Source organism: Cetorhinus maximus, chromosome 21, assembly GCF_964194155.1.
Source record: "Cetorhinus maximus chromosome 21, sCetMax3.hap1.1, whole genome shotgun sequence".
In the NCBI taxonomy this organism is placed as follows: domain Eukaryota; kingdom Metazoa; phylum Chordata; class Chondrichthyes; order Lamniformes; family Cetorhinidae; genus Cetorhinus; species Cetorhinus maximus.
In genome coordinates this window covers 17,424,298-17,568,476 of record NC_135899.1, presented here as the reverse complement: position 1 = coordinate 17,568,476, position 144,179 = coordinate 17,424,298, and the positions used below count along the sequence as shown (strand labels likewise).

Genomic DNA, 144,179 nt, shown 5'->3' with positions numbered 1-144,179 from the left:
CTGAGGACTGTGAGGAGATCCATGTGAATGATCAGCAGCTTTAACTGTCCTGTGCAGGGTCCATGCAGGAAAGAAGTTTTCCTTGACTGTGGGTGCAACAATGACAGATCACGGTCTTCCACTTAAGCGAAAGTCCATCTGAGACTCAGACTTGTAGGGGTCTCTGTGACTGGAGGGTCAGGGGCCTTCCACCTCAGCAAAGCATAGTGCAGGTGAGGCACTCAGTGAGTGGACTACAAAGTAACCCCTAAACTTGTTGGCATGATAAACATGTCAAGGGATATGCGATTATGATGTGTGAGTGGTGACCGGGGGGGGGGGCAGGAACATGATAATCTCTCATCAATATGCATGGAGCAGCGATTTATAGGGGTCAAACGTTCTCATGTTGCTCCTCCCTGTCTGGTTATGGTTGAAAGAGCTCTCTGCTGGTTCGGCTCCCCTTTGAGAGCAGGTGTCAGGGTTAGCAAGAACCGGCCTCAGGGAAGTCAAGATGGCGGCCATTGGCCTGACCACAGGTGTATCACAGGCGGTGCTCTTATCCACAAATGGGTGAAAGGCAATGCTGGAGGTGGCTTCGTAGATCCCGGGATCTATCTGCCAGCTTCTCCACAATGAGCTGCGGCCACAAGGGCTTGGAGGGAATCCAATGCTGGTGGCGTTGAAGGTCACCCCCGCCTTGAACTTCTTTAATAATGGACCCATCTAGGGCTTCACTTGGAACCAATGCGTCAGCTTTCAGTCAGTGACACACAAGTGTATTCAGAATGCCCAATCAGGATAGTGCATCTCTGGAAAGTTTAGATTTGACATTCCTTCCAATCTGTCGTGTTCAGGACGTTGTCAGTGCATTGCTGAAATCACAATTCTACTTACAGGTGCCTGAGGTTGCAGAAGATGGTGCAGATCCTAATAAGCGCATTTGGCGCCAGGGTTCAGCATTTTATTATAGTTGAGCACATGCAAGGCTCAAACCAACTGCAGGGAAGATGTCACTACTGCAATTTAATTCTGCTCTCATAAATAAAGGTACATTTGAGAAACCTATGGTCAGTAAACAAGAAGGTGCTGGGGCCTTCCAGCCTCCAAAGGATAGAAAACCAAAAAGTTCAACAAATGTCCCGGAAGCTTACTCTGCCTGGAATCTGGTAACTATCAGATTGGTATGGGCCTGTCTACCACATCATATTCCAGCTATAGCCTCTGCATGTGGTTTGGCCACATCCTGGCCCTCCCATCCCCTTCATTGTCCTTCTCATCGGAGCAGACATTTTGTTTCCCCATGTCTCGCTCAGGCAACACATCCCCCTTTTGTATCACGAGGCTGTGCAGGGTGCAGCAGACAATGATGATCTGAGACATTCTCAGTATGGGAAAGCACTGCCTGAGCCATCCAAACATCTGAACCTCATCTTTAGGAGCTCAATCACCTGCTCAGTCAGGGACCTGGTGGGGGTATAGCCATCATTGTATCTCCTCAGCAGTACTCTGCGGGTGGTGAACTGGCATCATCAGTCATTTTTGCTGGGGGTATCCCTTGTCCCTGAGGATCCTGCCCGGCAATCACCGAGATAGTTCCTTTAATACCCTCCACTACCCTCGAGTCCCTACAGAGAGACCATTGCCTTGGTAACATAGAAAGACTAAACACATGAGCCCTTGTCAGGCATGACCATTCAGCTGGGGGGATGGATTTTTGGAGTCATGAGTTGGCCACCACCCGTGCTCCTTGGAGGCTTCCACCCCTCGCTCTCCATTCATCCCTGCCTCTGACTGCAGCTGATGGCGAATGGACAGAATGAAAGGAAGCTCCATACCTTGCTGGGATCTCGATGTGATGAGATGGGCATAAACCTGCTGACGTGTAGGCTTCACCATAGAGGGGAGAACACGACTGAACATGGATGACATCCAGTTACCTCATAATTATTAGGGTGTTCCTTTCGTCGGCCATTTCTGCCGACCTTGATCACCACCCACCAAAAAGACCTTGCTCCCACTTCGAGGCATCTTACTTACTGACTAACTGCGTGGTCAACGTCAGATTTGAAGAATGGTGAGTGTCACCTTCCAAACTTCATCCACCAACTTCTACCCTTCCCCCTGCCACCCACCAACTTCCCCCCATCACATTAACCCACCCAATATCAGCTTTCCACTCCCCTCTGTCACCCTTGAACCTCCCTTCATTCCACTGGGCATTATTCTGATCCACCGCCACATGCTCTCCCGACCCTGAGATCTAATGAGTACAGGCCCAACCTAAACAACCCCTCAAAACATTTATTAACCAAACATGCAATAATATACACTTCCAACACCAGTTGTTCAGTGAGATCCGCATGTCGGAGCCCATTCCCACGTGGTCACTCTGCTGAATGACTTCTCCTGCACGACTTCCTGTGACTGACCACATCACGCTTTCCTGGCTGTCCTTGTGGCTGTGGCTTTATATCCCTTTCTGACCCTGGTCCCTTGATATATAAGTTAATAACTTGATTCGGGTCATCCAATTGTGTTTCATGCCTTATCAATCCCTCCACCTGCATGTGGTCATTTTCTGCTCTCAACAGTGGATATCTCCAGGTGTATGCCAGCTATGGATGTAATATCTGTATCTTGAAAAGGCAGTAAGAAAGCTATTCACACATATCCAGAGAGGCCATTGTCTATGAAAGTTGCTGTAGACGGAGTGCCTGTTGGTGAGCCATCACCTCAATGACATGTCCTGAAATGTCTGTGTGTTTAGTTAAAACTGTCTTTATTTTTAAACAGTTCAAAAAGAGTTTCAGAAAGAGTAAACCTTGTTTGGATGGTAACGCAATATGTGAAAATCTGACAGTAAATCAGTAACCCAGCTTACATCGTGCTCAATATCAATCTCCATCGGAGTTAATGGATACAGATATTGAAAGGAATGTGTTCCGAGCTGCTACTTCAGTGTTGTCCAAGTCACACAACCGTCCATGACAAATTTCACCCCATGTGTCTCTATGTCACCTTGGAGCATCTGTTGGTGACTCTTGATCACCTTCTGGATTAGAAAATCAGGATAGTGAACTTGTCCCTCATGTGCAAGTGCACGGGTATAGAAAGGAGCAGTTTCAGGTGCAGTGTTTGCACCGATGAGCACTTCAAATAGGCCTCTGGAGGAGTAATTTCTGCATTTCTGGGCACCACACTTTGGGAAGGATGTCAAGTCCTTGGAGAGGGTGCAGGGGGTACTTACCAGCACAATAGCACTGATGAGGGACTTCAGTTTACAGGGTAGTTGGATAAGCTGGTAACGTTGGGTAAGTTGGATAAGCTTCTCTAGAACAGAGAAGTTTAAAGGGAGATTTAATGCAGGAATTTCAATTATGAGGGCTTAATTGAGCAGATCAGGAGAATCTGTTTGCTCTGGTAAGTGTGTCTGTAACTAAAGGTTAAGATTTAAAATAATCACCAAAAGAATTAGAGGGGTAATGAGCAAAAATGAAATCTCACAGACTATGTTCATGATCTGCAATTCATTGTCTGAAAATGTGGATTTCATAGGAACTTTCAAAAATGAATTGAACATATTCTCAAATGGACTAATATGCAGGGTTCCGGGCAAAAAGCTGGACTAGACGATTAAATTGGACAGCCTGAACAAGTACGATGGACTGAATGGCCTCCTTCTGCGCGAGAAGATTCCGTTATCTAGTCCAACTCATAATTGGGCTCGGATGTTTTTAAGGGACTAGGACAGTTACGAAAACAGGCGTTAGGCGCCATCCATCTGCTAATGTTGGTGCTGTTTTGGAGTCTTTCCAAAAATTGGGATGTCCTGAGACTCAAGCCCTGAGCCTTGGGTTTCCTGGACATGGATGTGGGCGACAGTGAAAAGCTGAGCACATTTATTTTCCTGATAACAATATGGAGATGGGGGAGGCAGCAGTCTTTTTCTCAGCTCCTCAATGTTCCTGTCCACGCTGGATGACACAATGCCCACCCCCCTCCCACTGCTGCCTGGCTCCTTCACACTCTATGCTCACCACCCACTGTCTCCCCAATATCACCCACCCAAATCTGCACTTGCTCCTCCCGCATCTCTGCTCTCTCCCCTCCTCCACTCTCTATACTCGCCACCCACTCCCTCTACCCACCCCCCCAGTCCTCCCTTCCTCGATTTCTTGCTCCCATGCTCCCTCTGCCTCCCCCCACCCCCACCCTGTACATTTTCCTCACAACCTCCTTCCTGCTTTCTCTCTCATCTCACTTTCCTGGTCCCCTGCTCCCCGCCACCTCCCTTCCCGTTGCCTTTGTTCTCTCCCTCCGCCCATTCCTACACATACTCCACTCCCCATCCTTCCCCTCTCTCACTCACTTACCTCCAGTCAGTCTTCCCTCCCCATTCCGCACTTCTTCCCTCATCTCGGTCCGATACTCTCCCTGTCCTCCCTGTCCCGCACACTGTCCCTCGCAATCCCTCCTCCTTTCCCGTCAGCTTTCTTTCTCCCCTCCCCATCCCATGCTCTCTCTCCGCTCCACCTCCCAACCTCTCTCCCCTCCCCCTTCCACCATCTCAGCCCTCCCCTTCCACCATTGTCACTGTCCCCTCCAGCTAACTCTGGCTCCACTCTGTCCACTCACTGACCACGCCCCTACCCCTCCCAATCTTTCACTCCTTCATCACCCTTTCTCCCTCCCCTCCCCCTCCCTCTCCCCTCTCTATATTCACACGTTTTTTCTCTCTCTCTCTCCCAATCCCGCTCTTGTGTTTGGGTTGCTGAGCTGTAACTAGTGGAGTGACACAGGGATGAGCGCTGGGAACTCAACTATTTACAATCTATATCAATGACTTGGATGAAGGGACCGAATGTATGGTAGTTAAATTTGTTCATGACACAAAGATATTAAGAATTTAACTTGTTAAGAGCACATGAAGAGTCTACAAAAGGATTTAGATAGATTAATTGATAGTTAATTTAGCGGGTGGATTATAATGTCCAAATTCATCAACTTGTCCACTTGGCAGGAAGAATATCAAGGCAATGTATTATTTTAATAGAGAGGATGATTAAAACTATATTGTTGGAGTTCTGACTGTGTATTTTTGGTGTGGAGCGATTGTAAGTTCACACCTGTGGGAATAACCTTTGTGTTGTCTGGAGATTGTAACATTTAAGGTTCAGAATGTCCCAAGGGTTGATACATTCAGTTCCTGTCTCAGGGCAAGGGGGCTGAACCCTGCTGGGAGATCACAGGTTAACAGGAGAATTCAAAGGTCAGTTAACAACCATTTGTGTTCATTTGTATTGAGTTTAAAGAGTTGGGAGCAGCAGTTGGTGCAGCAGCTCAGCTGAGGAGCTGGGACCGTGCCTGTGTTGAGATGCTGGAGTGGAACTGCTGTCGGCATGTTATAATTTGCCTTACAAACTACCAGGAGACGCAGGTACAGGCCAAGATCTTTCATTAGTGATTCAAGTGTATGCAGGGAGAGACAGCGTTGGGCAGTCCAAGACCGAGCTGTGCAGATTACAGCGAAATCTTGTTTTTATACACAATTAGTCACAGACTCGTAATCTAATCTTGTCAATTCACAATCACATGCTTAAAGAGGCCTTCGGCTTTTGTCACTTATTTCCCGTGTGTACAGACACTCGACATTGTTCTCATCCTCGCAAGACCACTATCTCTTGCTGATTGTCCAGGAGTCTGTGCCTCCTGACTTCAATGCCCACTCACTCCCTGAACTTGTTCTTTGTTCTCCTGCCTTGCCCATCTCCTTTCTTCTTCTGTCTGAAACACATCTGCTATTCTCCCGTTCTGCTGTTCTGCTTATATTTTATTGTTACTAACAGGCAATTCTAACTAAAATTGTTTAACCCTTTCAAGATACTGGAGTAGAACTGCTCTTGGCAGGAGTAGATCGTCCAGCCCTGCCTCTGGCATTCAATGAAATCATGGCTGATTCTCTACTTCAACACCATTTTCCTGCTCTATCCCCTTATCCATTGATGTTTTTAATATGTAGAAAACTATCCATCTCAGTCTTGCGCTTACCCAATGACTGAGCCTCCACAACCGTCTGGGACAGAAACTTACAAAGATTCATCACCCTCTGAGTGAAGAAATTCCTCCTCATCTTGGCCTTAAATGACCTGCCCCTTAATCTGAAACTTTGTCCCCTGGTTCTCGACCGCCCCACCACCGCAACCAGCGAAACATCCTTTCTGCATTTATCCTGTCAAGTCCTGTTAGAATTTTGTATGTTTGACTGAGATCACCTTTCATTTTTCTAAACTCCAGAGAGCAAAGGAACCGTCTATTTAATCTTTGCTCACAGGACTGAAAGGTCCGAGGAATACACTGGTACAAAATTTCAACACTCGGAGTCCAGATGCAATATTCAAGTGGTTCCTTTATTACACATGTGGGCAGCTAACGCTGGGCAATCCAGGCGCTTCTCCACCGAGATTCAACTGAGCACAGTTAATATATTTTTTACTACCAGTTACAACTTAATGGTGCTAGTTAGACAAATGCCACAGCACAATAATCTGATCATTGTGTTCTTGTACAGTAATTGCAGTGCAGATACTGGGCATTGTCCTTTTGGGAGAGAACAAAGAATGTGCGTTTGTTCTAGACAAAAGGTTTACGGGGGCTGACTGGGTGTGGTTCAAGGCTATCAGACGGTGTTAAATGGCCTTCCCCATGTCTTGATCGAGTCATCCTGAGTCCCTGCCCATGTGTGTCTCCCATTTCCTAATTGCAAATTTACAGCTGAACCCTTTGTACAAGTTTTTAGCTTTCATGTAAGGCTGTGATTGTCTGTGTATGCTTTGGCAACCTAGATGCTGGTCCTAGCTGGCACTTTAAAATAAATCCAAATTTTCTGCATCTTCAGGACAATCCCTCCATTCCAGGAATTTATTTGTGAACCTTCATTACACTCAGTCTATGGCAAATATACCTTTCCTCATGTTCGGAGACCAAAGCTGCACATATTAGTCCAGATGCAGTCTCACCAAGGCTATATATAATTGTAGTAAGACACCTTTACTCCTGTAACCAAATCATCTTGCAATAAAGGCCAACATAGCATTTGCCTTCTAAATTCCTTGCTGTACCGGCTTTCAGTGACTCATGAACATGGACACAAAAGTCCCTTTTATGCTTGACATTTCCCAGCCTCTCTCCATTTAAGAAATACCCTACATTTTGGTTTTTCCCACAAAAGTGGATATCCTCACATTTCTCCACCTTGAATTCCATCTGCCACATTTTTGTCCACTCATGAACATGGACACATAAGTCCCTTTTATGCTTAACATTTCCCAGCCTCTCTCCATTTAAGAAATACCCTACATTTCGGTTTTTCCCACAAAAGTGGATATCCTCACATTTCTCCACCTTGAATTCCATCTGCCACAGTTTCACCCACTCACTGAGCCTCTCCAAATCTCCTTCAATCATCTCTGCATCCTGCTCACAACTGACACTTCCATCTGCAAACTTGGAAATATTACATTTAACCCCAACATCCAAATCATTGATATGGATTGTGAATATCTGGGGCCCAAGCACTGACCCTTGCGATACCCCACTAGTCACAGCCTGTCCACCTGGAAATGACCAATTTATTTCTACTCTGTGTTTTCTGTTCATAAACCAGTTCTCAATCCATGCCAGTAAATTCCACCAAATTGCATTTGCTCTGATTTTGTTTGCAAACCTCTGGTGTGGGACCGTATCTAAAGCTTTCTGAAAACCTGAATAAATGACATCCTCCAGTTACCCCTTCCCTATTCTCGTAGTTACATCCTCCAAAAACTCCAACAGGGGTTTGTTAAACGTGATTTCCCTTTCATCAAGTCCATGCTGATTCTGCCCAAGCTTCCCATTATTTCTAAGTGTCCTGTTATCACATCCTTTATTTTAGGCTCTAGCATTGCCCCTACGACTGATGTTAGGCTAACAGGTCTGTAATTCCCTGTTTTCTCTCTTCCTCATTTCTTAAATAGTGGGGTTACATTTGCCACCTTCCAATCTGCAGGAACAATTCCAGAGTGTCTCATATTTTGAAAGTTGACCACCAATGCACCGACTTTCTCTACAGCCACCTCATTCAACATTCTGGGATGTAGATCATCAGGTCCAGGGGATTTATCTCCTTTAAGTCCCATTAATTTCTCTTGTACTTTTTTTTTAACTAAAAATATTGTGTTGCAGTTCCTTGTTGATATTTGTCCTTTGATCCTCCATTATTCTGGGGGGTTTTTAATGGTGATAATTGACATTTGGGCAGATTATGAGCAGGTTCATGTGATTTGCCTTGCTCGTGTCTGTCATTAAACATGTGGTTTGTGGTGTGTTCGACCGCAGTTTTCCTGTTAATTAATGTTTACCTCATGTTAATTCTTTATGATAGAATATAAGAGATAATATTATCTGTTTGCATTGTGACTCTTGTTTAGTAAAATTCTTCTGTTTGTTTCAAAACATGGAATCTTATGGATTTATCCTGTTAGTAAGCAACTGGGATTTCAAATTTGGTCGACTAACATAAAAAAGTTAATGGTCACTAAGCAGATGATAACCAAATTTGAGGGTCTTGCCTGGGACTGTAACACATTTTGGGGTCTGGCCTCGCAATGTACCAAGGGAGACAGCAGAACTCTACAGTAGAGAGGGATCTGGACAATCTGGTACATGAATCACAAAAATTAATTGCAGGTACAGCAAGTGATTAGGAAGGTAACTGGAATGTTCATGTTTATTGCAAGTGGAATCGAGTATTAAACTATGCAATTGTTGCTACAGCTGTACAGGATCTTAGTGAGACTGCATCTGAAGTCTGTGTACCATTTTGCTCTCCTTACTTAAGAAATGAGATACTTACATAAGACGCAGTTCAGAGAAGATTTGCTCGACTGATTCTTGGGATGAATGGATTATCTTATGATAAAAGGTTGAACAGGTTTGGCCTTTACTCATTGGAGTTTAGAAGGATAAGAGGTGATCTTACTGAAACGTGTAAGACGCTGAGGGGATTTGACAAGGTGGGTGCCAAGAGGACATTTACCTTGGAGAGACATCTGGAACTAGGGGGCAGTTTTAAAATTAGGAGTCTCCCATTTAAGACTGAGATGAGGAGAATTTATTTTCTGTCAGAGGGTGGTTAGTGTTTGGAATTCTCTTCCCCGGTGAGCAGTGGAGGCTGGGTCATTGAATATATCCAATCAGATCAGCCATTATCTCGTCGAATGGTCGAGCAGGCTTGAGGGACCGAATGGCCTACCCCTGCTCCTAATCATAGCGTTCTTGTAATTTTATTTTCTTTGGTACCTTACAGGATCAGATTGTATACAATCTGTGTGGTGACACTTTCATACCTGTTTCGCAGAAGTATCACTCCCCACCTACTCTCTCCAGCTCTCTTTCTCTCCAGCCTGCTGTTTCCTCCCCGCTTTCTCCCAAACTTTATCTTTCCCCTTCCCGCTCTCCTTCTCACAATCTCTCTTCCCTCTCTCATACTCTCTCTCTCCCTGCGTCACTATCTCTTTCCACACCCTGTCACTCATGCTCTCCCGTCCTTATGCTCTCCCTCTTCTCACCCATCCTTCTCTCCACCCACACTTTCTCACTCCCCTTGTCCCCACACTCTCTCACTCACCTCCCACTCTCCCTTTCTCTTTGCCTCTGTAACTTCTGCTCTCATTATTACCTCTGCCCTTCCCACAATCTTTCTCTCTCCCCTTCCACACACACTCTCCCTCTTCCTGCCATGCACTCACCCTCTCAACAATGCTCCTGCTCGATCTAATATCAGTCCCTCCCGCCCTCTACCTCCATTCCCCACCCATTGTCCCTGTCAGGCCCATTTCGCCCTCTCTTCCACCGATCCAGACACTCTCTCTCCTTCCCCCTTTCCTCATCATTCCGCTATACCTCTCCCAAGCCCTCCCCTCCTCCCACGCTCTCCCTTTCCTCTTCTGCACTTTCGCCCCTCCCCGTTCTGCTTTCGTTCACATTCTCAGCAGTCTCCCACTCTCTCTGAGACCTTCACATTCTCTCTCCCACCCTTGTAAGCCCTCCCCTTCTCTCTTTTTCACTCTGCCCGATTTGCGTTCACCCTCCAGTTCTTGCTCACTCTCTCTCACACCTTTAAACTCTCCCTGCCCCCTGCACTCTCTACCTCTCCATCTTGTTCTGCCTCTCACACCATCACACTCTCCCTGCCCCCCTGCACTCTCTACCCCTCCATCTCGTTCTCTCTCTCACACCATCTCACTCTCCCTGCCCCCTGCACTCTCTACCCCTCCATCTCTCTCTCACATCTACCCTCTCTCCCAGCCACCCTGCACTCTAGACCCCTCCATCTCACTTTCACCCTCGCACTCTCCCTGCCCCCCTGCACTCTCTACCCCTTCATCTCACTCTCACATCCCCACACACTTCCTACCATCCCCTGCTCTCTTTACTCCACCCTCTCTTTCTTACCCACTCTCCCAATCTCTGTCATGGTGGTCTCTCTCTCTCCTGCTCCCATGTTCTCAAACCCTCCTGCTCTCACTCTCTGCCACCTCTTCCTCTCCATCAGTCCACCCACACTCTCCCTCTCCACGTTCCTGCTCCCTCCTCTGCTGCCATTTTCTCTCCTCAACTTCACCTCCCCCCCGCCTCCATCTCTTTCCAGCTCCCTCTCCCCCTCTCTCTTTCTCTCTCCCCACCTCCTTCTCTCTCTCTATCCCGCTTCCTCTCCCCGCCTCCCTCTCTCTCTCTCTCCCTCCCTCTCCCTCTCTCCCTCTCCCTCTCTCTCTCTCCCTCTCTCTCTCTCTCTCTCCCCCTTCCTCACACTCTCTCCCCCTCCCCAGCCCCTCTCTCTAAATCACTGACTGTGTTATTTTAACTTTCCCCCAGCTCCAGCCTCTCTGACTCTGGATCTGAACACAGCGAATCCCCGGCTCATCCTGTCTGAGGACCGGACCAGTGTGAGACACGGAGACAAACGGCAGCCGCTCCCTGACACCCCGGAGAGGTTTGATCCCGGGGTCTGTGTCCTGGGATCAGAGGGATTCACATCAGGGAGACATTACTGGGAGGTGGGGGTGGGGGAGGAGACTCGGTGGTGGCTCGGAGTGGCCCGAGAGTCTGTGAACAGGAAAGGGGGAATCTCCCTGATCCCCGAGTCCAGATTGTGGGTTGTGAGGCTGGATCCCGGATTTGGTTATTTAGCCGCCACCTCCCCCTCACGGACCCCCCTCACCCCGAGTGTGAATCCCCGGAAGATCGGGGTTTTCCTGGACTATGAGGGTGGACAGGTGTCATTTTACAATGCGGACAACATGTCCCATCTCCACACTTTCACCCACACTTTCACTGGGAGAATCTTTCCCATCTTCCGCCCGGGACCGAATGACGACGGGAAAAACTCGGCCCCGCTGACAATCTGCGGGATTCAAGGTCACTAACAGATCCATCCCATAATTTCACACCGTCTCCCTGCCTCCTGCCAGCTGTAAACTGATGGGTGTGGGTCTCAGTCACAGGTGGAGAGAGAAGCCAGGTTAACATTCCGGTTATAAACCCTGTGTGGGAACTGGGAACTGAAAGATCAGCGAGGACCTCTGTAGGGCTGGGGGAAAGAAGGAGGGGGAGAGAAGAAACAAATAGAATCTCAATTGTAGAGAGGAACTTACTGGGTAGAATGAGCTGTGAACTGCAGGAACCCGGTGACCTTCCTGCCTGTAATGTTGCTCCACAGGCGGAAGGTGGTGGGACATCAGCTTGTTTGAGATGAATCAGTTCAGTGATTCTCAAACTGGGGTCCGGGGAGTCTTTCCAGGGGTGGTCCAGGAAATAATTTCTCCAGAGGGTGGGAGAGAGAGAGAAAAGCACAAGAGGGTGAGGAAGTGAAGTGGGGGAAATAACAAGCTCCCCGCTTTGTATAAATTCCCAGGAGTGAGTGTTATTCCTGCATGAGCAGCTGTCAAGATTTCCAACCGCAAACCTCCCGAATTCTCTCCCTTCTTCACGGTGATGGACATTTCGGCTGTCATGGTTTTCAGCGGTGAGTCTGATATTTCCTTTCGGTAGGAGGGGAGATGGAAGTCCAGCTGCTGCTGTGATACTCGTCCGTCTTCAATTTGGGCTCAGACAGTGAGCAAGTGCCGTTATCATGCTGTCTGGCCTGCTGAGTATTTCCATCATTTTCTGTTTATATTAATCTCTTATTGGTTTGTTTCTTGTAACCGCGATAAAACTGTCATCTTGACTTTCTTCAAACTCTCACCATGTTTCAATAACACTGAGAAACTGGACTGGGTTGGTACACGCCTGTAAATATTGCCCAGACTGTCAAATTCAAGTGGGTACTCTGTAATAAAATTGGAGGGGTGTTTCCGGTTTGTTTTACACTAAAATGTGAACGTGCTTTGAGACTGTTTGAGCATGTAAATGATGTGACACTGTTGTGAATACTGATGTGATAGTCTGTCTGTATTGAACGTGATGTGTGAACTGATCGGGTATGTATGCCATTAACAGGCAGTGTTAACCACGTGAAAAGTAGTTCAGTTGCTGCATTATAATGTTTGTCATGGGCTTTCTCTTGTACTGACGCACCTTTGAGTGCAACATGATCATTTGAATATCATTGCAATTTCTGTGATGGTCATTTTGAAATGTTTTTTCAGATATATTAGGAATAAAGTATACTTTGCAAAAAGAAGTGGAGTCACAGTTATCATTTATCTGTGGTTTGTCTGCTCTGTCTCATCACTTTCCCCGTCAGTGAAATAGTCCTTAAATAACTAGTATGTAGTTACATATTTTATTAAAAACATTATTAAGTCTCTCTGTACATGTAACCTGTTCATATTATCATTTTTATATAGAATTATAATTTACATTGGAAGTCCATGATTACATTTGTAAATTTGTTCTTCAACCAAAAGAACCTGAAAACGAGTGGAATAGAAGCAGTTTTCTAAAAAAAAAGGACACAGTTCATCATTAAATCTGAGAAGCAGAAACTAAACATGTTGTTTGTTTTATTTACAAATTGCTCCAGAGTCTGGATTCTTACAGCCCCCATTCCAAATTTACCTGGATGATTTGAAGAGCTTCTGGCTGGATTAAATGGAGTGACTGTTGCCTGTAAATTGTTCGGAAGTTTACTCTGGTACTTCAGCCATCACTACTGTGGATAGGGACCTGAGATGTGCAGTGGGAATGCCAGCCTGCTTCAGGTGGGAAGCAATGCAAAATGATAAAATCACAATGCACACACTGTGGTCAATCAGCCGCCTCTGTCTGGAGATGCACCTTGATAGAGCTATTCAACTGGTCCCAGTCCAGTTCCTTTTCCCCCACTGCCAATCCCTTTTTGAAAGTTAGTTTTGAATATTGTTTCCACCACACTGGCAGGCAGCAAATTCCAGATAATAACGGGCTGCGGGAAAATCCGTATTCATCTCACTCTGGATTTTTTTTAAACAATACCTTACACCTGTATCCTTTGGTTGCTGAACCCTCTGCTACTGGAAACAGTTTCTCCCTATTTTCTCAAAACCTTTCATGATTTTGAACTTCTCTATTAAATTTTCCATTAAAGTTCCCTGCAGAAGCACTGGTCATAATCTTCCAATCCCCTTAGGTAGAGGAGAGGAGCCAGAGGACTGGAGATATGTAAATGTTTCATCCTTGTTCAGAAACGGTCTAAGAATAAATCCAGCCTCTCCAGGTAAGACAGTTTAACCCCTGTGCTGGGAAAGCTTTTAGAAGTGATAACCTTGGACACAGTTAAAAAACACGTAGACAATTGTGTGGAGTACTTAAGGAAAGCCAGCCCGGATTTTTCAAAAGAAATGTGTCCGACCAACTTGACTGAGTTTTCTAATGTGGTAACAGGCAGGATTGATAGGGTAACATGGCTAATGTGCTATTTCTAGACTTCCAAAAAGGCATTTGAAAAAAGTCACATAATATGCTAACACGAAAATTTGAAGCCCGTGGGATAAAATGGGCAGTGACAGTATGAATATGAATTTGCCTCAGCAGCAGAAACAGGTATGGTGAATGGTTATTTTTCAGACTGGAGTAGTTTTACAGTGTTGTTCCCAAGAGGTCGGTGTTATGACAAGGCAGATGATGTGTGCCGGGCGGACCACATCCACACGGGAAACTTGGTCACTCTATCACAATGGTTTTACAATTTGTATTTATTACGAGAAGATGTGTGCACTAAATTCAGAAATAATGTGTCCACTAAGACTTTAGAGATCTTAAAAATGAAATTAGAGTATTTATTAACAAAATAAAAGATTTTAAACACATAAATCAGACTACAAATTACTTACTCCTATACCAACTCCTAACATTCCTAATATTAACCTGATTCCCAGCTACACATCCCCCTTTAAGGCAACAGAACAAAACAGATTTTAGAATTTAAAAAAACCAGCAAGTTAACACAGTACCCACTAGACAGTGGAATTCCAAATGGCCTCCCCAACTTCAGTTACTTTACGTAGCAGATTTATGCACAAATGGCTGGGGGCTTCTTGAAGGCAGGAATGTGAGCGGTGAGTAGGATGTTTAGAGGCTTCAAGGCAATTTAGACGAATTGAGTGATTGGGAAAATATATGTCAGATGTCGTATAGTGTGGATAAGTGTGAAGTTAACCACTTCCCTAGGAAAAACAGAATGACAGAATATTTTTTAAATGGTGTCAGATTGGGAAATGTTGATGTACAAAAGGACCTGGGTGTCCTTGCATACCAATCACTGAAAGCAAGCATGCACGTGCAACAAGCAGTTGCAAGAGGACTTCAGTACAGGGGTAAGTATGTATTCTTGCAGCTATACAGGGCCTTGGTGAGACCACAACTGGAGTATTGTGTGCAGTTTTGATCTCCTGAGCGGAGAAAGAAAACTTGCCATACAGGCAGTGCAAGGAAGGTTCACCAGGCTGATTCCTGGGATTGTCGTGTGAAAAGACATTGGGTCGATTAGGCCTGTATTCACACGAGTTTAGAAGAATGAGAGGGGATCTCATCGAAACATGTAAAATTCTGACTGGGCTGTACAGGCTGGATACAGGGATGATGTTTCCTCTGGCTGCGAGGTCTAGAACAATGGTTCTCAATCTTAGGATACAGGGTATGCCATCTAGGACTGAAATGAGGAGAAACCTCTTTGCACAGAGGGTGGTGAATTCTCTACCACCCAGGGCTGTGAAGGCCAATTCACTGAATATGTTGAAGAAGGAATTAGATAGACATCTGGACACTAAAGTCGTCAAAGGGGCTGGGGAGAGATCTGGACTATGACGTTGAGATTGAGGATCAGCCATGATCATATTGAATGGTGGAGGAGGCTCGAAGGGCGAATGAGCTACTCCTGCTTCTATTTTTCTATGTTTTTCCACTCCTGTTAGATCTTACATGGCCCTCTCCTCACATAGCCTTTCATTCTCCTTTAATTTTCCCTTTGATATGTAAATTCAACTGTTTGATATTACTCTGAAACGTTAAACTCTGAAAAGGAAGGTAAAAAACAAAATATTTTTCAGGCACATAAATAAAAATAGGAAGGCTGGGATGGAAATAGGACCATTAAGGGATAGATAGGATAATGCCACAGATAAGGATAGAGGCAGGGCATAAATATTAAATGATTACTCGACCCCTCAGGCTGTATGGCTCACAATGAATGTATGTAGTGAATACTAAATGTATCATGATTGTATTGAAGCACCTCAGATTGCAACATGATGTAGGTTGATAACTCCAATACCATTGCACTGTCTGACTGTCATGACCAGGTTGAAATGATTGTAATATTCATGGATTGTATTGAAACACCTCATGATCCATGTGTTAAAGTTGAATCTGATTGCACATTTTGTGATGGCGATTTAGAATTGTTTGTAATGTGCTTTCAGATATTTTATGAATAAAGTATATTTTTCTAAGTAAATTAAATGATTATTTAATTTCAGTATTTAACAGGGAGCTAGAACAGGTAGACATGATATTGATTAATAATCTAAGTCTTCAAGTAAGTGCAATTAAAATAAGCGAAAAGGGATCGAATCAAACTCAAAGAGGATAAAACCCTGGCCCAGAAGTTTCACGCCCAGACATTTAAAGTAAATCTAGGGAATAGATAGCAGAGGTATTACTGCAGATTCAAAATATTTTTTTGAGGAAAAGGTGTATTGCTAGAGGACTGGCGGATAGCGAATGTAATTCCTGTTCTTAAAAAGGCAGGACAGAAGGGAATAGTCGATCAGTCAGCTTAATGTTGGTGCTAGAAGAAATAATGCAATCCCTACTAGAGACAGGAAGAGCTTCGAACAAAAAAAAAGAATCATGAGCATGGATTTCAAAAGGGAAAATCTTTCTTGACCAAAGTAATGAAATTTTAGGAGGAGGTAACAGAGACAGTAGACAATGGTAATGTAGTAGATGCAATTTACCTGGATTTATAAAAGGCCTTTGACAATGCCTCTTACAATAGGCTACTGAATAAAGTCAGAAAATATGGAGGTCAGGGGAGAAGGGAAGAATGGATTGCTAGCAGGTAGTAAGCAGAGGGCAGTTATTCAGAGTGGCAGAAAGTGGGAAATAGTATTTGACAAGGATCAGTATTGGCCCCACTGCAGTTGATAATTTGCATTAATATTTTGAACTTCAGAATCAGAAACACAATTTATAAATGGATGACGTGTCTTTATATGTGCATGTGTGCATACGTCTGTGCCCGTGTGTCTGTGAGAGAAACAATTAGTCAGTCAGTCAATACTGGGGAGGGAAAGGCTGAAGAGAAACAAACCAACCAGGAGGGCTTCTTTTTGAAGGGATCAAATTGATAATTAGGGAAGTTAAGCTAAATTTATTTCAAACTTTGGTTAGATCATACTTACAGTACTGCACGTGGCTCTGGTCAATTTATTATTAAAAATGAGAGAGGAACTGGGGAGAGTGCAGAGAGGATTTAAAATTTCTGCCATTTCCGCCAACTCCAGCATGATGCCACCACCAAAGACATCCTCCCTCCACCCACCCTGATGACATTCCGTAGGGACTGTTCCCTCCGGGACACCTTGGTCCAGTCCTCCATGACTCCCAACACCTTAACCCTCCTCCCATGGCACCTTCCCATACAATCACAGAAGGTGCAAAGCCTGTCCCTTTTGTCCCCCCCACTCCTCACCGTCCAAGGGCCCAAATACTCCTTTCAAGTGAAGCAGTGCTTCACTTGCATTTTCCTCAATTTGGTCTACTGCATTCGCTGCTCCCAATGATGTCACATCTACAATGGAGATACCAAACGCCGACTGGGTGACAGCTTTGTGGAACACCTTCAGTCTGTCTGCAGACAAGACCCAGAACTTTCTGTCGCTAGCCATTGCAACACACCATCCCACTCTCATGCCCACATGTCCATCATGGGCCTGCTGCAATGTTCCAGTGAAGCTCAACGCAAAATTGAGGAACAGCGCCTCATCTTCCGACTAGGCACTTTACAGCCTTCCGGACTTAACAAGGAGTTCAACCACTTCAGATCATGAACTCGCTCCTCCATCCTTACCCATTTTAATCCCCTTTTTCCCAAATATCTAATTTTAAATTTTAATTTATATACATTCATTTTTTCCTACCCATTACTATTATTATTTTAAAAATTTATTTCCATTCATTGTTTTATCCCCACCTTTTAGCCTATTTTGATCTTTTCGCCCACACCATCACCCCACCCCCCCACCCCCCCACCCCACCCCCATTAGGGCCAAATGTAACTTGCTTATCCTGATTTCTTTCATTAATGCCACCATTAGCACTTCCTTTAGCCAGTATTAAGACCATAAACACCCCATTTGAAATTTTGTGTATGACATCTATTGCAATACCTCCTTTGCCTCCACCTATCACTGACCTACTATCCAGCTTCATCTGTCTCACCCCCTTAAACAGTATATATTTCACCACATTTCTACTTCTCTTCAGTTATGAAGAAATGTCACCATGGACTCGAAACGTTAAGTCTATCCTTCTCTCCACAGAAGCTGGCAGACTTGCTGAGTTTTTCCAGCAATTTTTGTTTTTATTAACCAAAATGAACGTTAATCCTACAGAAAGTGAGTCTGGGGAATTAATAATAGAAAATAATGAGATGGCAGATGAATGGAACCGATATATTGCATTAACCTTCACTATTGAGGATATAAGTAACCTCCCAGAAATCACTGTATCTCAGGAAATGGAGGGGAGTGAGGAACTCAGGAAAATTACAATCACCAGGGAAGTGGTATTGAGCAAACAGTTGGAGCTGCGGTCTGACAAATCCCCGGACCCTGTGGATTTCATCCTAGGGTCTTAAAAGAAGTGACTAGTGAGATAGTTGATGCATTGGTTGGTGGGGTGGGTGGGGGAGATGAACAGAAGGGAAGGTCTCTGATAAAATAGAAAACAGGACAGATTAAATGCTGCAAAGTGTCTATACGAAGTAAGTCTGGAATGAGATGCAGTGGTTTCTGTCGAGTTTCTTCCTGAGCAGTTCAGTGACACAGGACCCTGTGCTCTACAGGTTGTTCCCAGGGACGCACACCGAGATAAACATCAATTCCTGTTCGACAGGTACTAGAAACTGTAATACTATTGTTTTCAAAATATGAACTTTATTCATAAAGTTAAGGTAAATTACACGACAGTTCCAATTTGACATCACATAAAGTGCAACACAGATCTATTTTGTTTAATGCAGCCTATGACATTCTGAGATACTTCAGCACGCTCACAAACAGATTACAAATAGATTTACAATTCTCGTTTCATATCAAACATTCCCTGGTACGTTGTCTGGGGAAAAGAAAATTAAATGACAGGACAGAAAATAATTGAGGGGAAAATGCACAAACATTGAGGAAAACCAGACACTGAGTATCACTCACCTGTACATCATGTGACACAGCGCTCTCTCCCCCTCATTCACTTTGTGAACCACATAGGGACACCCGGCAGACACAGCCTGTGCTGATGGGGAGCCTTGCTCGCCTGTACACATACATTATCTTGTACTCCATGTCGGTGATTTTACAATGATATAAAGGCATCAATTGCACATAAGTGATTGTGTAAATATGCTGTGGGTTCATTTATTGAGGCGAGGAACATGGGGACAGATATACATGGCTAGAAACATTGAAGGCATCAGCAGCAGAACTGTCTGTTGTGTGCTCTGCTCACTATCAAAAGTGAAACTAAAGCTAGATTGCATGACACACTTCCCTTCTAGCGATGATAGGCAGCTATCTCTTAAAGACATATTACAGCATTCCCCCTTTTTAAAGGTACTTTAACCCCTTCCAAAGAAGTGTAACTACTTACAATACTTGTTCATGTTTAGTTACCTAATGGTATAACATGAGCGTATCGAACGGATGAATCTATGAGTCCCTGAAGGGTAAAGGCAATCTGCTGGTACGCCCAGATCCTATGATGGTAACTTTATCTGGAGGTGTATTTAATTGCTCACAGTGACCTGCGGGATTGTCAGACTTGCATTTTGTATTTTGGTTTCATTAGGGATCTTTTCCTAAATGCAATAGGAATGTACGGTGGTTGAGGAACTGGAATAGATCTGATTTCTCCTCAGTTACGTCTCACCATTGTGCCTTTTTGTGTCATGACTTCATAGGACCCTGGTTCTGAACCAATCTTTGACGCGTCGGCTGGTTGCCACGTACCCTTCTGTGGGCCCCTGGACGTGAACTTGTCCCAACTGTAAACTTGGCAGCTCTGTACCCACATTTTTATCAAGACATTGGCCGTCTTCTCTTGCAGTTTTAAAAGTTGCTCTCTAGTCTTTTAGACAGTAGAATGGGTAAGAGTCCATAAATTGGTATGCACTGGACGGCCAAACAAGATCTGTGCCAGTTACAGAATAATTCCACTTAAAGGTGTCACTCTTGGATGTAACATTGCAATGGGCAGATCTTGCTTGGTCTGTCTACATTTGAGAATTAGGGATTTCACTGTGCAAATCATTCATTCATCTGGGCCATTAGATAAAGCTAATATCAGGTCATAAAGATTCCAGTTTGATGAGCTGCCTGCCTTTAGAAATGACTTACCGGGAGGTGCCTGACTTATCCCAATATGGCCAAAATGATCTTATGTGCTCGTGGAGGTACTGAATTGAATCAGGCCATCCATTTTCCACAGTTTCTGTAGTGTCACCTTTCACCATTTCTTCTTGTAGCTGCTAGCATTTGTTTTGCACAAAATGTTCTGGATCAATTGACAGACTTGCAGACTTGTTCTGGATCAATTGACAGACTTGCATTCTCCTGCAAGCATAATGTTGCAGCTCACTTTTAATTGACAATTATGTCTAAACATCCTGGATATTTCAATTTTAGTTCATGAACTGAGGTGACAGGCGTAGTTTCTGAGTTTGATCTGCCTTGTGAGGTCTGATTGATTCCATGGATTGTTGCTAGTGTGTGGTCATGGCATGCTGGTACACCTATGGACTCAGGGCCTTTAGTCTCCATGATGTAGAACATCTGTGTCACCAGGAGGATTGACTGTACTTACAGTCCAGGATCCTGCACATGGAATTCGTGAGTTGTTGTATGCTGAGTGTTTCACAGCAGTGGGTTTTGCCATGTCTACAGATATGTGTCTTTTAGAATTAGTAGGGGTAGCATGTTGGCACTTGCCCCTGTGTCAATCTTGACCAAGAATGAATCCTTACCAACTTTCTTAGTGCAGCTAATTCAAATCTTGGCAAGCACTTCAGATGGAGAGATGGCATCAATGCTTTCCACAAGATTGACGGTGTGAAATAGGTGCTCTTCACTCTCCATCTCATTGTGCACATCGTCATTTTCTTGTTTGTCAATCACTTCGTGTATATGTTTCTGGCGGGATACCAGCTGGCCATCCTCATTGCTGAAAAGTACCTGTTGCATGCAGGTTGTTTGGATCAGCGCATGGCTCTTTGTAGCTGCATCAGCCTTTGCTCAAGTGTACAGCCTCTGCCAATGGCCCTTTCTACACCACATGCCTTACAGAATCAATGAAAAGTTGAGCATTACCTTGGTGCATGCAGAAGGCTACACCCTCCACATGTCCTGCTAGGTTTGGGTTTCCTAGTGAGTGCTTCAACAACTGGGTTGTACTTTGGACCTGTAAGTTTCATCAAACTGTGAGGATCGCTTCGTACTTACATCCATCCTCTTCAGCCGCTCTTGAATGCTACACCTTTTTGGCTTGTCTAACAGAACTTCCTGGAATCCTTCCATGGGAGTGGATGTGATCAACAACTCAACAATTCTGCCTGCTAGCTCTGCATTTGAAAAATCACAGAACGTACCCTTTTCTCTGCACCTGCTGATGAAGTGGTCTATGGATTCTGTAAATAAAACAAAAATAGCCGGAAAAACTTAACAGGTCAGACAGCATCGACGAAGTTGAATACAGTTGTAGTGTCGAGTCCATATGACTCTTCATCAGAACTAAAGAAAAATAGAAATGAGGTGAAATATAAGCTGGTTGATGGGGCTGGGACAGGTGAAGCTGGATAGAGGGCCAGTGACAGGTGGAGGCAAAGAAGAGATTGCCAAACATGTCATAGACAAAGGGACAAAGGATTTTTATGGTAATGATATTATCTAAGGAATGTGCTAATGGTGACATTAAGGGTAGAAAGCAAGACGAGGAAGTGACAAATGGCCCGAGTGGGGGTGGGGTGAGGGGAAGGGATCGAAATAGGCTAAAAGCTGGAGATAAAACAATGGATGGGAATAAATTTACCATTAATAGAAATTGGTGGGAAAAGGAAAATATACTTAAAAAAATATATTTTAAAAATGACAAATTATTAGAAAAAAGGGGGATCGGAAAGGGGCTGAGGATGGAGGACAGAGGTCATGCGCTGAAGTTGTTGAACTCAATGTTAGGCCCGAAAGGTTGAAAAGTGCCTAATCGGAAGATGAGGTGCTGCTCCTCCAGTTTGCGTTGAGCTTCACTGGAACATTGCAGCAGGCCAGGGACGGATATTTGGGCATGGAGGGTGTTGTCGAAATGACATGAACTCTAATTGATGAAGCCAGAAGTTGAACCTGATTCTGCACCAGTCACCCAATATCTTTCGGGGATCCTTTAGCTCTTCTGCTGTTGATCCTGACGTGTTCAGCCTGTGTAGACCGACAATAACATTATCTTGCCCCCTCACATTCTGTGAACCAGATGCTGATCAATAGGGAATTGAATAAATAATAAAAGAAAAATGAAAAATATCATTTCAGGAGCCGATTTGGCACTGGGATTTAAAAGCCTAAAGACATTTTAGAAGCAGCTCGCTGCTGCAATGGAGGACTCATTTATTTCTGGGTGAATGAATTTAAAAAGCGTCTCTTCCTCAAAACCGTTTCTCTTGCTTATGCCACCCTCTGCTGGCTGTTGGACGTTAGTACACAAGCATAGAGGAAATCATGATAAATGCAGTGAGTGCAGAGCGACCTCAAATGCCAACGTTAAAATAAAAGCAAAACACTGCGGATGTTGACGATCTTGGACTTCGAAACGTTAACACTGTTTGCTTCTCCACATACATGTGTCCTTTATGTGTTAATTTTTCGAGTACTTTGTAGAACATGCAACAGCGGTCTCTGTTGATGAACAAATATGTTACAGTAAATTCTGACATTAATTAGTTAATCAGAGGAGAGCGCAAATGCAGTCCTCCAGCTCACACAAATTTTACAGTCGAGAATCCCGCATTTGGAGACATCGCAGGTGTCAGCACACTCGAAGTGCAATGGGCTGACCTTGTCCTGGGAGAACCATCTCTTTTTTGGACAAATATACTTTATTCATTAAATATCTGGAAGAACATTACAAAACATTTCTAAATCGCCATCACAAAAAGTGTATCAAATTCAACTTTTAGACATGGATCACGAGCTGCTTCAATACAATCAATGAATATTACAGTCATTTCAATATGGTCATTACAGACAGTCAGACAGTGCAATGATATTGGAGTTATCAACACACATCCTGTTGCACTCTGAGGTGCTTCAATACAATTATGATACATTTAGTATTCACTGCATACGTTCAATGTGAGCTGTACAGCCCAAGGGATCTATACAATTCCCAGTCTCTCGGTGCACTATGGCAGAAAGGTCTTAGTCAGCGACCTTTCCCCATTGGGCCTTTGCAGCGGCTGCCCCAAGCTTTAGTGCGTCTCTCTGCACATAGCCCTGGGACCTTGGAATGTGCCAGTCTGCAACACACGGTCGGGGACAATTATGCACTGGAAGACCAACAAGCTTCGTGCAGACCAAAGAGTGTCTTTCACCGAGTTGATGATCCTCCAGCTGCAGTTGGTGTTTGTCTCGGTGTGTATCCCTGGGAACAGCCCTGAGAGCACAGAGTCCTGTGTCACAGCACTGCTCGGGATGACCTCGGCAAAAACTACGGCATCTCTCTCCAGACCTTCTTTGCAAAGGCACAATCCACAAGGAGGTGAACAAAAGCCTCCTGCCCGCCACACCCACCCACCCCCACCCCACCACCACACAGCCACCTCGAGGGCAAGGTGCAGAGAGGGTGAGATTCTTGGCCTGTAGGAAGGATCTGATGGGGAGGCACCTTGGTGCCTGTTGGAAAGTTCTGGCGTTGAGGCATTCTGCCAAATGACGTTGACAGTCTGCTCGGGGAACCATCGGACAGGATCCAACATCTCCTTTTCCTGCAGGGCCTCTAAAACATTACGTGCCGACCACTGCCTGATGGAATTGTGGTCAAAGGAGTTTCTCTGCATCAATTTTTCCACAAGGGACAGGTGGTACGGCACGGTCCAACTACTTGGAGCATTCTGCGGCAGCGTAGCCAGACCCATCCTTCGCAACACGGGGGACAGGTAGAACCTCAGCAAGGAGTGACACTTGGTGTTTGCGTACTGAGGGCCTACGCACCGCTTGATGCATCCACACACAAAGGTGGCCATCATGATGAGGGTGATGTTGGGCACGTTTTTTCCCCATTATCTAGAGGCTTGTACATCGCATCCCTGTGGACACGATCCATTATCGAACTCCAGATAAAGCTAAAGATGGCTCGGGTGATCGCCATCGCTCAGGAGTCTGGAATGGGCGAGGCCTGCGACACGTACAGCAACAGCGAGAGTGTCTCACACCTGATGACCAGGTACTTACCTGAAATGGAGAGGGAGAGTTGCTGCCACATGCCCAGTTTTCTTTCCACCATAGACACTCGCTCCTTCCAGTTTCTAACACATGCCCCATTCCCTCCGAACCATATCCCCAGCACCTTCAGGCCGTCTGACCTGACGGTGAAGGGGACAAAGGATCAGTCAGCCCAATTCCCAAAGAACATGGCCTCACTATTCCCATGATTTACCCTGGCTCCCAAGGCCAGTTCAAACTGGTCGCAGATGTTTATCAGTCTGCTCACCGACAGCAGATCCGAGCAGAAGACGGTGACATCGTCCATGTACAGGGAGTCTTTGACCTGAGTGCCTCCACTGCCTGGGATCGTCACTCCTCTTATGCCCTGATGGACTCAGCAAAGGGTTCTATGCAACACACAAACAGAACAGGGGAGAGAGGGAAGCCCTGCCTGACTCCAGATTTAATTGGAAAGCTTTCTGATTACCACCCATTGATTTGAGACTGCGCTACTGATGTTAGTGTAGAGCAGTTGGATCCAGTTGCGGAATCCCTCCCCAAACCCCATTTTGGAAAGCACATCCACCATGTAGGTGTGTGATATTCTGTCAAAGGCCTTCTCCTGATCCAGGCTGATGAGGCAGGTATCCACACCCCTGTCCTGCACATAGGTAATCGTATCCCTGAGCAGTGCAAGGCTGACTGAGATCTTCCTGCCGGGCACAGTGCAGGTCTGGTCAGGGTGGATCACCAACTCCAGAGCAGACTTGGCCCGATTGGCGATGACCTTGGATAGAATCTTATAGTCCACTTTCAACAGTGAGAGGGGTCGCCAATTTGTAATTTCCTCCCTTTCCCCCTTGTGCTTGTAGATGAGGGTGATGATGCCTTTCCTCATGGATTCTGACACACTACCAGCCAGGAGCATACTCTCGTACACTTCTAGCAGGTCTGGGCTGATCCAGTCCCACAGAGCCGAATACAACTCAGCCGGTAAGCCATTGCTTCCGGGAGTCTTACACTTCTCGAAGGACTCAAGGGCCTTAGTCAGTTCGTCAGGTAATAGCGGTTTGTCCAGGCTCTCCCGCTTGGAGCAACAGTTAGAACTTGGTGGTTGGGGTAAGGTTGCTGAGGAAGTTTTTGGAGTCACAAAGATGTTGTTTATTGTAAAACCTAAATACAGCTCTGAAGAAGGGTCATAGAGACTCGAAACATTAACTCTGTCTGTCTCTCCACAGATGCTGCCAGGCTTGCTGAGATTTTCCAGCATTTTCTGTTGTTTCTGATGTAGTTTGTTGTCTCCAGGAGAGGTGATTAGAGCCATGGGGCGCATCCAAGGAGAGAATTAAAAGGTCCATTATTGGGGTTTATGTGGGGGTTATTGGTTTTCAGGATAATGTTAGTGGGGAAACAGGGGTGGTTATTGGTGTTCCGGGTAATGTTAGTGGGGACTGGGCGATTATTGAGGTTCAGGGTAATGTTATTGGGGGCAGGGGTTATTGGGGTTCAGGAAAATATTTTTGGGGGCACTGGTGGATTATTGGTGTTCAGGGTAATGTTAGTGGGTAGAGGGGGTTATTGATGTTTAAGATAATGTTAGTGGGGGTGGGGAATTATTGGGGTTCAGGGTAATGTTGTTGGGATGGGGGGTTATTAGGGTTCAGGATAATGGTATTGGGGGCACCGGGGTATTACTGAGATTTAGGATAATATTCCTGGGGACACCGGGGTATTATTGGGGTTCAGGATAATGTTAGTGGGGACACGGCAGGGGGTTTATTTGACATCACGGTGTGGTCGTGGGCGTGATGGGGTGTGAGGCAGACTCGCTCGAACTCACTGAGGGAATGCTGCCTGCACTATGGATATTCCCCATTTGGTGGCGTCACTCCATCACCTCTCAGGCTGACTCCTCATTCTGCTTTCTCCAAAACTCAGCCATCCTCACTGCAAAACAGTCCTGGGCTGTTCCCAAGGCATTCTCAACGCTTCACTCAGTTTGTCTCCTTCAATATTTTTTTTTCAAAAAGAGAAGTCTTTTTCTCCATTCCTTTCTGTCCCACTCCTCTGTGCCGCCCAAATTTCTCTTTGAATTGCTGGGTGGCCCTGGGGTTAACCCCCACTGGTTTTGAGGTTAGGTTGGAGAAGCTAGGCTTGTTCTCCCTGGAGCGAAGGTGGTGGGTCTAGTAGAGGTGGACAAGATTATGACAGGTTTAGATAAGGCCGGCAAAGGAAGGCCGCTGCCATTAGCTCCCATATACAAGGACTAGTGTCTGTAAGTGTGGCGGGAAGCAGAGACAGAGATTCCGTTTGACTGGGGATCTGACAGGCCACTCACTTCGTTCCCCTGTAGACTAGTGAGGACGGGGATGATGTGTAACAGGGACTTGGCAAGAGATGGGATATATGCTGTAGAGTTACAGATGAATTGAAGTTTATGTTTGGCAGTGGGCGGGTTACTGGCGATGAGAACATTGGAATAGTCAGGACTGGAGTCAGAGTGATGGCTGAGTGTGTCAGTCAGGCTGAAGTCTGGGCAAAGCTGGACAATGTTACAGGAATGGAGTTTTTGTGATCACAGGGTCAGCAGTTCATTTCCGGGTTGGAGCATTATCGATATGTGTGAAAGACAGCGCACTGATTAACTAGCCTAACATAGTGCAAATTAATAATGTTGTCTTATCTCTTTGTTCATTATCTCCCATTTAACCAGTGTCAAAACTTGTACAGAATCCAAAAGTGCTGTATCCTCAAGAACATTTCCCTTGCGTGAAAACAGGTTTTGGAACTTATGGCGTAAACAAAAATCTTCACTTGGAAGCATATACTTACGCAAAGACATGTGGCAGGTCAGAATATTGGAAAGAATATAAAGAACAGCAAAAATGACAAAAAAAATAATGAGGAGGGAAAAATTAGAGTTTGAGGGAAAGCTCGCTAGTAATACAAAGACATATAGTTAGAATTTCTATAGACATTTAATTAAAAGAGTTTAGAAAGTGAGTGTTGGTCCATTAGAGAGTGAGTCTGGGGATTTGATAATGGAAAGTAGGGAGATGCTGGATGAATTAAACAGATATTTTGCTTTGGTCTTCACTGTGGAGGACATAAGTAACATCCTGGAAATAGCTGTAAATCAGGAAATGGAAGGAAGGGAGTAACTTGGGAAAATTACAATCACCGGGCAAGTGGTATTGAGCAGATTGTTGGGGCTGCGGGCTGGCAAATCCCCACGTCCAGATGGACTTCAACGTAAGGCCTTGGAAGAAGTGGCTAGTGAGATAGTTGATGCATTGGTTTTAATTTTCCAAAATTCCCTAAATTTGGGGAAGGTTCCAGTAGATTGGAAAATAGTAAATGTAATTCCTTTATTCAAAAAAGGAGGGCAAGAGAAAGCAGGAAACTATAGGCCAGTTAGCCTAGTATCTGTCATGGGTTAAATGTTAGAAGCTATTACTAAAGATGTTATAGCAGGGCACTTAGAAAAATTCAAGGCAATCAGACAGAGTCAACATGGTTTTGCAGAAGGGAAATCATGTTTAACCAATCTATTAGAGTTTTTGAAGGAATCACATGTGCTGAGGATAAAGGGGAACCGGTGGATATACTGTACTTAGATTTCCAGAAAGCATTTGCTAAAGTGCCACATCAAAGGTCGTTGCAGAAAATAAAAGCTCATGGTGAGGGTGTTGACATATTGGCAAGGGTAGAAGATTGGCTGGCTAACAGGAAGCAGAGAGTAGGCATAAATGGGTCTTTTTATGGTTGGCAGGATGTGACGGGTAGTGTGCCACAGGGATCAGTGCTGGGGCCTCATCTGTTTACAATTTAGATAAATGACTTGGATGAAGGGACCAAAGGAATGGTTGGTAAATTTGCTGATGACACAAAGATAGGTAGAAAGTAAATTGTGAAGAGGATGTAATGAGGCTACAAAGTGACACAGATAGGTTAAGTGGGCAAAGATCTGGCAAATGTAGTATGATGTGGGAGAATGTGAAAATATTCATTCTGGCAGGAAGAATAAAAAAGAAGCTTATTATCTCAATGGTGAGAGATTGCAGAGCTCAGATTCAGAGGGATCTGTGTGTCCTTGTGCATGAATCTCAAAAGGTTAGTATGCAGTTACAGCAGGTAATTAGGAAAGCTAATAGAATGCTATCATTTATTGTGAGGGGAATTGATTACAAAAGTAGGGAGGTTATGCTTCAGTTGTACAGAACACTGGTGAGACCATATCTGGTGTATTGTGCTCAGTACTGGTCTCTTTATTTAAAGAATGTCGTAAAAGCATTAGAAGCATTTCAGAGAAGATTTACTAGACTAATGTCAGGAATGGGAATGCTGTCTTATGACGAAAGGCTGGACACGTTAGGCTTGTATCCACTGGAATTTAGAAGAGTAAGAGGTGAATTAATTGAAACCTTTAAGATCCTGAGGAGTCTTGACAGAGTGCATGTGGAGAGAATGTTTTGTCTTGTGGGAGAATCTAGAGCTAGGAGTCAATGTTTTAAAATAAGGTGTCTCTCATTTAAGACAGAGGTGAGGAGAATTTTTTTTCTCTCAGAGGGTGGCGAGTCTTTGGAACTCACTGCCTCAAAAGACGGTGGAAGCAGAGTCTTTGAATAGTTTTAAGGCAGAGATGGATAGATTCTTGATTAACAAGGAGGTGAAAGGTTATCGGGGGTAGGCAGGAATATGGGGTTGAGGTTACATTCAGATCAGCCATGATCTTATTGAATGGCAGAACAGGCTCGAGGGTCTGAGTGGCCTACTCCTGCTCCTAATTCGTATGTAGGTTCTAAGAAAATATAAATAAACAAAGGCATGAACAGGAAACTCAAATGTGGAAGATCGGTTATGCATTTCCTTGGGGCCTGTCCTGCAGAAAAGTATTCACAATTTTAATTCCTTTTATACTTCAGAATTACCGGATTTAAGATTTTGTTAGAAATGGGAGAGACAATGTGACATTTCTACTCTCAACAAATAACGCTTATCCAAAATTAGCGCACCAGTTACTCCAAGTATCCTATCTCCTCTGGACCCAGTTCACACAGACGCTGAACCCCATCTGACTCATCAGCCTTTCACACTGACACTGAATCCCTTTCTCACCTAAATGTCTGCACAGGTCCACATTAAGAGGAACCACATCAGGTCATTTTGAGCTAGTAACCCGGGACAATTACCAAAATGATGCTGGATTATAACCAGCATTGCGGTGTGAAGCTGGGAGCTGGGTTTTGACTGACAAACCAGCTTCACATGGGTCCTCAGAGAGAGGAGACTGGGTAGAAACGGTACTCAGGTCTAAGAGGCTCCTGGCCAGGGTGCTCACCAAATGCTCCTTACATTTTTTCTGCAATTTAAAATGCCGCCAATGATTCTGCAATGTTTACTTGCTGAGGATCACAAATCACATTGCTCAACAAATATCAAATATTACATGTCATTACTTGACCATTTGTACCCAGCAATTCAACCAGATCAGTGTTCAATGTTTTGGGTTTGAATTACTTGGGTGGGGGTCAGGTGATGGTGGTGGAGGAGGTGGAATTATCTATACAGTCAAGCTTTCTTTAAAATCGGAGTCTCCTAATTGGAAGACATGCGTCTCAGTTTCAGAATGTACAGTGGGACAATGATGTGACAAAAATGAAGCTTCCTGGGCAAAGGGAAAGGATGTCAAAAGCTAGGCCCGTGTTCCCGCGGAGTAGTTTTGTTCAGGGTTACTGACTGTCCCTCAGAGGCGGACTGACTGTGGGGAAATTTCCGCCAGTACCTCTCGAAACGCTGAATGCCTGTGTCTGAATGTTGCCCCCTCCCGGGCTCTGCACCCATCCACTGCTCCTTCCATCACAGCCTCATCTGTGACTGCTATCTCTGGCCCCATTTAACCGCACCCTCACCAATTGTTTCAGTGATCAACACGCAACTCTGGTCTGGTGATACATCCCGAGGAAAATGCTAAAAGCGGCTGAGGAGAGTGCACCAACAGGTGTTAATGGTGCTAAGGACAGGCTGACTGTCCTTGGTTGTGCCAATGCAGCCGGCACACGCAAATGTAAATTGTCTGTAATTGGGAGGAGCAAACGTCCCAGATGCTTCAAAGGATTCGGACATTACCTGTTCACTATTCTGCCAATGAGGGTAACCAGGGACATGTTTTCTGATTGATTTCACAACCACTTTGTACCAGAGGCACGTTGGGTAGCTGTGAAATGATGTTTCTCCTGGACAATGGTTAAGCACATTCTCCTGCTGAACTCTTGGTGAAGAACAATGTTTTCGCTGTTTACTTTTCCCCCAAAGTGACATCATTAACTCAGTCAATGGACCAAGGTAATTTTCGGATCATGAAATGTAAATATAAAGACTCCTTCTTGAATAGTATATTTGGCGCTATGACAGAGGCCTGGGGGGTGGAAGGCATCCAAAAGGAGTTTACAGTTTTTTAAAAATTCATTCATGTGATGTAGGTATCACTGATTAGACCAGCATTTATTGTCCTTGTTCAGAGTCACATGGAGGCCTGGTAAGGACAGCAGATTTGCTACCCTAAAGGATATTAGTGAACGAGATGGGTTGTTACAACAATCAGCAATGGTTCCATGACTATTATCAGACTTTAAATTCCACATTTTGATTGAATTTAAATTTCACCATCTGTCTTGGTGGGATTTCAACCTGGGTCCCCAGAGCATTGCCTTGGGTCACTAGAGTATTAGTCCAGTGACAATACCAGTAAACCACCAGCTACCCCTGACACCATCTATGTATCTGCTAATGTGTGGTGCCTTGTTGATAAAGACACCGATCAACGGTGGGACAACCTTTGGCCTGCAACGGTGTTCATCGAAATGATAATATTGACAAAGAACTTTGAAGATTTTCATGTGAACAAGGGAAAAAATTCTGGTAAACTATCTCCTTGAGTATTCAAGATGCATATGAATGGAATGTGTGAATACACTGGAGGCTGAGGATATTGAGGAAGTGTTTAACACCGTTAACAATGCTCCCAATGTGCATTCTTTGGCTGACAGGGAGATTGCAGGAATGGTGTTACATCAAGATCAACTTGATAAATACAGTACAAAAACAGAATTACCTGGAAAAACTCAGCAGGTCTGGCAGCATCGGTGGAGAAGAAAACAGTTGACGTTTCGAGTCCTCCTGACCCTTCGGCAGAACTGAAGTATAGTTAGGAGAGAGGTGAAATATAAGCTGGTCTAAGGTGGGGGGCGGGGGGAGAGAGACGTTGAGGGTGGGGTGGTTGTGGGGATAAGCAAGCAGTGATAGGAGCAGATAATCAAAAGATATCACAGACAAAAGGATCAAAGAGGTGTTGAAGGTGGTGATATTATCTGAGAAAAGTGCTAATTAAGAATGGATGGCAGGATACTCAAGGTACAGCTCTAGTGGGGGTGGGGTGGAAAGACTAACAAAGTATTAGTTGTAGATTTAAAAATAATGGAAATAGGTGGGAAAAGAAGAATCTATATAAATTATTGAGAAAAAAAAAAGGGAGGGGGAAGAAACGGGGTGGGGATGGAGGGAGGGGGAGTTTAAGATCTAAAGTTGTTGAATTCAATATTCAGCCCGGAAGGCTGTAAAGTGCCTAGTTGGAAGATGAGGTGCTGTTCCTCCAGTTTGCGTTGGACTTCACTGAAACAATGCAGCAAGCCAAGGACATACACGTGGGCAAGAGAACAGCGTGGAGTGTTAAAAAGGCAAGCGACAGGGAGGTTTGGGTCTTTCTTGAGGACAGACCGCAGGTCAGGATAAATACAGTGTTGATGAGTGAACCCAGTAGAGAAAGTGCCCATGGATGATATTATTAAGATGTGTGACATGTTGATAGATGCACTCGAAGAACGTGCAATTATAAGTGAGCAAGAAATAACGTCAATCAAATGACAAACTTATGAAAGGAAAGCCAATGTTGATGACGCAAATGAAGTTGGGGGAACTATTCAAGAATGCCTCCCAGGAGAGAACATTGACACTCTGAACCCTCTCCTACAAGCAGAATTGCCATGGGTGGGTATTATTACAGGTACCCTGCATTTATTATTCAGTGATACATCTTACTTTTCTGGCCATTTTATTCAATTTAGGCTTGGACTATTGTAATGTAAGTCAGCCCAGTCCCATATGTGGTATGCCGAAAATCAAAATTATCTGAAATCCGAAATGCGATTGGCCCCGAGGATTTCGGAAAACAGATACTCAACCTGTAGAATATTGCATAATGAAATTCTAGCTACGCTAGAGACGAATGATTTGAAATACCACACAGTTGAAAATAAAATGCCCACTGCCCACCGGCAGAAATATTTTTGACTTAAAAATCATAGCTTTAGTGAATTTTGGGCACTCAAAAATTAATATGCAGGAAAATGACGTAATAATAGATTTAGAAATGATATGGTCAACATATTTTATTGGAGCTCTGCACCTCAGAATTTGGCACTACACCCCTGAAGCAGAGAGCATTAGGTCTTTATGAGTCACAGGTAATAGTCGTGAAGGCGGCCAGTTGTGGTTGTAAAACAGAGCAGGAATGGAGGAATTCAACAAGACGGGTGTATAGTTCACCCGAAAGTTAGGTGGCTCAGTCCTAGGTCTATTCTGACTTTGTACCCTTTCTGTTAGGATTGAACCATCTCCAATCAACAGATGTTCCAGGTCGATAGCATACGAATGATTAAATTATGCAAAAATGTAATGGGATAGACAGCAGCAGGTTATTTCCAGTGAACGGTAAACACAAAGGGCCATAGGTACAAAATAAAATGTATGAGATTTGGACAGCAATCAAGAGAAACTTCTCTATGCAGAACGGTGAGGCTGTGGAATTCACTTCCGGGGTTAGTGGTTGGAACAAAACGTTCCATCGTGACAAGGGGTTTACCCAGGTCAGGCCTCAGCCCAATCATTTTTCGCCAAGATTTGATGCATTGATTCAAGCTAAGAGATGTCAGAGATGAATTTCAGTGCTGGTGTGAGCTAGTTATAAATGCCATATGGCTCAGCGATTAGCTGTTGGATTCAAACAGCCTGTTCCTTTGGTTGTTCATAATAGGCAGAGTATGGACCGTACGCAACCAGCCCACACTTGCAAAACTGTCCGATGTGATTCCGTGGTTGGGCAGCACTTACCGAACAATCCTGAGTGTGCTAATAGCTACACTAACAACCAGTTTACGAGAACAATCGAGCTCATATTGTGGCTCATTTATGTTTGTTAAAAGCAACACATTTTCATATCTCGAGATCTGTTCTCTGCAAACAAAAGGAATAAGTTCAAGCTTTGCTCTTTTCTGAATTACCCGGCAGCTTGGGGAGCTGATAGTTCCCTGTTGCTTTCTCAAAGGCAATGGGCAGAATTGTCCCAGATTTGCACCAAGTGCGGTAGCAGGAGGAAAAAACAATGTTTTACCTGCCAGCGGCAATGGTGGCTTCTTATCACATATCATCCCAAACTTGCCACTTTTAACTATGCATTCCCGGGAAACATGCCATTTCGATTGTGGGTGGGTTTTGATTCGCCCACCACGCCATCACCTCGCCGCTTCATCACGCCAGTTGCCACATTCGAAGTACAGCCACACGCATATCTCTCAGTGCTTCCAGCCCAGGACAGCTGCAAGTAAGACCTGGCCCTGAAAGGCAAGAAGACTGCAGCCCCCAGGTTTAGTGATGCGTCTCTTGAGCGTCTTTTGGACGCCGTGGGGGCCCGCTGTGATGTACTCTACCTCCACTCCGGCCACAGGAAGGGCAGCAACATTACCACCTCTTTCCCTGTGGTATAATTGTTTTGGCTGTTTGAAATTTGGCATTCTTGAGTATGTCCTGAGGAGTGTAAGACAAAAGGCTTCAGTAATATTCAAGATGCCAATTATTGCAGAGCAGTAACAGTAGTAATTCAAATCTAAATAAATACCAATATAGTTTAAATTTCATTTCTATTTTAATAACTTTTGCCAAGATATTGGATCAGGCCCACCAAAGAAAGTGAGTTTGACATCCTAGTTTAAGATTTAAGTTTTGTAATTGTTTGTTTAAATCATCGAAACAGCGTGTTTCCTGGGAATGCATAGTTAAACGCGGAAAGTTTGGGATGATATGGGATAAAAAGCCACCATTGTGGCGGCAGATGACACATTGTTTTTCCCTCCTGCCACTGTACTTAGTGAAAATCTGGGACAATCCTGCCCATTGGCTTGGTGGACGATGGCCCTGGTGATCAGAGTCAGTGCTGCACAGAAGAGGTTGGCCATCCAATGCAGATAAAGGATAAATGCTCTCACCCGTACCGCCAGGGTATGGCAACCATCTCATTGCTCTAAACTCACAAACTCAACCCCATCATTCATGCACTGGCATCTCACTCACTGCCAGCTGAAGGGACACCACCACTCGCCCTTTCACACACACCCTCACATCTCTATCTGGCCTCATCTTCTCTGGAGACTGCTTCCTCAGCCCTCACCATCTTGAGTCACTTGCACAGTTCAACTGGTGGTCCCACACAAACCCTGGCATACCCCCCACTTCCCCAGTACAGGTCTCACCCTGCAGCCTCTTCCCCTGTGGTATAATTGTTGTGATTGTTTGAAATTTGGCATCCTTGAGTTTCTCCTGAGGAGTGTAAGATGAAGGGTTTCAGTAATATTCAAGATGTCAATTATTGCAGAGCAACAGTAGTAATTCAAATCTAAATGTAAATAAATACCAATCTAGTTTAAATTTCTATTTTAATAACTTTTGCCAAGATATTGGATCAGGCCCACCAAAGAAAGTGAGTTTGACATCTTAGTTTAAGTTTAAGTTTTGTATTTGTTTGTTAAATCTGTGAATGTATAAGTTTATTTTCATTTATCATATATCAGTTCATTGAGTGCAATGTTGTGCTAATTGTTTAGTTCTGAAATCTTAATTCAGGGAAGAGGCATTTACTGACCTATCAGCCTCCATCTTCCATTAATTTAGCGATGGAAGAAATAAAAATGGCTCATTTATAAAATGTATTTCGCAGCTTCAGTGCTTCCAAAGTGCTTGACAGCCATTGAAATACTTTTGAAATGTAGTCACTGTTGTGATGCAAGAAGCACAGTCGACCTTGGGCAGGATTTTCACGTTGGCGAGCGGGCGGAGCTCCCGATGTCACTGCGCCCCATTTAAATTTTCAGGTAGCCGGGGGCTCAGCACAATCAGCTGCACACCCGCTGACCTGTCAATGGCAAATTGAGGCCATTGACAGAGTAATTAAACTAATTAATGGACCTGCCCATCCAACATTAAGGCTGGCGAGCAGGCCAGAAGGCCCGGCGGGAAATAGAAAAAACATGAAACCTCATCCACGGGCGGGATACGGTTGCATGTAGGTTTTAAAAAATGCTATTAAAGTTTTTTTAAAAAATTATGGACATGCCCCAATTCATGTGACATTGTCACATGCGGGGACACATCAGGATTTATTTTCTATTTTAAATGTCGGGGAATGGGGGGGGGTGGATAAGGAGGTCGGGGAATGGGGGGTAAAGAGGTCAGGGGATGGGGGTGAGGAGGAGGGGGGATGGGAGTGAGGAGGGGAGATGGGTTGAGCAGGAGGGAGAATGACGGTAAGGAGGAGGGGGGACAGGGTAAGGAAGAAGAGGGCATGCGGGGTAAGGAGCAGGGGAGATCTGGGTTAGGAGGGGAATGGCGTGAGGAGGAGGAGGTATGAGGGTGGGGAGATGGGGGATTGGGGGTGAGAAGGAGTGGGATGAGGTTGAGGAGGTGGGGGATGGGGATGTGGAGGAGGTTGAATGAGGGATAGGGGAATGGGTGGGTGAGGAAGGGGAATGGGTGGGTGAGGAGGAGGGGGAATGGGTGGGTGATAAGGAGGGGGAATGGGTGGGTGATAAGGAGGGGGAATGGGTGGGTGAGGAGGAGGGGGAATGGGTGGGTGAGGAGGAGGGGGATGGGGTAAGAAGGAAGGGAATGGGAGATCAAGAGGAAGGGGCATGGTGAGGGTAAGGAGGAGGGTGCGATGGGGAGCTGAGGAGGAGGGGGATTCTGGGGGCTGACGAGGGGGAGATTGAGAAAAGGGGGATGGGGTGAGGAAGAGGGAGGAGGGGGATGGTATAAAGGGAGATGGGGTGAGGTGGAGGGAGGAGGGGGAAGGGGAAAGGAGGAGGGGTGAATGGTCGCTTAGGAGGAGGGGTAAGGGGTTGAGGAGGAGGTGAGTTGGGGTGTTGCGGAGACAAATCCAGGAAAATTAGCGAGAAATACAAAGCAATTGACAAGAAACTATTTGGTATATAATAAATTGGACTTGGTTATAAAAATTACACTTTTAAAATTTGCAGATGATATTAAACTTGGCTGCAGGCTAAATAGTGAGGAGAAGAGTAGTTGACTTCAGAAGCATATGGACTGGTGAAATGGACAGGCTCAAGGCAAATGAGATTTAATGTGGATAAGTGTGAAGTGATGCATTTCCATAGTGGAAAGATGTAGAGACATCATAACCTCAATGGACTTATTTGGACATGGCCGGTCTTAATGTTGGTTGACTGCCTGGGGAGAGCCTGATAACACTGAAAACAACCTCTGCAAAGAATTTGGCTAACTCCAAAATCTGCTTCCAACTCACACTAGTGCCAGTTAAACAAAACAAACTTCAGGTTTCTGAACACATGGATAACACTCAAGACCCTGTTAACTCACATCAGTGGTGAGCAGTCAACAGTTGTAGCTTAGAAAATCACATTAGTGATTGAATATGGGTGAGGACAGACTATCTTCACTTGTGACCCTGTCTATCGAAAATGATGTGATTCAAAATATCTTGGTGAACAAGGTTTTTTTGAAATCGGTGTTATTATTTATTAGTTCAGTGTGTAATGTGTAGATTATTTGCCACTTAAGTGCAATGTTATTCTTATAATTCAAATAATAAACAATCGTAGAGAAACTTCTGAGATTGCAGTTTTCTTTCTGAAACTATCACCAAACACTACTACATACAACTCAAAGGGCATCAAAATACATATTTGTCCAGGCCATCATTTTCCTAAAGGAACATAGGAACAGCAGAGGGGTTATTTAGCCCCTTGAAGCTGTTCTGTCATTCAGTGAGATCATAGCTGAGCTTCGATCTAACTCCATGTACCTGCCTTTTCCCTTATCCCTTTGCTGACAAATATCTATCTCTGACTTGAAATTCAAAATTGATCTAGCATCGATTGCCGTTTGGGGAAGAGAGTTGCAGACTTCTACCAGTCTTTTTATCTTGAAATATTTCCTAATTTCAATCCTGTAAGGCCTGGCTCTATTTTCCTGAATAACTTCCAGAATTTCTTACTTTATTATTTAGTCCTTCCCGCTCCTCTAATAACCTTTCTCATTCATCCTCAATGAACACATATCTATCTCTAGATACTCATCATCATTCCCACACTCATCACTACTCACAGCCAGAATCTACCTGCACCTTCCCAACAGCATGTTTGTCCTCAACACGTTCTCTAGCTTCTGAAATGCTACCTCTTCCGTGACTGGATCTTTTGTATTAGGCATTAGTGTGTGATTTAATGAAATGGTGAGGAGATTCAAGAGGCTTAAAGGCCGACTCCTGTTTCTTTAGCTTCCCATTGTTTTGGCTTTATCAGGGTCTTTACAAGTGTTCTCCCTGTTGTCAGTGCATCCTCTATTATTTTATGTGTTTGGTTTCCCGCTGCACTTATTTGTGTTTCCGCTGACTCTGTCCGTTAGTAAAAATCAATATTGAATACCAGCCTGTCCACTGAACTTTTACACAATTAGTCCTGTATTATTCACTCTCCTTTTCTAATTAGCTTTTCAATCACTTCCTTCTATTAGTTCACGTCCACTCCTGTCTAAGACACAAAGCTCTCCCTTCAGGCTCTTTGCAGCTGAGATCAGCAATTTGCTCATCATTTTACTATTAACTCTTGTGCTCTTTCCTGCTGGAAAATCAAAGCTTTTTTAGTCTATTTTTGGACTTTCATCAGTCTACAATGTGTTAACATTTGAATTTTGTAAATTCCAGGACAGTACATCTGATGACATGCTCTCGAAAAATTACTGAGCAACATTATGAAGTGTTTGTTTCAGGTTCTGTGATGAAATATATCTCAGTTACATAATAAGTGAAAAAGTCTGTCAGCCAATCAAAGCAAAAGGCCATCTGTCTCTGGGAGCATTTAATGGATGCACCCAGGATGGAGAATGGAGTGATGTATTAGACCTTCTCAAAACTGGTGCGGAGATATTTTGCTGTTTGCTTAATTAACCCACAAACTCCTCAAGTGTGCACATCTACCAAATGCCATATATAGGTGATGTGGGAGTGACTGCCCTTGACATCGAGGCGGCATTTGACCGAGTGTGGCATCAAGGATCCCTAGAAAAACTGGAGTCAATGGGAGTCAGGGGGAAAACGCTCCACTGGTTGGAGTCATACCCAGCACAAAGGAAGATATTTATGGTTGTTGGGAGGCCAGTCATCTCAGCTCCAGGGCATGATTGCAGGAGTTCCTTAGGATAGCGTCCTAGGCCAAACCATCTTCAGCTGCTCCATCAATCTACTTCCTTCCATCATAAGGTCAGAAGTGGGGATGTCCGCTGATGATTGCAGAATGTTCAGCACCATTCATGACTTCTCAGACACTGGAGAAGTCCATGTCCAAATGCAGCATGGCCTGGACAATATCCAGGCTTGTGCTGACAACTGGCAAGTAACATTTGCACCACACAAATGACAGGCAATGACCATCTCCAACAAGAGAGAATCGAAGCAACATCCCTTGACGTTCAATGGCATTACCATCACTGAATTACCCACTATTAACACCCTGGGGGTTAACATTAACCCGAAACTTAATTGGACCAGCCATATAAATAATGTGGCTAGAAGGGCAGTTAAGAGACTAGGAATCCTGCGATGAGTAATTCATCTCCTGACTCCCCAAAGCCTGTCCACCATCTTCAAGGCACAAGTCAGGAGTTTGATGGAGTGCGACCCACTAGCCTGGATGAGTGCAGCTCCCACAATACTCAAGAAGCTTGACATCATCCAGGACAAAGTGGCCTGCTTGATTGACCCCGCATCCATAAATATTCAGTCCTTCCAACACCGATGCACATTAGCAGCAGTGTGTACCAACTTCAAGATGTACTACCAAGGCTCCTTAGACTGCACCATCTAATCCCATGAACACTACCATCTAGAAGGGCAAGGGCAGCAGATAGTTTGGAACACAACCACCTGGATGTTCCCCTCCAGTTCACTCACCATCATGACTTGGAAATATATCGCCATTCCTTAACTGTCGGTGGGTCAAAATCCTAGAAGCACTGTGGCTGTACCTGCACCACATGGACAACAGCGGTTCAATAAAACAGCTCACACACCAACTTCGCAAGGGCAGCTAGGGATGGGTAATAAATGCTGCCCCAGACAGCAAAGCCCACATCACCTGAATGAATGAAAAAAGTAAATATTATTCATACTGACCTTAAATGAAAAAAAAAATGGTGGCTTTTATTTGTCTGCTTCATGGCTTTGAATGCAAATAATAATGAAAAATATTTTAGAAGAAAGACAGGAAATAAATATTTTTGTCTCAGCAATTGATCAGCCAGTTACAGTGAAGGATCATTCGATTAGTTCATGTTATGAGAAAGGGTTGTCCGATGATAAAAGGCTCATTAAATTAGACCTATATTGTCTGGAGTTTAGAAGAATGAGAGATGATCTCACTGAAACAAACAAGATTCTGGGCTGGGAATCTAGATCATGGGACACAGTCTCAGCGTAAAGGGTAAATCATTTAGGACTGAGATGAGAAACGTCCAACATATAATTCAGGAGCAGGAGTAGGCCAGTCAGACACTCAAGCCTGCTCTGTCACTCAATGAGATTATGGCTGATCTGATTGTGGCTCAACTCCACACCCCGATATCCTTTTACTCCCTTGTTGGTCCAGACTCTATTTATCTCTGCCTTAAAAAATATTCAATGACCCTGCCTCCACTGCTCTCTGCAGAAGTTAATTCCAAAGAAGAGCAACCCTCTGAGAAAAAGTTTCTCCTTGTCTCAGTCTTAAATGGCAGACCCTTTATTTTAAAATTGTAGCCCTTGGTTCAAATCGCGCACATAAGGGGAAACATCTTTTCAACATCCACCTTGTCAAGTCCCCTCAGGATCTTATGTTCTTCAATAGCATCACCTCTCATTCTTCTAAACTCAAATTGATACAGGCCCAACCTGCTCAACCTTTCCTGCCAAGATTACTCCCATTCCACCTCCCCAGCCCAAGGTAGCAGTTGAGTGAACCTTCTCTGTCCTGCACCTGCATTTATATTCTTTCTTACGTAAGGGGACCGAAACTGTACACAATACATCGGATGTAGTCTGACCAGTACCCTGCACAACTGGAGTAAACCATCTTCACTATTATATTCCATCTCCCTTGTAATAAATGCTAGCATTCCATTTGCCTCCCTAATCACTGCTGCGCCCATATACTCACAGGACACCCTTTGCGTCTCAGAGTTCTGCAATCTCTCAGCATTTAAATAATATACTGCTTTCCTATTCTTCTGAAAAAGTGAATAAGTTCACATTTTGTCACTCCAATTTTTTGTCAACACACTTAACCCATCTATGTGTCTTTGCTGGCTTCTTATGTCATCTTCACAACTCACTTTCCCATCTTTGTGTTATCAGCAAATTTAGCAATCACACATTCAGTCCTTTCAACCAAGTCATTGATATAAATTGTAAACAGTGGATGCCCCAGCACTGATCCCTATGGCACTCCACTCGCCACATCTTGCCAACTCGAAAATGACCCACTATGCCTGCTCTCCGCTTCCGGTTAGCTATCTAATCTTCTACCCTTGCTAATATGTTACGCCCGACACCATGAGAAATTTCTTCACTCATAGGATTGTGATGATTTGCAATTCTCTACACCAGAAGGTTGTGGAATCAGTGAATGTATTTAATACTAAGGACAGATTTTTGATCTCTCCAGGAATCACGGCATATGGGGAGTGGGCAGGAAAGTGGAGATGATGCAGAATATCAGCGATGATCATATTGAATGATGGAGCAGTGTTTGGGCCCTATCGTCTACCCCTGCTCATGGTTCTTGTGTTCTTCTGGTCTAATCAAATCAATTCATTAATAAGAAACACTGATCTCAATCATTAAGCTTGTCACAGTGGTTTCTTAAATGGCTTAAGACAGGAAATTTAACACAGACCGATGTTCACAACTGATTTGTCAAATGACGTTTGAGTGATAATAGAGAAAAAAAACTTATAACATGAAATATTTGCACTTGTATTATTAAAGAGTAAGAAACGGATATGAAGGGTGTGGAATGTGAGGAAAGTTGAAAGCATTTGACAACGAAATGAGGAAAATCAGAAAGTAATGGTTCATGTGTGGAATGTGTTTTTAAAACCTATAGGAGTGAGAGATTAGAGATGTTAAATTATAATTTTCCCATCAATGTGATGTAAGAGGTTGACTGATACATTTTCACCGAAAGGAAGGATTACGGTCAAGTGCTCAACGGTGGAGTTTCCCAACGCCTGTCCTTTATTACTGTGAGGCCTTGGAGAGGCTTCTGGAATGTAATTAAACATCAAGCCATCTTTCTCGAGCAAGTGCTGCTTTTACTGTATATTTTAATAACAGTGCTTGGCACCAAAGGTATTGCACTGATTCATCTCAAACACGCTGATGTCCCACCACCTTCCGCCTGTGGCGCAACATTACAGGCAGAAAGGTCACCGGGTTCCTACAGTTCACAGCTCATTCTACCCAGTAAGTTCCTCTCTACAATTGAGCTTTTATTTAGTTCTCCTCTACCCCTCCTTCTCGCCCCGAGCCCAACAGAGGTCCTCGCTGTTCTTCCAGTTCCTTGTTCCGGGTTTACACCCGGAATGTTAACCTGGCTTCTCTCTCCACCTGTGACTGAGACCGACACCCATCAGTATACAGCAGGCAGGAGGCTGGGAGACGGTGTGACATTATGGGGTCGTCTTGTTAGTGACCATAAATACCACGGAATGCCAGCGGTGCTGAATTTTCCTGTTGTTATTCCAACCCGGACTGAAGAAGGGAAAGGTTCTCACAGTGAAAGTGTGGGTGAAAGTATGCAGATGGGACACGTTGTCCACATTGTAAAACTACATTGTCCATCCTCATAGTCCAGGAAAACCCCGATTTTCCGGGGATTCACACTCGGGGTGAAGGGGGTCGATGAGTGGATGTTTGCGCCAAAATAACCAGCTCCTGGTTGGAGCCACACAATCCAGCATCCAGTTTGAAGTCTCTGGTTGATCACCTTTTTTACTGCTGGCAGACTCTTGGACCATTGTCAGACCCCACCAAGTCTTATTTCCCACCTTCACCTCCCAGCAATGTCTCCTTTATGTAAATTGCCCCAATCGCAGGACGCAGCCCCAGATGTCAAACCTGTCCGTGCTGCCGTTTGTCTCCGAGCCTCACACTGGTCCGGTTCTCAGACAGGATGAGCTGGGGATTCGCTGTGTTCACATCCAGAGTCGGAGAGGCTGGAGCTGGGGGAAAGTTAAAATAACACAGTCAGTGATTTAATTTCCTGCTGTGTTTTATTTGAATGCTTTCCTTTTAAAGATCTCACTCAGGTTGTAGTTTAAATTCTTGGAATTTGCTGTAACCTGAGATTTTACACCCTAGGTGTCTGGAGATAAAGACCTGAAATTCACTGGAAACATTGGGTGGACGGGCGGGCTGCGGAGTGTGGGAGAGTGTGGTTGGAGGGCGAGAGTGCTCAGTGGGGAAGGCAAACTGCATGATGATTGGGTAAGGGGTAAGTACATTGCGGCAAGGGGAGAGTGAGCAGGAGTAAGGAGGATGGTGCAGGGAAAAGTCCATGGGGGGCAGGGTAGAATATGTAAGGTGGGGGTGTAGAGTGCCCAGGGCGCGGGAGGTGGGAGAGATTGCACATTTGGAGTTGGTGCAAAGTGGTGGTGGAGAGTTTGCAGGGGGAGCAGAGTTGAGAATGGTTGAGTGCGGGGGTCGATGTTTGGCAGTGCACAGGGAGTGGGAGAGTGCAACGGTGGAGAGGAGAGGGAACGGCTGAGATAGAGAAGGGCAAAAGAAAGTATGAGCCCAGGAGTGTGCAGTGTGAAAATGAGCTACTGATTTGCGACCGCACATGTTGCTTTACCACTTCGGCGAATTTAACCTGCAATCTCTGGAGGCTTGACTAGGGTGTCACTCATTAATGCTTTTGAGGTGAGGAGAGGGAGAAATTCACAACATCAGAGCGAAAGGAAGGAAAAAAGGAAAAAGGGAGGTGGTGAACGAATGCAGAAATGAAGAAATCCAAAATCACCCTAAGAAACTAAATTTAAAAAAAAAACACTCAGCAGAGGAGATTGGAAAGACGGGATACACCATGTACTCCAGAGAATGTCCCAGACACTCTTAGTTTGATCACAACCAGCAGTGCGATTCCAGATTGAATAGGACAGCAAGGGTTTGGTTCAGTCAGTGACAGTCAGAGTCAGACACCGTGGACATGGAGGGGATGGAGAATCGGTAATAACTTTGTAAGGTAATAACTTAAATCTTCTCAATGCTCATTTGAAAGAAATTCCGGTTCCTACATAACTGGATTCCAAATAAGCTGCTTGAAAACAAACTGGTGGTGGAAGGTCCAAGACAGGTCGTGGAGAGGTAGAGTTGGTTGTCATTGAAAACTGACCCTGTTTCTGTGGATTAGGTTGACCTGGGCAACATGTGGATGAGTAATATAGAGAAGAAAAGAATAAATCCTGGGGAGATTCCAGATACAGTGCTGAGGGGGGAAGAGAAACTATTGCTGCAGAAACTCTTCTGTTGATCAAATTGGCAAATGCGGAACCAAATCAATACAGACACACTGACAATTGAGGAGAGACATTGGAGGAGAATGGTGATGATGACCATGTCAGTGGTTACAGGATGGTCCAAAAGGATGATGAGGGGTAATGCGCTATACTCGCTGTCATAGTACATGTTATTTGTGACAATTATTAGACCCACTGACGCTCTGATGGATGAAAATCCTGTTGTTGGTTTAAACATGTAACTGCTGGAAAATGGACATGGATTTCAGAATTGAGCACACATTCAAGGATTTTGTTAAGGTAAGGTTGGAGATCAAGTGCATGAACAGCGATTGATGGTCGGTATTTTTGAAATGGGCCTTATGAAAGTGGGGGAATTTGAAAATTAGCTGGACAGGAAGTGAGGAGATGCCCCCATTTACAATGTGAGCTAACATGGGAACAGGACGGGAAGTTGGATAGCAGCAGTTCAGTGGGAATGTGCTTAATGGAGCTCGGAGGAGGGTCCAGAAGAGGATACAATCTCAGTAAAAAGCTGCAGCAAATACAGAGATCACAGTACAACTGGAATTCAGCTCAGACGAAAGCCAATTCCTGACCAGAACCCAGCAAAGTAGCAGAGTGAAGCTCAGAGACCAGCTGTGCAGTGAAGTATTGTTCTGACCAGGAATTTATAACAAATGACGTTAAACTTGAAGCGATTGAGTGGAAGAGCAGAGTCACGGTAGACAGTGAACACTGGGGGTGATATTGGAAATTGGTGAGGACGCAAAACAGTGGAATCACATTTTTTCAATTGTTCATGGGATGTGGGTCTGGAGTCACATGTAGGCCAGACCAGGTAAGGACGGCAGATTTCCTTCCCTAAAGGGGCATTAGTGAATCAGATGAGTTTTTAAAACAATCGGCAATGGGGCAATGTAATAGTCATCATCAGACTTTTAATTCCAGATTTTTATTGAATTTAAATTTCACCAGCTGACGTGGTGGGAATCGAAACTGACTCCCCAGAGCATAACCCTGGGTCTCTGAAATACTAGTCCAGTTACAGCACCACAATGCCTCCTTTCACTCCCTTCCTAACTGCCGTCTCCACCCCCCTCCCCTCCTCCTTCCACTGACAGGGTGGATATTATGTTTTGTTCAAGTCAATGAAAGTGAATATGGGGCGGCGAGCAGAACAGCTAACCAATTGGGTATTGACCACCAACCAAAGTCCATTTATCTGGCTGAAGCATTTCTCAGCAGGGCGGCACAGTCCAAATGGCTCAGGGATTCCAGAGTTCAGGAAATCTAATGGGAGCAGCTTTCCAGCCATTGAAAAGAGCAGAGGTTCAAACACAGAACAGACAGAGGAGAGGATGGACAATGTGTTCTGTACCTAGATTTACCTTGTAGCTTAGGCTTTGTAGCCGGAGGTAAACGCTAACAACCATTAGGGGCATGAATCTTAACTAGTGCAGGAGAGGAGACTAGGGCTCCATTGTGCAGCCCGGATTCTGATTGGATATCAACTTGTGACAATATGCTTTGCAAAGAGAAGAGTGGAGTGAGAATAAAATAAAAATATCAAAAGATTGATCCGAATTATGCCGCTTTTTTCCAATAGGGATATTGGTTTAAAATGTCAGAACAGAGATAGATATGTATTTAATTGGTGAACTAAGAACTGTAAATAACTGATACCAGATCAGTGAAAGTGGGTGACAGTCTAGGTTGAAGTGAATGACGCTGAGTGTCCTGTTCAATCAATATTTATCTCTCAAACAACATCACAGAAACAGATTATCTGGTCATTATCACATCTGTAGATTATAGATTGCCTGTTGTTTTTCCTATATTGCAACAGTTAACAGGCTTTGTAAACAACTCACTGGCTGTAAAGTGCTCTGGTATGTCATGTGGTCGCGAAAGGCGCTATAGAAATGTAAAGTTATTTCTTTTTGTTCTCTTTATTGACAATTTGTGCCCGGGAGGCTGCATGAATTATCCTGCCTGCTGCTGGCTGCTCCTCACCTTTCCACAACCCCGACACACTGCATTCACCACCTTCCCAACCAACCCCACTCCCACCCTACACTCACACTTTAAATACCTCCTACTCACTTTCACTGCTGCGAGAGCTGCTGGGTTTTTCCAGCACTTTCTCTTTTTATTACAAGGAGAACTCAACTTAACTTCGGAAATCTTCTCTTTCTGTTTTTTTGCAGTTTACAATGTATTTTTTTGTGTGAGATTCTAATGAAGACTTCAACCGATCCTCAGATTGAGAAAGACAATCACAGAATGAAAGTGTTTCTGAAAACATGTGAGTGAATCTCTTGTTGATTGTACCTTGTAGATCTCAACAGCTTCATTGATCAGCAGGAGATGGTGCGACTCGTGATTCTGTTGGTCTCTCCCAGCAGGACATGTCTTGTCAGTTTCACAAAACAGCTTCACTTCTTCCTGATGATCCTCATGTTTAATTTCCTTGTCGCGTCCAGATTGAATTTTCCAGATTTTTTCAGCTGAATCACCATGGTGCCCAGTTCTAAACTCTTAAATCAGATGAAACATCCTTCCAGCATCTACCATGACAAAGCTCTTAACAATTTTAAATGCTGCAATGAGACAACCTTTCATTCTCCTCATCTCTACGGATTACATGCTAGATTTACACAAACTCTCCGCATAGAAATCCCCCATGAATTAGTTTCATGAAACTTCTTTCCACTCCCTCTATAATAAGCATATCCTACGATAGTTAAGGAGACCAAGACTGTACACTGTACCAGTTGATGACTCGCCAAGCCCCTGTATAATTACTGTAAGATTGCTTTATTCTTATACTCTGATCCCTTTGGAATAGAGCGAAAGGCATGAGTTAACAGTGACCTGATTCGGGAATTAAAAAATATAAGGAAAAGCTTTAGGTGGAAAACACGAGGCTCGTAATGACTTTTATTGGCACACGTGTCTCTGTGCTTGTCTGTAGAGTCTAAGGATGTCTGTACAGAGAGCTGACCGTCACATAATTTGCTCCGTAGAGTGAACCCCATTGCGATATTCACTTGAGTACCAGAGAAACCAGAAGTGTAGAAGATTGGGAGTTCACCACCACCATCTTCTCAAGGGTAATTAGGGGTGGGCAATAAATGCTGGCCTAGCCAGGGAACCGCACATCGCATGATTGAATTAAAGAAACTGACGTCTAAACCAGAGGTTTGACACCATACTGACAGTGATTGTGTCTATTTCGTGAGTTCTCCAATCACTTGGCCCCACCATTACTGAACTTAAATCGTTCTGTTAGAACTACACCGTCTTGACGTCAACCATGTTCTTGAGGCTGAAGTTGAAGCCAGTTAAATACGACAGTATATATCAAAGGTTAGACATTAATGGAAAATCATGCTGATTATATCTATCCCACATAATTGTGGATTTTAGTGTGGGTCTGCCCAGTTAAACTTGGAAACAATGATGGCCATGGAACATACAACCAAACAAGGGGATTGGATGAATTCAATTTGAGAAGGTGGTATCGATTAGATTTGAGTAGCAGAATACATGATAATCATTGTATGATCCAGCACAGAAGGAGCCCAATCGATCGATATGGCACATAATTTCCACGCACACACAAACCAATAAATTGGTACTAATATAATTTTATGTTATTGCTATGTTGCCATTAAAATTTCGAGCACTTCCATTTGCCAACTTTTTAAACTTGTAAGCTTGAGGCCTTCTGACCAAGGTCCCCATCCTTAAATAATTCTAAATGCCTATAAAGCATCTTTCTTGTCCAGGGAATTTTTGTACAGTTTTCTACTGATACTTTGATGTATAATACTGAAAAAATATGTGCGATTTGGCTGGGAGAGAGTTTCAATTTGTATTAATTGGAGCTGTTATAATTTAAAATACTGTGGCTGGATTAACCCCGCTGTACTGCAATTACATACCAGCAACAGTCTAGAAGCTAGAAGTAATAAAGCTGCTACACCTTCTGAGACCTAACTTCTGTATTTTAACCTTGTAATTTGGATATTTTATTTTATTGAAGCTTTTGCTTACTTTACTCCACTTGTAGCCTTTCTTTGCAAAGTCACATTATCAGACTTCCTACAAAAGAAGAAAGCAAAATTACAATGCACTCCTGTTCTTTATATTTGGATGATCAGCCATGATCATAATGAATGGCGAAGAAGGCTCGAAGGGCCGAATGGCCTACTCCTGCTCCCATTTTCTATGTTTCTATGATCCGTGGTGCCTGTGAACCTTCAAAGACAGCCCCCACTTCTCGGGTCCTTTTTCTTTCCTGCAGCACCGAGCTTCAGTCAGCAGGTGGCAGCGGTGCACTTTGTATCAATGAAAAACTTGCGTCCATTCAGAGTCTCAACCCATCCCACAAACTAATGCGGTCCACAGTGAATTACTCACAAGCGCACATTCACCCGTCACAGTAAAATCCCACAAAATGCCCTCTGATAACGATACTCAATGATAATCTTCAGTAATCCTGCAAATAAAAAAATCTGACACCATAAATTCACAACGAGCCCTTAAATGGCTCGTAGCAAGGTGCAAAGTGCATATGGCAAATACTGCTGCCACCGAACACTGGTGGTGAAGGGGGGTGAATGTTTAAGATAGTGGATGGGCAGCCGATAAGGCGGGCTGCGTTGTTCTGGATGATGCCGAGTTTCGTGAGTGTTGTTTGAGCTGCGCTTTACCAGGCACGGGGAGAGTATTCCTTCACACTCTTGACAAAAAGCTAGCATGCAGATGCAGCAAGAAACTGGGAAGGTAAATGCATGCTGGCCTTCATCGCGAGGAATACAGGAGTAAGGATGTCTTGCTGCAGTCGTGCAGAGCCTTGCTGAGACTTCACCTGTAGTAATGTGCACAGTTTTGGTCCTCTCATCTAAAGAGGAATATACTCGTTACAGAAGTAGTGCAGCGGAGCTTCACGAGATTAATCCTGGAGGGATTGTTTTATGAGGAGAGATTGAGGAGACGGTCTTTATTCTCTAGAGATTCAAAGAATAAGGGGTGACCTCATTGAAACTTACAAAATTCTTACAAGGTGTGATAGGGTGGATGTAGATAAAATGCTCCCCCTGACTGGTGAGTCTAGATCCAGGGGAGATAATCTCAAGATAAGAGCTAGACCATTTAAGGTTGAGATGAGGAGGAATTTCTTCATTCAGAGGGTGGTAAATCTTTGGAATTCTCTACCCCAGAGGGCTGTGGAAACTCAATCAACAAGCATGTGCAAGACAGAGATCGACAGATTTCTTGAGACCGATGTCATCAAAGAATATGGAGTTATTGCGGGGGAGTGGCATTGAAATAGATGATCAGCCATGATCTAATTGAATTGCAGAGCAGGCTCGACAAGCCAAATGGCCTCCTCCTGTTCCTGTGTTCTTAGGCTCATAAGCTGGTTCCAGAGCAGGTGTTAATGGTTACAGCAGAATGTGAACGGTGGTTAGAATCTGAAGTTCCTGAATTCAATGCTGAGGCTGAAAGGCTGTGAAGGGCAGGATGGCAACATTCCTAATTCCTGTCAGGAACAACTAACACTACATTTCTCGGACTGCTGTTCCCGTCGCATTCTGAGATCCACACTCAGTGCCATGCGCTGCCATATGAACACACTCGACCTCTCCCTCCAGCAGCACCGCCGCACCCTTTTTCAAAGCTGCGCGTGCCCCCAGTTTCATTTTATTCTTCGCCTCATCCGTCGCCTCAACAAGAAACTTTTTCTCTTTCTCTCAAGTGCTAAGGAACGCAAGCTCCAACAACTCATCGACTCCAACACCCATCTGGGACCCTCCACCCCTGCTTGTCCCTCCGTCCCCACCCCATCTTCCAATCCCAGCCCCAGCCGCGTATTCACTATACCCCCTGACCTTCCCCTCTCCGATGCTGAACGTTCAGTGCTCAGCAAAGGACTTAGTTTCATACCCTTACGCCCTCATCTCAAAGAATTTCGGGCTCGGCATGATGCTGAACTCTTCTTCCGCCGTCTTCGTCTCCGTGATCACTTCTTTGGGCAGGAGTCCTCTCCCCGTTCAACGGATCCTTTTACCCACCTCCAATATTCTCCCTCCACTTGGACCCCTCCCTCTGGATTCTTACCTTCTCTTGATCTTTTCATTGAGAACTGTCGGCGTGACATTAGCCGTCTCAATTTCTCTGCTCCTCTCACCCATTCTAATCTGTCTCTCTCTGAACTCACTGCACTCCGTTCTCTCAGGTCCAACCCCAACATTGTCATCAAACCCGCTGACAAGGGTGGTACTGTTGTTGTCTGGTGCATTGACCTCTACCTCGCGGAGGCTGAGCGTCAACTCGCAGACGTTTCCTCCTACCTCTCCCTGGACCATGACCCCACCACAGAACATCAAGCCATTGTTTCCAGGACTGTCACTGACCTCATCTCCTCTGGAGATCTTCCTCCCACAGCTTCCAACTTGATAGTCGCCCAACCTCGGACGGCCCGCTTCTACCTCCTACCCAAAATCCACAAACAGAACTGTCCTGGCAGACCGATCGTGTCAGCCTGTTCCTGCCCCACGGAACTCATTTCTCGTTATCTTGACTCCCTTCTCTCTCCCCTTGTCCAGTCCCTTCCCACCTACATCCGTGATTCCTCTGACACCTTACGTCACATCAATAATTTCCAGTTCCCTGGCCCCAACCGCTTCCTCTTCACCATGGATGTCCAATCCCTCTACACCTCCATCCCCCACCAGGATGGTCTGAGGGCCCTTAGCTTCTTCCTTGAACAGAGGCCCCAACAATCCCCATCCACCACTACTCTCCTCCGTCTGGCTGAAATTGTTCTCACACTGAACAATTTCTCCTTTAACTCCTCTCACTTCCTCCAAATAAAAGGTGTGGCTATGGGTACCCGCATGGGCCCCAGCTATGCCTGTCTCTTCATGGGGTATGTGGAACATTCCTTGTTCCAGTCCTACTCCGGCCCCCTCCCACAACTCTTTCTCCGCTACATCGATGATTACTTCGGTGCTGCTTCATGCTCTCGTCGGGACCTGGAAAAATTCATTAATTTTGCTTCCAATCTCCACCCCTCCATCATCTTCACATGGTCCATCTCTGACACTTCTCTTCCCTTCCTTGACCTCTCTGTCTCAATTTCTGATGATAGACTGTCCACCAATATCCATTACAAGCCTACCGACTCCCACAGCTACCTCGACTACAGCTCCTCACACCCCGCTTCCTGTAAAGACTCCATCCCATTCTCTCAGTTCCTTCGCCTCCGTCGCATCTGTTCTGATGACGCTACCTTCAAAAACAGCTCCTCTGACATGTCCTCATTCTTCCTTAACCGAGGTTTTCCATCCACGGTCGTTGACAGGGCCCTCAACTGTGTCCGGCCCATATCCCGCGCATCCTCCCTCACGCCTTCTCCTCCTTCCCAGAAACATGATAGGGTCCCCCTTGTCCTCACTTATCACCCCACCAGCCTCCGCATTCAAAGGATCATCCTCCACCATTTCCGCCAACTCCAGCATGATGCCACCACCAAACACATCTTCCCTTCACCCCCCTTGACGGCATTCCGTAGGGATCGTTCCCTCCGGGACACCCTGGTCCACTCCTCCATCACCCCCTACTCCTCAACCCCCACTTATGGCACCTCCCCATGCCCACGCAGAAGATGCAACACCTGCCCCTTCACTTCCTCTCTCCTCACCGTCCAAGGGCCCAAACACTCCTTTCAAGTGAAGCAGCATTTCACTTGCATTTCCCCTAACTTAGTCTACTGCATTTGTTGCTCCCAATGCAGTCTCCTCTACATTGGAGAGACCAAACGCAAACTGGGCGACCGTTTTGCGGAACACCTGCGGTCTGTCCGCAAGAAAGACCCAAACCTCCCTGTCGCTTGCCATTTTAACACTCCACCCTGTTCTCTTGCCAACATGTCTGTCCTTGGCTTGCTGCATTGTTCCAGTGAAGTCCAACGCAAACTGGAGGAACAGCACCTCATCTTCCGACTAGGCACTTTACAGCCCTCTGGGCTGAATATTGAATTCAACAACTTTAGATCTTAAACTCCCCCTCCCCCCATCCCCACCCCGTTTCTTTTCCCCCCCCACCCGCTTTTTTTTTCAATAATTTATATAGATTCTTCTTTCCCCACCTATTTCCATTATTTTTAAATCTAAAACTAAAACCTTTAGTCTTTCCACCCCACCCCCACTAGAGCTGTACTTTGAATATCCTGTTTTCCATTCTTAATTAGCACTTTTCTCAGACAAAGACCACCACCTTCAACACCTCTTTGACCCTTTTGTCTGTGACATCTTTTGATTATTATCTGCTCACACCACACCCTCAATGTGTCCCTTCCCACCCCCCCACCCCACCCCCCCACCCTCCACCCACCTTAAACCAATTTATATTTCTCCCTTGTTGAAACTATGCTGCAGTTCTGCCGAAGGGCCATGAAGGCTCGAAACGTTGACTGATTTCTTTTCCGCCGATGCTGCCAGACTTGCTGAGTTTTTCCAGGTAATTCAGTTTTTGTTTTGTTTTGGATTTCCAGCATCCGCAGTAGCTTTTAGCTTTTTGTTTTTAACACTACATTCCCTGCGGCTGTTTGAAAGGGAGACGTGTAGGTGTCATTTCAGAAACAAAGACAACAGTTAACAGTGGAGTCAGTAAAAGAGGAGTAATAATTACATAAGAACACACTTTAGATGGAAAATACGAGGTTCATGGACGATTTTACTGGGTTAAGTGACCCTATGGTCCTCTGTGGAGTCTAACAAGTTCCGTAGAGAGAGTTTAATGTCCAACATTTCATCCCGCAGAATGGATCCCATTGTGATATTCACCAGATGAACCGACAAACCAGGAGTTCAGTAGATTGGGGTTGATCTGCACAAACCAGAGTCTTGATATCAAGACTGACTCCGATGCTGTTCAGTTCCAGAGATCTCCAATCACTTGTTTCCCACCATTACTGTTTTTAAATCCCGCTGTTAGCACAGCAATGCCAGGATGACAATCATGTTGGTTTATATAGTGGATTTCAAAACCAGCTAAATACTGCAGCATATATCACATTAATGCAGAATCTTAATTCGTAAATATTTCCCGGATAATTGTGGATATTAATGTGACATTCTCCAGCTAATCTTTCCCACTAACACCCCTGGGAACAAATCACGAAACAACGGGATTGATTGAATCGACTTTGTGAATCTGAATTTGATCGGATCCAAGTCTAAGAATGCTTGAAGGTTGCAGCCTCATACAACACATAAGGAGACCACTCAGCCTTTCGAACATATGAACCTTCAAAAACCATACTCAGCAATTCTTGGGCCGCTTTGAATGCTCAATTCTTTCATTCAGCACTGAACTTCTGTCAGAAAATAAAAACAGAAAGTTCCTGGAAAAACTCAGCAGGTCTGGCAGCATTTGTGGAGAGAGGAGAGTTAACATGTCGAAATTGCACTTTGGTGCTGCTTTGGGCTGCAGTAGAGTGCTTCAGTTGGAGTTTGGTGACTGAGGGAGAGCGGTGAGCAAGGGAATTAGGTGATCCTTTGAGGACTGTGTGTACATTCAGGTAAGTATTTACTACTTTTAACACTTATAGTTTTCAAGGTCTTATTTTGTGGTTCATCGTTTGTAAGGGCGAGATTCTGTAACAACGAGGAGCAGAGAATAAGTAATCGAGAGTAATTGATATATCTGGTATTAAGTATAAGGTACAATTTAATTTAAAGTGGTAAGTCATGGCAGGAGAGCTCAAAGCCGTGGTTGCTCCTCCTGCTCCATGTGGGAAGCTGGGAACATTTCCTGTGCCCGGGGCCAGCATGTGTGCGGGAAGTGTCTCCAGCTGCAGCTCCTGGAAGCCCGGGTTTCGGAGCTTGAGCGGCGGCTGGGGACACTTTGGAGCATCCGCAAGGTGGCGAGTATTGTGGATCGCATATATAGAGAGGTGGTCACACCGCAGGCTAAGAGTCCACAGGCTGGAAGGGACTGGTTGACCACCAGGCAGAGCAAGAGGATTAGGCAGGCAGTGCAGGAATGTCCTGTGGCTATACCTCTGCAAAACATATATACAACTTTGGATACTGTTGGGGGAATGGCCTCTCACGGGAAAGCAGCAACAGCCAAATTCGTTGCACCACACTTGGCTCTGCTGCACAGGGGAGGAGAAAAAAGTGTGGGAGTGCAATAATTTTAGGCGATTCAATAGTGAGGGGAATGGACAACAAACGAGACTCCAGGACGGTTTGTTGCCTCCCTGGTGCTAGGGTGAAGGATGTCTCAGAATGGCTACAGGACATTCTGAAGGGAAAGGGTGAACAGCCAGTGGTCATGATAAATATTGGTACAAATGACATAGGTAAAAAAAAAGGTTGAGGTCCTAAAAGTAGAATATAGGAGAGTTCGGAAGTAAGTTGAAAAGTCGGACCTCAAAGGTTGTGATCTTAGGATTACTACCAGTGCCACGTGCTAGCCAGAGTAGAAATAGCAGGATATTTCGAATGAATACGTGGCTGAGGTGATGGTGTGAGGAGGAGTGTTTCACATTCTTGGGACATTGGGTCCGGTTCTGGGGCACGTGGGACCAGTACAAACTGGACAGGTAGCACCTGGGCAGGACCAGGACTGATGTCCTGGGGGGAATATTAGCAAGAGTGGTTGGGTAGTGTTTAAACTAAAATATCAAGGGGATGGGAACCTATGCAAGGAGTCAGAGGAGGGGGGATTATGGACAAGAACAAAAGACAGAAAGGGGAATAAGAAAAGAGATAGAGAAATCAATGGCAAGAATCAAGCAGGGCCTCAGTGAAAAATAATGGGAATGGGACAAGTAATGTTAAAAAGATAAGCCTTAAGGTTTTGTGCCTTAACACAAGAAGCATTCGCAATAAAGTGGATCAATTAATTAATAGATGTAAACAGGTATGATATAGTCGTGATTTCGGAGACATGGCTGCATGGTGGACAGGGATGGGACCTGAACATCCAGGGATAGTCAGTATTTAGGAAAGACAGACAAAAATAAAAAGATGGTGGAGTTGCATTGCTGGTTAAAGAGGAAATTAATGCAATAGTGAGGGGAGATATTAGCTCCAACGATGTGGAACCTGTATGTGTAGAGCTGAGAAACACTAAGGGGCAAAGAACGTTGGTAGGGTTTTTATATAGATCCCCAAATTGTAGCGGTGATGTTGGGAATAGCATTAAACAGGAAATTAGAGAGGCATGCAATAAAGGAACGTCTGTAATTATGGATGACTTTAATCTGCATTTAGATTGGGCAAACCAAATTAGTAACAATTCCATAGAGGAGGAATTCTTGGCATGTATATGGGATGGTTTTCTAGATCAATACGTTGAGGAACCAACTAGAGAACAGGCCATCCTAGGCATGGTATTCTGTAATGAGAAAGGAATTACTGGCAATCTAGTTGTGCGATGCCCCTTGGGGATGCGTGACCATAATATGATAGAAGTCCTCATCAAGCTGGAGAGTGATGTAGTTGAGTCTGAGACTAGGGTCCTGAATCTCAATAAAGGAAACTACGATGGTATGAGACGTAAGTTGGCTCTGATGGATTAGGAAAACTTACTTAAAGGGATGATGGTGGATAGGTAATGACAAATATTCAAAGAGCGCATGGGTGAACTGCAAGAATTTTTTTATTCCTAAACAAAAACAAAAATACCTGCAAAAACTCAGCAGGTCTGACAGCATCTGTGGAGAGGAACACAGTTAACGCTTCAAGTCCACATGGCTCTTCATCAGAACTAAGGAAAAATAGAAAAGAGGTGAAATATAAGCTGGTTTGGGGGTGGGGTTGGGGGGCAGGGGTGGCGGGGTGGGGGGCGGGGGGACAGGTAGAGCTGGATAGAGGGCCAGTGATAGGTGGAGATAACCAAAAGATGTCATAGACAAAAGAACAAAGGGGTGTTGACGGTGGTGATATTTGCTAAGAAATGTGCGAATGGTTAAATTAAGGGTAGAACGCAGGGCGATTAAGTGACAGAAAACCCGAGTGGGGGTGGGGTGGGGGTAAGGGATCGAAATAGGCTAAAAGGTAGAGGTAAAATAATGGATGGAAATACATTTAAAAATAATGGAGGTCGAGTCAGACTAGATGCAAGAAGGATGTTCTCGATGGTGGGGGAGTCCAGGATCAGGGGTCACAGTCTGAGGATACCGGGTAGACCATTTAGGACTGAGATGAGGATGAATTTCTTCACTCAGGGGTGGTCAGCCTGTGGAATTCGCTACCACAGAAAGCAGTTGAGGCCAAAACATTGTATGTTTTCTAGAAGGAGTAAGATATAGCTCAATACCCGACAGGGATCCAAGGATATGGGGAGAAAGCGGGAGCAGGCTATTGAGTTGGATGATCAGCCATGATCATAATGAATGGCGGAGCAGGCTCGAAGGGTCGAATGGCCTACTTCTGCTCCTACTTTCTATGTTTCTTTGTTTACTAGGCTCTTCTTCGGAACTGATATTCTGTTAGCAGGTGGCAGTGCTGCACTTTGTATGAATAAAAGAGACGATCACACAGAGTCTGAACCCATCCCAGAAACTGACTGCACCCGAAATTCATTACTCGCAAGTGCAGTAACCGCCGTTTTTCAGGGAAATGAATGAGTCATATTACACCCAGCACGACCATACAGAAAGGAAATTAGATGAATTACTGGTTAATCTGTCCTTGGTGGTGTTGGTTGTGGGAGGAATGTTGTCCAGGACACCGGGAGAATTCCCCTACTCCACTTTACCGTGGTATCTGAAATTCCCACTTGAGGCCTTGGTTGAATATCTCATTGGAAGGACTCAGACTGTCGGAGGGGGACAGGAAGCGGATTGGAATTTTCAGCCGCCTGAATCCCTTCCAGCTTTCGATTAGATATGACTGACATGTACCTCAACTCCATTTATCCGCCTCAGCTCCGTATGTTTTGATACCCTGGAAAATTACATTATTCCTAGTATTCCCCCTTAAAGGAGAGACAATTCCACATTTCTCCGAAACTTGGAGGTGAAAAGTTGCTTCGAGATTTCACTCCTCAATGGCCTCGGTCAAATTTTAAAGATGATGACAGAACTCTCCTCATGTTGATGATGGGTGACAGTATTTTCCAAAATCGAGTAGAATTCCGACCGGTGGGGAGGAATGTCTCCAATGACAGGAACTTCCCAGGTTTTCCCTCCGTTGAAATGAATGTCAGTAAATTCCGCTGGGCTGTGTAAGGGGTGTTCATGTCCCCCAGGTCAGATTGTCCTTTCTGTGCCCCACACAGGAGCTGTTTAACACCCAGACAGTGACATTAAAATCCAATGTTCAATACTGTCAAATATATGGAGCATTTTGCACGAGAATATCAAACAATATCTCTGCAATAAAACAAGACATTTTTTTTCAAATCGACATTGATCTCTCCACTTCCCCCCCTGCCGCCTTAACTCTTTGGCCAGAATTTTTCCGTCGGCGAGTTGGGGGCGGGTCCCGCTCGCCCATCGAGGGCTAAATTCTGCCCTATATTTTTCCAACTTTACTGAATTATCTGTTTATAATCCTGATATATCTCAAAAATTCAATAGCCTGTGGTTTTCCTTGCTGCCGTAACACGAGTGTCGGGGGAAGCTCTTCAAGTTTAACCCCAGTAGGATGCCGTTTGACCTCCTCCCATTTTCAATTGGCCTGTCCCACAGCCCTACCCCCACACCCAGTGATGTTCTTCCTCTTTATCAGGGACTGGGAGGGCAGCACTGCCTGAGACATGAATGCACAGAGCTCAAAATCCCCGAGGCGGAGTTTGAATATCTCTGGATTTTTTTTACATTTCCGAAACTAAATCTTATTTTCTCAAGCACTTACAAAGAATCTCCAAGTACATTCTGCATAAAAACATATGTCACGCCTCCTTTTCAATGCATTAATGCTCTGGACCTCAGCCACATCATGTGGCAGCGAGTTACACATTGTGACCAATTGCCAGATGGACAAATTCTTCCTAATATTGGGGGAAATAATTCACCCCAAAGCTTTCCTGCATCAGTTGAGGTGTCCCTGGGAAGGATCCATGAAGCACAGAGGCCTGTGCTACAGAGTTACCTGGGAGGAGACGCCCTCGCCAGTAAATCCGCTGCTTCATCTCTCCACACTCCTGCAAAGGAACATTCCGGAAACAAGTGAAAAATATATAATTTTAGTGCCATCTGTCAGCTGTGGCTCGTTGGTAGCTTATTTACCTCTGAATCAGAAAGTGGTGGGATCGAGTCTCACTCCAGGTGCTTCGGTACAGAACTCAGACTTGTTCTCATGTTGACTGATGTATTTTCCAACGTGACACCAGTGACTCCCCTTCTAAAGTACTTGCTCTGCTTCAAAGCGCGTTGGCACGTCCCGCGGCTGAGAAAGGCGCTTTTAAAACGCAAGATTTTCTTTTATTAAATATAAAGTAACTTGACAGGTCGAACCCTCTAAATTCTCTGTATCTATCACTCGAAATGCTTTCTTGAAGTCATGGTACTTTTTGCCTTAGTGTGAGCGACTGCAATCAGGAACGCATTTTAAGGATCAGGATCTCACACCTTGTTTCACCAGAGGGATTGTTATCGGCAGCGAGTTCACACTGGAGAAAAGTGCATTGGAATCTCGTTCCCGCCGATCTCCTCCTCCTCTCTCCCTCCCCCCCCACCCCCCCCCCCCACTCCCCTCTCTCTTTCTCTCTCCACTGTCAACTATCCATTGGAGCCCAACCCGTCCTCGACAGGTTTCAATTATTTCCCTCCGTGCTTCAATTCTCCTTTTCCCCCTTTAGACTGCGCGTGTTATTTTTACTGTCCTGTGTGAAAGTCGCAAGGACATAGACCACGATGGAATAATAATTCCCTGAGGATCGCAGTGAACTTTATAGGGAAAATGCTGAACTGAGGGTGTGCGGCAGCAACATCGAAACTGAAAGTGGTTTGAATCAGGAAGTGCTGAATCTGAACATGGCTTTCAGAGAACAGGTCCAGAGTTTGACCGAGGAGGCAATTTGTCCCATTTGTCTTGAATTCTTCACTGATCCCGTAATACTGGGTTGTGGACACAACTTCTGCCGCTCCTGTATCACCCAGTGTTGGGAAAAGAAGGAGAAAAACTCCTGCCCGGAATGTAGAGAGCAGTTTCCGGAAAGAAACCTCAGGGTAAATCGGGCCTTAGCGAATCTGGCCGAGAAAACTCGAAAATTAAAGCTGGATCCGAAAGAGAAGGAAAGTAAACTTCACTGTGAGGAACATCAGGAGGAACTGAAGCTGTTTTGTGAAACTGACAAGAAATTGATCTGTGTGATTTGTAGAGATTCGCGGGAACACAAATCTCACAACTTCCTGCCGATTAAAGAAGCTGTTGAAATCTACAAGGTAAAAGGGGAAAATATTTTCTAAGTTGATAGTTTTATCACATTTTCATGGTCTAACACTTCAATTCTGTGATTTTCTCTCCCAATCCCAGGGTCAGCTGAAATCTTCCTTAGATTCTCTCACACAGAAGAAATCGGCGGTTCGAGAAACGGAACAGAAACAGAAGCGGAAGATTTCCGAAGTCAGGGTAAGGTCTCCCTGTTCTGGTTTTCTGGGATCTCGGTCAGTTTTGCTCCCTTTATCGCGGGACATTAATTATGTTTCACATTTCATTTGGTAGGAACAGTCGAGCAGTCTGCAGACCCACATCACATCCGAGTTCACTAAAATGCATCAGATTCTCACTGAGAAAGAGCAGCGACTACTCAGAGATCTCAGGGAAGAAGAGGAGAGGATTCTCGAAAGAATGGAGAAAAACCTTCGAGCGATTGAGGAGAATTTAAATTCTATTGAGGAGAAGCTCTCAAAGTTGCAGAAACAGATGGAGCAAAAGGACGAGTTGATATTTTTAAAGGTGAGGGAATATATTGCGGGTCAGTTTCGTGAAACTTCACAGAGTCACAAAATAACTGATAACTGTGGAATAAATATTGAATTTACCGAATAAATAAAAACTGAGTTAAACAAATTTCTGTCTGTTTCGTGGCAGTTTTGCGGTCTCCCCGAAATAATCGACTTCCACATTGTCTGCAGATTCCCGGGAATACCTGTAACCTCCAGAGAATGATTTTTCTTGATCCCCACACTTGCTTTGTGATTATTTCCGTGTTGCCGAGTTTAATTTTCTCCTGGACCGCCCATTGTAACCCAGTTCCAGTTCATGTTGTGAGTGTGTCTGGAACGGTGTGTGACAGTCACTGTGTCTGTGAGCGGGACTGATGTTGAGTTCCAGTTTACTTTACTCTCCACAACCTTCCTACCAAAATGCATCACTTTACACTTCCGTCTTAAATCTAATATGCTCTGAGTCTGCTCATTTCACCAGCCGCCCTGCTTATGTACTCCTGAAATGTGTGCAGATCTGATTACCTCATGACAGAAACGGTGTAATTGAATTAGAGAGAGTGCAGAGGAGATTTACAAGGATGTTACCAGGACTAGAAAATTGCAGCTATGAGGAAAGATTGGAAAGGCTGGGGCTGTTCACCCTGGGACAGAGGAGGCTGAGGGGAGATCTGAGACATACAGAATTGTGAGGGGCCTGATAGAGTGGGTGGGGAAGGGCCTATTTACTTACCAGAGAGGTCAGTGACGAGGGGGCACAGATTTAAAGTGCATAGAAAAATGAGAGGGAAGATGAGGAAAAGGTGAAAGATCTGAAGGTGGATAAATCACCTGGACCAGATGGATTACACTCCAGAGTTCTGAAGGAGATAGCTGAAGAGATAGTGGAGGATTTAGTGGTGGTCTTTCAGGAATCTCTCGAGTCAGGGAGGGTCCCAGAGGACAGGAAAATCGCTAATGGAACCCCCCTGTTTAAGAAGGGAGTGAGGCAAAAGACAGGAAATTACAGGCCGATTAACCTGAACTCGGTCGTTGGTAAGATTTTAGAGTCCATTATTAAGGATGAGATTTCAGAATACTTGGAAGTGCATGGTAAAATAGGGCAAAGTCAGCATGGTTTCATCAAGGGAGGTCATGCCTGACAAATCTGTTAGAATTCTTTGAGGAGGTAACAAGTAGGATAGACAAAGGAGAGCCAATGGATGTTATCTACTTGGACTTCCAGAAGGCCTTTGACAAGGTGCCATGCAGGAGGCTGCTCAGTAAGATAAGAGCCCATGGTGTTAGAGGCAAGGCACTAGCATGGATTGAAGATTGGCTGTCTGGCAGGAGGCAGAGAGTGTGGATAAGGAGGTCATTCTCAGGATGGCAGCCGGTGACGAGTGGAGTTCCGCAGGTGTCAGTGTTGGGGTCACAACTTTTCACTTTATACATTAATGATCTAGATGAAGGAACTGAGGGCATTCTGGCTCAGTTTGCAGATGATACAAAGATAGGTGGAGGGACAGGTAGTATTGAGGAGGCGGGTAGGCTGCAGAAGGATTTGGACAGGTTAGGGGAATGGGCAAAGAAGTGGCAGATGGAATACAATGTGGGCAAGTGTGAGGTCATGCACTTTGGTAGGAAAAATAGAGGCATAGACTATTTTCCAAATGGGGAGAGAATTCAGAAATCTGGAGTGCAAGGGACTTGGGAGTCCGAGTCCAGGATTCTCTTAAGGTTAACTTGCAGGTTGAGTCGGTATTTAGGAAGGCAAATGCAATGTTGGCATTTATTTCGAGAGAACTAAATATAAAAGCTGGGATGTGCTGCTGAGGCTTTATAAGGCTCTGGTCAGAACACATTTAGAATATTGTGGGCAATTTTGGGCCCTGTACCTCAGGAAGGATGTTCTTGCCCTGGAGAGGATCCAGAGGAGGTTCACGAGAACGATCCCAGGAATGGAAGGCTTAACATATGAGGAACGTTTGATGACTCTGGGTCTATACTCGATGGAGTTTAGAAGTATGAGGGGGGATTTAATTGAAACTTACAGAATACTGAAAGGCCTGGATGGAGTGGACGTGGGGAAGATGTTTCCATTAGTAGGAGAGACTAGCACCCGAGGGCACAGCCTCAGAGTAAAGGGAAGACCTTTTAGAACAGAGATGAGGAGAAACTTCTTTAGCCAGAGAGTGGTGAATCTATGGAATTCATTCACAGAAGGCTGTGGAGTCCAGGTCATTGAGTGTATTTAAGACGTAGATAGATAGGTTCTCGATTGGTAAGGGGATCAAAGGTTACGGGGAGAAGGCGGGAGAATGGGGTTGAGAAACTTATCAGCCATAATTGAATGGCGGAGCAGACCCGATGGGCCGAATGGCCTAATTTCTGCTCCTATGTCTTATGGTCTAATGGTCTTATGGAAAAAAACGTTTACACCCAGATGGTTGTGGGATCTGGAACTCGCTGCCTGTAAGGGTAGTAGAGGCAGAAACCCTCAACTCATTTAAAAGCTGTCTGGATAGTAACATCAAGTGCTGTAACCTGCAGGCCTGTGGACCAAATGATGCAAAGTGCGATGAGGCTGGGTGACTTGTTTTTCATCTGGCGCAGACACGATGGGCCGAGTGGCCTCTTTCTGTGCCGTAAACTTTCTATGTTTCTAAATCTGTTACTGTGGTCCTCACTGTTCGTTATTCATTTATTTCAGGATGAAGCTTGTCGGGAGAGAAGGTAGGACATGTTTTCTGCTGAAACTCTGCACAAGTTGATAAAATAACTCAGAAAGGCTTTGTTATGAATTTCTTTTCTAGTTACCATCGCAACATTAAAGGGCGACAATAACTCTGCTTATGGTTTAAGTGCTAGTCTTTTATTGTGATGACATGCTTTATTGCAGATATTAAATTAGATTTCATATAACTGGTCTACATGATTGTATTAAATTACAAGATGCCATGCAGTCCTGAAGTACTCACTTGCAGGCTGCAGACTGCTGTTCGTGCGGCTGTGACCTTCCGACTGACCCTGAGAGAGCCACACCGTCCATGTTTCCATGGTGTCGACCATCCATGTCCCTGCAAGGCTCCTGACCAAACCGAAACAGTCACATGTTAAAGTGGGAATGGGTTTTGTTTTGATTCCAGTATAGAACCTTGACCTGCATCCTTAACACCGACAAGACAGACCCAGCAGAGGTGGCGGCACTGTGGTGTAAAGTTTGGAGGGAGTTGCCCTGGGAATACTTAACATCGACTCAGGACCCATTGGAGTTTCATGGCTTCGGGTAAAATATGGGCAAGGAAACATACTGATGATGACCACGTTCCCACACCATTTGCCAACCACACACCCCCCCCACCGCTCTCACCCACTCATCAGCTGATGAATCAGTACTCCTCCATGTTGAACGCCACTTGGAGGAAGCACTGAGAGTTGCAAGGGTGCAGAATATAGATTGGATGGGGCACTTCAATGACCATCACCAAGAGTGACTCGTTAATGCAACTCCCTCCATAACAGCACTGTGCGTGTACCTACACCATATGTGCTGCAGCAGTACAAGAAGGCAACTCACCACCAACATTCTAAGGTTCTAAGGGCAGTTAGGGATGGGCAGTAAATGCTGGCCTAGCCAGCAATGCCCACATCTCATGAATGAATTTTTAAAAATCGCCACTACTGGCCGAGCTGGTTCTGTCCCAAAGGACATAGCTGCTAGACTGGGTATGTGGCAGGTGGTGAGGGAACCAGCAAGAGGGTAAAAACATACTTGATCTCTTCCTCATCAATCTGCCTACCGCACATGCATCTGTTTATGACTGCAGCAGTATGAGTAACCACTGCACAGTCCTTGTGGAGATGAACTCCTGCCTTCACATTGAGGATACCCTCATTCAAAACTGAGCGTCCATGAGGCCCTGTTGGCCATTAGCAGCAGCAGATTTGTACTCAGCCACACTCTGTGACCTCATGGTTTGGCATATCCTGCACTCGACTATTATCACTAAGCCAGGGAATTAACCCTGGTTCAATGAAGAGTGCAGGAGGGCATGCCAGGAGCAGCACCAAGCATGCCTAAAAAGGAGGTGTCAACCTGGTGAAGCTACAACTCAGAGCTCCTTGCATGTCAAACAGCGTAAGCAGCAATGAATAGACAGAGATAAGCGATCCCACAACCAACGGATCAAATCAAAGCTGTGCAGTACTGCCGCATCCAGCGTTGCATGGTGGTGGCCAATTAATCAACAAATGTAAGGAGAAGGGTCCACAAATACCCCCACCCTCATTGATGGGGAGCCCAGCACATCAGTGCAAAAGATTAAGGCTGAAGTATTTCAGCCAGATGTACCCAGTGGATGACCCATCTCGCCCTTCTCCAGAAGTCCGCAGCATCACAGATGCCTGCCTTCAGCCAATTTGATTCACTCCACGTGATATCAAGAAATGGCTGAAGGCACTGGATACTGCAAAGGCTATGGGGCTTGACAATATTCTGGCAATAGTACTAAAGACTTGTGCTCCAGGACTTATCGCACCCCTAGCCAAGCTGTTCCAGTACAACTACAACACTGGCATCTACCTGGCAATGTGGAAATTTTCCCACTTATATCATGTAAACAAAAAGAGGGACAAATCTAACCTGGCCAAGTACTGCCCTGTCAGTCTACTCTCGATCATCAGTGAAGTGACGAAGGGTCTTCAAAAGTGCTAACAAGAAGCACTAACTTAGCAATAACCTTCTCACTGACGCTCAGTTTGGGTTCTGCCAGGGTTACTCAGTTCCTGACCTCATTACAATCTTGGTTCAAGCATGGACAGTAGAGCTGAACTCCAGAGGTGAGGTGAGAGTGACTGAACATTACATCATTTGACGGAGTTTGGCATCAAGGAACCCTAGCAAAACTGGAGTCAATAGTAATCGGAGGAAAACTCTCCACTGGTTGGAGTCATAACTGTTACAAAAGAAGATGGTTGTGGTTGTTGGAGGTCAATTATCTCAGTTCCAGGACATCACTGCAGGAGTTCCTCAGGGCATTGTCTTATGCCCAACCATCTTCAACAGCTTCATTATTGACCTTCCTTCCATCATAAAGTCAGAAGTGGGGATGTTCTCTGATGATTGAACGATGTTCAGCGCCATTTTTGACTCCGCAGATACTGAAGCACTCCATGTCCAAATGCAGCAAGTCCTGAACAATATCCAGGCTTGGGCTGACAACTGGCAAGTAACATTTTCCCCACACAAGTGCCAGGCAATGGCCATCACCCGCATGAGAGAATCTAGCCATCGCCCCTTAATATTCCATCCCTTGCTATTACCATTACTGAATCCCCCACTGTCAACATCCTGAGGGTTACCATTGAACCATTAAGCACAAACTGAACTGGACTAGCTATATAAATGCAATGGCTACAAGCACAAGTCAGGGGCTAGGAATCCTGCGATGAGTAACTCAGCCTGCCCATCACCTACAATCCACATGTCAGGAGCATGATGAATACTTTCCACTTGCCTGGATGAGTGCGGCTCTGATAACATTCAAAAAGTTTGACATCATCCAGGACAATGCAGCCCACTTGACTGACACCCCATCCACAATCATTAACTCTCTCCACCACCAACGAACAGTGGCAGCAGTGTGTACCATCTACACGATGCAGTGCAGGAACTCACCATTCCTCCTTAAACAACACCTTCCGAATCCATGACTGCTACCCCCTAGAAGGACACGGGCAGAAGATGTGTGGAAGCACCACTACTTGGAAGCTCCCCTGCAAGCCACTCACCATCCTGACTTGGAACTCTATCATCGTTCCTTCACTGTCGCTGGGTCAAATTCCTGGATCGCCCTCCCTTACAGCACTGTGGGTGTATCTGGACCACTTGGACTGCAGGGGTTCAAGAAGGCAATTCACGACGACCTTCTGCAGGGGCAGTTAGGGATGGGCAATAAATGCTGGGCTAGCCAGTGAAGCACACACCTCATGAATGATTGAAAAAAAATCAACACAACAGCAGAAACGTGTTTTAAGATATAAAGCAATATTGGCACCAAACCACAAGGAGGTATTAATACCAAAGATGAGGTACATTTTAAAACGTTTTAAAGGAAGAAAGAGAATTAGAGAGGCAGGAAAGTTTAGGGATTGAATTTCAGAGCTCAGGACCTCGGCAGCTGACGGTCCTGCTGCCAATGGTGGAGCGATTAAAATCAGGGATATTCAATTGGCCAGAAGTAGAGGAGGGCTGGTGTCTCGGAGAGTGGGGTTGATGTTTTCAGTCTTTGCTTTTATTCTACAAGCTTTGTTTGGAATACAGCAAGTGAACAGGCTAAATGTTTATCTTCTCCTGTGATCTGTGATATACTGGTAACTAATTTGTTATCATGCTGTTGGCCTTTTGCAGGACATCAGTGTTTCCATACTCTGCCCTTGCATTTCCAAGTTACCTTTTGCTCAGTTATAGAGAGAAATTTCACTTTCAATCACATTTGTTCTAATATGAAAAATGCTGAAATATATGAATGTTGGGGTAGCTTCACCATTTAAATCATGTTGAAAATGTTCAATTGGGATGAATTTACACCATCAATTCTTTAATATTTACAGGATTAGTGATGACATTAAGAAACTCTCAGTTGCAGACGCTGCGGCCCTGTCTATCGGAAAGTTCAAAGGACCTTTACAGTACACAGCTTGGAGGGAAATGATCAATTCCATTAACCCTGGTAAAAAATTTAAATTAATTTTCCTAACTATAATTCCAGTTGTGAAGGAAATAAATGGGCTCCAAAGTTCCAAGGGTGTGGGGAAAACAGGAAATTCAACGTTCCTCCAGTGAGGGGTTGTGGTAGTATGATCATCATAAGATCATAAGAAATAGGAGCAGCAGGAGGCCATTTGGCCCATTAGACCTGTTCTGCCATTCGAGAAGATCATGGCTCATCTAACTGTGGCTTTAACTGCCCTTTTTTCCTGTTCCCTATAGCCCTTAACTCCATTGTTGATCAAAAATCTGCCTAATTCTGCCCTGAGTATAAACAACAGCCTCTTCTCCATTGCTGTCTGTGGAACAGAATTCCAAAGGCTAAAATCCCTCAAAGCGAAGAAATTCCTTCTCATCTCTGTCTTAAAAGGGAGACAGAGCCCTAATTTATAAACTATATCCACTGCTTTTAGATATCCCCACAAGAGGAATCATCTTCCCACTAGTTACACTATCAAGCTCCCTCAGAATCATCTATGTTTCAATAAGATCACCTCTAATTTTTCTAAATTCAAGAGTAAATGCCTAAACTGTTCAACCTTTCTTCATCAGACAACTCCTTCATCCCAGGAATCAGCCTAGCGAACATTCCCTGAGCTGCTTCTCAGACATAAAAGAACTCCCTTTAGTAAGGAAACGAAAACTGTGAAGTTAAAGCTGCCATAGTCCCAGAGGATCATCGGTTGCACTCTCATTAGTGAGAGATGACTGGTGGTGAGTTTAACCTGAGGGTCACCACACCTCAGGTGTGGGGTGACGTTGAGAAGGCAGGGCCTTCATGGATGACCTCAGCCAGTACAGGGATTGTACTGTTGCATCACTCTGCATCACAAACCAGCCGTCCAGCCAGCTGAGTTATCCGACACCCAAACTGTACTGTTACTCTCAGCAATGACCTGTACAGCTATATCAAGAGTTCCCCACTATTATACTCCATCTCCCTTTCAATTAAGGCCAACATTCCATTGGCTTCCTAATTACTTTCTGTACCTGCATGGGGAGGTAGAAGGAAGCGAAGCTGATGCCGCAATCAGATCAACCACAATCTTATTGAATGGTGGAGCAGGCTCGCGGGCCCCGAATGGCCTACTCCTGCTCCTAATACTTCTGTTCTTGTGCTCACCTTTGTAATTAATATATAAGATACCCCTATACTCCAGCATTCTGCAACTTCTCTCCATTTAAATATTATTCTATTTTTTAATTCTTACTGACAAAGTGGACTACCTAATAATTTCCCACATTATACTCCAGCTGCCAATTTTTCCCACTTACTTCACCTTTCCATATTCCTTTGCAGACAATTTTAATCCCTCCTCACAACTAGCATCCTATTGCATCATCAGCAAATTTGGCTGCAATATAGTCAGTCTTTTTAATATGTCCTGTCTATAAACTGTAATTAGTTGAGGCCCAAGCACTGATCCTAGGTGCACTCCACCAGTTACAGTTTGCCAAACTGAAAATGACCCATTTATCCTGAATCTCTGTACCTGCTCATTATCCAATCCTCTATCAATGCCATTGTATCACCCCTAACACTTATCTTCTGCAGTAAACCTTTATTGATACTTTATCTAATGCCATTTGGAAATCAAAATACACTACATCTGCTGGTTCCCCATTATCCATCCTGCTTGTTACATCATCAAAGAGCTCTAATAAATTTGTCAAACATGATTTCCCTTTAACAAAACTATGTTGACTCTGCCTGATAATTTAATGATTTCTAAATGTCCTGCTACTACCTTTGAAATAATGGTTTCCTGCATTTTCCCAATGACAGATATTAGATTAACTAGCCTATAGTTCACTGATTTCTGTCTCCCTCCTTTCTTGAACAGTGGTGTTACATTCATGGCTTGCCAGTCCATTGTGACCTTCCCAGAGACGAGAGAATTTTGGAAGTTTGCAAACAGTGAATCAATTATCTCTGCAGTCACTGCCTCACAAACCCAACTATGCAAGTCATCAGGTCAAAATTTCTTGTCAGCCTTTAGTCCCATTATTTTCCTCCTACTTTTTCTCTGGTGATCTTGATTGTTTTAAATTCCTCTCTCCTTTTTGCCTTTGTTCCTCTATTATTCTTGGTATGCTTCTTGTGCCTTCTACTATGAAGAATACTTGTTCAATGTCTCTGCCATTTCCTGTTTTTCCACTATCGATTCCCCAGTCTCACCCTCTAAGGGGCCCACACTTACTATCGCAACTCTTTTTTTATGTATGTGTAGAAGCTTTTACTGTCTGTCTTTAGGTTTCTTGCGAGTTTCCTCTCATACTCCAATTTCTCCCTCGATTTTTTAGTCAATCTTTGCTGGTTTCTAAAATTTTCCAAATTTTCTGGCCTACCACTAATCATTGCGGCATTGTACATCTTTTATCACAATTTGATGCCACCATTACCTTCCTAAGTCAGCCACAGAGGCGAACTCTGTTCGTTGAGCCTTTCTTTCTCAATCAAATGTATTTTTGTTGAGAGTTATGAAATATCCCCTTAAATGTCTGCCACTGCTTCTCTACCAACTTGCCTTTAATCTATTTGCCCTGCCCATTTTAGCCAACACGGTCTTCAAACCCTTGTAATTGCCTGCATTTAAGTTTAAGGCATGAGTTTCAGACATAAATTGCCAATCCTAAAACTGAATGTGAAATTCTATCTTATTGTGATCTCTCTTAACTAGAGGATGTTTCACCATGAGGTCATTTATTAATCCTTTCTTGGTAGATATTACCAGGTGTAAAACAGCCTGTTCCCTGGATGGTTCAGGAGCATATTGTTCAAAGAATCTGTCCCAAATACAATCTACGAACTCATCCTCAGTCACCTTTTCCAATTTGATTCAGCCAAACGGTATGAAGATTACAACCGCCTACAGTTATTGCAGTATCCTTCTTACAAGCTCCCATTATTTTTATATTTACACTCTGTCCAACAGCTTAGCTACTTTCAGGAGGCATTTAAACCACTCCCATTAATGATTTCTTTCCCTTGGTGTTTCTTATCTCCACCCAAATTGTTACAACCTTTTGATCTTCGAAAACAAAATACTTTCTCACAACTGTACTGATCACGTTCCTTATTAACAGAGCTACCCGATCTCCTTTTCCTTTCCCCCTGTCCTTCCAAAATGCCACATACCCTTGAATATTCAGGTCCCAGCTGTGGACACTCTGCAACCATATCTCTGTAAAGGCCATCATAAAATAATTTATTTCCATTTGTGCTATCAATTCATCCATCTTGATACAAATTCTGTGTGCATTCTGATAAGGAGCTGTTATTTTGGTCTTTGGGCAATTTTTCCCTACCCTGGCCTTGTTGGCTGGTATACTCTTATGTTTGTAAGCTCTATCACTTCCTGTTACACTCTGTTTATCATCACCTGCAATGCTATCCTACACTATTGACTTGTCCTTTTTCTTCAATGTTCAAAATCTCACCGCACATGAACACTTCCTCCCCCTCCCCCACTCTTTAGGTTAAAGTCCTCTCCACAGCCGTATTTTACAATTTGCCAGGACACTGGTTCCAGCGTGGTTCAAGTGAAGGCCATTCTAATAGTTTCGCTCCGTTTTTCCCCAGCGTTGCTGCCAGTGCCCCATGAATTGAAACACATTTTTCCAACACCAATCTTTGAGCCACACATTCAATTCTCTGATCGTATTCACTCCATGCCAATCAGCGGATGCCTCAGGCAGAGATTATTACCTTTGAATTTAGTGCCTAACTGCACATACTCTCTCAGTAGAACCTCTTTCTTAGTCCTATCAATATGGGTATCCACGGGGACTATAAGAACTGGATGCTTTTCCTCCCACTCCAAGATCCTTGCCAGCCCTGAGAGGATTACTTTGACTCTGGCACAGGACAGGCAACACAGCCCTTGGAATGCTTGCACTTGCCTGAAGTGAAGAGTTTCTATCCCCCTAACTAACCTGTCCCCTTCTACAATGACATTCATTTTTGCATTTGGATAGCTTCCTGCACCACTGTGCCATAGTCAGTTTGCTCATCCTCCCTGCATTCATGCTCTCGTCCACATAAGGTGCACCGTTGACTTGTCCTTTTTCTTCAATGTTCAAAATCTCACCGCACATGAACACTTCCTCCCCCTCCCCCACTCTTTAGGTTAAAGTCCTCTCCACAGCCGTATTTTACAATTTGCCAGGATACTGGTTCCAGCGTGGTTCAAGTGAAGGCCATTCTAATATTTTCACTCCCTTTTTCACCAACGTTGCTGCCAGGGCCCCATGAATTGAAACACATTTGAATCTGTTGGACAATTGTAAGAGCTGGGCTTTCTTACCTGACTTTCTTCCCTTTCCCTGACCACTAAACAAATTGGAAATACCTAAGGGTGTCACTGCCTCCTGGAACAAAATGTGTTGGTAACTTTACTCCTCTCCAATGCATTGCACTGTCCAAATCACGGATTCCAGTGGATCAGCTCAGAGCTGAGGTTCCTCAAGCTGCAGACACTTACTGCAGATGTGGTTGCCGTGAATCAGACGGGTAGCGTCTGGTCCCCACCTGCTGCAACTGCAACACATCACCTGCCCATCTTTATTTCATTTTTATCGAACTGATTCGATTTCAACTGGCTCTGGTAGAACACAAACAGAGGAGTATAAGCATTTTATTGCTGTGTAAGTGCCATTTGATGTCATTGTCAACATCACATTCTACCACTTGCCTGAAGATTGAGAGTAGACTGTTGGATCTGTGATTGTCCGCATTGTATTTGTCCTGCTTTTTGTGGACAGCATGTACTTGGGCAATTTCGCACATTGTCGGTCAGATGCCTGTGTTGTAATTCGACTGGAACAACTTGGCTATGGGTGTCTCTAATTTTGGAGTTAAAATCTTCAGTTCTACAGCTGGGATGTTGTTAGTGCCCACTGCCTTTGCTGTTTCCAGTGAGTTCATCCCTTACTTGTGATCATGTGGATTCAGTTGCATCAGATGAATACTGGCCTCTGTGACATTGGCGACGTTGGAAGGAGACCAAGATGGATCATCTAGGTCATTGTTTCTCCTGCAGCTGTTGCCCTGATGTGAGATGTGGTGGTTACCACAAGTACTCAATCAGAGTTAAATCTGCTACGAGTGTGGCACGGATGCCGTTTCAAGGCTAAGAGACTGAAGCTCTATGCTCCCTTCTTAACAGTAGAAAACCAGAGGCTGCACTGGAAGAGGGATTTGGGTGTAAGATTAAAGAGATGTTTGTGCATTTGCCTAAATCCTTTGTCAGATCGCACATGGAGATTTTGGTGGCCTGCTCGTCTACTTTATCTCCATTATGAAGGGTGGCAGTAGGCCTCACATAAAAGGTTTGCAATCATAGAATGATAGAAAAGTTACAGTGCAATAAGAGGCCATTCAGCCCATTATGCCTGCGCCAGCCAAAGAACAAAGAATCTAGCCGCTCATTTTAATCCCAATTTCCAGCTCCTGATACGTAGCTGTGCAGGTTACAACAGTTCAGGTGCAGATGCAGGTACCTTTCAAATGATTTGAGCATTTCAGCTTAAATCACCAACAAGGCCAAGACTTCCAGATGCCCATCACCCTCTGGGTGAAAAATATTTTCCTCATTTCCCCTCTAATCCTTTTACCAATCACTGTAAATCTGTGCCCTGTGGTAACCAGCATCTGATACAGTTCCATCACAACGTCCCTGCCTTGGACTTCATTACCTCGTCCATTAAAGAAAAGCATTCCATATGCTTTCTTGACCACTGTACCCACCTGTACTGCCACCTTCCAGGACATGCGTATGCACACCAACGTCTCTCACTTCCTCAACCCCACCCCAAATGCATTACTCACACTTATCCGGATTGAATTCAATTTTCCCTCTCAACAAAACCATTGATATCATTCTGGAGATAACAGCTACCCTCTACACTTCCAACTGCATGGAAAATGTTCGTGTCATCGGCAAATTTCTTAATCATACCTCCCACATTTACATCCAAATCATTAATATATGCAACAAGCAGCAAGGGCTCCAACACTGAGCCCTGTCAAATACCACTGGAAACCATTATCCATTTGCAAAAATATCTATAGACCATGACATTTTGTTTCCTGTTGCTGAGCCAATTTTGGATCCAACTCGCCACCTTCCCTGTGCCCCATGTCATCTCACTTTCCTGACCAGTCTGTCATGTAGGACCTTGTCAAATGCCTCACTAAAATCCATGTAGACAACATTTGCTCCACTATCCTCATCCATCCTTCTTGTTGGTTCCTCAAAAATTTCGATTACGTCAGTAAGACATGATCTTCCTCTCCAAAACCATGCTGGCTATTCCTGATCAATCAATGCCTTTCTAAGTGACACTTTATCCTGCCTCTCAGAATTGATTCTAATAAGTTGCTCACAACTGAAGTCAGGCTGACCAGCCTATCATTTTCTGGCCAATCCCTCACAACCTTTTTAAATAATGGTACAATGTTTGCAGACCTCCAATCATCTGGTACATCACCTGTCTCTAGTGAGGATTGGAGAATAATCCTCAGGGTATCCGTTATTTCCTCCCTGGCTTCCTCTTGCTTCCTCTCTCACTATACTTATTTTAGCTAATATTTCACACTCCTCCTCTTGAACTAGAATGTCTGCATCATCCCTATCTTTAGTGATGACTGAGACAAAATATGCATTGAGAACCCTGCCCACATCCTCAGTATCAATGCACAGGTTACCATGTACATCTCTGATAGGCCCTACCCTTCCTTTAGTTATTATTTTGCTCTTAATGTACTGGCAAAACACCTTAGGGTTTTATATGATTTTACCTGCCAATATTTTTGCAAATCCTCACTTTGCTTTCGTAATTTACATATTTACTTCACCCCTGTACTTTCTATACTCCTCTAGACTTGCTACACTATTAGACTTTTTGTGACTGCCATGAGCCTTCTTTTTTTGTTTATCTTGACCTTTCTGCTTCTGCGAAACCAGGCGGCTTTGATTTGTCAGTATTACCCTTTTTTTTATGTGGACATGTCTACACTGTGCCCGTAGAACCTTGCCTATGAATAATTCCCACTGATTTGACAACATTTTCTCCTCTAATAACTCTATCCGGTCCACTTTCGCCAGTTAACCTCTCAACTTTGTAAAATTTGTCTCCCCCAATTTAGAACTTTAATTCCTGCTTTCTATTTGTCCTTTGCCATAATAGTGTTAAATCTAACTGTCTTATGGTCAGTATCTCCAAAATGGTCACCCACTGCTACTTCATCCACTTGCCCAGGTTCTTTTCCGAAGACTAAATCTAGAATTGTGCCCGCTCTTGTTGGGCTAGTTATGTGCTGGCTAAGAAAGTTCTCTTGACTGCAGGTCAAGAATTTTGTGCCCTCTGTGCCCTTCACACTATTCACATCCCAATTCATATTAGGGTAGCTAAAGTCTCCAAATATTGCCGTCCTATTGTTTTTGCACTCAGAAATTTGCCTACATATTTGCCCCCTTCCACTATTTGGGGGCCTGAGTACACTCCTAGTAGTGTGCCTGCCCCTTTTTTATTTCTGAACTCCACCCATCGGGCCTCATTTGATGCTTCATTTTGGATGTCATCCCTCCTTTCAGCCGTCATTGATTCTTGAACCGATAATGCTGCACCCCCACCTTTTTTATTCCACTCTCTACCGGGCCTGAAAACACTATATCAAGGGATGGTAATCTGCAATTTTTGCCCCTCCATAAGCCAAGTTTCTGTTATAGCGATGATATCATGCTGCAATGTGTCTAACCAAAGTGCAATGGACATCATTGAAGGATCGTTGCTTGTTTAGAGCATGAGGAGAGGGAGTGTAGATTGGACCTGTGCTGAGGGCAGTGAGGAGATCCATGAGAAGGATCAGCAGCTCTAACTGTCTTATGCAGGGTCCATGCAGGAAAAAGTTTACCTTGGTTTTGGGTGCCACAATGACTGATCACGGTCTTCCACTAAAGCTAAGGCCCATCTGAGACTGAGACTTGTAGGATTCTCTGTGACTGGAGGGTCAGGGGCCTTGCACCTCAGCAAAGCATAGTGCAGGTGAGGAACTCAGTGAGTGGACTACAGAGTAACCTCTAATCTTATTGGTGTGATAAAGATGTCCAGGGATATGCGATTATGATGTGTGAGTGGTGACCAGGGGTGCAGGAACATGATAATCTCTCATCAATGTGCATGGAGCAGCGATTTATAGGGGCCAAATGTTCTCATGTTGATGCTCCACAGCTGGTTCAGCTTGAAAGAGCTCTCTGCTAGGTCGGCTCCCCTTTGAGAGCAAGTGTCAGGGTTAGCAAGAGCCGGCCTCACGGAAGTCAAGATGGCGGCCATTGGCCTGGCCACAGGTGTATCACAGGCGGTGCTCTTATCTACAAATGGGTGAAAGGCAATGCCGGAGGCGGCTATGTAGATCCCAGGATCTATTTGCCAGCTTCTCCACAATGAGCTGCGGCCACAAGGGCTTGGAGGGAATCCAATGCTGATGGGGTTGAAAGTCACCCCCGCCTTGAACTTCTTTAATAATGGACCCTTCTAAGGCTTCACTTGGGATCAATGCATCAGCTTTCAGTCAGTGACACACAAGTGTATTCAGAATGCCCAATCAGGATAGTGCATCTCTGGAAAGTTTAGATTTGACATTCCTTCCAATGTGTTGTGTTCAGGACTTTGTCAGTGCATTGCTGAAATCGCAATTCTGCTTACAGGTGCCTGAGGTTGCAGGAGATGGTGCAGATCCTAATAAGCGCATTTGGCGCCAGGCTTCTGCATTTTATTATAGTTGGGCACATGCAAGGCTCAAACCAACAGGAGGGAAGATGTCACTACTGCAATTTAATTCTGCTGTCAAAAATAAAGGTACATTTGAGAAACCTATGGTCAGTAAACAAGAAGGTGCTGGGGCCTTCCACTCTGCAAAGGATAGTAAACCAAAAAGTTCAACAAATTGATTCTGGTAACTATCAGATTGGTATGAGCCTGTCTACCACATCATATTCCAGCTATAGCCTCTGCATGTGGTTCGGCCACATCCTGGCCCTCCCATCCCCTTCATTGTCCTTCTCATTGGAGCAGACATCTTGCTTCCCTGTGTCTCGCTCAGGCAACATGTCCCCCTTTTGTAACACGAGGCTGTGCAGGGTGCAGCAGACAATGATTATCTGAGACATTCTCAGTATGGGAAAGCACTGCCTGAGCCATCCAAACATCTGAACGTCATCTTTAGGTGCTCAATCACCTACTCAGTCAGGGACCTGTGTGGGTATAGCCATCATTGTAACTCCTCAGCAGTACTCTGCGGATGGTGAACTGGCATCATTAGCCATTTTTGCTGGGGGTATCCCTTATCCCTGAGGATCCTGCCCGGCAATCGCCGAGATAGTTCCTTTAATACCCTCCACCACCACCCCCCTTCCTCCCACTTCGAGGCATCTTACTTACTGATTAACTGCACGGTCAACGTCAGATTTGAAAAAATGGTGTGCGTCACCTTCCAAACTTCATCCGCCAACTTCTACCCTCCCCCCTGCCACCCACCAACTAACCCCATCACATTCACCCTCCAAATATCAACCTTCCACTCCCCTCTGTCACCCTTGAACCTCCCATCGTTCCACTGGGCATTATTCTGATCCACCTCCACATGCCCTCCCAACCCTGAGATCTGATGAGTACAGCCCCAACCTAAACAACCCCGCAAAACCTTTATTAACCCACCATGCAATAATATACACTTCCAACCCCAGTTGTTCAGTGAGATCCACTTGTCGGAGCCCATTCCCACGTGGTCAGTCTGCTGAGTGACTTCCTGTGACTGACCACGTCACGCTTTCCTGGCTGCAGCAACACTGTCCTTGTGGCTGTGGCTTTATATACCTTTATGACCCTGGTCCCTTGATATATAAGTTAATACCTTGATTCGAGTCATCCAATTGTTTTTCATGCCTTATCAGCCCCTCCACCTGCATGTGGCCTTTTCCTGCTCTCAGCAGGGGATATCTCCAGGTGTATGGCAGCTATGGATGTAATATCTGTATCTTGATAAGGCATGAAGAAAGCTATTCACACATATCCAGAGAGGCCATTGTCTATGAAAGTTGCTGTAGACGGAGTGTCTGTTGGTGAGCCACCACCTCAATGACATGTCCTGAAATGTCTGTGTGTGCCCCTGTTTAGTTAAAACTGTCTTTATTTTTAAACAGTTCAATAAGAGTTTCAGAAAGAGTAATCCTTGTTTGGATGGTAACGCAATATGTGAAAATCAGACAGTAAATCAGTAACTCAGTTTACATCGTGCTCAATATCAATCTCCATTTGAGTTTATGGAAACAGATATTGAGTGGAATGTGTTCCGAGCTGCTACTTCAGTGTTGTCCGTGTCACACAGCCTTCCATAACAAATTTCACCCCCTCCCCCTGTGTCTCCTTGTCACCTTGGAGCATCTGTTGGTGACTCTTGATCGCCTTCTGGATTAGGAAATCAGGATAGTGAACTTGTCCCTCATGTGCAAGTGCACAGGTGTAGAAAGGAGCAGTTTCAGCTGCAGTGTTTACACCAATGAGCACTTCAAATAGGCCTCTGGAGGAGTAATTACTGCATTTCTGGACACCACACTTTAGGAAGGATGTCAAGTCATTGGAGAGGGTATAGGGGAGACTTAACAGCACAATAGCACTGATGAGGGACTTCAGTTTACAGGGTAGTTGGATAAGCTGGCAATGCTCTCCCTATAACAGAGAAGTTTAAAGGGAGATTTAATGCAGGAATTTGAATTATGAGGGTTTTATTGAGCAGGTCAGGAGAATCTGTTTACTCTGGTAAGTGTGTCTGTAACTAAAGGCTATGATTTAAAATAATCACCAAAAGAATTAGAGGGGTAATGAGCAAAAATGAAATCTCACAGACTATGTTCATGATCTGCAATTCATTGTCTGAAAATGTGGATTCCACAGGAACTTTCAAAAATGAATTGAAGATGTTCTTAAATGGACTAATATGCAGGGTTCCGGACAAAAAGCTGGACTAGAAGATTAAATTGGACAGCCTGCACAAGTACGATGGGCTGAATGGTCTCCTTCTGCGCTATAAGATTCCGTTATCTAGTCCAACTCATAATTGGGCTGGGATGTTTTTAAGGGGCTAGGGCAGTCCCAAAAACAGGTGTTAGGCAACATCCATCTGCTAATGTTGGTGCTGTTTTAGGACGCTGTCCAAAAATTGGGATGTCCTGAGACTCGAGCCCTGAGCCTTGGGTTTCCTGGACATGGATGTGTGCGGCAGTGAAAAGCTGAGCACATTTATTTTCCTGTTTACAATATGGAGATGGGGGAGGAAGCAGTGTTTTTCTCAGCTCCTCAATGCTCCTGGCCACACTGTATGACACAATGCCCACACCCCTCCCACTGCTGCCTGGCCACTTCACACTCTACGCTCACCACCCACTGTCTCCCCAATATCACCCACCCAAATCTGCACTTGCTCCTCCCGCATCTCTGCTCTCTCCCCTCCCCCACTCTCTATACTCACCACCCACTCCCTCTTCCCCCCCAGTCCTCTCTTCCTCGCTTTCTTGCTCCCATGCACCCTCTGCCTCCCCCCCACTGCACATTTTCCTCACAACCCTCCTTCCTCACCTTCTTTCTCTCTCTCATCTCAAATTCCTGGTCCCCTGCTCCCCTCCACCTCGCTTTCCGTGCCCTCTGTTCTCTCCCTCCGCCCATTCCTACACATGCTCCACTCCAAGTCCACCCCTCTCTCACTCACTTCCCTACAGTTTGTCTTCCCTCCCCATTCCTCACTGCCTCCCTCATCTCGGTCCCATACTCTCCCTGTCCTCCCCGTCCCGCACACTGTCCCTCGCAATTCCCCCTCCTTTCCCTCCAGCTTTCTTTCTCCCCTTCCTTTCCCTTGCTCTCTCTCCGCTCCACCTACCAACCTCTCTCCCCTCCCCCTTCCACCATCTCAGCGCGCCCCTTCCAGCATTGTCACTGTTCCCTCCAGCTAACTCTGGCTCCACTCTGTCCACTCACTGACCACACCCCCACCCCTCTCAATCTCTCACTCCGTCATCACCCTTTCTCCCTCCCCTCCCCCTCCCTCTCCTCCCCCTCCCTCTCCCCTCTCTATATTCACACGTTTTTTCTCTCTCTCTCTCCCAATCCCGCTCCTGTGTTTGGGTTGCTGAGCTGTAACTAGTGGAGTGACACAGGGATGAGCGCTGGGAACTCAACTATTTACAATCTATATCAATGACTTGGATGAAGGGACCGAATGTCTGGTAGTTAAATTTGTTCAGGACACAAAGATATTAGGAATTTAACTTGTTAAGAGCTCATGAAGAGTCTACAAAAGGATTTAGATAGATTAATTGATAGTTAACTTAGTGGTTGGATTATAATGTCCAAATTCATGAACTTGTCCACTTGGCAGGAAGAATACCAAGGCAATGTATTATTTTAATACAGAGGATGATTAAAACTATATCGTTAGAGTTCTGACTGTGTATTTTCGGTGTGGAGCGATTGTAAGTTCACACCTGTGGGAATAACCTTTGTGTTGTCTGGAGATTGTAACATTTAAGGTTCAGAATGTCCCAAGGGTTGATACATTCAGATCCTGTCTCAGGGCAAGGGGGCTGAACCCTGCTGGGAGATCACAGGTTAACAGGTGAATTCAAAGGTCAGTGAACAACCATTTGTGTTCACTTGTATTGAGTTTAAAAAGTTGGGCGCAGCAGTTGGCGCAGCAGCTCAGCTGAGGTGCTGGGACCGTGCCTGTGTTGAGATGCTGGAGTGGAACTGCTGTCAGCAGGTTGTAGTTTGCCCTACAAACTACCAGGAGACTCAGGTACAGGCCACGATCTTTCATTAGTGATTCAAGCATACGTAGGGAGAGATAGCGTTGGGCAGTCCTAGACCGAGCTGTGCAGATTACAGCGAAATTTTCTATACACAATTAGTCACAGACTCGTAATCTAATCTTGTCAATTTACAATCACATGCTTAAAGAGGCCTTCGGATTTTGTCACTTATTTCCCGTGTGTACAGATACTCAACATTGTTCTCATCCTCGCAAGACCACCATCTCTTGCTGACTGTGCAGGAGTCTGTGCCTCCTGACTTCAACAGCCACTCACTCCCTGGCCTTGTTCTTTGTTCTACTGCCTTGCCCATCTCCTTTCTTCTTCTGTCTGAAACACATCTGCTATTCTCCCGTTCTGCTTTTCTGCTTATATTTTATTGTTACTAACAGGCAATTCTAACTAAAATTGTTTAACCCTTTCAAGATACTGGAGTAGATTTAGTCTTGGCAGGAGTAGATCGTGCAGCCCTTCCAGCCCACTCTGGCATTCAATGAAATCATGGCTGCTGATCTACTTCAACATCATTTTCCTGCACTATCCCCGTATCCATTGATGTTTTTAATATGTAGAAAACTATCCATCTCAGTCTTGCGCATACTCAATAACTGAGCCTCCACAACTGTCTGGGACAGAAACTTCCAAAGATTCATCACCCTCTGAGTGAAGAAATTCCTCCTTATCTTGGTCTTAAATGACCTGCACCTTAATCTGAAACTGTGTCCCCTAGTTCTCGACCGCACCACCACCGCAACCAGGGAAACATCCTTGCTGCATTTATTCTGTCAAGTCATGTCAGAATTTTGTATGTTTGAATGAGATCACCATTCCTTTTTCTAAACTCCAGAGAGCAAAGGTCCCGTCTATTTAATCTTTCCTCACAGGACTGAAAGGTCCGAGGAATACTCTGGTACAAAATTTCAACACTCGGAGTCCAGATGCAATCAATATTCAAGTGGTTCCTTTATTACACATGTGGGCAGCTAACGCTGGGCAATCCAGGCACTTCTCCACCGATGTTCAAATGAGCACAGTTAATATATTTTTTACTACCAGTTACAACTTAATGGTGCTAGTTAGACAAAGGCCACAGCACAATAATCTGATCATTGAGTTCTTGTACAGTAATTGTAGTGCAGAGACTGGGCATTGTCCTTTTGGGAGACAACAAAGAATGTGCGTTTGTTCTAGACAAAAGGTTTACGGGGGCTGACTGGGTGTGGTTCGAGGCTATCAGACGGTGTTAAATGGCCTTCCCCATGTCTTGATCGAGTCATCCTGAGTCCCTGCCCATGTGTGTCTCCCATTTCCTAATTGCAAATTTACAGCTGAGCTCTTTGTACAAGTTTTTAGCTTTCATGTAAGGCTGTGATTGTCTGTGTATGATTTGGCCCCTGAAAAAAAAACATATTTTCTGCATCTTCAGGACAATCCCTCCATTCCAGGAATTTATTTGTGAACCGTCATTACACTCAGTCTATGGCAAATATACCTTTCCTCATGTTCGGAGACCAAAGCTGCACATATTAGTCCAGATGCAGTCTCACCAAGGCTATATATAATTGTAGTAAGACACCTTTATTCCTGTAACCAAATCATCTTGCAATAAAGGCCAACATAGCATTTGCCTTCTAAATTCCTTGCTGTACCGGCTTTCAGTGACTCATGAACTTGGACACATAATTCCCTTTTATGCTTAACATTTCCCTGCCTCTCTCCATTTAAGAAATACCCTACATTTCGGTTTGCCCACAGAAGTGGATATCCTCACATTTCTCCACCTTGAATTCCATCTGCCACATTTTTGTCCACTCACTGAGCCTCTCCAAATCTCCTTCAATCATCTCTGCATCCTGCTCACAACTGACACTTCCATCTGCAAACTTGGAAATATTACATTTAATCCCAACATCCAAATCATTGATGTGGATTGTGAATATCTGGGGCCCAAGCACCTATCCTTGCGCTACCACACTAGTCACAGCCTGTTCACCTGGAAATGACCCATTTATTCCTAATCTTTATTTCCTGCCCATAAACCAGTTCTCAATCCATGCCAGTACATTCCACCAAATTGCATTTGCTCTGATTTTGTTTGCACACCTCTCTTGTGGGACCTTATCAAAAGCTTTCTGAAAATCTGAATAAACGACATCCTCCAGTTACCCCTTCCCTATTCTCCTAGTTATATCCTCCAAAAACTCCAACAGGGATTTGTTAAACGTGATTTCCCTTTCATCAAGTCCATGTTGGTTTTGCCCAAGCTTCCCATTATTTCTAAGCGTCCCGTTATCACATCCTTTATTTTAGGCTCTTGCATAGCCCCTATGACTGATGTTAGGCTAACAGGTCTGTAATTCCCTGTTTTCTCTCTTCCTCGTTTCATAAATAGTGGGGTTACATTTGCCACCTTCTAATCTGCAGGAACAATTCAAAAGTGTCTCAAATTTTGAAAGATGACCACCAATGCACCGACTTTCTCTACAGCCACCTCATTCAACATTCTGGGATGTAGATCATCAGGTCCAGGGGATTTATCTACTTTAAGTCCCATTAATTTCTCTCATACTTTCTTTTTAACTAATAATATTTGTTGCAGTTCCTTGTTGATATTTGTCCTTTGATCCTCCATTATTCCGGGGGGGGGGGGGGGGGGGGGTTTAATGGTGATAATTGACATTTGGGCAGATTATGAGCAATTTCATGTGATTTGCCTTGCTTGTGTCTGTCATTAAACATGTGGTTTGTGGTGTGTTCGACCGCAGTTTTCCTGTTAATTAATGTTTACCTCATGTTAATTCTTTATGTTAGAATATAAGAGATAATATTATCTGTTTGCATTGTTGACTCTTGGTGAGTAAAATTCTTCTGTTTGTTTCAAAACATGGAATCTTATGGATTTATCCTCTTAGCAAGCAAATGGGATTTCAAATTTGGTCGACTAACATAAAAAAGTTAATGGTCACTAATCAGATGATAACCAAATTTGAGGGTCTTGCCTGGGACTGTAACACATTTTGGGGTCTGGCCTCGCAATATACCAAGGGAGACAGCTAAACTCTACAGTAGAGAGGGATCTGGACAATCTGGTACATGAATCACAAAAATTACTTTGCAGGTACAGCAAGTGATTAGGAAGGTAAATGGAATGTTCATGTTTATTGCAAGAGGAATCGAGTATTAAACTATGCAATTGTTGCTACAGCTGTACAGGGTCTTAGTGAGACTGCATCTGAAGTCTGTGTACCATTTTGATATCCTTACTTAAGAAATGAGATAGTTACATAAGACGCAGTTCAGAGAAGATTCGCTCGACTGATTCTTGGGATGAATGGATTATCTTATGATAAAAGGTTGAACAGGTTTGGCCTTTACTCATTGGCGTTTAGAAGGATGAGAGGTGATCTTACTGAAACGTGTAAGACGCTGAGGGGATTTGACAAGGTGGATGCCAAGAGGACATTTACCTTGGAGAGGCATCTGGAACTAGGGGGCAGTTTTAAAATTAGGAGTCTCCCATTTAAGACTGAGATGAGGAGAATTTGTTTTCTGTCAGAGGGCGGTAAGTGTTTGGAATTCTCTTCCCCGGTAAGCAGCGGAGGCTGGGTCATTGAATATATCCAATCAGATCAGCCATTATCTCGTCGAATGGTCGAGCAGGCTTGAGGGACCGAATGGCCTACCCCTGCTCCTAATCATAGCGTTCTTGTAATTTAATTTTCTTTGGTACCTTACAGGATCAGATTGTAAACAATCTGTGTGGTGACATTTTCATACCTGTTTCGCAGAAGTATCACTCCCCACCTACTCTCTCCAGCTCTCTTTCTCTCCAGCCGGATGTTTCCTCCCCCTTTTCTCCCAAACCTTATCTTTCCCCTTCCCGCTCTCCTCACAATCTCTCTTCCCTCTCTCATACTCTCTCTCTCCCTGCGTCACTATCTCTTTCCACACCCTGTCACTCATGCTCTCCCTTCCTTACGCTCTCCCTCTTCTCCCCCATCCTTCTCTCCGCCCACACTTTCTCACTCCCCTTGTCCCCACACTCTGTCACTCACCTCCCACTCTCCTTTTCTCTTTTCCTCTTTAACTTCTGCTCTCATTATTACCTCTGCCCTTCCCACAATCTTTCTCTCTCCCCTTCCACACACACTCTCCCTCTTCCTGCCATGCACTCACCCTCTCAACAATGCTCCTGCTCGATCTAATATCAGTCCCTCCCACCCTCTACCTCCATTCCCCACCCATTGTCCCTGTCATGCCCATTTCGCCCTCTCATCCACCGACCCAGACACTCTCTCTCGTTCCACTCCTTCCCCCTTTCCTCACCATTCCGCTATACCTCTCCCAGGCCCTCCCCTCCTCCCACGCTCTCCCTTTCCTCTTCTGCACTTTCGCCCCTCCCCGTTCTGCTTTCGTTCACATTCTCAGCAGTCTCCCACTCTCTCTGAGACCTTCACATTCTCTCTCCCACCTTTGTAAGCCCTCCCCTTCTCTCTTTTTCACTCTGCCCGATTTGCGTTCACCCTCCAGTTCTTGCTCGTTCTCTCTCTCACGCCTTAAAACTCTCCCTGCCGCCCTGCACTCTCTACCTCTCCATCTTGTTCTCCCTCTCACACCATCACACTCTCCCTGCCCCCCTGCACTCTCTACCCCTCCATCTCGTTCTCCCTCTCACACCATCACACTCTCCCTGCCTCCCTGCACTCCCTCTCTCTCTCCCTCTCTCTCTCTCCCTCTCTCTCTCTCCACCTCCCCCTCTGCTCTCTCTCCCACTTCCTCCCCCCATCTCCCCCTCCGGGCTCCTTCCTCACACTCTCTCCCCCTCCCCAGCCCCTCTCTCTAAATCATTGACTGTGTTATTTGAACTTTCCCCCAGCTCCAGCCTCTCTGACTCTGGATCTGAACACAGCGAATCCCCGGCTCATCCTGTCTGAGGACCGGACCAGTGTGAGACACGGAGACAAACGGCAGCCGCTCCCTGACACCCCGGAGAGGTTTGATCCCTGGGTCTGTGTCCTGGGATCAGAGGGATTCACATCAGGGAGACATTACTGGGAGGTGGAGGTGGGGGAGAAGACTCGGTGGGGGCTCGGAGTGGCCCGAGAGTCTGTGAACAGGAAAGGGGGAATCTCCCCAAGACCCGAGTCCGGATTCTGGTTTGTGAGGCTGGATCCCGGAAGAGGTTATTTAGCCGCCACCTCCCCCTCTGAAACCCCCCTCACCCCGAGTGTGAATCCCCGGAAGATCGGGGTTTTCCTGGACTATGAGGGTGGACAGGTGTCATTTTACAATGCGGACAACATGTCCCATCTCCACACTTTCACCCACACTTTCACTGGGAGAATCTTTCCCATCTTCAGTCCGGGACCGAATGACGACGGGAAAAACTGGGCACCGCTGAGAATCTGCGGGATTCAAGGTCACTAACAGATCCATCCCATAATTTCACACCGTCTCCCTGCCTCCTGCCAGCTGTAAACTGATGGGTGTGGGTCTCAGTCACAGGTGGAGAGAGAAGCCAGGTTAACATTCCGGGTATAAACCCTGTATGGGAACTGGGAACTGAAAGATCAGCGAGGACCTCTGTAGGGCTGGGGGAAAGAAGGAGGGGGAGAGAAGAAACAAATAGAAGCTCAATTGTAGAGAGGAACTTACTGGGTAGAATGAGCTGTGAACTGCAGGAACCCGGTGACCTTCCTGCCTGTAATGTTGCTCCACAGGCGGAAGGTGGTGGGACATCAGCTTGTTTGAGATGAATCAGTTCAGTGATTCTCAAACTGGGGTCCGGGGAGTATTTCCCGGGGGGTCCAGGAAATAATTTCTCCAGAGGGTGGGAGAGAGATAGAAAAGCACAAGAGGGTGAGGAAGTGAAGTGGGGGAAATAACAAGCTCCCCGCTTTGTATAAATTCCCAGGAGTTAGTGTTATTCCTGCATGAGCAGCTGTCAAGATTTCCACCCCCAAACCTCTCGAATTCTCTCCCTTCTTCACGGTGATGGACATTTCGGCTGTCATGGTTTTCAGCGGTGAGTCTGACATTTCCTTTCGGTAGGAGGGGAGGTGGGAGACCAGCTGCTGCTGTGATACTCGTCTGTCTTCAATTTGGACTCAGACAGTGAGCAAGTGCCGTTATCATGCTGTCTGGCCTTCTGAGTATTTCCATCATTTTCTGTTTATATTAATCTCTAATTAGTTTGTTTCTTGTAACCGCGATAAAACTGTCATCTTAACTTTCTTCAAACTCTCACCTTGTTTCAATAACACTGAGAAACTGGACTGGGTTGGTACAGGTCTGTAAATATTGATCAGACTGTCACATCCAAGTGGGTACTCTGTAATAAAATTGGAGGGGTGTTTCCGGTTTGTTTTACGTTAAAATGTGAACGTGCTTTGAGACTGAGCATGTAAATGATGTGACACTGTTGTGAATACTGATTTGATAATCTGTCTGTATTGAACGTGATGTGTGAACTGATCGGGTATGTATGCCATTAACAGGCAGTGTTAACCACGTGAAAAGTAGTTCAGTTGCTGCATTAGGATGTTTGTCATGGTCTTTCTCTTGTACTGAAGCACCTCCGAGTGCAACATGATCATTTGAATAGCATTGCAATTTCTGTGATGGTCATTTTGAAATGTTCTTTTAGATATTTTAGGAATAAAGTATATTTTGCCAAAAAAAAAGTGGAGTCACAGTTATCATTTATCTGTGGTTTGTCTGCTCTGTCTCACAACTTTCCCTGTCAGTGAAATAGTCCTTAAATCACTAGTATGTAGTTACCTATTTTATTAAAAACATGTATCTCTGTACATGTAACCTGTTCATATTATCATTTTTATATAGAATTATAATTTACATTGGGAGTCCATAATTACATTGGTAAATTAGTTCTTCAACCAAAAGAACCTGAAAATGAATGGAATGGAAGCAATTTTCTCAAAAAGGACACAGTTCATCATTAAATCTGAGAAACAGAAATGAAACATGCTGTTTGTTTTATTCACAAATTGGTCCATAGTCTGGGTCCTTACAGCCCCCATTCCAAATTCACCTGGATGATTTGAAGAGCTTCTTGCTGGAGTAAATGGAGTGACAGTTGCCTGTAAATGGTCCTGAAGTTTACTCTGGTACTTCGGCCATCGCTACCGTGGATAGGGACCTGAGATGGGCAGTGGGAATGCCAGCCTGCTTCAGGTGGGAAGCAATGCAAAATCATAAAATCACAATGCACAGACTGTGGTCAGTCAGCCCCCTCTGTCTAGAGAGGCACTTTGATAGAGCTATTCAACTGTTCCCAGTCCAGTTCCTTTTCCCCCACAGCCAATCCCTTTTTGAAAGTTAGTTTTGAATATTGTTTCCACCACACTGGCAGGCAGTACATTCCAGATAATAACTGGCTGTGGGAAAATCTGTATTAATCTCACTCTGGATATTTTTAAGCAAAAGCTTATATCTGTATCCTTTGGTTTCTGAACCCTCTGCCACTGGAAACAGTTTCTTCCTATTTTCTCAAAACCTTCCATGATTTTGAACTTCTCTATTAAATTTTCTATTAAACTTCCCTGCAGAGGCACTGGCCATAATCTTCCAATCCCCTTAGGTACAGGAGAGGAGCCAGAGGACTGGAGATATGTAAATATTTTATCCTTGTTCAGAAACGGTCTAAGAATAAATCCAGCGGCTCCAGGTAAGAAAGTTTAACCACTGTGCTGGGAAAGCTTTTAGAAGTGATAACCTTGGGCACAGTTGAAAAACAAGTGGACAATTGTGTGGAGTACTTAAGGAAAGCCATTTCAAAAGAAATGTGTCCAACCAATTTGATTGATTTTTCTAATGCGGTAACAGGTAGGATTGATAGGGTAACATGGCTAATGTGGTATTTCCAGACTTCCAAAAAAGGCATTTGACAAAAGTCACATAATAGGCTAACACGAAAATTTGTAGCCCATGGCATAAAAGGGACAGTGACAGAATGAATATGAATTTGCCTGAGCAGCAGAAACAGGTATGGTGAATGGTTATTTTTCAGGCTGGAGTAGTTTTACAGTGTGGTTTCCAAGGGGTCGGTGTTATGACAAGGCAAATGATGTGTCCCAGGCGGACCACATCCACACAGGAAATTTGATTGCTCTATCACGATGGTTTTACAATTTGTATTTATTACGAGAAGATGTGTGCACTAAGGTCAGAAATAATGAGTCCACTAAGACTTAAAAATTAAATTTGAGTATTTATTAACAAAATAAAAGATTTCAAACACATAAATCAGACTACAGATTACTTACTACTATACAAACTCCTAACATTCCTAATATTAACCTGATTCCCAGCTACACATCCCCCTTTAAGGCAACAGAACAAAATAGATTTTAGAATTTTTTTAAAAACAGCAAGTTAACACAGTACCCACTTGACAGTGGAATTTCAAATGGCCTCCCCAACTTCAGTTACTTTACATAGCAGACTAATGCACAAATGGCTGGTGGCTTCTTGAAGGCAGGTATGTGAGCGGTGAGTAGGATGTTTAGAGGCTTCCAGGCAATTTAGAGGAGTTGAGTGAGTGGGAAAATACATGTCAGATGTAGTATAAAGTGGATAAGTGAAATTATCCACTTCCCTAGGAAAAACAGAATGACACATTATTATTTAAATGATGTCAGATTGGGAAATGTTGATGTACAAAGGGACCTGGGTGTCCTTGCATACCAATCACTGAAAGCAAGCATGCACGTGCAGCAAGCAGTTGCGAAAGGACTTGAGTAAAGGGGAAAGTATGGATTCCTGCAGCTATACAGGGCCTTGGTGAGACCACACCTGGAGTATTGTGTGCAGATTTGATCTCCTGAGCGGAGAAAGAAAACTTGCCATACAGGCAGTGCAGCGAAGGTTCACCAGACTGATTCCTGGGAATACCGTATGAAAAGACATTGGGTCGAGTGGGCCTGTATTCACACGAGTTTAGAAGAATGAGAGGGGATCTAATTGAAACATGTAAAATTCTGACCGGGCTGGACAGGCTGGATACAGGAATGATGCTTCCTCTGGCTGCAGGGTCTAGAACAAGGGGTCTCAATCTTAGGATACAGGATAGGCCATCCAGTACTGAAATGAGGAGAATCCTCTTCATTCAGAGGGTGGTGAATTCTCTCTCACAGGAGGCTGTGAAGGCCAATTCACTGAATATGTTGAAGAAGGAAATAGGTAGATATCTAGACACTAAAGTCATCAAAGGGGCTGGGTAGAGATCTGGACTATGAAGCTGAGATTGAGGATCAGCCATGATCATATTGAATCGTGGAGGAGGCTCAAAGGGCGAATGAGCGACTCCTGCTTCTATTTTTCTATGCTTTTCCACTCCTGTTAGATCTTACATGGCCCTCTCCTCACATAGCCTTTCATTCTCCTTTAATTTTCCCTTTGATATGTAAATTCAACTGTTTGATATGACTCTGAAACATCAAACTCTGAAAAGGAAGGTAAAAAATAAAATATTTTTCAGGCACATAAATAAAAATAGGAAGGCTGGAATGGAAATTGGACCATTAAGGGATAGATAGGATAATGCCACAGATAAGGATAGAGACAGGGCAGAAAGATTAAATGATTACTCGACCCCTCTGGCTGTATGGCTCACAATGAATGTATGTAGTGAATACTAAATGTATCATTATTGTATTGAAGCACCTGAGAGTGCAACATGATGTAGGTTGATAACTCCAATACCATCTGACTGTCATGATCAGCTTGAAATGATTGTAATATTCATTGATTGTATTGAAGCACCTCGTGATCCATGTGTAAAAGTTGAATCTGATTGCACTTTTTGTGATGGCGATTTAGAAATGTTTTGTAATATCCTTTCAGATATTTTATGAATAAAGTATATTTTTCTAAATAAGTTAAATGATTACTTAATTTCAGTGTTTAACAGGGAGGTAGAACAGATAGATATGATATTGAATGATGATCTAAGTTTTCAGGTAAGTGCAATTAAAATAAGAGAAAAGGGATCGAATCAAACTCAAAGAGGATAAAACCCTGCCCTAGAAGTTTCACACCCACATATTTAAAGTAAATCTAGGGAATAGATAGCAGAGGTATTACTGCAGATTTAAAATATTTTTTTGAGGAAAAGGTGTAGTGCTAGAGGACTGGTGGATAGCGAATGTAAATCCTGTTCTTAAAAATGCAGGACAGAATGTGCCTAGGGAATAGTAGATCGGTCAGCTTAATGTTGGTGCTAGAAGAAATAATGTAATCCCTACTAGAGAGAGGAAGAACTTCTAACAAAAAAAATGAATCATTGCGTGGATTTCAAAAGGGAAAATCTTTCTTGACCAAAGTTATGAATTTTTTGGAGGAGTTAACAGAGACAGTAGACAATGGTAATGTAGTAGATGCAAGTTACCTGGATTTTCACAATGCCTTTGACAATGCCTCTTGCAATAGGCTACTGAATAAAGTCAGAAAATATGGAGTCAGGGGAGAAGGGAAGAATGGATTGCTAGCAGGTAGAAAGCAGAGGTTAGTTATTCAGAGTGGCAAAAAGTGAGAAATAGTGTTTGACAAGGATCATTACTGGGCCCACTGCAGCTGATAATTCGCATTAATGGTTTGAACTTCAGAATCAGAAACACAATTTATAAATGGATGACATGTGTCTTTATATGTGCATGTGTGCATACGTGTGTGGGTGTGTGTGCATGTGTGTGTGTGTCCGCACGTGTATATGCATCTGTGTGCGTGTGTCTGTGAGAATAAACAGTCAGTCAGTCAGTCAATACTGGGGAGGGAAAGGCTGAAGAGAAACAAATCAAGCAGGAGGGCTTCTTTATGAAGGAATCAAATTGAAAATAGGGAAGTTAGCTAAATTTATTTCAAACTTTGGTTAGATCATACTCACAGTACTGCATGTGGCTGTGGTCAATTGATTATTAAAAAGGATAGAGGAACTAGGGAGGGTGCAGAGAGGATTTAAAAATTCTGCCATTTCCACCAGCTCCAGCATGATGCCACCACCAAACACATCCTCCCTCCACCCCCCACACCCTGTCGGCATTCCGTAGGGACTGTTCCCTCTGGGACACCTTGGTCCAATCCTCCATCACCCCCAACAGCTCAACCCCCTCCCATTCAACCTTCCCATGCAATCACAGAAGGTGCAATGCCTGCCCCTTTACTTCCCCCCCTCCTTACCGTCCAAGGGCCCAAATACTCCTTTCAAGTGAAGCAGGCTGGGTGACCGCTTTGAGGAACACATTTGGTCTGTCTGCAGGCATGGCCCAGACCTTCCTGTCCCTTGCCATTTCAACACACCATCCCACTCTCATGCCCACATGTCCATTATTGGCCTGCTGCAATGTTCCAGTGAAGCTCAACGCAAAGTTGAGGAATAGCACCTCATCTTCTGATTAGACACTTTACAGACTGCTGGACTTAACATTTAGTTCAATAACTTCAGATCATGAACTCTCTCCTTCATCCTTACTCATTTTTAATCCCCTGTTTTCAAAATATCTTATTTTAAATTTTAATGTATAAACATACATTTTTTCCTGCCCATTATTATTAATTTAAAATGCATTTCCATTCATTGTTTTATCCCCACCTTTTAGCCTATTTTGATCTTTTCTCCCACACCATTCCCGTAAATTGATATGCACTGGTCTGCCAAACATCAGCTCTGCCGGTGATAGAATAATTCCACTTAAAGGTGTCAATCTTGGATGTAACATTGCAATGGGCAGATTTTGCTTGGCCTGTCTATATTTGAGAATTAGGGATTTCACTGTGAAAATCATTCATTCAGCTAGGCCATTAGATCAAGCTAATATCAGGTCATAAAGATTCCAGTTTGATGAGCTGCCTGCCTTTAAAAATGACTCCCCAGGAGGTGCCGGACTTGTACCAATATGGCCAAAATGATCTTATGTGCTCGTGGAGATACTGAGTTGAATCAGGCCATCGTTTTCCACATTTTCTGTAGTGTCACCTTTCACCATTTCTTCTTGTAGCTGCAAGCATTTGTTTTGCACAAAATGTACCGGATCAATTGACAGACTTGCATTCCCCTGCAAGCGTAATGTTGCAGCCCCTTTGAAATTGACAATTATGTCTAAACATCCTGGATATTTCGATTTTAATTCATGAATTGAGGTGATAGGCGTAGTTTCTGAGTTTGATATGCCTTGTGAGGCATGATTGATTCCATGGATTGTTGCTAGGGTGAGGTCATGGTGTGATGGTAGACCTAGAGGTTCTGGACCTTTAGTCCCCATGATGTAGAACATCTGTGTCACTCAGGAGGATTGACTGTACTTACACTCCAGGACTATGATCCTGCACATGGAATTAGTGAGCATTTGTACGCTGAGTGTTTCACAGCAGTGGGTTTTGCCATGTCTGTGGATATGTGTCTTTTAGAATTAGCGGGGGTAGCATGTTGGCACTTGACCCTGTGTAAATCTTGACCAATAATGAATCGTTACCAACTTTTTTAGGGCAGATAATTTAAATTTTGGCAAATACTTCAGATGGTGAGATGGTATCAATGCTTTCCACAAGATTGACGGTGTGAAATAGGTGCTGTTCACTCTCCATATTGTCGTGTAAACTGTCATTTCTGGTTTGTCAGTCGCTTTGTATATATGTTTCTGGTGGGATACCAGCTGGCCATCCTCATTGCTGAAAAGTATCTGTTACGTGCGGTCTGTTTGGATCAGCGCACGGCTCTTTGTAGCTGCATAAGCCTTTGCTCGTGTGCACAGCATCTGCCAATGGCCCTTTCTGCCACATGCCTTACAGAATCGATGAAAAGCTGGGCATTTCCTTGGTGTATGCAAAAGGCCACTCCTTCCACATGTCCTGCTAGGTTTGAGAGTCCTAGTGAGTGTGTGACCAACTGGGTTGTGCTTTGGACCTGTAAGTTTCATGAAACTGTGAGGATCGCTTCGTAATTACATCCATCTTCTTCAGTCGCTCTTCAATGCGACACCTTTTTGGCTTGTCTAACAGATCTTCCTGGAATCCTTCCATGGGAGTGGATGTGATCACCAACTCAACAATTCTACCTGCTGGCTCTGCATTTGAAAAATCACAGAACGTACCCTTTTCTCTGCACCTGCTGATGAATTGCTCTATGGATTCTGTAACAAAAACAAAAATAGCTGGAAAAATTCAGCAGATCTGACAGCATCTGCGGAGAGGAATACAGTTGAAGTGTCAAGTCCGTATGATTCTTCATCATAAAGAAGAATAGACATGAGGTGAAATATAAGCTGGTTGAGGGGGGTGGGACAGGTGAAGCTGGATAGAGGGCCACTGATAGGTGGAGGCAAAGAAGAGATTGCCAAAGATGTCATAGACAAAAGGACAAAAGGGTGTTGACGGTGGTGATGTTAGCTAAGGAATGTGCTAATGGTGACATTAAGGGTAGAAAGCAAGACGTGGAAGTGACAAATGGCCCAAGTGGGTGTGGGGTGGGGGAAGGGATCGAAATTGGCTAAAAGGTGGGGATAAAACAATGGATGGGAATGCATTTAAAATTAATGGAAATAGGTGGTAAAAGAAAAATATATTTAAAAAAATATATTTTAAAATTTACAAATCATTAGAAAAAAGGGGGATCGGAAAGGGGCTGAGGATGGGGGAGAGAGGTCATGCCCTGAAGTTGTTGAACTCAATGTTAAGCCCGGAAGGTTGTAATGTGCCTAATCGGAAGATGAGGTGCTGTTCCACCAGTTTGCGTTGAGCTTCACTAGAACATTGCAGCAGGCCAGGGACGGATATGTGGGCATGGATTCTGTAGGCTGTTGTCAAAATGACATGAACTCTAATTGATGAAGACAGAAGTTGAACCTGATTCTGCACCAGTCGCCCAATATCTTTCGGGGATCCTTTAGCTCTTCTGCTGTTGATCCTGACGTGTTCAGCCTGTGCAGACCGACAATGACGTTATCTTGCCCCCTCATATTCTGTGAACCACATGCTGCTCAAAAGGGAATTGGATAAATAATAAAAGAAAAATGAAAAAAGGTCATTTCAGGAGCCGATTTGGCATTGGGATTTAAAAGCCTAAAGTCATTTTAGAAGCAGCTCGCTGCTGCAATGGGGGAATCATTTGTTTCTGGGTGAATGAATTTAAAAAGCGTCTCTTCCTCAAATTCTGTTCTGATGAAGAGTCATACGGATTAGAAAGGTTAACTGTATTCCTCTCCGCAGATACAGTCGGACCAGCTGAGTTTTTCCAGGTATTTTTGTTTTTGTTTCGGATTTCCAGCGTCCGCAGATTTTTGCTTTTGGATTTAAAAAGCGCCTCTTCCTCAAAACCGTTTCTCTTGCTTATGCCCCCCTCTGCTGGCGGATGAACGTTAGTACACAAGCAGAGAGGAAATCATGATAAATGCATTGAGTGCAGAGCGCCCTCAAATGCAAACATTAAAATAAAAGAAAAACACTGCGGATGTTGACGATCTTGGATCAGGAAACTTTAACACTGTTTTCTTCTCCACATACATGCCTACTACCCACTGTGTGTGTTAATTTTTCGAGTACTTTGTAGTATATTCAATAGCGGTCTCTGTTGGTTAACAAATATGTTACAGAAAATTCTGACACTAATTAGTTAATCAGGGGAGAGCGCGAACGCAGTCTCCCCGCTACCACAAATTTTACAGTGGAGAATCCTGCATTTGGGGACATCGAAGGTGTCAGCACACTCCAAGTGCAATGGGCTGACCTCGTCCTGGGAGAACCACCTCTTTTTTGGACAAATATACTTTAATCGTAAAATATCTGGAAGAACATTACAAAGCATTTCTAAATCGCCATCACAAAAAGTGCAATCAAATTCAACTTTTAGACATGGATCACGAGCTGCTTCAATACAATCAATTAAGATTACAGTCATTTCAATATGGTCATGACAGACAGTCAGACAGTGCAATGGTATTGGTATTATCAACATACATCCTGTTGTACTTTGAGCTGCTTCAATACAATTATGATAACTTTAGTATTCACTGCATACGTTCAATGTGAGCCGTACAGCACGAGGGGTCTATAAAATTCCCAGTCTCTCGGTTCACTCTGACAGAAAGGTCTTCGACAGTGACCTTTCCCCATTGGGCCTTTGCGGCGGCTGCTCCAATCTTTAGTGTGTCTCTCAGCTCATAGTCCTGGACCTTGGAATGTGCCAGTCTGCAACACTCAGTCAGGGACAACTCTTTGCACTGGAAGACCAACAGGCTTCGTGCAGACCAAAGAGCGTCTTTCACCGAGTTGATGATTCTCCAGCTGCAGTTGGTGTTTGTCTCGGTCTGTGTCCCTGGGAATAGCCCATAGAGCACAGAGTCCTGTGTCACAGCACTGCTCGGGATGAACCTCAACCACTGCACCTCTCTCCAGACCTTCTTTGCAAAGGCACAATCCACAAGGAGGTGAACAACGGTCTCTTCCCCCCCAACAGCCACCTTGAGGGCAAGGTGCAGAGCGGGTGAGACTCCTGGCGTGTAGGAAGGATCTCACAGGGAGGCATCTTGGGGCTTGTTGGAAAGGTCTGGCAATGAGGCATTCTGCCAAATGACTTTGACAGTTTGCTCAGGGAACAATCCGACAGGATCCACCATCCCCTTTTCCCGCAGGGCCTCTAAAACGTTATGTGCCGACCACTGCCTGATGGACTTGTGGTCAAAGGTGTTTCGCTGCGTAAATAATTCCACGAGGGACAGGTGGTATGGCATGGTCCAACTACTTGGAGCATTCCGCGGCAGCGTGGCCAGACCCATCCTTTGCAACACTGGGGACCGGTAGAACCTCAGCACGTAGTGACACTTGGTGTTTGCGTACCAAGGGTCTACGCACAGCTTGATGCAGCCGCACACCAGGATCAGGATGAAGGCAAGGTTGGGCACGTTTTATCCCCCTTATCTAGAGGCTTGTACATCGCATCCCTGCAGACACGATCCATTTTCGACCTGCAGATAAAGCGAAAGATGGTTCGGGTGATCGACATCGCGCAAGAGTCCGGAATGGGCCAGACCTGCGCCACGTGCAGCAACAGCAAGTGTGTCTCACACCTGATGACCAAGTTCTTACCCGCAATGGAGAGGGGGCGTCGCTCCCACATGCCCAGTTTTCTTTCCACCATCGACACTCGCTCCTTCCAGTTTCTAACAGATGCCCCGGTCCCTCCGAACCATATCCCCAGCACCTTCAGGCCATCTGACCTGATAGTGAAGGGGACAAAGGATCAGTCAGCCCAATTCCCAAAGACAATGGCCTCGCTCTTCCCATGATTTACCTTGGCTCCCGAGGCCAGTTCAAACTGGTCGCAGATGTTTATCGGTCTGCGCAGGTAGAGCGGACCCGAGCAGAAGACGGTGACATCGTCCATGTACAGGGAAGCTTTGAACTGAGTGCCTCCACTGCCTGGGATCGTCACTCCTCTTATGCCCAGACCGTTCCTGGTGGACTCAGCAAAGGGTGCTATGCAACACACACACAGGACAGGGGAGAGAAGGCAGCCCTGCCTGACTCCAGATTTAATTGGAAAGCTTTCTGATTCCCACCCATTGATTTGAGACTGCGCTACTGATGTTAGTGTAGAGCAGTTGGATCTAGTTGTAAATTCCCTCCCCAAACCTCATTTTGGAGAGCATATCCACCATGTAGGTGTGCGATATTCTGTCAAAGGCCGTCTCCTGATCCAGGCTGATGAGGCAGGTATCCACACCCCTGTCCTGCACATAGGTAATCGTATCACTGAGCAGCGCAAGGCTGTCAGAGGTCTTCCTGCCGTGCACAGCACAGGACTGGTCAGGGTGAATCACCAACTCCAGAGCAGACTTGACCCAATTGGCGATGACCTTGGATAGAATCTTATAGTCCACATTCAACAGTGAGATGAGTCGCCAACTTATAATGTCCTCCCTTTCCCCCTTGTGCTTGTAGATGAGGGTGTTGATGCCTTTCCTCGTGGATCCTCACATGCTTCCGGCCAGGAGCATACTCTCATATACTTTTAGTAGGTCTGGGCCGATCCAGTCCCACAGAGCCGAATACAACTCAGCCGATAATCCGTCACTTCCGGGAGTCTTACTCTTCTCGAAGGACTCAAGGGCCTTAGTCAGTTCATCAGGCATTAGCGGTTTCTCCAGACTCTCCCACTTGGAGCACCATTCAGAAATTGGTGGTTGGGGTAAGGTTGATGAGGAGGTTTTTGGAGTCGCAAAAATTTTGTTTATTTTAAAAGCCAAATAAAGCTCTGAAGAGGTATCACAGGGACTCGAAACATTAACTCTGTCTGTCTCTCCACAGATTCTTCCAGGCTTGCTGAGATTTTCCAGCATTTTCTGTTGTTCTTGATGTAGTTTGTTGTCTCCAGTAGAGGCTATTAAAGCCATGGGGAGGATCTGAGGAGATTATTAGGAAGGTCCAATATTAGGGTTTATGTGGGGGTTATTGGCGTTCAGGATAATGTTCGTGGTGACACAGGGATGATTGTTGGGGTTCTGGAATATGTTAGTGGGGACAGGGGTGTTTTTGGGGTTCAGGGTAATGTTATTGGGGACGGGGGTTATTGGGGTTCAGAATAATGTTAGTGCGGACGGCGTGGGGGTGTTATTGGGGTTCAGGATAATGTTAGTGGGGACGGCGTGGTGGGGGGTGTTATTGGGTTTCAGGATAATGTTAGTTGGGACGGGGGGTTATAGGGGTTCAGGGTAACGATAGTGGGAACGGGGGTTATTGAGGTTGAGATTAATGTTATTGGGGGCAGGGGTTATTGGGGTTCAGGATAATGTTATTTAGGGCACCGGGGATAATTGGGGTTCAGGATAATGTTAATGGGGACACGGCAGGGAGTTTATTGGCAGTCACGGTGTGGTTGTGGGGGTGATGGGGTGTGAGGCAGACTCGCTCAAACTCACTGAGGGAATACTGCCTGCAGTATGGATATTCTCCATTTGGTGGCGCCACTCCCTCACCTCTCAGGCTGACTCCTCATCTGCTCTCTCCAAAACTCAGGCACCCTCACGGCAAAACAGTCCCGGCCTGTTCCCAAGGCATTGTCAACGCTTCACTCAGTTTGTTTCCTTCAATATTTTTTTTCAAAAAGAGAAAGTTTTTTTCTCCCTTCCTTTCTGGTCCCACCCCTCTGTGCCGCCCAAATTTCTCTTTGAATTGCTGGGTGGCCCCTGGGGTTAACCCCCACTGGTTTTGAGGTTAGGTTGGAGAAGCTAGGCTTGTTCTCCCTGGAGCGAAGTTGGGTCTAATAGAGGTGGACAAGATTATGACAGGTTTAGATAAGGCCGGCAAAGGAAGGCCGCTGCCATTAGCTCCCATATACAAGGACTAGTGTCTGTAAGTGTGGCGGGAAGCAGAGACAGAGATTCCGTTTGAATGAGGATCTGACAGGCCACTCGCTTTGTTCCCCTGTAGACTAGTGAGGACGGGGATGATGTGTAACAGGGACTTGGCAAGAGATGGGATATAAGCGGTAGAGTTACAGATGAACTGAAGTTTATGTTGGGCGGTGGGCGGGTTACTGGCGATGAGAACATTGGAATAGTCAGGACTGGAGTCAGAGTGATGGCTGAGTGTGTCAGTCGGGCTGAAGCCTGGGCAAAGCTGGACAATGTTACAGGAATGGAGTTTTTGTGATCATGGGTTCAGCAGTTCATTTCCGGGTTGTTTAAGAAGGGAGTGAGGCAAAATTACAGGCCGATTAGCCTGACCTCGGTCATTGGTAAGATTTTAGAGTCCATTATTAAGGATGAGATTTCAGAATACTTGGAAGTGCATGGTAAAATAGGGCAAAGTCAGCATGGTTTCATCAAGGGGAGGTCATGCCTGACAAATCTGTTAGAATTCTTTGAGGAGGGAACGAGTAGGTTAGACAAAGGAGAGCCAATGGATGTTATCTACTTGGACTTCCAGAAGGCCTTTGACAAGGTGCTGCACAGGAGGCTGCTCAGTAAGATAAGAGCCCATGGTGTTAGAGGAAAGGTACTAGCATGGATAGAAGATTGGCTTCCTGCCAGGAGGCAGAGGGGGGAGAGAAGCGGGTCCTTCTCAGGATGGCGGCCGGTAACTAGTGGAGTTCAGCAGTGGTCAGTGTTGGGACCACAGCTTTTACTTAATACATTAATGATCTAGATGAAGGAACTGAGGGCATCCTGGCTACGTTTGCATATGATACAAAGGTAGGTGGAGGTACAGGTAGTATTGAGGAGGCGAGGAGGCTGCAGAAGGATTTGGACAGGTTAGGAGAATGGGCTAAGAAGTGGCAGATGGAATATAACGTGGGGAAATGTGAGGACATGCACTTTGGTAGGAAGAATAGAGGCATAGACTATTTTCTAAATGGGGAGAGAATTCGGAAATCTGGAATGCAAAGGGACTTGGGAGTCCTAGCCCAGGATTCTCTTAAGGTTAACTTGCATGTTAAGTTGGTAGTTAGGAAGGCAAATGCAATGTTGGCATTTGTTTCGAGATGACTAAAATATAAAAGCTGGGATGTGCTGCTGAGGCTTTAAATGTGGTCAGACCACATTTAAAATATTGTGAGCAATTTTGGGCCCCGTATCTCAGGAAGGATGTTCTGGCACTGGAGAGGGTCCAGAGGAGGTTCACGAGAACGATCCCAGGAATGAAAGACTTAACAAATGAGGAACGTTTGAGGAGTCTGGGTCTGTATTTGATGGAGTTTAGAAGGATGAGGGGGGATCTGATTGAAGCTTACAGAATACTGAAAGGTGTGGATAGAGTGTACGTGGGGAAGATGTTTCCATTAGTAGGAGAGACTAGAATCCGAGGACACAGCCTCATAGTAAAGGGAAGACCTTTTAGAACAGAGATGAGGAGAAACTTATTTAGCCAGAGAGTGGTGAATCTATGCAATTCATTGCCACAGATGGCTGTGGAGGCAGGTCGTTGAGTGTATTTAAGACTGAGATAGATAGGTTCTTGATTGGTAAGGGGATCAAAGGTTACGGGGAGAAGGCGGGAGAGTGGTGTTGGGAAACTTATCAGCCATGATTGAATGATGGAGCAACTCGATGGGCCGAATGGCCTAATTTCTGCTCCTATGTCTTATGGTCTTATGGTCTTATGGATATGCGCTCTTATTAACTAGGCTAACATCGTGCAAATTAATAATGTTGTCTTACCTCTTCGTTCATTATCTCCCATTGAATCAGTGTCAAAACTTGTACAAAATCCAAAAGTGCCGTATCCTCAAAAGCATTTCACTTGCGTGAAAACAGGTTTTGTAACTTATGACATAAAGAAACATCTTCACTTAGAAACATATACTTACGCAAAGACGTGTGGCAGGTCGGGAGATAGGAAAGAATATAAAGAACAGCAAAGAATGACAAAAAGATTAATAAGGAGGGAAAATTAGAGTATGTGGGAAAGCTAGCTAGTAATATAAAGACAGATAGTTTGAATTTCTATATATATTTAAATAAAAGTGTTAACAGAGTGAGTGCTGGTCCTGTAGAGAATGAGTCTGGGGAATTGATAATGGAAAGTAGGGAGATGGCGCTGAATTAAACAGGTATTTTGCTTCAGTATTCACTATACAGGAGACAAGTAAAATCCTGGAAATAGCTGTAAATCAGGAAATGGAAGGGAGGGAGGGACTTGGGAAAATTACAATCGCCAGGGAAGTGGTATTGAGCAAATTGTTGGGGCTGCGGGCTGACAAATCCCCAGGTCCAGATGAACTTCAGTCTGACCTTGAAGGAAGTGGCTAGTGAGATAGTTGATGCACTGGTTTTAATTTTCCAAAATTCTCTAGATTCGTGGAAGGTTCCAGTAGATTGGGAAATAGTAAATATAACTCCTGTATTCAGGATAAAGCAGGGAACCATAGGCCAGTTAGCCTAGCATCTGTCATGGGGGAAATGTTACAAGCTATCACTAAAGATGTTATAGCAGGGCACTTTGAAAAATTCAAGGCAATCAGACAGAGTCAACATGGTTTTGCAAAAGGGAAATCATGTTTATCCAATTTATTGGAGTTTTTTGAAGGAGTCACATGTGCCATGGATAAAGGGGAACCGGTGGATGTACTGTACTTAGATTCTAGAAGGCATTTGATAAAGTGCCACATCGAAGGTTATGCAAGAAAATAAAAGCTCATGGTGTAGGGTGTAACATACTGGCAAGAATAGAAGATTGGCCAGCTAACAGGAATCAGAGACTTTTCGTAAATGGGCCTTTTTCTGCTTGGCAGGATGTGATGAGTGGTGTGCCACAGAGATCAGTACTGGGGCCTCAATTTATATAAATGACTTGGATGAAGGGACCAAAGGAATGGATGGTAAATTTGCTAATGACACAAAGATAGGCAGGAAAGTAAATTGTGAAGAGGATGTAATGAGGCTACAAAGTAACATAGATAGGTTAAGTGGGCAAAGATCTGGCAAATGGAGTATGGTGTGGGCAAATGTGAAATTATTCATTTTGGCAGGAAGAATAAAAAAAGCTTATTATCAAAATGGTGAGAGATTGCAGAGCTCTGAGCTTCAGAGGGATCTGGGCGTCCTAGTGCATGGATCACAAAAGGTTAGTATGCAGTTACAGCAGTTAATTAGGAAAGCTAATAGAATGTTATCATTTATTGTGAGGGTAAATGATTACAAAAGTAGGGAGGTTATGCTTCAGTTTTACAGAGCATTGGTTAGACCATATCTGGAGTATTGTGCACGGTGCTGGTCTCCTTATTTAACGAATGTTGTAAAAGCATTTCAGAGAAGATTTACTAGACTAATGTCAGGAATGGGAGGGCTGTCTTATGAGGAAAGGCCGGAGAGGTTAGGCTTGTATCCACTGGAATTCAGGATATTAAGAGGTGACTTATTGAAACCTTTAAGATCCCGAGGGGTCTTGACAGGGTGTATGTGGAGAGGATGTTTCCTCTTGTGGGAGAACCTAGAACTCGGGGGTCACTGTTTAAAAATAAGGGGTCACCCATTTAAGACAGAGACGAGGAGAATTTTTTTTCTCTCAGATGGCTTAGTGTTTTTGGAACTCTCTTCATCAAAAGACGGTAGAAGCAGAGCCTTTGAATATTTTTAAGGCAGAGCTGGATAGATTCTTGAATAATAAAGAGGTGAAAGGTTATCGGGGGTAGGCAGGAATATGAGGTTGAGGTTACAACCAGATCAGCCACGATCTTATTGAATGGTGGTGGAGGCTCGGAGGGCTGAGTGGCCTACTCCTGCTCCTAATTCGTATGTATGTTCTAAGAAACTATAAATAAACAAAAGCATGAACAGGAAACTCAAATGTGGAAGATTGGTGATGCATTTCCTTGGGGTCTTGGAGATTGTCTCCCAGAAAATAATTAGCTATTTTAATCCCTTTTATGCTTTTGAGTCATCAGATTTAAGATTTTTTAGAAATGGGAGAGAGAAAGTGACATTTCTACTATCAGCAAATAACGCTTATCCAAAATTAGCTCACGAGTTACTCCAAGTATACTATCTCCTCTGGACCCAGTTCACACAGATGCTGAACTCCATCTGACTCATCAGCCTTTCACACTGACACTGAATCCCTTTCTCACCTAAATCTCAGCACAGGTCCACATTAAGAGGAACCACGTCAGGTCATTTTGAGCTAGTAACCCGGGACAATTACCAAAAAGATGTTGGATTATAACCAGCATTGCGATGTGAATCTGAGAGTTGGGTTTGACTGACAAATCAGCTTCCCAGGGGGACAATGATGTGACAAAAATGAAGCATCCTGGGCAAAGGGAAAGGATGTCAAAACGCTAGGCCCATGTTCCTGCGGAGTAGTTTTATTCAGGGCTACTGACTGTCATTCAGAGGCGGACTGATTGTGGGGAAAATTCCACCAGTGCCTCTCAAAACGTTGAATGCCTGTGACTGAATGTTGCCTCCTCCCGGCTTCTGCACCCATCCACTGATCCTTGCATCACAGCCTCATCTTTGACTGCTATCTCTGGCCCCATGTAACCACACCCTCCCCAATTGTTTTAGCGATCAACACGCGCCTCTGTTCTGGTGATACACCCCGAGGAAAATGCTAACAGCGGCTGAGGAGAATGCACCAACAGGTGTTAAGGATGCTAAGAACAGGCTGACTGCTGATGTAAATTGTCTCTAATTGGGAAGAGCAAATGTCCCAGATGCTTCAAGAGTAATCGGACATTACCTGTTCATTATTCTGCCAATGAGGGTAACCAGGGACTTGTTTTTTGATTGGTTTCACAACCACTTTGTACCAAAGGCACTTTGGGTAGCTGGGAAATCATGTTGCTCCTGGACAATGGTTAAGCACATCCTCCTGCTGAACTCTTGGTGAAGAACAATGTTTTCGCTGTTTACTTTTCCCCCAAAGTAACGTCATTAACTCAGTCAATGGACCAAGGCAATTTTCGGATCATGAAATGTAAATATAAAGACTCCTTCTTGAATAGTATATTTGGCGCTATGACAGAGGCCTGGGGGGTGGAAGGCTTCCAAAAGGAGTTTACAGGCTTTTAAAAATTATTCATGTATGTAGGCATCACTGATTACACCAGCATTTAATGTCCTTGTTCAGGGTCACATGTAGGCCAGGTGAGGACAGCAGATTTGCTTTCTGAAAGGGCATTAGTGAACCAGATGGGTTTTTACAACAATCAGCAATGGTTTCATGGTTATTATCAGACTTTAAATTCCACACAATGATTGTACTCAAATTTCACCATCTGCCTTGGTGGGATTTAAACCTGGGTCCCCAGACAATTGCCTTGGGTGACTAGAGTATTAGTCCTGTGACAATACCACTATGCCACCAGCTCCCCCTGACACCAACTATGCTTCTGCTAATGTGTGTTGCCTTATTGATAAAGACACCGACCAACGCTGGTACAAGTTTGGCCTCCAACAGTGTTCATTGAAATGATAATATTGAGAAAGACTTTGAAGATTTTCATCTGAACAAGGGAAAAAATTCTGGTAAACTAGCTCCTTGATTGTTCAAGATGCATATGAATGGAATGTGTGAATATACTGGAGGCTGAGGATATTGAGGAAGTGTTTAACACCGTTAACAATGATGCCACTGTGCATTCTTTGACTGACAGGGAGATTGTAGGAATGATTATCTGCTCATCTCCACAATCACCACACCCTCAATGTCTCTCTCTCCGCCCCCCACCCCACCCCCACCCCCCCCACCACCTTAAACCAATTTATATTTCTCCCTTCTTCTAACTATGCTTCAGTTCTGCCGAAGGGCCATGAAGGCTTGAAACGTTAACTGATTTCTTCTCCGCAGATGCTGCCAGACCTGCTGAGTTTTTCCAGGTAATTCTGTTTTTGTTGTAGGAATGGTGTTACATCAAGATCAACTTGATAAATACAGTGTTGATGAGTGAACCCAGTAGAGAAAATGCCTATAGTGGATATGTGTGACAGGTTGATAGATGCACTCGAACAACGTGCAATTATAAGTGAGCAAGAAATAACGTCAATCAGAAGGCAAACTTATGAAGGAAGAGCCAGTGTTGATGAGGCAAATGAAGCTGGGGAAACTATTCAAGAATGCCTCCCAGGAGAGAACATTGACACTCTGAACCCTCTCCTTCAAGCTGAATTGCAGACGGTGCCATGGGCGTGTACTATTACAGGTAGCCTGCATTTAATATTCAGTGATACATCTATTTTTCTAGCCATTTTATTCAAGTTAGGCTTGGACAATTGTAATGCAAGTAGGCCCAGTCCGATATATGGCATCCCGAAAATCGAAATGATTTGAAATCCGAAACGCGATTGGCCCCGAGGATTTCGGATAACAGATACTCAGCCTGTAGAATATTGCGTAATGAAATTCTAGCTACGCGAAAATGGGATGGGGTAGACAGCAGCAGGCTATTTTCAGTGAGCGGTCAACACAAAGAGCCATAGGTACAAAATTAAATGTATGAGATTTGGAACAGGAATCAAGAGAAACTTTTCTACACAGAACGGTGAGGCTGTGGAATTCACTTCCGTGGTTAGTGGTTGGAACAAAACGTTCCATCGTTTCAAGGGGTTTACCCAGTTCAAGCCTCAGCCCAATAATTTTGCTCCAAATTTTGATGCATTGATTCAAGCTAAGAGATGTCAGAGATGAACTGCAGTGCTGCTGTGAGATAGTTATGGATGCCATATATGTCGCAGCGATTAGCTGATGGAATCAAACAGCCTGTTCCTTTGGTTACTCAGAATAGGCAGAGTACAGACCGCACTCAACCAGCCCACACTTACAAAACTGTCCGACGTGATTCCGTGATTGGGCAGCACTTACTGAGCAATCCTGAATGTGCTAATAGCTACTCTAAGGACCAAATTACGATAACAATCGAGCTCATAATGTGGCTCAATTATGCTTGTTAAAAGCAACACATTTTCATAAATAGAGATCCGTTCTCTGCAAACAAAAGGAATAGGTTCAAGCTTTGTGCTTTTCTGAATTACCCGGCAGCTTGGGTGCTTAGAGTTCCCTGTTGCTTTCTCAAAGTCAATGGGCGGAATTGTCCCAGAGTTGCACCAAGTGTGGTAGCGGGAGGGAAAAACAATGTTTTACCTGCCAGCCGCAATGGTGGCTTCTTATCACATATCATCACAAACCTGCCACATTTAACTATGCATTACCGGGAAAAGGGCCTTTCCGATGGCGGGTGGGTTCTGATTCGCCCACCACGCCATCACCTCGCTGCTTCATCACGCCAGGCACCACATTCAAAGTACAGCCACACGCACATCTCTCAGTGCTTCCAGCCCAGGACAGCTGCAGGTAAGACCTGGCCCTGAAAGGCAAGAAGACTGCAGCCCCCAGGTTTAGTGATGTGTCTCTTGAGTGCCTTTTAGACGCCATGGGGGCCCGCCGTGATGTACTCTACCTTTCCTCCGGCCACAGGAAGGGCAGCAATATTACCACCCCAGTTTGGTGGACGATGGCACTGTTGATCAGAGTCAATGCTGCACAGAAGAGGTTGGCCATCCAATGCAGATAAAAGATGAATGATCTCACACATCCTGCCCGGGAATGGAAACCATCTCATCGCTCTGAACTCACACACTCAAGCCCATCATACATGCACTGGCATCTCACTCGCTGCCAGCTCAAGGCACACCACTACTCACTCTTTTACAAACCCTCACATCTCCATCTGGCCTTATCTGCTCTGGAGACTGCCTCCTCAGCCCTCACCATCTTGAGTCGCTTGCACAGATCACCTGGTGCCCCCACACAAACCCTGGCATACCCCCACTTCCCCATCTCATCCTGCAGCCTCTTCCCCTGTGGTATAATTGTTGTGATTGTTTGAAATTTGGCATTCTTGAGTTTGTCCTGAGGAGTGTAAGATGAAAGGCTTCAGTAATATTCAATATTGAATTATTGCAGATCTAAATGTAAATAAATACTGATATAGTTCACCTTTCATTTCTATTTTAATAACATTTGGCAATATATTGGATCAGGCCCACCAAAGAAAGTGAGTTTGACATCCTAGTTTAAGATTTAGTTTTGTATTTGGTTGTTTAAATCTGTTAATATACCACTTCATTTTCATTTATCATATGCCAGTTCATTCAGTGCAATGTTGTGCAAATTGTTTTGTTCTGAAAGCTTAATTCAGGCAAGTGGCATTTACTGACCTATCAGCCTCCTATCTCCCATCAATAAAGTGATGGAAGAAATAAAAATGACTCATTTATAAAATGTATTTCGCAGCTTCAGTGCTCCCAAAGTGCTTGACAGCCAATTAAATACTTTTGAAATGTAGTCACTGTTGTGATGCAAAAAGCACAGTCGACCTTGGGCAGGACTTTCCCAGCGGCGAGCGGGTGGAACTCCTGACTTCACCGTGCCCCATTTAAATTTTCAGGTAGGCGGGAGCTCAGCAAAATCAGCTGCGCGTCCACTGAACTGTCAATGGCTAATTGAGGCCATTGACAGAGTAATTAAACTAATTAATGGACCTGCCCGTCCAACCTTAAGGCTGGCGGGCAGGCCAGAAGCCACGGTGGGAACAAGAAAAAACATGAAAACTCATCCACGGGCGGGATAAGGTTACATGTAGGTTTTAAAATATTTTATTAAAGTTTTTAAAAAAACTTATGGACATGTCCCAACTCATGTGACATTGTCACATGAAGGGACATGTCAGGAATTTTTTATTCTATTTTTTATAATATATTATTTAAAAATAATGGAAATAGGTGGGAAAAGAAGAATCTATATAAATCCACTCCTCCATCACCCCCTACTCCTCAACCCCCACCTATGGCACCTCCGCATGCCCACGCAGAAGATGCAACACCTGCCCCTTCACTTCCTCTCTCCACACCGTCCAAGGGCCCAAACACTCCTTTCAAGTGAAGCAGCAATTCACTTGCATTTCCCCTAACTTAGTCTACCGCATTCGTTGCTCCCAATGCGGTCTCCTCTACATTGGAGAGACCAAACGCAAACTGGGCGACCGCTTTGCAGAACACCAGTGGTCTGTCTGCAAGAAAGACCCAAACCTCCCTGTCGCTTGCCATTTTAACACTCCACCCTGTTCTCTTGCCCACATGTCTGTCCTTGGCTTGCTGCATTGTTCCAGTGAAGCCCAACGCAAACTGAAGGAACGGCACCTCATCTTCCGACTAGGCACTTTACAGCCTTCCAGGCTGAATATTGAATTCAACAACTTTAGATCTTAAACTCCCCCTCCCCCCATCCCCACCCCGTTTCTCTCCCCTCCCCCTTTTTTTTCTCAATAATTTATATAGATTCTTCTTTTCCCACCTATTTCCATTATTTTTAAATCTAAAACTAAAACTTTGTTAGTCTTTCCACCCCACCCCCACTAGAGCTGTACCTTGAGTATCCTGCCTTCCATTCTTAATTAGCACTTTTCTTAGATAATATCACCATCTTCAACACCTCTTTGATCCTTTTGTCTGTGACATCTTTTGATTATCTGCTCCTATCACTGCTTGCTTATCGCCACAACCACCCCACCCTCAACTTCTCTCTCCCCCCGCCCCCCACCTTAGACCAGCTTATATTTCACCTCTCTCCTAACTATACTTCAGTTCTGCCGAAGGGTCGTGAGGACTCGAAACGTTAACTGATTTCTTCTCCACCGATGCTGCCAGACCGGCTGAGTTTTTCCAGGTAATTCTGTTTTTGTCCAGCTCTTATTTTCTATGTTTCCAAAGCTCTTCTTCGGAACTGATATTCTGTCAGCAGGTGGCAGTGCTGCACTTTGTATGAATAAAAGAGACGTTCACATAGAGTCTGAACCCATCCTAGAAACTGACTGCACCTGAAATTCATTTCTCGCAATTGCAATAATCGCCATTTTGTAGGGAAATGAATGAGTCATATTACACCCAGCACGACCCTACAGAAAGGAAATTGGATGAATTACGGGTTAATCGTCCTTGGTGGTGTTGGTTGAGAGAGGAATGTTGTCCAGGACACCGGGAGAACTCCCCTGCTCCACTTTACCGTGGGATCCGAAACTCCCACTTGAATATCTCATTGGAAGGTCTCAGACTGTCGGAGGGAGAGAGGAACAGGATTGGAACGTTCAGCCGCCTGAATCCCTTCCACCTTTCGATTAGATATGACTGACATGTCCCTCAACTCCATTTATCCGCCTCAGCTCTGTATGTTTTGATACCCTGGAAAATTACATTATTCCCAATATTCCCCCTTAGTGGAGAGACAATTCCATATTTCCCCGACTCTTGGAGGCGAAAGGTTGCTTCAACATTTCACTCCTGAATGGCCTCGGTCAAATTTTAACGCTGTTTATAATCCTGATGTATCTCAAAACTTCAATAGCCTGTTGTTTACCTTGCTGCCGTAGCACGAGTGCCGGGGGAAGCTCTTCATTCCCAATTGGATGCCGTTTGATCCCCTCCCATTTTCAATTGGCCTGTCCCACAGCCCTGTCCCCACACTCTGTGATGTCCTTCCTCTTTATCAGGGACTGGGAGGGCAGCACTGCCTGAGACATGAATGCACAGAGCTCAAAATCCCCGAGGCGGAGTTTGAATATTTTTTTTTCTATTTCCGAATTTAAATCTTATTTTCTCAAGCATTTACAAAGAAACTCCAAATACATTCTGCATAGAAACATCTTGGATTTCAAGCCTCCTTGTCAATGGATTAATGCTCTCGACCTTAGCCACATCATGTGGCAGCGAGTTTCACATTGTGACCAATCGCCATATGGAGAAATTATTCCCAATATTGGGGGAAATATGTCAGGCTAAAGCTTTCCTGCATCGGTTGAGGTGTCCCTGGGAAGGATCCATGAAGCAAAGGGGCCTGTGCCACAGAGTTACCTGGGAGGAGACGCCCTCGCCAGTAAATCCACGGCTTCATTTCTCCACACTCCTGCAAAGGAACATTCCAGAAACAGATGAACAAAAGTCTCGTTTTAGTGCCATCTGTCAGCTGTGGCTCGTTGGTATTTTTTTTAGCTCTGAATCAGAAAGTGGTGGGATCGAGTCTCACTCCAGATGCTTCGGGACAGAACTCAGACTTGTTCTCATGTTGACTGATGTATTTTCCAACGTGACACCAGTTCTAAAGTACTTCCTCTGTTTCAAAGCGCGCTGGGACGTCCAGCGGCTGCGAAAGGCGCTATTAAAACGCAAAATTTTCTTTTAGAAAATATAAAGTAACTTGACAGGTCGAACCCTCTAAATTCTCTGTATCTATCACTCGAAATGCTTTCTTGAAGTTATGGTACTTTTTGCCTAAGTGTGAGCGACTGCAATCAGGAACGCCTTTTAAGGATCTGGATCTCACACCTTGTTTCACCAGAGGGTTTGTAATCGGCAGCGAGTTCAGACTGGAGAAAAGTGCAATGGAATCTCGATCTCGCCGATCTCTCCCTCCCTCTCCCTCTCTCCACTGTCAACTATCCATTGGAGCCCAGACCGCCCTCGACAGGTTTCAATTATTCCCCTCCGTGCTTTAACTTTGCTTTTCCCCCTTTAGACTAGGCGTGTTATTTTTACTCTCCTGTGTGAAAGTTGCAAGGACATAGACCACGATGGAATAATAATTCCCTGAGGATCGCAGTGAACTTTATAGGGAAAAAGCTGAACTGAGGGTGAGCGGCAGCAACATCGAAACTGAAAGTGGTTTGAATCAGGAAGTGCTGAGTGTGAACATGGCTTCCAGAGAACAGGTCCAGAGTTTGACCGAGGAGGCAATTTGTCCCATTTGTCTTGATTTCTTCACTGATCCGGTTTCACTGGACTGTGGACATAACTTCTGCTGCTCCTGTATCACCCAGTGTTGGGAAAAGGAGATAAACTCCTGCCCGGAATGTAGAGAGGAGTTTCCGGAAAGAAGCCTCAGGGCAAATCGGGCCTTAGCGAATCTGGCCGAGAAAGCTCGAAAATTAAAGCTGGATCCGAAAGAGAAGAAAAGTAAACTTCACTGTGAGGAACATCAGGAAGAACTGAAGCTGTTTTGTGAAACTGACAAGAAATTGATCTGTGTGATTTGTAGAGATTCGCGGGAACACAGAGAGCACGGCTTCCTACCAATTATAGAAGCTGTTGAAATCTACAAGGTAAAAGGGGATATATTTTCTAAGCTGATAGTTTTATCACATTTTCATGGTCGAAAACTTCAATTCTGTGATTTTCTCTCCCAATCCCAGGATAAGCTGAAACCTTCCTTAGATTCTCTCACACAGAAGAAATCAGCGGTTCGAGAAACGGAACAGAAACAGAAGCGGAAGATTTCCGAAGTCAGGGTAAGGTCTCCCTGTTCTGGTTTTCTGGGATCTCGGTCAGTTTTGCTCCCTTTATCGCGGGACATTAATTATGTTTCACATTTCATTTGGTAGGAACAGTCGAGCAGTCTGCAGACCCACATCACATCCGAGTTCACTAAAATGCACCAGATTCTCACTGAGAAAGAGCAGCGACTACTCAGAGATCTCAGGGAAGAAGAGGAGAGGATTCTAGAAATAATGGAGAAAAACCTTCGAGAGATTGAGGAGAATTTAAATTCTATTGAGGAGAAGCTCTCAAAGTTGCAGAAACAGATGGAGCAAAAGGACGAGTTGATATTTTTAAAGGTGAGGGAATATATTGCGGGTCAGTTCAATGAAACTTCACACAGTGACAAAGTAACTGATACCTGTGGAATAAATATAGAATTTACTGAATAAATAAAAACTGAGTTAAACAAATTTCCGTCTGTTTCGTGGCAGTTCTGCGGTATCCCCGAAATAATCGGCTTCCACATTGTCTGCAGATTCCCGAGAATACCTGTAACCTCCAGAGAATGAGTCCTCTTGATCTTCACACTTGCTTTGTGATTATTTCCGTGTTGCCAAGTTTAATTTTCTCCTGGACCGCCCATTGTAATCCAGCTACAGTTCATGTTGTGAGTGTGTGGGTCTGTCTGGTGCGGTGTGTGAGAGTCACTGTGTCTGTGAGCGGGACTGATGTTGAGTTCCAGTTTATTTGACTCTCCACAACCTTCCGTCCAAAATGCATCACTTTACACTCCCGTGTTTAATCTAACATGCTTTGAGTTTCACCAGCTGCCCTGTTTATGTCCTCACGAAATGTGTGCAATTCTGGTTACCTCATGACAGAAAGGGTGTAATTGAATTAGAGAGGGTACAGAGGAGATTTACAAGGATGTTACCAAGACTAGAAAATTGCAGCTATGAGGAACGAATGGAAAGGCTGTGGCTGTTCTCCCTGGGACAGAGGAGGCTGTGAGGAGATTTGAGATGTACTGAATTGTGAGGGGCCTGATAGAGTTGGTGGGGAAGGGCTTGTTTACTTACCAGAGAGGTGAGTGACGAGGGGGCACAGATTTAAAGTGCATAGAAAGATAAGAGGGAATATGAGGAAAAAAAATTACACCCAGAAGGTTGTGGGATCTGGAAGTCACTGCTTGTAAGATTAGTAGAGGCAGAAACCCTCAACTCATTTAGAAGCTGTCTGGATAGTAACATCAAGTGCTGTAACCTGCAGGGCTGTGGATCAAATGATGCAAAGTGCGATGAGGCTGGGTGGCTTGTTTTTCATCTGGCGCAGACAGGATGGGCCGACTGGCCTCTTTTTGTGCCGTAAACTTTCTATGTTTCTAATTCTGTTACAATGCTCCTCACTGTTCGTGATTCATTTATTTCAGGAGGAAGCTTGTCGGAAGAGAAGGTAGGACATGCTCTCTACTGAAACTCTGCACAATTTGGTAAAATAACTCAAAGGTTTTGTTATGAATTTCTTTTCTAGTTACCATCGCAACATTAAAGTGCCGTTCATCAGGCGACAATAACTCTGCTTATGGTTTAAGTTCTAGTGTTTTGCTATGATGACATGTTTTATTGCAGATATTAAATTAGATTTCTTATAACTGGTCTACATGATTGTATTAAATTACAAGATGCCATGCAGTCCTGAAGTACTCACTTGCAGGCTGCAGACTGCTGTTCGTGCGGCTGTGACCATCCGACTGACCCTGAGAGAGCCACACCATCCATGTCCCTGCAAGGCTCCTGACCAAACCGAGACAGTCACATGTTAAAGTGGGAACGGGTTTTATTTTGATTCCAGTATAGAACCTTGACCTGTATCCTTAACACCGACAAGACAGACCCAGCAGAGGTGGCGGCACTGTGGTATAAAGTTTGGAGGGAGTTGCCTTGGGAGTACTTAACATCGACTCGGGACCCGATGAAGTTTCATGGCATCGGGTGAAATATGGGCAAGGAAACATCCTGCTGATGACCACGTACCAACCCATTTGCGAACCGCCCCACCCACTCCTCAGCTGATGAATCAGTACTCCTCCATGTTAAACGCCACTTGGAGGAAGCACTGAGAGTTGCAAGGGTGCAGGATATACACTGGATGGGGCACATCAATGACCATCACCAAGAGTGACTCGTTAATGCAACTCCCTCCCTTACAGCACTGTGGGTGTACCCACACTACATGGGCTGCAGAAGTTCAAGAAGGCAGCTCACCACCAACTTTTCAAGGGCAATTAGTGATGGGCAGTAAATGTTGGCCTAGACAGCGATGCCCACATCTCATGAATGATTTTTTTTTAAAAGCGCAACTACTGGCCGAGCTGGCTATATCCCAAAGGCCATAGCTGCTAGACTGGGTATGTGGCAGGTGGTGAGGGAACCAACAAGAGGGTGAAAACATACGTGACCTCATCCTCAACAATCTGCCTACCGCACATGCATCTGTCCATGACTGCAGCAGTAGGAGTGACCATCACACAGTTGTTATGGAGATGAACTCCTGCCTTCACATTGAGGATACCCTCATTCAAAACTGGGCATCCATGAGGCACTGTTGGCCATCAGCAGCAGCAGATTTGTACTCAGCCACACTCTGCGACCTCATGGCTCAGCATACCCTGCACTCGACTATCATCACCAAGCCAAGGAATTAACCCTGGTTCAATGAAGAGCGCAGGAGGGCATGCCAAGAGCAGCACCATGCATGCCTAAAAAGGTGTCAACATGGTGAAGCTACAACTCAGAGCTCCTTGCATGTCAAATAGCGTAAGCAGCAATGAATAGACAGAGATAAGCGATCCCACAACCAACGGATCAGATCAAAGCTCTGCAGTCCTGCTACATCCAGCGTTGCATGGCGGTGGACAATTAATCGACTAACGTAAGGAGAAGGGTCCAAAATACCCCCACCCTCAATGATGGGGAGCCCTGCACATCAGTGCAAAAGATTAAGTCTGAAGTATTTGCAACCATCTTCAGCCAGATGTGCCCAGTGGATGACCCAGCTTGCCCTTCTCCAGAAGTCCGCAGCATCACAGATGCCTGTCTTCAGCCAATTTGATTCACTCCACATGATATGAAGAAATGGCTGAAGGCACTGGATACTGCAAAGGCTATGGGGCTTGACAATATTCTGGCAATAGTACTAAAGGCTTGTGCTCCGGGACATATTGCACCCCTAGCCAAGCTGTTCCAGGACAACTATAACACTGGCATGTACTCGGCAATGTGGAAAATTGCCCAGGTATATCATGTACACAAAAAGCAGGACAAATCTAACCTGGCCCAGCACTGCCCTGTAGGTCTACTCTTGATCATCAGTGAAGTGAGGGAAGGGGTCTTCAACATTGCTATCAAGTGGCACTTACTAAGCAATAACCTTCTCTCTGACACTCAGTCTGCGTTCTCCCAGGGTTACTCAGCTCCTGACCTCATTACAGTCTTGGTTCAAGCATGGACAGTAGAGCTGAACTCCAGAGGTGAGGTGAGAGTGACTGAACATTACATCATTTGACCGAGTGTGGCATCAAGGAACCCTAGCAAAACTGGAGTCAATAGTATTCGGAGGAAAACTCTTCACTGTTTGGAGTCATAACTATCACGAAAGAAGATGGTCGTGGTTGTTGGAGGTCAATTATCTCAGTTCCAGGACATCACTGCAGGAATTCTTCAGGGCATAGTCTTATGCCCAACCATCATCAACTGCTTCATCATTGACCTTCCTTCCATCATAAGGTCAGAAGTGGGGATGTTCTCTGATGATTGAACGATGTTCAGCACCATTTGTGACTCCTCAGATCCTGAAGCAGTCCATGTCCAAATTCAGCAAGACCTAAACAATATCCAGGCTTGGGCTGACAACTGGCAAGTAACATTTTCCCCACACAAGTGCCAGGCAATGGCTATCGCCAACATGAGAGAATCTAACCATCGCCCCTTGATATTCCATTGCTTGCTATCACCATTACTGAATCCCCCACTATCAACATCCTGAGGGTTACCATTGAACCATTAAGCACAAACTGAACTGGACTAGGTATATAAATACAATGGTTACAAGCACAAGTCAGAGGCTAGGAATCCTGCGATGAGTAACGCAGCCTGCCCATCACCTACAAGCCACATGTGAAGAGCATGATGAATACTTTCCACTTGCCTGGATGAGTATGGCTCCAATAACATTCAAAAAGTTTGATATCATCCAGGACAATTCAGCCCACTTGACTGACACCCCATCCACAATCATTAACTCTCTCCACCACCAATGCACAGTGGCAGCAGTGCGTACCATCTATTAGATACACTGAAGGAACTCACCATGCCTCCTTAGCCAAAAACCTTCCAAATCTACGACTGCTACCATCTAGAAAGACACGGGCAGATGTGTGGGAGCACCACTAATTGGAAGCTCCCCTCCAAGCCACTCACCATCCTGACTTGGAACTATATCATAGTTCCTTCACTGTCACTGGGTCAAATTCCTGGAACGCTCTCCCTTACAGCACTATGGGTGTATCTAGACAACTTGGACTGCAGGGGTTCAAGAAGGTAGCTCACGACCACCTTCTAAAGGGGCAGTTAGGGATGGGCAATAAATGCTGGGTTATCCAGTGAAGCCCACATCCCATGAATGAATGAAAAAAATATCAACGCAACAGCAGAAACGTGTTTTAAGATATAAAGCAATATTGGCACCAAGCCACAAGGAGATATTAATACCAAAGATGACGGACGTTTTAAAACATCTTAAAGGAAGAAAGAGAAGTAGAGAGGCAGAAAGGTTTAGGGAAGGAATTTCAGAGCTCAGGGCCTCGGCATATGAAGGTCCAGCTGCCAATGGTGGACCGATTAAAATCAGGGATATTCAATTGGCCAGAAATAGAGGAGCGCAGGTGTCTTGGAGAGTTGGGTTCATGTTTTCAGCCTTTGCTTTTATTCTACAGGCTTTGTTTGTAATAGAGCAAGTGGACAGGCTAAATGTTTACCTTCTCCTGTGATTTGTGATATACTGGCAACTAATTTGTTATCAGGCTGTGGGCCTTTTGCAGGACGTGAGTGTTTCCATCCTCTGCCCTTGCATTTCAAAGTTATCTTTTACTCAGTTATAGAGACAAATTTTACTTTCTATCACATTTGTTCTAATATGAAAAATGCTGAAAGATATGAATGTTGGTGTACCATTTAAATCATGTCTAAAATGCTCAAATGGAATGAATTTATACTATCAATTCTTTAATATTTACAGGATTAGTGATAAGAATCAGATATTCTCAGTAGCAGATGCTGCGGCCCTGTCTTTCAGAAAGTTCAAAGGACCTTTACAGTACACAGCTTGGAGGGAAATGATCAATTCCATTAACCCTGGTAAAACTTTTATATTAATTTTCCTAACTATAATTCAAGTTGTGAAGGAACTAAATGGGTTCCAAAGTTCCAGGGATGTGGGGGAAACAGGAAATCCAATGTCCCTCCAGTGAGGGGTTGTGGTCGTATTATCATCATAAGATCATAAGAAATAGGAGCAGCAGGAGCCATTTGGCCCATTAAACCTGTTCCACCATTCGATAAGATCATGACTCATCTAACTGTGGCTTTAACTGCCCTTTTTTCCTGTTCCCTATAGCCCTTAGTTCCACTGTCGCTCAAAAATCTGTCTAATTCAGCCCTGAGTCTATACAACAGCCTCGTCTCCATTGCAGTCTGTGGAACAGAATTCCAAAAAGTAACATCCCTCGAAGAGAAGAAATTCCTTCTCATCTCTATTTTAAAAGGGAGACAGACCCCTGATTTTTAAACTAGATCCACTGCTTCTAGATACCCCCACAAGAGGAACCATCCTCCCACTATCTGCCCTATCAAGCTCCCTCAGAATCACAGATATTTCAATAAGATCACCTCTCATTTTTCTAAACTTCAAGAGTATACGCTTAAACTGTTCAACCTTTCATCATCAAACAACTCCTTCCTCCCAGGAATCAGCCTAGCCAACCTTCCCTGAACTGCTTCTAAGACATAAATATAACTCCCTTAAGTAAGTTAACGAAAACTGTGAAGTGAAAGTCACCATAGTCCCAGAGGACCATTGGCTGTGCTCTCATTAGAGAGAGATGACTGGTGGTGAGTTTAACCTCAGGGTCACCACGCCTCGGGTGTGGGGTGAGGTTGAGAAGGCAGGGCCTTCATGGATGACCTCAGCCAGTACAGGAATTGTACTGTTGCATCAGTCTGCATCACAAACCAGCCGTCCAGCCAGCTGAGTTAACCGACACCCAAACTGTACTGTTACTCTCACCATTGACCTGTGCCACTATATCAAGAGTTCCCCACTATTAGACTCCATCTCCCTTTCAATTAAGGCCTACATTCCATTTGCTTCCTAATTACTTTCTGTACCTGCATGGGGAGGTAGAAGGAAAGTGGAGCTGATGCCACAATTAGATCAACCACAATCTTATTGAATGGCTTACTCCTGCTCCTAATACTTCTGTTTTTGTGCTCACCTTTGTAATTAATATATAAGATACCCCTGTACTCCAGCGTTCTGCAACTTCTCTCCATTTAAATAATATTCTATTTTTTACTTCTTACTGACAAAGTGGACTACCTTACATTTTCCCACATTATACTCCAGCTGCCAATTTTTCCCACTTATTTCATCTTTCCATATTCCTTTGCAGACAATTTTGATCCATCATCACAACTAGCATTCCTACCTATTGCATCATCAGCAAATTTGGCTGAAATATAGTCAGTCCTTTTGATATGTCTTGTCTATAAACTGTAATTAGTTGAGGCCCAAGCATTGATTCTAGGGGCACTCCACCAGTTACAGTTTGCCAAATTGAAAATGAACCATTCATCCTGAATCTCTGTACCTGCTCATTATCCAATCCTCTATCAATGCGATTGTATCATCCCTAACACTTATCTTCTGCAGTAAATTTTTATTGATACTTTATCTAATGCCATTTGGAAATCAAAATACACTACATCTACTGGTTCCCAATTATCCATCCTGCTTGTTGCATCATTAAAGTGCTCTAATAAATTTTTCAAACATGATTTCCCTTTCACAAAACTATGTTGACTCTGCCTAATAATGTAATGATTTCTAAATATCCTGCTACTAACTTTTAAATAATGGTTTCCTGCATTTTCCCAATGACAGATATTAGATTAACTAGCCTATAGTTCACTGATTTCTGTCTCCCTCCTTTCTTGAACAGTGGTGTTACATTCATGGCTTGCCAGTCCATTGTGACCTTCCCAGAGACGAGAGAATTTTGGAAGTTTGCAAACAGTGAATCCATTATCTCTGCAGTCACTGCCTCACAAACCCAACTATGCAAGTCATCAGGTCCAAGTTTCTTGTCAGCCTTTAGTCCCATTATTTTCCTCCTACTTTTTCTCTAGTGATCTTGATTGTTTCAAATTCCTCTCTCCTTTTTGCCTTTGTTCCCCTACTATTCTTGGGATGCTTCTTGTGCCTTCTACTATGAAGAATACTTGTTCAATGCATCTGCCATTTCCTGGTTTCCCATTATCGATTCCCCAGTCTCACCCTCTAAGGGGCCCACACTCACTATCGCTACTCTTTTTTATGTATGTGGAGAAGCTTTTACTGTCTGTCTTTAGGTTTTTTGCAAGTTTCCTCTCATACTCCAATTTCTCCCTCAGTTTTTTAGTCAATCTTTGCTGGTTTCTAAAATTTTCCAAATTTTCTGGCCTACCACTAATCATTGCAGCATTGTACATCTTTTATCTCAATTTGATGCTACCATCACCTTGCTAAGTCAGCCACAAATGGTACACTCTGTTTGTTGAGCCTTTCTTTCTCAATGGAATGTATTTTTGTTGAGAGTTATGAAATATCCCCTTAAATGTCTGCCACTGCTTCTCTACCAACTTGCCTTTAATCTATTTTCCCTGCCCATTTTAGCCAACACTGTCTTCATACCCTTGTAATTGCCTGCATTTAAGTTTAAGGCATGAGTTTCAGACATAAATTGCCCATCCTCAAACTGAATGTGAAATTCTATGTTATTGTGATTTCTCTTAACTAGAGGATCTTTTACCATGAGGTCATTTATTAATCCTGTCTCGTTGGATATTACCAGGTGTAAAATAGCCTGTTCCCTGGTTGGTTCAGGAGCATATTGTTCAAAGAATCTGTCCCAAATACAATCTACAAACTCATTCCTCAGTCTTCCTTTTCCAATCTGATTCAACCAAACTGTATGAAAATTACAACCGCCTACAGTTATTGCAGTATCCTTCTTACAAGCTCCCATTATTTTTTGAGTTACACTCTGTCCTACAGCTTAGCTACTTTCAGGAGGCATATAAACCACTCCCATTAATGATTTCTTTCCCTTGGTGTTTCTTATCTCCACCCAAATTGTTACAACCTTTTGATCCTCAAAAACAAAATACTTTCTCACAACTGTACTGATCACGTTCCTTATTAACAGAGCTACCCGATCTCCTTTTCCTTTCCTCCTGCCCTTCCAAAATGTCACATACCCTTGAATATTCAGGTCCCAGCTGTGGACACTCTGCAGCCATATCTCAGTAAAGGCCATCATATAATAATTTATTTCTATTGTGCTATCAATTCATGCATCTTGATACGAATTCTGTGTGCATTCTGATAAGGAGCTGTTATTTTGGTCTTTGGACAATTTTCCCCTACCCTGACCTTATTGGCTGGTATACTCTTATGTTTGTAAGCTTTATCGCTTCCTGTTGCACTCTGTTTATCATTACCTGCAATTCTATCCTGCACTATTGCCTTGTCCTTTTTCTTCAATGTTCAAAAGCTCACCGCACATGAACACTTCCTCCCCCCCGCCCCACTCTTTAGGTTAAAGTCCTCTCCACAGCCGTAGTCATACAATTTGCCAGGACACGGGTTCCAGCATGGTTCAAGTGAAGGCCATTCTAATAGTATAGCTCCCTTTTTCCCAAGCGTTGCTGCCAGTGCCCCATGAATTGAAACACATTTTTCCAACACCAATCTTTGAGCCACACATTCATCTCTCTGATCGTATTCACTCCATGCCAATGAGCTGAGGCCTCAGGCAGAGATTATTACCTTTGAATTTAGTGCCTAACTGCACATACTCTCTCAGTAGAACCTCTTTCTTAGTCCTACCAATATGGATATCCACAGGGACTATAAGAACTGGATGCTTTTCCTCCCACTCCAAGTTCCTCACCAGCCCTGAGAGGATTATTTTGACTCTGGAACAGGACAGGCAAAACAGCCTTTGGAATGCATGCACTTGCCTGAAGTGAAGATTTTCTATCCCCCTAACTTACCTGTCCCCTACTACAATGACATTCCTTTTGGCATTGGGATAGCTTCCTGCACCACTGTGCCATAGTCAGTTTGCCCATCCTCCCTGCATTTATGCTGTCGTCCACATAAGGTGCAAGGGCTTTCAACCAGTTAGACAATTGCAAGAGCTGGGCTTTCTTACCTGATTTTCTTCCCTTTCTCTGACCACTAAACAAATCGGAAATACCTAAGGATGTCATTGCCTCCTGGAACAAAATGTGCTGGTATCTTTACCCCTCTCCAATGCATTGCACTGTCCAAATCACGGATTCCAGTGGATCAGCTCGGACCTGAGGTTCCTCAAGCTGCAGACACTTACTGCAGATGTGGTTGCCGTAAATCAGACGGGTAGCGTCCGGTCCCCACCTGCTGCAACTGCAACACATCACCTGCCCATCTTTATTTCATTTTTATCAAACTGATTCGATGTCAAGTGGCTCTGGTGGAACGCAAACAGAGGATTATAAGCATTTTATTGCTGTGTAAGTGCCACTTGATGTCATTGTCAACATCACATTCTACCACTTGCCTGAAGATTGAGAGTAGGCTGTTGGATCGGTGATTGTCCACATTGCATTTGTCCTGCTTTTTATGGACAGGATATACTTGGGCAATTTCCCACATTGTCGGACAGATGCCTGTGTTGTAACTCGACTGGAACAACTTGGCTATGGGTGTCACTAATTTTGAAGATAAAATCTTCAGTACTACAGCTGGGATGTTGTTATTGCCTTTGCTGTATCCAGTGAGTTCATCCATTACTTGTGATCATGTGGAGTCAGTTGCATCAGCTAAAGACTGGCATTTACGTCATTGGCGATGTTGGAAGGAGACCAAGATGGATCATCTAGGTCATTGTTTCACCTGCAGCTGTTGCCCTGATGTGAGATGTGGTGGTTGCCACGAGTACTCAATCAGAGTTAAATCTGCTATGTGAGTGGCACGGATGCAGTTTCAAAGCTAAGAGACTGAAGCTCTACACTGTCTTCTTAACAGTAGAAAACCACAGGCTGCACATTATTCGTGACTGCAAGAGGGATTTGGGTGTAAGATTGAAGAGATGTTTGTGCATTTGCCTAAATCCTTTGTCAGACTGCACGTGGAGATTTTGGTGGCCTGCTCGTCTACTTTATCTCCATTATCAAGGGTGGCAGTAGGCCTCACATAAAAGGTTTGCAACCATTGAATGATAGAAAAGTTATGGCACAGTAAGAGGCCATTCAGCCCATTGTGCCTGCGCCAGCCAAAGAACAAATAAACTAGCCTCTCATTTTAATCCCAATTTCCAGCTCCTGGTACATAGCTGTGCAGGATACAGCACTTCAGGTGCAGATGCAGTTATCTTTCAAATGAGTTGAGCATTTCAGCCTAAATCACCAACCAGGCCAAGACTTCCAGATGCCCATCACCCTCTGGGTGAAAAATATTTTGCTCATTTCCCCTCTAATACTTTTATCAATCACCTTACGCCTGTGCCCTGTGGTAACCAGCATCTGATACAGTTCCATTACAATGTCCTTGCCTTGGACTTCAATACCTCATCCAATAAACAAAAGCATTCCATATGGTTTCTTGACCACTGTACCCACCTGTACTGCCGCCTTCCAGGATATGCGCATGCACACTAACGTCTCTCACTTCCTCAGCCCCACCCCAAATGCATCACTCACACTTATCCGGATTGAATTCAATTTACCCTCTCAACAAAACCATTGATATCATCCTGGGGATAACAGCTAACCTCTTCACTTCCAACTACATGGAAAATGTTTGTGTCATCAGCAAATTTCCCAATCATACCTCCCACATTTACGTCCAAACCATGAATATATGCAACAAGAAGCAAGGGCTCCAACACTGAGCCCTGTCAAACACCACTGGAAACCATTTTCCATTTGCAAGATTATCTATCGACCATGACCTTTTATTTCCTGTTGCTGAGCCAATTTTTGATCCAACTCGCCACCTTCCCTGTGCCCCATGTGATCTCACTTTCCTGACCAGTCTGTGAAGTGGGACCTTGTCAAATGCCTCACTAAAATCCATGTAGACAACATCTGCTCCACTACCCTCATCCATCCTCCTTGTTGGTTCCTCAAAAATTTCGATTAAGTAAGACATGATCTTCCCCTACACAACCATGCTGGCTATCCCTGATCAATCAATGCCTTTCTAAGGGACACTTAATCCTGCCTCTCAGAATTGATTCCAATAATTTGCCCACAACTGAACTCAGGCTGACCAGCCTATCATTTTCTGGCCAATGCCTCACAACCTTTTCAAATAATGGTACAATGTTCGCAGACCTCCAGTCATCTGGCACCTCACCTGTCTCTAGGGAGTATTGGAAAATAATCCTCAGGGCAGCCATTATTTCCTCCCTGGCTTCTTTTAACAACCCGGGATACAATCCATGTGGTTCTGGTTATATATCCACCTTCAAGGTTGTCAGTTCCTCCATTACTTCCTCTCTCACTATACTTATTTTATCTAATATTTCACACTCCTCCTCTTGAATTAGAATGTAGCATCATCCCTCTCTTTGGTGAAGAGTGAGACAAAGTACACATTGAGAACCCTGCCCACATCCTCAGTATCAATGCACAGGTTACCATGTACATCTCTGATAGGCCCTACCCCTCCTTTAGTTATTCTTTTGCTCTTAATGTACTGGCAAAACACCTTAGGGTTTTATATGATTTTACTTGCCAATATTTTTGCAAATCCTCACTTTGCTTTCGTAATTTACATATTTACTTCACCCCTGTACTTTCTATACTCCTCTAGACTTGCTACAATATTAGGCTTTTTGTGACTGCCATGAGCCTTTTTTTGCTTTATTTTGACCTGTCTGCTTCTGGATAACCAGGGGGCTCTAGATTTGTCAGTATTACCCTTTTTTTACGTGGACATGTCTTCACTGTGCCCGTAGAACCTTGCTTTTGAATAATTCCCACTGATTTGACAACATTTTCCCCTCTAATGACTCTACCCAGTCCACTTTCGCCAGTTAACCTCTCAGCTTTGTCAAATTTGTCTTCCACCAATTTAGAACTTTTATTCCTGCTTTCTATTTGCCCTTTTCCATAATGGTGTTAAATCTAATGGGCTTATGGTCAGTATCTCCAAAATGGTCACCCACTGCTACTTCATCCACTTGCCCGGGTTCATTTCCTAAGAATAAATCTAGAATTGCACCCCCACTCGTTGGCCTAGTTACGTGCTTTAAGAAAGTTCTCTTGAATGCAGTTCAAGAATTTTGTGCCTCCTGTGGTCACACTGGTCACATCCGAATTCATATTAGGGTAGCTAAAGTCTCCAAATATTGCTGTCCTATTGTTTTTGCACTCAGAAATTTGCCCACATATTTGCCCCCTTCCACTATTTGGGGGCCTGAGTGCACTCCTAGTTGTGTGCCTGCCCCTTTTGTATTTCTGAGCTCCACCCATAGGGCCTCATTTGATGCTTCATTTTGGATGTCATCCTTCCTTTCAGCTGTCATTGATTCTTGAACCGATAATGCTACACCCCCACCTTTTTGCTCCCCCTTTCTACCCTGCCTGAAAACTCTATATGCAGGGATGGGAATTTGCAATTTTTGCCCCTCCGTAAGCCAAGCTTCTGTTATAGGGATGATATCATGCTGCCATGTGTCTAACCAAAGTGCTTTGGACATCATTGAAGGATCATTGCTTGTTTAGAGCATGAGGAGAGGCAGTGTAGATTGGACCTGTGCTGAGGACTGTGAGGAGATCCATGTGAAGGGTCAGCAGCTCCAACTGTCCTGTGTGGGGTGCATGCAGGAAAGAAGTTTACCTTGGCTGTGGGTGCCACAATGACAGATCACGGTCTTCCACTAAAGCTAAGGCCCATCTGAGACTGAGATTTGTAGGTGTCTCTGTGACTGGTGGGTGATGGGGCTTTGCACCTTAGCAAAGCATAGTGCAGGTGAGGCACTCAGTGAGTGGACTACAAAGTAACCTCTGAACTTATTAGCGTGATAAATATGTCAACAGATATGCAATTATGATGTGTGAGTGGTGACCATGGTGGGGCAGGAACATGATAATCTCTCATCAATATGCATGGAGCAGCGATTTATAGGGGTCAAACGTTCTCAGGTTGCTCCTCCCCGGCTGTTTCAGCTTGAAAGAGCTCTCTGCTCGGTCGGCTCCCCTTTGAGAGCAGGTGTCAGGGTTAGCAAGAGCCGGCCTCAGGGAAGTCAAGATGGCGGCCATTGGCCTGACCACAGGTGTATCACAGGCGGTGCTCTTATCTACAAATGGGTGAAAGGCAATGCCGGAGGCGGCTTCGTAGATCCCAGGATCTATCTGCCAGCTTCTCCACAACGAGCTGCGGCCACAAGGGCTTGGAGGGAATCCAATGCTGGTGGCATTGAAGGTCACCCCCGCCTTGAACTTCTTTAATAATGGACCCATCTAGGGCTTCACTTGGGATCAATGCATCAGCTTTCAGTCAGTGACACACAAGTGTATTCAGAATGCCCAATCAGGATAGTGCATCGCTGAAAGTTTAGATTTGACATTCCTTCCAATCTGTCGTGTTCAGGACTTTGTCAGTGCATTGCTGAAATCACAATTCTACTAACAAGTGCCTGAGGTTGCAGGAGACGGTGCAGATCCTAATAAGCGCATTTGGCGCCAGGGTTCAGCATTTTATTATAGTTGGGCACATGCAAGGCTCAAACCAACAGCAGGAAATATGACACTACTGCAATTTAATTCTGCTCTCAAAAATAAAGGTACATTTGAGAAACCGAAGGTCAGTAAACAAGAAGGTGCTGGGGCCTTCCACTCTGCAAAGGATAGAAAACCAAATAGTTCAACAAATTGATTCCGGTAACTATCAGATTGGTATGAGCCTGTCTACCGCATCATATTCCAGCAATAGCCTCTGCATGTGGTTCGGCCACATCCTGCCCCTCCCATCCCCTTCATTGTCCTTCTCATTGGAGCAGACATCTTGCTTCCCCATGTCTCGCCCATGCAACATGTCCCCCTTTTGTATCACGAGGCTGTGCAGGGTGCAGCAGACAATGATGATCTGAGACATTCTCAGTATGGGAAAGCACTGCCTGAGCCATCCAAACATCTGAACCTCATCTTTAGGAGCTCAATCACTTGCTCAGTCAGGGACCTGGAAGGGGTATAGCCATCATTGTATCTCCTCAGCAGTACTCTGCGGGTGGTGAACTGGCATCATCAGCCATTTTTGCTCGGGGTATCCCTTATCCCTGAGGATCCTGCCCGGCAATCGCCGAGATACTTCCTTTAATACCCTCCACCACCACCCCCCGAAAAGACCTTCCTCCCACTTCAGGGCTTCTTACTTACTAACTAACTGCGTGGTCAACGTCAGATTTGAAAAATGGTGTGCGTCACCATCTAAACTTCATCCGCCAACTTCTACCCTCCCCCCTGCCCCCCACCAACTAACCCCATCACATTGACCCTCCCAATATCAACTTTCCACTCCCCTCTGTCACCCTTGAACCTCTCTTCGTTCCACTTCCACATGCCCTCCCAACCCTGAGATCTGATGTCTACAGGCCCAACCTAAACAACCCCTCATAACCTTTAATAACCAACCATGCAATAATATACACTTCCAACACCAGTTGTTCAGTGAGATCCGCTTGTCGGAGCCCGTTCCCACGTGGTCAGTCTGCTGAATGACTTCTTCAGCATGACTTCCTGTGACTGACCACGTCTCGCTTTCCTGGCTGCAGCAACACTGTCCTTGTGGCTGTGGTTTTATATCCCTTTCTGACCCTGGTCCCTCGATATATAAGTTACTACCTTGATTCGGGTCATCCAATTGTGTTTCATGCCTTATTAATCCCTCAACCTGCATGTGGTCATTTCCTGCTCTCAGCAGGGGATATCTCCGGGTGTATGCCAGCTATGGATGTAATATCTGTATCTTGATAAGGCAGGAAGAAAGCTATTCACACATATCCAGAGAGGCCATTGTCTATGAAAGTTGCTGTAGACGGAGTGTCTGTTGGTGAGCCACCACCTCAATGACATGTCCTGAAATGTCTGTGTGTGCCCCTGTTTAGTTAAAACTGTCTTTATTTTTAAACAGTTCAATAAGAGTTTCAGAAAGAGTAAACCTTGTTTGGATGGTAACGCAATATGTGAAAATCAGACAGTAAATCAGTAACTCAGTTCACATCGTGCTCAATATCAATCTCCATCGGAGTTAATGGCAACAGATATTGAGAGGAATGTGTACCGAACTGCTACTTCAGTGCTGTCCGTGTCACACAACCGTCCATGACAAATTTCACCCCCTCCCCCTGTGTCTCCATGTCACCTTGGAGCATCTGTTGTTGACTCTTGATCGCCTTCTGGATTAGGAAATCAGGATAGTGAACTTGTCCCTCATGTGCAAGTGCACAGGTATAGAAAGGAGCAGTTTCAGGTGCACTGTTTTCACCGATGAGCACGTCAAATAGGCCTCTGGAGGAGTAATTTCTGCTTTTCTGGACACCACACCCTAGGAAGGATGTCAAGTCATTGGAGAGGGTACAGGGGAGACTTATCAGCACAATAGCACTGATGAGGGTCTTCAGTTTACAGGGTAGTTGGTTAAGCTGGCAATGCTCTCCCTATAACAGAGAAGTTTAAAGGGAGATTTAATGCAGGAATTTGAATTATGAGGGTTTTATTGAGCAGGTCAGGAGAATCTGTTTACTCTGGTAAGTGTGTCTGTAACTAAAGGCTAAGATTTAAAATAACCACCAAAAGAATTAGAGGGGTAACGAGCAAAAATGAAATCTCACAGACTATGTTCATCATCTGCAATTCATTGTCTGAAAATGTGGATTTCATAGGAACTTTCAAAAATGAATTGAACATGTTCTCAAAAGGACTAATACACAGGGATCCGGACAAAAAGCTGGACTAGAAGATTAAATTGGACAGCCTGCACAAGTACGATGGGCTGAATGGTCTCCTTCTGCGCGAGAAGATTCCGTCTTCTAGTACAACTCATAATTGGTCTGGGATGTCTTTAAGGGACTAGGGCAGTCCCGAAAACAGGTGTTAGGCCACATCTATCTGCTAATGTTGGTGCTGTTTTAGGACTCTATCCAAAAATTGGGATGTCCTGAGACTCAAGCCCTGAGCCTTGGGTTTCCTGGACATGGATGTGGGCGGCAGTGAAAAGCTGAGCACATTTATTTTCCTGTTTACAATATGGAGATTGGGGAGGCAACAGTGTTTTTCTCAGCTCCTCAATGCTTCTGTCCACACTGTATGACACAATGCCCACCCCCCTCCCACTGCTGCCTGGCCCCGTCACACTCTACGCTCACCTACCCACTGTTTCCCCAATATCACCCACCCAAATCTGCACTTGCTCTTCCCGCGTCTCTGCTCTCCTCCACCCTCTATACTCACCACGCACTCCCTCTTCCCTCCCAGTCCTCTCTTCCTAACTTTCTTGCTCCCTCTGCCTCTCTGCACCCCCCTGCACATTTTCCTCACAACCCTCCTTCCGCACCTGCTTTCTCTCTCATCTCACTTTCCTGGTCCCCTGCTCCCCCCCACCTCCCTTCCCGTGCCCTCTGTTCTCTCCCTCCGCCCATTCCTACACATGCTCCACTCCACGTCCATCCCCTCTCTCACTCACTTCCCTCCAGTCTGTCTTCTCTCCCCATTCCGCACTTCCTGCCTCATCTCGGTCCCATACTCTCCCTGTCCTCCCCGTCCTGCACACTGTCCCTCGCAATCCCCCCTCCTTTCCCTCCAGCTTTCTTTCTCCCCTCCCTTTCTCAGGCTCTCTCTCCGCTCCACCTACCAACCTCTCTCCCCTCCCCCTTCCACCATCTCAGCCCTCCCCTTCCACCATTGTCACTGTCCCCTCCAGCTAACTCTGGCTCCACTCTGATCACTCACTGACCACACCCCCACCCCTCCCAATCTCTCACTCCTTCATCACCCTTTCTCCCTCCCCTCCCCCTCCCTCTCCCCTCTCTATATTCACACGTTTTTTTTCTCTCTCTCTCCCAATCCCGCTCCTGTGTTTGGGTTGCTGAGCTGTAACTAGTGGAGTGACACAGGGATGAGCGCTGGGAACTCAACTATTTACAATCTATATCAATGACTTGGATGAAGGGACCAAATGTATGGTAGTTAAATTTGTTTATGACTCAAAGATATTAGGAATTTAACTTGTTAGGAGCACATGAAGAGTCTACAAAAGGATTTAGATAGGTTAATTGATAGTTAAATTAGTGGGTGGATTATAATGTCCAAATACATGAACTTGTCCACTTGGCAGGAAGAATATCAAGGCAATGTATTATTTTAATAGAGAGGATGATTAAACCTATATTGTTGGAGTTCTGACTGTGTATTTTTGGTGTGGAGCGATTGTAAGTTCACACCTGTGGGAATAACCTTTGTGTTGTCTGGAGATCGTAACATTTAAGGTTCAGAATGTCCCAAGGGTTGATACATTCAGATCCTGTCTCAGGGCAGGGGGCTGAACCCTGCTAGGAGATATGGGTTAACAGGTGAATTCAAAGGTCAGCGAACTACCGCTTGTGTTCAGTTGTTTTTAGATTAAAGAGTTGGGAGCAGCAGTTGGCGCAGCAGCTCAGCTGAGGAGCTGGGACCGTGCCTGTGTTGAGGTGCTGGAGTAGAACTGCTGTCAGCAGGTTATAATTTGCCTTACAAACTACCAGAGACTCAGGTACAGGCCAGATCTTTCATTAGTGATTCAAGCGTACGCAGGGAGAGACTGCCTTGGGCAGTCCTTGACCGATCTGTGCAGATTACAGCGAAATCTTTTTATACACAATTAGTCACAGACTCGTAATCTAATCTTGTCAATTCACAATCAGATGCTTAAAGAGGCCTTCGGCTTTTGTCACTTATTTCCCGTGTGTACAGACACTTGACATTGTTCTCATCCTCGCAAGACCACCATCTCCTGCTGATTATGCAGGAGTCTGTGCCCCCTGACTTCAACACCCACTCACTCCCTGGCCTTGTTCTTTGTTCTCCTGCCTTGCCCATCTCCTTTCTTATTCTGTCTAAAACACGGCTGCTATTCTCCCGTTCTGATTTTCTATATTTTATTGTTACTAACAGGAAATCCTAACTAAAATTGTTTAACCCTTTCAAGATACTGGAGTAGAACTGCTCTTGGCAGGAGTAGATCGTCCAGCCCTTCCAGCCCACTCTGGCATTCAATGAAATCATGGCTGCTGATCTACTTCAACACCATTTTGCTGCACTATCCCCATATCCATTGATGTTTTTAATATGTAGAAAACTATCCATCTCAGTCTTGCGCATACTCAATAACTGAGCCTCCACAGCCGTCTGGGACAGAATCTTCTAAAGATTCATCACCCTCTGAGTGAAGAAATTCCTCCTCATCTTGGTCTTAAATGACCTGCCCCTTAATCTGAAACTGTGTCCCCTGGTTCTCGACTGCCCCACCACCGCAACCAGGGAAACATCCTTGCTGCATTTATCCTTACAAGTCCTGTCAGAATTTTGTATGTTTGAATGAGATCACCTTTCCTTTTTCTAAAGTCCAGAGAGCAAAGGACCCATCTATTTATTCTTTGCTCACAGGACTGAAAGGTCCGAGGAATACTCTACTACAAAATTTCAACACTTGGAGTCCAGATGCGATATTCAAGTGGTTCCTTTCTTACACATGTGGGCAGCAAACGCTGGGCAATCCAGGCGCTTCTCCACCGAGGTTCAAATGAGCACAGTTACTATATTTTTTACTGCCAGTTACAACTTAATGGTGTTAGTTAGACAAATGCCACAGCACAATAATCTGATCATTGTGTTCTTGTACAGTAATTGCAGTGCAGAGACTGGGCATTGTCCTTTTGGGAGACAACAAAGAATGTGTGTTTGTTCTAGACAAAAGGTTTACGGGGGCTGAGGACTGGGTGTGGTTCGAGGCTATCAGACGGTGTTAAATGTCCTTCCCTATGTCTTGATCGAGTCATTCTGAGTCCCTGCCCTTGTGTGTTCCAATTTCCTAATTGCAAATTTACAGCTGAGCCCTTTGTACAAGTTTTTAGCTTTCATGTAAGACTGTGATTGTCTGTGTATGCTTTGGCAACCTAGATGCTGGTCCTAGCTGGCACTTTAAAATAAATCCAAATTTTCAGCATCTTCAGGACAATCCCTCCATTCCAGGAATTTATTTGTGAACCTTCATTACACTCAGTCTATGGCAAATATACCTTTCCTCATGTTCGGAGACCAAAGCTGCACATAATAGTCCAGATGCAGTCTCACCAAGGCTATATATAATTATGGTAAGACACCTTTACTCCTGTACCCAAATCATCTTGCAATAAAGGCCAATATAGCATTTGCCTTCTAAATTCCTTGCTGTACCGACTTTCAGTGACTCATGAACATGGACACATAAATTCCTTTTACGCTGAACATTTCCCAGCCTCTCTCCATTTAAGAAGTACCCTACATTTCGGTTTTTCCCACAAAAGTGGATATCCTCACGTTTCTCCACCTTGAATTCCATCTGCCACAGTTCCGCCCACTCACTGAGCCTCTCCAAATCTCCTTCAATCATCTCTGCATCCTGTTCACAACTGACACTTCCATCTGCAAACTTGGAAATATTACATTTAATCCCAACATCCAAATCATTGATATGGATAGTGAATATCTGGGGCCCAAGCACTGACCCTTGCGATACCCCACTAGTCACAGCCTGTTCACCTGAAAATGACCAATTTATTTCTACTCTGTGTTTTCTGTTCATAAACCAGTTCTCAGTCCATGCCAGTAAATTCCACCAAATTGCATTTGCTCTGATTTTGTTTGCAAACCTCTGGTGTGGGACCTTATCTAAAGCTTTCTGAAAACCTGAATAAACGACATCCTCCAGTTACCCCTTCCCTATTCTCCTAGTTACATCCTCCAAAAACTCCAACAGGGGTTTGTTAAACGTGATTTCCCTTTCATAAAGTCCATGTTGTTTCTGCCCAAGCTTCCCATTATTTCTAAGTGTCCTGTTATCACATCCTTTATTTTAGGCTCTAGCATTGCCCCTACGACTGATGTTAGGCTAACAGGTCTGTAATTCCCTGTTTTCTCTCTTCCTCATTTCTTAAATAGTGGGATTACATTTGCCACCTTCCAATCTGCAGGAACATTTCCAGAGTGTCTCATATTTTGAAAGTTGACCACCAATGCACCGACTTTCTCTACAGCCACCTCATTCAACATTCTGGGATGTAGATCATCAGGTCCAGGGGATTTATCTCCTTTAAGTCCCATTAATTTCTCTTGTACTTTTTTTTTAACTAAAAATATTGTGTTGCAGTTCCTTGTTGATATTTATCCTTTGATCCTCCATTATTCCGGGGGTTTTTTAATGGTGATAATTGACATTTGGGCAGATTCTGAGCAGGTTCATGTGATTTGCCTTGCTTGTGTCTGTCATTAAACATGTGGTTTGTGGTGTGTTCGACCGCAATTTTCCTGTTTATTAATGTTTACCTCATGTTAATTCTTTATGTTAGAATATAAGAGATAATATTATCTGTTTGCATTGTTGACTCTTGGTTAGTAAAATTCGTCTGTTTGTTTCAAAACATGGAATCTTCTGGATTTATCCTCTTAGTAAGCAACTGGGATTTCAAATTTGGTCTACGAACAGAAAAATGTTAATGGTCATGAAGCAGATCATAACTAAATTTGAGGGTCTTGCCTGGGACTGTAACAAATTTTAGGGTCTGGCCTAGCAATGTACCAAGGGAGACAGCAGAACTCTACAGTAGAGAGGGATCTGGGCATTCTGGAACATGAATCACAAAAATTAATTGCAGGTACAGCAAGTGATTAGGAAGGTAAATGCAACGTTCATGTTTATTGCAAGAGGAATCGAGTATTAAAGTATGCAATTGTTGCTACAGCTGTACAGGGTCTTAGTGAGACTGCATCTGAAGTCTGTGTACCATTTTGATCTCCTTACTTAAGAAATGAGATAGTTACATAAGAAGCAGTTCAGAGAAGGTTCGCTTGACTGATTTTTGGGATGAATGGATTATCTTATGATAAAAGGTTGAACAGGTTTGGCCTTTACTCATTGGAGTTTAGTAGAATGAGAGGTGATCTTACTGAAACGTGTAAGACGCTGAGGGGATTTGACAAGGTGGATGCCAAGAGGACATTTACCTTGGAGAGGCATCTGGAAATAGGGGACAGTTTTAAAATTAGGAGTCTCCCATTTAAGACTGAGATGAGGAGAATTTGTTTTCTGTCAGAGGGTGGTTAGTGTTTGGAATTCTCTTCCCCGGCGAGCAGTGGAGGCTGGGTCATTGAATATATCCAATCAGATCAGCCATTATCTCGTCGAATGGTCGAGCAGACTTGAGGGACCGAATGGCCTACCCCTGCTCCTAATCATAGTGTTCTTGTAATTTAATTTTCTTTGGTACCTTACAGGATCAGATTTTATACCACCTGTGTGATGACATTTTCATACCTGTTTCACAGAAATATCACTCCCCGCCTACTCTCTCCAGCTCTCTTTCTCTCCAGCCTACTGTTTCCTCCCACTTTCTCCCCAACCTTGTCTTTCCCCTTCCCGCTCTCCTCACAATCTCTCTTCCCTCTCTCATACTCTCTCTCTCCCTGCGTCACTATCTCTTTCCACACCCTGTCGCTCATGATCTCCCCTCCTTACGCTCTCCCTCTTCTCCCCCATCCTTCTCTCCACCCACACTTTCTCACTCCCCTTGTCCCCACACTCTCACACTCACCTCCCACTCTCCCTTTCTCTTTTCCTCTTTAACTTCTGCTCTGTTTCTTAGCTCTGCCCTTCCCACAATCTTTCTCTCTCCCCTTCCACACACACTCCCCCTCTTCCTGCCATGCACTCACCCTCTCAACAATGCTCCTGCTCGATCTAATATTAGTCCCTCCCGCCTTCTACCTCCATTCCCCACCCATTGTCCCTGTCAGACCCATTTCGCCCTCTCTTCCACCGACCCAGACACTCTCTCTCCTTCCCCTTCGTCCCCCTTTCCTCATCATTTCGCTATACCTCTCCCACGCCCTCCCCTCCTCCCACGCTCTCCCTTTCCTCTTCTGCACTTTCACCCCTCCCATTTCTGATTTCCTTCACATTCTCAGCAGTCTCCCACTCTCTCTGAGACCTTCACATTCTCTCTCCCACACTTGCACCCCTCCCCTTCTCTCTTTTGTCTCTGGCCCCGATTTGCGTTCACCCTCCTGTTCTTGCTCACTCTCTCTCTCACGCTTTGACACTCTCCCTGCCCCCTGCACTCTCTACCCCTCCATCTCGTTCTCCCTCTCACACCATCACACTCTTCCAGCCACCCTGCACTCTCGACCCCTCCATCTCACTTTCACCCTCGCACTCTCCCTGCCCCACTGCGCTCTCTACCCCTTCATCTCACTCTCACATCCCCACACACTTCCTACCAACCCCCTGCTCTCTGTACTCCACCCTCTCTTCCTTACCCACTCTACCAATCTCTGTCATGCTGGTCTCTCTCTCTCTCCTGCTCCCATGTTCTCAAACCCTCCTGCTCTCACTCTCTCCCACCTCTTCCTCTCCATCAGTCCACCCACACTCTCCCTCTCCACGTTCCTGCTCCCTCCTCTGCTGCCATTTTCTCCCCTCAACTTCACCTCCCGGCCTCCCTCCATCTCTTTGCAGCTCCGTTTCCCCCTCTCTCCCCCCGCCTCTCTCTCTCCCTCTCTCTCTCTCTCTCTTCCACTTCCTCTCCCCCTCTCTCCCTCCGGGCTCCTTCCTCACACTCTCTCCCCCTCCCCAGCCCCTCTCTCTAAATCATTGACTGTGTTATTTTAACTTTCCCCCAGCTCCAGCCTCTCTGACTCTGGATCTGAACACAGCGAATCCCCGGCTCATCCTGTCTGAGGACCGGACCAGTGTGAGACTCGGAGACAAACGGCAGCCGCTCCCTGACACCCCGGAGAGGTTTGATCCCTGGGAATGTGTCCTGGGATCAGAGGGATTCACATCAGGGAGACATTACTGGGAGGTGGGGGTGGGGGAGGAGACTCTGTGGTGGCTCGGAGTGGCCCGAGAGTCTGTGAAGAGGAAAGGGGGAATCTCCCTGATCCCCGAGTCCGGATTGTGGGTTGTGGGGCTGTTTCCCGGATTTGGTTATTTAGCCGCCACCTCCCCCTCACTGACCCCCCTCACCCTGAGTGTGAATCCCCGGAAGATCGGGGTTTTCCTGGACTATGAGGGTGGACAGGTGTCATTTTACAATGCGGACAACATGTCCCATCTCCACACTTTCACCCACACTTTCACTGGGAGAATCTTTCCCTTCTTCCACCCGGGACGGAATGACGGCGGGAAAAACTCGGCCCCGCTGAGAATCTGCGGGATTCAAGGTCACTAACAGATCCATCCCATAATTTCACACCGTCTCCCTGCCTCCTGCCAGCTGTAAACTGATGGGTGTGGGTCTCAGTCACAGGTGGAGAGAGAAGCCAGGTTAACATTCCGGGTATAAACCCTGTGTGGGAACTGGGAACTGAAAGATCAGCGAGGACCTCTGTAGGGCTGGGGGAAAGAAGGAGGGGGAGAGAAGAAACAAATAGAAGCTCAATTGTGGAGAGGAACTTACTGGGTAGAATGAGCTGTGAACTGCAGGAACCCGGTGACCTTCCTGCCTGTAATGTTGCTCCACAGGCGGAAGGTGGTGGGACATCAGCTTGTTTGAGATGAATCAGTTCAGTGATTCTCAAACTGGGGTCCGGGGAGTCTTTCCAGGGGTGGTCCAGGAAATAATTTCTCCAGAGGGTGGGAGAGAGAGTAAAGCACAAGAGGGAGAGGAAGTGAAGTGGGGGAAATAACAAGCTCCCCGCTTCGGATAAATTCCCAGGAGTTAGTGTTATTCCTGCATGAGCAGCTTCAAGATTTCCACCCCCAAACCTCCCGAATTCTCTCCCTTCTTCACGGTCATGGACATTTCGGCTGTCATGGTTTTCAGCGGTGAGTCTGATATTTCCTTTCGGTAGGAGGGGAGGTGGAAGTCCAGCTGCTGCTGTGATACTCATCTGTCTTTAATTTGGGCTCAGACAGTGAGCAAGTGCCGTTATCATGCTGCCTGGCCTGCTGAGTATTTCCATTATTTTCTGTTTATATTAATCTCTAATTGGTTTGTTTCTTGTAATCGCGATAAAACTGTTATCTTGACTTTCTTCACACTCTCACCATGTTTCAATAACACTGAGAAACTGGACTCGGTTGGTACACGCCTGTAAATATTGCCCAGACTGTCAAATTCAAGTGGGTACTCTGTAATAAAATTGGAGGGGTGTTTCCGGTTTGTTTCACATTGAAATGGGAACGTGCTTTGAGACTGTTTGAGCATGTCAATGATGTGACACTGCTGTGAATACTGATTTGATAGTCTGTCTGTATTGAACGTGATGTGTGAACTGATCGGGTATGTATGCCATTAGCAGGCAGTGTTAACCACGTGAAAAGTAGTTCAGTTGCTGCATTAGAATGTTTGTCATGGGCTTTCTCTTTTACTGAAGCTCCTCCGAGTGCAACATGATCATTTGAATATCATTGCAATTTCTGTGATGGTCATCTTGAAATGTTCTTTTAGATATTTTAGGAATAAAGTATATTTTGCAAAAAAAAAGCGGAGTCACAGTTATAATTTATCTCTGGTTTGTCTGCTCTGTCTCATCACTTTCCCCGTCAGTGAAATAGTCCTTAAATAACTAGTATGTACTTACATATTTTATTAAAAACATTATTAAGTCTCTCTGTACATGTAACCTGTTCATATTATCATTTTTATATAGAATTATAATTCACATTGGGGTTCCATGATTACATTTGTAAATTGGTTCTTCAACCAAAAGACCCCTGAAAACGAGTGGAATAGAAGCAGTTTTCTAAAGAAGGACACAGTTCATCATTAAATCTGAGAAGCAGAAACTAAACATGTTGCTTGTTTTATTTACAAATTGCTCCAGAGTCTGGATCCTTACAGCACCCGTTCAAAATTCACCTGGATGATTTGAAGAGCTTCTTGCTGGAGTAAGTGGAGTGACAGTTGCCTGTAAATTGTCCTGAAGTTTACTCTGGTACTTAAGCCATCGCTGCGTGGATAGGGACCTGAGATGGGCAGTGGGAATGCCAGCCTGCTTCAGGTGGGAAGCAATGCAAAATCATAAAATCACAATGCACAGACTGTGGTCAATCAGCCCCCTCTGTCTGGAAAGGCACCTTGATAGAGCTATTCAACTGGTCCCAGTCCAGTTCCTTTACCCCCACAACCAATCCCTTTTTGAAAGTTAGTTTTGAATATTGTTTCCACCACACTGGCAGCCAGTGTATTCCAGATAATAACTGGCTGCGGGAAAATCTGTATTCATTTCACTCTGGATTTTTTTTAAACAATACCTTACATCTGTATCCTTTGGTTGCTGAACACTCTGCCACTGGAAAATGTTTCTCCCTATTTTCTCAAAACCTTTCATGATTTTGTACTTCTCTATTAAATTTTCCATTAAAGTTTCCTGCAGAGACACTGGCCATAATCTTCCAATCCCCTTAGGTACAGGAGAGGAGCAAGAGGACTGGAGATATGTAAATGTTTCATCCTTGTTCAGAAACGGTCTAAGAATAAATCCAGCCTCTCCAGGTAAGACAGTTTAACCCCTGTGCTGGGAAAGCTTTTAGAAGTGATAACCTTGGACACAGTTAAAAAACACGTAGACAATTGTGTGGAGTACTTAAGGAATGACAGCCTGGATTTTTCAAAAGAAATGTCTCCGACCAACTTGACTGAGTTTTCTAATGTGCCAACAGGTAGGCTTGATAGGGTAACATGGCTAATGTGCTATTTCTAGACTTCCAAAAAGGCATTTGAAAAAAGTCACATAATAGGGTAACACGAAAATTTGAAGCTCGTGGGATAAAATGGGCAGTGAAAGTATGAATATGAATTTGCCTCAGCAGCAGAAACAGGTATGGTGAATGGTTATTTTTCAGACTGGAGTAGGTTTACAGTGTTGTTCCCAATGGGTCGGTGTTATGACAAGACAGATGATGTGTGCTGGACGGACCACATCCACACGGGAATCTTGGTCGCTCTATCACAATGGTTTTACAATTTGTATTTATTACGAGAAGATGTGTGCACTAAATTCAGAAATAATGTGTCCACTAAGACTTTAGAGATCTTAAAAATGAGATTAGAGTATTTTTTTAACAAAATAAAAGATTTCAAACACATAAATCAGACTACAAATTACTTACTCCTATACCAACTCCTAACATTCCTAATATTAACCTGATTCCCAGCTATACATCCCCCTTTAAGGCAACAGAACAAAACAGATTTTAGAATTTTAAAAAAGCAGCAAGTTAACGCAGTACCCACTTGACAGTTACTTTACGTAGCAGATTTATGCACAAATGGCTGGGGGCTTCTTGAAGGCCGGAATGTGAGCGGTGAGTAGGATGTTTAGAGGCTTCAAGGCAATTTAGACGAGTTGAGTGAGTGGGAAAATACACGTCAGATGTAGTATAATGTGGATAAGTGTGAAGTTAACCACTTCCCTAGGAAAAACAGAATGACAGAATATTTTTAAATGGTGTCAGATTGGGAAATGTTGATGTACCAAAGGACCTGGGTGTCCTTGCATACCAATCACTGAAAGCAAGCATGCACGTGCAACAAGCAGTTGCAAGAGGACTTCAGTACAGGGGTAAGTATGTCTTCCTGCAGCTATACAGGGCCTTGGTGAGACCACAACTGGAGTATTGTGTGCTGTTTTGATCTCCTGAGCGGAGAAAGAAAACTTGCCATACAGGCAGTGCTGCGAAGGTTTACCAGACTGATTCCTGGGAATACCGTATGAAAAGACATTGGGTCGATTAGGCCTGTATTCACACGAGTTTAGAAGAATGAGACGGGATCTCATCGAAACATGTAAAATTCTGACTGGGCTGGACAGGCTGGATACAGGGATGATGTTTCCTCTGGCTGCGAGGTCCAGAACAAGGGTTCTCAATCTTAGGATACAGGGTAGGCCATCTAGGACTGAAATGAGGAGAAACCTCTTCGCTCAGAGGGTGGTGAATTCTCTACCACCGAGGGCTGTGAAGGCCAATTCACTGAATATGTTGAAGAAGGAATTAGGTAGACATCTGGACACTAAAGTCGTCAAAGGGGCTGGGGAGAGATCGAGACTATGACGCTGAGATTGAGGATCAGCCATGATTATATCGAATGGTGGAGGAGGCTCGAAGGGCGAATGAGCTACTCCTGCTTCTATTTTTCTATGTTTTTCCAGTCCTGTTAGAACTTACATGGCCCTCTCCTCACATAACCTTTCATTTTCCTTTCATTTTCCCTTTAATATGTAAATTCAACTGTTTGATATTACTCTGAAACGTTAAACTCTGAAAAGGAAGGTAAAAAACAAAATATTTTTCAGGCACATAAATAAAAATAGGAAGGCTGGGATGGAAATAGGACCATTAAGGGATAGATAGGATAATGCCACAGATAAGGATAGAGATAGGGCAGAAATATTAAATGATTACTCGACCCCTCAGGCTGTATGGCTCACAATGAATGTATGTAGTGAATACTAAATGTATCATGATTGTATTGAAGCACCTCAGAGTGCGACATGATGTAGGTTGATAACTCCAATACCATTGCACTGTCTGACTGTCATGACCAGGTTGAAATGATTGTAATATTCATGGATTGTATTGAAGCACCTCGTGATCCATGTGGTAAAGTTGAATCTGATTGCACTTTTTGTGATGGCAATTTAGAAATGTTTGTAATGTCCTTTCAGATAGTTTATGAATAAAGTATATTTTTCTAAGTAAATTAAATGATTATTTAATTTCAGTGTTTAACAGGGAGCTAGAACAGGTAGACATGATATTGATTAATAATCTAAGTCTTCAAGTAAGTGCAATTAAAATAAGAGAAAATGGATCGAATCAAACTCAAAGAGGAGAAAACCCTGGCCCAGAAGTTTCACACCCAGACATTTAAAGTAAATCTAGGGAATAGATAGCAGAGGTATGACTGCAGATTTAAAATATTTTTTTGAGGAAAAGGTGTAGTGCTAGAGGACTGGCGGATAGCGAATGTAATTCCTGTTCTTAAAAAGGCAGGACAGAATGTGCCTAGGGAATAGTCGATCAGTCAGCTTAATGTTGGTGCTAGAAGAAATAATGCAATCCCTACTAGAGACAGGAAGAACTTCTAGCAATAAAAAGAATCATGAGCATGGATTTCAAAAGGCAAAATCTTTCTTGACCAAAGTAATGAAATTTTAGGAGGAGGTAACAGAGACAGTAGACAATGGTAATGTAGTAGATGCAATTTACCTGGATTTTCAAAAGGCCTTTGACAATGCCTCTTACAATAGGCTACTGAATAAAGTCAGAAAATATGGAGTCAGGGGAGAAGGGAAGAATGGATTGCTAGCAGGTAGTAAGCAGAGGGTAGTTATTCAGAGTGGCAGAAAGTGGGAAATAGCATTTGACAAGGATCAGTACTGGGCCCACTGCAGTTGATAATTTGCATTAATATTTTGAACTTCAGAATCAGAAACACAATTTATAAATGGATGACGTGTCTTTATATGTGCATGTGTGCATACGTGTGTGTGTGTGTGTGTGTGTGTGTGCGCACGCACGTATATGCGTCTGTGTGCGTGTGTCTGTGAGAGAAACAATTAGTCAGTCAGTCAATACTGGGAAGGGAAAAGCTGAAGTGAAAAAAACCAACCAGGAGGGCTTCTTTTTGAAGGGATCAAATTGATAATTAGAGAAGTTAAGCTAAATTTATTTCAAACTTTGGTTAGGTCATACTTACAGTACTGCACGTGGCTCTGGTCAATTTATTATTAAAAAGGATAGAGGAACTGGTGAGAGTGCAGAGAGGATTTAAAATTTCTGCCATTTCCGCCAACTCCAGCACGATGCCACCACCAAAGACATCCTCCCTCCACCCACCCTGTCGGCATTCCGTAAGGACTGTTCCCTCCGGGACACCTTGGTCCAGTCCTCCATCACTCCCAACACCTCAACCCTCCTCCCATGGCACCTTCCCATACAATCACAGAAGGTGCAATGCCTGTCCCTTTAGTCCCCCCCACTCCTCACCGTCCAAGGGCCCAAATACTCCTTTCAAGTGAAGCAGTGCTTCACTTGCACTTCCCTCAATTTGGTCTAGTGCATTCGCTGCTCCCAATGATGTCACATCTACAATGGAGATACCAAACGCCGACTGGGTGACAGCTTTGTGGAACATCTTCAGTCTGTCTGCAGACATGACCCAGAACTTTCTGTCGCTAGCCATTTCAACACACCATCCCACTCTCAAGCCCACATGTCCATCATGGGCCTGCTGCAATGTTCCAGTGAAGCTCAACGCAAAATTGAGGAACAGCGCCTCATCTTCCGACTAGGTACTTTACAGCCTTCCGGACTTAACAACGAGTTCAACCACTTCAGATCATGAACTCTCTCCTCCATCCTTACCCATTTTAATCCCCTTTTTTCCAAATATCTAATTTTAAATTTTAATTGATATACATTCATTTTTTTCCTACCCATTACTATTATTATTTAAAAATAATTATTTCCATTCATTGTTTTATCCCCACCTTTTAGCCTATTTTGATCTTTTCTCCCACACCATCACCCCGCCCCTCCACCCCACCCCCATGAGGGCCAAATGTAACTTGCTTATCCTGATTTCTATCATTAATGCCACCATTAGCACTTCCTTTAGCCAGTATTACCACCATAAACACCTCATTTGAACTTTTGTTTATGACATCTATTGCAATACCTCCTTTGCCTCCACCTATCACTGACCTACTATCCAGCTTCATCTGTCTCACCCCCTTAAACAGTATATATTTCACCACATTTCTACTTCTCTTCAGTTCTGAAGAAAAGTCACCATGGACTCGAAACATTAACTCTATCCTTCCCTCCACAGAAGCTGTCAGACTTGCTGAGTTTTTCCAGCAATTTTTGTTTTCATTAACCAAAATGAACGTTAATCCTACAGAAAGTAAGTCTGGAGAATTAATAGTGGAAAATAATGAGATGGCAGATGAATGGAACCGATATTTTGCATTAACCTTCACTATTGAGGATATAAGTAACCTCCCAGAAATCACTGTATCTCAGGAAATGGAGGGGAGTGAGGAACTCAGGAAAATTACAATCACCAGGGAAGTGGTATTGAGCAAACAGTTGGAGCTGCGGTCTGACAAATCCCCGGATCCTGCGGACTTCATCCTAGGGTCTTAAAAGAAGTGACTAGTGAGATAGTTGATGCATTGGTTGGTGGGGTGGGTGGGGGAGATGAACAGAAGGGAAGGTCTCTGATAAAATAGAAAACAGGACAGATTAAATGCTGCAAAGTGTCTTTACGAAGTAAGTCTGGAATGAGATGCAATGGTTTTTGTCGAGTTTCTACCTGAGCAGTTCTGTGACACAGGACCCTGTGCTCTACAGGTTGTTCCCAGGGACGCACACCGAGATATAGGTCAATTCCTGTTCGACAGGTACTAGAAACTGTAATTCTATTGTTTTTCAAAATATACACTTTATTCATAATGTTAAGGTAAATTACACGACAGTTCCAATTTGACATCACATAAAGTGCAACACAGATCTATTTTGTTTAATGCAGCCTATGACATTCTGAGATACTTCAGCACGCTCACAAACAGATTACAAATAGATTTACAATTCTCGTTTCATATCAAACATTCCCTGGTACGTTGTCTGGGGAAAATAAAATTAAATGACAGAACAGAAAATAATTGAGGGGAAAATGTACAAATATTGAGGAAAACCAGACACTGAGTATGACTCACCTGTACATCATCTGACACAGCGCTCTCTCCCCCGCATTCACTTTGTGAACCACATAGGGACACCCGGCAGACACAGCCTGTGCTGATGGGGAGCCTTGCTCGCCTGTACACATACATTATCTTGTACTCCATGTCGGTGATTTTACAATGATATAAAGGCATCAATTGCACATAAGTGATTGTGTAAATATGCTGTGGGTTCATTTATTGAGGCGAGGAACATGGGAACAGATATACATGGATAGAAACATTGAAGGCATCAGCAGCAGAACTGTCTGTTGTGTGCTCTGCTCACTATCAAAAGTGAAACTAAAGCTAGATTGCATGACACACTTCCCTTCTAGCGATGATAGGCAGCTATCTCTTAAAGACATATTACAGCATTCCCCCTTTTTAAAGGTACTTTAACCCCTTCCAAAGAAGTGTAACTACTTACAATACTTGTTCATGTTTAGTTACCTAATGGTATAACATGAGCGTATCGAACGGATGAATCTATGAGTCCCTGAAGGGTAAAGGCAATCTGCTGGTACGCCCAGATCCTATGATGGTAACTTTATCTGGAGGTGTATTTAATTGCTCACAGTGACCTGCGGGATTGTCAGACTTGCATTTTGTATTTTGGTTTCATTAGGGAACTTTTCCTAAATGCAGTAGGAATGTACGGTGGTTGAGGAGCTGGAATAGATCTGATTTCTCCTCAGTTACGTCTCACCATTGTGCCTTTTTGTGTCATGACTTCATAGGACCCTGGTTTTGAACCAATCTTTGACGCGTCGGCTGGTTGCCACGTACCCTTCTGTGGGCCCCTGGACGTGAACTTGTCCCAACTGTAAACTTGGCAGCTCTGTACCCACATTTTTATCAAGACATTGGCCGTCTTCTCTTGCAGTTTTAAAAGTTGCTCTCTAGTCTTTTAGACAGTAGAATGGGTAAGAGTCCGTAAATTGGTATGCACTGGTCGGCCAAACAAGATCTGTGCCAGTTATAGAATAATTCCACTTAAAGGTTTCACTCTTGGATGTAACATTGCAATGGGCAGATCTTGCTTGGTCTGTCTACATGTGAGAATTAGGGATTTCACTGTGCAAATCATTCATTCACCTCGGACATTAGATCAAGCTAATATCAGGTCATAAAGATTCCAGTTTGATGAGCTGCCTGCCTTAAAAATGACTTACCGGGAGGTGCCTGACTTGTCCCAATATGGCCAAAATGATCTTATGTGCTCGTGGAGATACTGAATTGAATCAGGCCATCCGTTTTCCACAGTTTCTGTAGTGTCACCTTTAACCATTTCTTCTTGTAGCTGCTAGCATTTGTTTTGCACAAAATGTTCTGGATTAATTGACAGACTTGCAGACTTGCTCTGGATCAATTGACAGACTTGCATTCTCCTGCAAGCGTAATGTTGCAGCTCACTTTTAATTGACAATTATGTCTAAACATCCTGGATATTTCGATTTTAGTTCATGAACTGAGGTGACAGGCGTAGTTTCTGAGTTTGATCTGCCTTGTGAGGTCTGATTGATTCCATGGATTGTTGCTAGTGTGAGGTCATGGCATGCTGGTACACCTAGGGACTCTGGGTCTTTAGTCTTCATGATGTAGAACATCTGTGTCACCAGGAGGATTGATTGTACTTACAGCCCAGGAGTATGATCCTGCACATGGAATTCGTGAGCTGTTGTATGCTGAGTGTATCACAGCAGTGGGTTTTGCCATGTCGACAGATATGTGTCTTTTAGAATTAGTAGGGGTAGCATGTTGGCACTTGCCCCTGTGTCAATCTTGACCAATAATGAATCCTTACCAACTTTCTTAGGGCAGCTAATTCGAATCTTGGCAAACACTGAGATGGCATCAATGCTTTCCACAAGATTGACGGTGTGAAATAGGTGCTCTTCACTCTCCATCTCATTGTGCACATCGTCATTTTCTTGTTTGTCAATCGCTTTGTGTATATGTTTCTGGCGGGATACCAGCTGGCCATCCTCATTGCTGAAAAGTACCTGTTGCATGCAGGTTGTTTGGATCAGCGCACGGCTCTTTGTGGCTGCATCAGCCTTTGCTCAAGTGTACAGCCTCTGCCAAAGGCCCTTTCTGCCACATGCCTTACAGAATCGATGAAAAGTTGGGCATTTCCTTGGTGCATGCAGAAGGCTATATCCTCCACATGTCCTGCTAGGTTTGGGTTTCCTAGTGTGTGCTTCAACAACTGGGTTGTACTTTGGACCTGTAAGTTTCATCAAACTGTGAGGATCGCTTCGTCCTTACATCCCTCCTCTTCAGCCACTCTTGAATGCTACACCTTTTCGGCTTGTCAAACAGATCTTCCTGGAATCCTTCCATGGGAGTGGATGTGATCACCAACTCAACAATTCTGCCTGCTAGCTCTGCATTTGAAAAATCACAGAACGTACCCTTTTCCCTGCACCTGCTGATGAAGTGGTCTATGGAT

The 144,179-nt window shown here is 44.5% G+C and overlaps 2 protein-coding genes across 2 annotated transcripts; both read left to right on the top strand.

Annotated features, from left to right (window-relative positions):
* Positions 1-59,086: 59,086 nt before the first annotated feature.
* Positions 59,087-85,424, top strand: LOC144695713 (zinc-binding protein A33-like). The gene is made up of 6 exons (XM_078566670.1): positions 59,087-59,520; positions 59,612-59,707; positions 59,801-60,034; positions 62,717-62,739; positions 66,619-66,737; positions 84,515-85,424. The coding sequence occupies exons 1-6, from the start codon at positions 59,110-59,112 to the stop codon at positions 85,063-85,065; spliced, it is 1,434 nt and encodes a 477-aa protein (XP_078422796.1). The 5' UTR covers positions 59,087-59,109; the 3' UTR covers positions 85,066-85,424.
* A 24,359-nt stretch (positions 85,425-109,783) lies between these two features.
* On the top strand, positions 109,784-134,579 carry LOC144695709 (zinc-binding protein A33-like). Its single transcript, XM_078566665.1, has 6 exons — positions 109,784-110,236; positions 110,327-110,422; positions 110,516-110,749; positions 111,823-111,845; positions 115,689-115,807; positions 133,670-134,579. The coding sequence occupies exons 1-6, from the start codon at positions 109,829-109,831 to the stop codon at positions 134,218-134,220; spliced, it is 1,431 nt and encodes a 476-aa protein (XP_078422791.1). The 5' UTR covers positions 109,784-109,828; the 3' UTR covers positions 134,221-134,579.
* The last annotated feature ends 9,600 nt before the right edge of the window (positions 134,580-144,179 follow it).

Bases quoted from the DNA above. Each gene is read 5' to 3' on its own strand.
- LOC144695713 (XM_078566670.1), top strand. From the start codon at position 59,110: ATGGCTTTCAGAGAACAGGTCCAGAGTTTGACCGAGGAGGCAATTTGT. The intron at 59,521-59,611 runs GTAAAAGGGGAA...TCCCAATCCCAG, and splicing joins AAGCTGTTGAAATCTACAAG to GGTCAGCTGAAATCTTCCTT. The intron at 60,035-62,716 runs GTGAGGGAATAT...CATTTATTTCAG, and splicing joins ACGAGTTGATATTTTTAAAG to GATGAAGCTTGTCGGGAGAG.
- LOC144695709 (XM_078566665.1), top strand. From the start codon at position 109,829: ATGGCTTCCAGAGAACAGGTCCAGAGTTTGACCGAGGAGGCAATTTGT. The intron at 110,237-110,326 runs GTAAAAGGGGAT...TCCCAATCCCAG, and splicing joins AAGCTGTTGAAATCTACAAG to GATAAGCTGAAACCTTCCTT. The intron at 115,808-133,669 runs GTAAAACTTTTA...ACTTTCCCCCAG, and splicing joins GATCAATTCCATTAACCCTG to CTCCAGCCTCTCTGACTCTG.